The sequence below is a fragment of the Hakea prostrata genome, chromosome 1, assembly GCF_041222555.1.
Source record: "Hakea prostrata isolate BN-2017 chromosome 1, UWA_Hpros_2, whole genome shotgun sequence".
Classification (NCBI taxonomy): Eukaryota; Viridiplantae; Streptophyta; class Magnoliopsida; order Proteales; family Proteaceae; genus Hakea; species Hakea prostrata.
The window spans coordinates 51584185-51728363 of NC_142600.1; the positions used below are offsets into that span (position 1 = coordinate 51584185).

General features: G+C 41.8%; 1 protein-coding gene across 1 annotated transcript; it reads left to right on the plus strand.

The window, feature by feature from the left end:
- The first annotated feature begins 8442 nt into the window (after positions 1-8442).
- On the plus strand, positions 8443-11107 carry LOC149029117 (uncharacterized). Its single transcript, XM_089149933.1, has 4 exons — positions 8443-8651; positions 9923-10273; positions 10349-10421; positions 10494-11107. Exons 1-4 carry the CDS (start codon positions 8643-8645, stop codon positions 10979-10981), a joined length of 921 nt encoding a protein of 306 aa, XP_089006059.1. The 5' UTR covers positions 8443-8642; the 3' UTR covers positions 10982-11107.
- Positions 11108-144179: the final 133072 nt, after the last annotated feature.

Sequence of the window (144179 nt, forward strand, 5' to 3'; positions counted from 1 at the left end):
TGGACTTGGAGTACTCTCTGACTTGGTTCGAAGGCATTTCTACATACTAGGTAAGCCACTTGGTGTGTGTGCAAAACCCATTCAAGTTTGGATTTGAACTGAGCCTTCAATTCCCTATTTTGGACTTGCTGTCCTGATTGGTCGACTGGCCCAGTCAACCAATCAATCGACCAATGGCATCTGTTTTGTTAAATTAGGTCTTGGCTTCTCTATTTAAGCCCAACCTCGAGTCTAATTCGTCTTTTGTACCTCCAAACTCCCTGGAACGAATCAGAGCTCTCCTCAAGTCATCTCCTTTGCATCCTTGGTGGTTTTCTTGTCGGATCTTCGTCAAATCTCTTGTTTTTGCATCATAAGGTATGTGATCATCCTCCTCTCTTCTCCATCTTTGGTTTTCTATAGTTTTTCTTTCCTTTTCTGTTTGAGAACAGTGGAGTTGATGTTGCATCTCTGTTGCAACCATCACTCTACTCATCTTCTCTCTTTTCCTAAGGATTTAAAGCTTGATGGATGATCTTCATCAAGATCATCACTCGCTTTTGAAGGAAACCATGTCTTCATCTTCTTTCCCTTTTTAGATTCAAGTTCTTCAATCTTAGATCTGTTTTTCTAGAAGATCTATACATGCTTTTCATGAATTCTTTATCAGATTAGTAATCCATCATTCTATAGTTTCTCTTCCATGAATTTGCCATGATTTCTCCAAGAACCTTGATTGACCTATTTATGGTAAGTTTTTGTTTCCTATTTTGTGACTTGAAGACTTGATGTTATTAGGGTTTTGAAGTCCTATATAGACCAATACACTATCCCTGCATATTCCCTCTTGTTTGGTGTTAGTTTGAATCACAAAATTCGGATTTCGAATCAGAAATCTCTGATTTTGTCTGTCACTGACTCTGTGACTGATTGGTCGACTGAGTCAGCGGACCAATCAATCGACCAATGAAGACAGTAGCCTCTGTTTTGGTTTATTTTTGGTTGATTTGATTCCTATCTTCTGGAGATCTTCCCTAATAAGGTATGTACACTGTCTAGGATCCCCTTCCAAGTTTAGAAAAGATCTTCGTTGATTCTCGGGATTCTGTGCGAGTTATTTAAGGTAAGGATAGTTACTTCCTTAATTACATAGATTGCATGATTTAGTTTCCATATTTGAATCTCTCTGATTTATTTCCATAAATAGATTCGTATATTGATGTACTACTGATGCAACTACTCTAATTACAGTAGCATTAGTTGTTTATATTAATTAGTTCATGTATGACTTTACTTGCCAATTATATATGAGTTGGATCATGTTCTTGATTACTTTCCATATGGGGAGTTACTATATTTGTGATATGATTGATTTATGGTTGTGAATGATTAGGTATGGTTTGGAAAGGGGAGGTGTCCTTTTGACACTTCTATCCTTAGACATTAACGGGAATATTATGGGATGTTTTCGGAGATGCCCTTTGACACCTTCCTAAACTGTTGGTTGTCATACCTAGGGTTGTCTAGAAGTGTTTGGCTAGGATGTCCCGTTATATGAAACCCTAGTCGGAAGGGTATTGAGACCGAACGACCCGTGGTAGCAACGGGGACTCATGGGCGCTAAAGACCGGTAACCAATCCGTGAGAGGACATGGATCACATTGTGGATACTCGAAAGAGGCCATTCATTGGTAGGGTTGCATATGGATAGACTTGGGCTCGTGGGCGCTCAAGATCGGCAACCAACCCATGAGGGGACATGAGAGCTTCCCGTTTACCATATGTGGATAACCAATAGGGTTGATGAGTTTGTAGTTAGGGACTATGAGGACTCTAGTGTGAAGGATACCGGAAAGGATTGCCAGGGGCGAGGAATGGACGTATCTGGAACTGAGTTGATGTAACTAAGTAGAAGACTTGCATTTGGCTAGGTTTTAACCCTAACATGCGTCAGTACTTAGACCAATGGTGATGTGAGAGAGCGGTGACCTAAACCTCAGCCATAGAATGTCTCGAGGGATGCCGGACCCACTACCAAACGGCGTTGTGTGATGAGACCTTCCCAAGAAGTATGGTGCTATGACTTAAAGCATGTCTGCCAATAGAGACCAGCATACATAGAGTTAGAATCATAATGCATCATATGTTTCATATCACATTGCATCATACTTTGCTTTGAAATCCAGCCTTTTATGTTATTATGGATTAACTACCTTACTGGGTTTCTTTTGAAACTCACTCCTTTTGTGCTATGTATTGTTAGATTTCTCTGCAGGCTAAGATATTATGACTGCTCGTATGAAGAAGCGCAAGGAGAGGAGACATATCACCAAGAAGGTGATTGCGGTTACGACGATTACATTGAAGATTCCGCAGGTGGTTATGATGCACACAATGCTTAGTCCTTCGATAGAGTGGAAGCGCCCTTGTGCTATTTTTGAGATTTATACTTATAGAGATGTTCTCTATAAGATTGAGAATGATTTAGTTACTTATTGTACTTGTTATTGGGATTAGTTTTTGATCTCTTTTCCTTTTCTTTCTGAACTACTATTCCGTTGTTGGTAGAGTGAGATTTCCGCCTCACTTTATTTTATGATTTTGACATTATTGTTACCTTTCGTACTCTGATGATATATGATTTATTTCCTTTGTTATTTGGATATCTCATTTATACTTTGCACATTAATTATATATGTTCTTGATTATATTATTATTTATGTGGGAGGATGATTACCTCAATACTTGATCTTCGGGGCTGTGGATCACACACTCGGGTATACCAGGTAGGGTACCGGCTGGGTGGATGTGACAATCTGAGCGAACAATTCAGACCTTGGAAGACATGCTCAGATCTTGTGTTGTGGATATGGGTGGTAATTGGGATGAACATTTAGCTTTGGTAGAGTTTGCCTATAACAACAGTTATCAATCAACAATAGGCAGGGTTTTCTTCAAATCTTTTGGATTGCTGAGGGGCCTTGGCAGGAGCCTTCGTGGGTTTAGAGGGTTTGGAATAGAGAGGAAGGGTTGGTACTTCAATCTCTTTTCTTTGGCTCACCTCATCAAACTCACGCCAAGCCTCGGTCAGTCTCTATTCCTCATTGTATGAATGTTTAGCGGTAGTAGAGACAGTAGTCTTGCCACCAGAATTACCTTGATTAGCGTAACATTTAGGGGAGCTCTCATCAAAAGTCCTACCACTTCCCATCACGGAGAGTTTGGTTGTGACTTTTAAATCCGAAAAGAATCAAATGCGAAGGTAAAAAGAGTATTTAAAGCAAGAAAAGAGGGCAAGAAAGTTACTAAAACTTACTTGTTCGCCGGAGTAAACAGCTTGTAAGCAGAAAGACAGCTAGGGCACAGAGAAGACGACGAGGAGTTTTCGAGTTGCAAATAAGAGTGAAATTTGAAAAAGCAATAGGCGGTTTTTAAATAACCTAGCTTGGGGACACGTGTATGATCAAGATCAATTCAGTCCGACGATCGCGATTGGGCGGCAGTTTGAAAAGGTGAAAGTGAATCAAATCGAAGCTGACGTTTTGAGTAACCGTCGTTTTGAATTTAAAGCAATGATGTTTTCGGCTGTGACGGACACGTGGCGACTCCCGCATAAAGGCTGAAGACGTTCACGTATCTTAAGGAGAGTGATGATATAGCCGCATTAAATACGACTTGACATTTACGAAAGCAAGCAATCGTTCAAATTCCTTGTTCGGTTACCACCCTCGGTGTTCCCAAACACTTGGTCTGGGGGGCTTGTGATATGGGGAAAATATCGTTGAACCAGGTCCGCCCGAGGTTCAACCATCGACCCCGGTTGGAGACGAATCAACCGATTCAGACTCGAATCAACTGAGTTCAGAGATAGTGTATTCAGGAAGAAACAAAGGCTATCAGTAGATATGCACGAGTCCGAGATTCCTGGGACGTATAACGGGTCAAAGCGACGGTTATCAACTCTCGTGGAATGGAAGATCGTGCCAGCTTGAATAAACGGCCACAATCATAACATCAAGATCGTGCGATCAAAGGAAGTTATCTGTTACCCCACCAACGGGTCTATTTGTTTGGATCCGACGGTCATCAGAAGAAGGCACGTACGAATTCAACGAGTGGGATTCAAAGGTAAATTCTATATAAGACATCACCTACGTACGAAGAAGGTATCTGAATCGTATTCCCAATTATCATATTCTTACTTACGCTCTGCATCTAGTCAGAGCCTTTGTGATCAGTTCATCAACTGACTTAGCCATCGGAGGTGGACTCCCGACCCCCACGGTCGGGCCACATCTGACGATTGTTTTGCAGGTCATCCTTACGTGATCGAAGGGCTGAGCAGATTTTGGATGCATCAGTGGGGCATACCATATTTGTTTATTGTGGATTCCTCTCTTTTGTATAGGTCTTTTGACCTAAACTCTTTCATATAATATATTGATGCTTTATTGTTTTGGATAAAAAAAAATAAGTCATCTAACACTGTTTGAAGTGAGAGGTAAAATAATAATTTCATAAAATACAAAATTTGATATCTAAATATTTTTGTTCAATTTATCAATTAGAAGAGGAAAAAGAAAACAAAGAGATAGAGACAGAGTAAATTTAAGCTTCTCTGGACAACTGGGATCAGGGAACGAAATTTCGACAATTTCGCCCGGTTCGCTACCCAGCGAACCGGGCGAACTGGCGAAATATCGCCAATATCTCGGCGATATTTCGCCCCCCCATATAGAAATTTCGCCCCCAAAGTTTTGTGAATATTTTAACCAATAATTTTGGTAGATTTGATACTTATCCTAATCTGATGTAAATATGTGGTAAATTTGAATTATTTCTAAAAATTATTCCATTTAAATTCTCTTACCTAGTCACATTTAATATATTACCTTATGAGGCCTACATCATTAGGACATAATTGGAACGATTATCAAATCACTCTGAAGATTCTTTTATAAGATTCATTAATAATTTAAATTGTTTCCATAAATTATTTCATGTATACACTCTTCCCTAATCACATTTGGCATGTTGACTTTGATAATTTAAATTATTTCTTAATAAATATTTCCATTTAAATCTCCTGCCTAGCCACATTTAATTTGTTACCTTCTCAGGCCTAAATCATTCAGACATTGTTGGAAAGATTAACTGACGATTCTATTACAAAATATCTTCATAATGTAAATTGTTTCCATAAATTATTTCATGTATATATTCTTCCCTAACCCCATTTGGCATGTTGACTTTTGAGAACTAGATCACTAGAATATAGTTGGTAAGATTGCTCATTAATCTTGATGATTTTGCTATAAAAAGTTTTTCTATTTATAAGTTATTCTATATAGATTTTCTTCCAAATTACATTTAATACATTAACTATTGAGTCTTGAATCATTGTGATAAAATTGGTAAGATTGTGATACAATCGCGAGAAAATCGCCTAAAAAGTGCAAGAAATAGTATAAAAATCACACACAAAAAATTAAAAAAAAAAAATTTTCCGAAATATCGCGAAATATCGCGATATCTCGCGATATATCGCTAAATATCGTTTCGCCCCCTGGTTTCGTTTCGCCAGGGGGCGAAAATGGCGAATTTCGCCGAAATTTCTTTCCATGACTGGGATAACCATACACACATTTTCAGAAAACAAAAGTTACCACATATGGTGGAGGAGGATTGATTGCAAAACATATTGGAAAGGACTTTTCTGTCAGAAGTTTTGGTTGAGAAATTTCAAGGAGAATAAAAAGCTTACCTTAATTTCTTGGGATCTATTTGCAAACCTAAGAGCTTGAAGGCCTGGGGTTTAAATGCATAGATTAAACTTGGCAGGCGACCGCTAACTTATGGTGAGCCCCTTTGGGTTTAGGACTCTCAAATGTAGGTACTTAGCAAAAGGGTATATCTTTGCCCCAAGCCCCTTAAAGAGAGGAGGCTCTTCAGTTTGGAACAACGTTAGACATATTTTTACTTAGGTATCAGGTATGGTCCTACTTGCCGAGAATGGTAAGAATTCTTCCTTTTTTGTTTGATCTTGGGTTATGTACATACATGATCACTGTGTCCCAAGACCTTTATACCTATTATTCTGTAAAAACTTTAGCGTGTCCTTCATTATTTCTAATAAATCTTCTTTGTCTTTATCCCGTGAGCTATCAAATAAAGTTGAACTTACCCAATTGATTGAAAATGTTTCCCTAGCTAAGTCTTATTATGAATGGATATCCATTTTACAATTAAGTTGTTGTCCCAAAATAAACCTCAGTCCTCCAACAATTGTTGCATTCAATGGTGGATTTTTTTATTTTTATTTTTGAAAACTTCAGATTAATCCTAGTTTCAAAAACTTTCCTTTGGCGCCATTGCTTCTGAATGGACCACTATCAATCTCATTCGTGTATTTTGTGAAAATTGTACTGAATCTATCTAAGACATTTTCTTTTCATATTATTGGACTAAGGGCATCTTGGCTGCAAGACCACTATGATTGAGAATGACCTTCTCTCCTACCAATTGCCTCTCAATCTGTGTCTAATTCTACTTTTCTGATTTGGGTTTAGATGGCCTCTCATTACAATGGATGCTTTCTATTCTCATATTTATGCGTTTACGGAATTTGCGCTCATGTCCCCATGATCCCCTCTAGATTATTAAGTGTGTCAATCATCCCCAAATGCTGTGGGGTGGAAACTACAGCCTCTCTACCTTAGGACTGTTATAACTTGCACTTTGATAATGATTTATAGTGTAGTAAATACTATGGTTATTCTAATACTTTAATGTCCAAGGTTTCATAATCTAGAATTGAAAAGGCCTAGGGGTGTCAATGGGCCGAGTTGGGTCACAATAGCCTTGAACTTTAATCATATTCTAGAGATTGAAATTGAAATCCAAGCCCAACCCAATCTTGTCAGGTTTTAAAAATTTACAACCCTAACCCGGCCTGACCTGACTTGCCTTAATTAATCCTGATAGAGTCGGGTTTGCCCATATTTACCTTGTCCCTTATATTAATTAATTCTAATTGTGAAAATATATTTAGATACTTAGGATTAGTGGGATACTAAGATTGTTATTTACCAAAAAAGAAGCGATACTCAACGATAAGGATCATGGGTTTAATCACTCCAAAGGGTAGGGAATTGATCACTCCAAAGGGATCAAACTGCAAATAAACCGAAGGCTGTGAGTTATATATTATTGCTTGTTTCTCAAATAGCTAAAGGCATTATATATAAAGTTCATGATATTCTAATCACAGAAACAATTGAAAGAAAATAAGTATCGACAATCCTATATCAATTACTGACAGTCTTATTAGGACCCAATTAGACAATCCTAATCCATTTATAACTAACAATCCTTTTATGACTCAATTAGCCAATCCTATTAGAAGTCAATAAAATCTTTAAGATTTAGGAATCGTAATACTGAGATTGTTACTTGTCAAAACAAAATGAATACTCAAAGACATTTTAAATTTTAAATATAACTTCAACTAAACTTAACTAACATAGGATCAGTTGGGTTGGGCCCGGTGGGCTTGAGGGCTAACCCTGAACCCAACCCAATCTTGTCATGGCTGATTATTTTGTAACCTAAGCTCGTCTTTTGGGTTGAAAAAATCGGGTTGAGACTCAAGGTTGGTTTGGGCAAGTCCAAGTCAACAAGGTTTTATTAACACCCCTAAAAAAGCTTGGGGTGGGTTTTTTCGTTTTTGCTTTTGCTTTGGGAACTGAGGTTCATCCGGATGAGCTTACACACACATTGACTACATACTCAGGATAACTATTACATATAATTTAAATATAAAGCAAGACTTTGCCATGAACCTTGTGGGGATTCAAAATTTGACATCCTAGCCTAGAGGTGTTGGTTTTTGGGTGGTTGATTTTTCACCATTAGTTTTCCATGGTTAGATTCTGATAACTTTTTGGAAGTCGAGATTAGCTGCATTCTAAAGGGTCTAGATCATGCACAACTTCTCCCCATGTTATGTTGATGCAATATGGTAATACTAGCAAGCTGTTTTTTTATCTTCTCACTATCTCAAAACTCACCTTGAACTCTTCAACTTACTTCTTAACGTACTGATGTTTTAAGGAAATGTCAAAGTGTGCCCCTATGCCCCTTTGACCATCTAAATATGAAAAACTTGGGGGGCAGTCGGAATTAACTTGGAATTATGTTCCTCCCTAATCTTTTGAAAATGTTTCCTGTGCTTAGTAATGAATCTTTTTCTCTTCATTAAAAAAAAAAAAAAAAATATTAATTGGGTAACCATATTCCCTTTGGTCCTACCCAATACATCTTAACTTCTGATGCTGGCAAAGGCGCAAATCCATAGATTTTTGCCGATAAAGAAAAAGAAGCGGAAACCTGAATAGAACTAGAAATAGTTGTTGTAGTGATTAGTCGTTGAACAAAATTAAATGTTGTCATCATCGTTTGTTTAGGTGAGATGGTGATGGCACCAACCTATCCACCAAACCCCCACTTTCCTCAACAACAGATGGTGCAAATCCCACATTTCAATTCAAACCAAAATGGGCAATTAAGTTACCTCTGTTATGTCTCAAAAGCGTATCTTGATTCTTCTTGGTTTTGTTCAGATTTGGTTAAAAACCTAGCAATTCTCCATTTTTAAGATCTTCATGGCTGAGGTGAGGTTTTGACTTCCCTTCGTCTTTGTACATTTTGTTATATCCAGTATAGTTCTGTCGTACTGATTCTTGCTGTTCTGTTTGTTTGTGTGAAGAAACATTGTTGATTTATCTAACTTCTCTGGTTAGTCCTAAAATTGCCCAAATGCACAGCAAAGGGAATTAGGAGTGGAGTCGTAGAAACAACCAACTAATAGGTGATGAAATGCAGTTAAACCATTAGATTTCTGATGGTGCTAGTGCTTAACTCTCCTCTTTACTTCTAAGGAGATCCTCAGATGTTTAGACGAAAGAGAACGCTATTCCAATCAGGATAAATGGGGAGTAACCTTGTCTGGAAACTGTGAATTCGGAGTAGGTAGGTTGGTGTCTTGGATTTCGTTTGTTTAGCCCCCCATTCATGAAGAGAGCTTGCTTTGAGTGGAACAAGATCACATGCACTGCAGCTCCAAAGTAGGCTTTGGAGGATTCTGATGTTTTTAATGTTGACGGTTTATGGTTTTTGTGAAAGGTTATGAATTTTTAAGAAAAATTTTTAGTTTTGTAGTACAAATGTGCTGTCACAGGGATCTCTATCATTTGGATACAGGGTGTGTTTTTGTTGAAAAATGTGGATACAAATTATACATGGAACCATTCTACATTTGGATTACGTGCATATTGAGCTTTGAGCCAATAATATGTGTTACTTGATGTCTTCTTGATTGTTGTTTTGGAGGAGCTTCAAATGAAGCCAAAATTAAACAGAACTATGTGGTCCTGATCTTTACTTTCAGGTTTTGAAAATTAGGGAACTTTCTCCAATCCCACTTTTGATCTGGATTCGATCCCTCGGGCAGAAAACTTACTTTTGTGCCTTTCCTGTTAATAATATGTGGAGATCTTTGCTTTCCCCCTTCTCATTCTCCTTGTAGTGGTTCTAAAAGAGTACAGAAGTTTTGAGACCAGAGTTGCATTACTTCTGGCTTCAGGAGTAAGATCAACATGTCATTTCTTTCACTATTTACTTGTTTTTCATTATTCGCAAATCTTAAGGAGAGGCAATCACATTAATACTTACCATGTAGGAATATCTAGAGATGTGGATGGGTGAGAAGAAGCTATTAGAGTTCTTGTTCTAACCTATATGTTTTTTCCACTGAGAAATTTTTCTACAACTAGTTTGATATGGTTCTTTATCAGAATATCCTTGAGTTAGGTTTTCTCCCAATATTACTGATGTTATTGCTATTTAAGCCTTCTTCCATTGTCTTTCTCCCTTTCTTGATCAGCTAGAAGCAGAAAATATATCTCCAGTCCAAATAACATCTCCAGACCGAGGCAAAGCCAAATGGACACCCCCGAGGGATGATTATCTTGTTGAACTGATGATTGATCAACTACCATTTGGCTGGAAAAGAAAAGAAAATGGATTCACTAAACAATCATGGCAATCCATGACAATTCGTTTCAACAGGAAATTCAGTCTCCAATTTGAGAAATCACAACTGAGAAACCGCTATACCAACTTACGAAGGATTTACTTTATTATAAAATCAATTCTCAGTCAGAATGGTTTTGGTTGGGATGAAGCTCAACAGACTATTACTGCTTCAGATGAAGTTTGGGATCGTTATATCTTGGTAAATTATCCTTTTATTGAGTTCAAAGTCATGACTTTGTATTCCTCCCTATATGCTCACCGCACGTACATGCAGGATCATCCTGATGTGGAGTCATATAGGTTTAAGAGCTTCCCATTGTTCAAGAAGTTGGCCTTAATTTTTGAAGGTAACACTTGTTTTTAGTGTAATATTTTGTATTTGGATGTTCAGTGACAAATATAACAAATTAATGCCACAGGCACAAAAGGAAGAGAGGTATCAAAAGAGGTCAATGACAATACTGCATTATCCCTGTTTCCATGTATTTCTACCTCACCACATACACCAGCACCTGATGCAGCAGAGGAGCAATCCAAATCAAGTTCGGATATGATGTCCCCTCAAACTCAAAGAGATGTGCAGCCAAAGAAGCGTAAGTTTGTCAAGGACACAACACCAAGGCATAAGAAATCAAGGAATGCTGAATTGATGATAGCACAAGCAATTTCAGGAATGGCATTAAACTCCAAACTTAATGCGGAGCAAGTGATCAGCTCAAGGCTGTATTCATATGACAAGTGCTTGGAGGAATTACAAGAATTGGAAGGTTTGGATGATTCAGTATTTGTAAAGGCAGTAAGATTTTTGAGAGATGAAAAAAATGCAATTGCTTTTATGACATTGAAAGGCCCTCGAAGATTGTTCTGGCTAAAGACAGAATGTCAGGAAGAGGTGCCTTTGCAATAAGAATGTAGATCTGTTTTTTCATGCTTGTCAAACTTAGAAGACAATATTGTAATTACAATTTCCACATTTTGTATACAATTTGAGATTTCTTTTTTCCTTTTTCGTTTTTTTTTTCATGGGATTTCTTTGAGGCCGGACCATGTTAGCATTGAAGAATATGATTAGGATGATTAAGGGCTTATTGGGTTTGCTAAGCCTCCTTTGTGATAACTTCAGCTCAAAGATGGACCAATTAAGTTTGTTTTTTGGTCGCATTTAGATCTTGCTGTACCCACAATCGAGAATTGGGGCCTCTCAAAGAGTTAGGCATTATTGCAACTTAAGTCATGGCCACCAACAATTATGATGAAACTTGTAAATAATGCTGCAGGGAGACCAAGATCCAGGTTTTATCTTGTTTGTTGTTGTTATTCATTATGACAACAATTTTTTCATTTTGTTTTATTGTTTTGCGTCTCAGATCTAATCTTAGTCCCGACCTAGTAGGATAGGCTCTTGAGTAATCCTCGCGTAAGAAAATGATAAAGCCTGCAAAAGAGGTTAGATGCGGCCGGCTAGGATGCCGGGTAACCGCGCCTCCAATGGCTAAGTCAGTCGGGAATCAGATTAAGGTTCCGAGCGAATGCTGCTCAGAGATTCACTAGAAAATGTTCATGTGTTTTACCTAAGGATCGAGTCCTTATTAAATAGTGTGTGGGTTACCTTATTTAGAACCGACAGGGTCCCAATAGATGTCCCGCCTGGTTGTCTCTGGGATAGACCTTCCATTCGTGTTGACATTACCTTCTTTGTCCTAGCGTGAATGGGGCACTCCATATTACTCATGTTTGATTGGCTTACATCCCGACCACAAAGTTGGTCCTCTACCCAAGTGAGATTGCCACCTGATCAAGTGTGCATCTCCCGTAACACTAGACCCCTAGCTTGTGCGATGGTTGGTACCATCAAACTGGGTAGAATTTGTCGGGTTTATAGGTCGACATGACATGTTCCAATGTTGTTCCTGATCTAATTTGACTGTTTATCTTCCCAAGGTGTTAGCCCCAATCTGGTGTCGCCACGACATCTGTCAGACCGGTTGGCCATAATGGCTCTTTTGGGAAGCTCAAACATCTTGCGATTTGGGCTGTTGATCTCATCGTTCCTCAACCGTCCAATTGAGATTGTTGTGGATAAAATATTACTAGACTGAGTTCATCTTCGGTTCAATCTTTGACCCCGGTCAAAGACGGCCTGACCTCATAGTCGGTTTCGGCCATCATGATCGGGTTTGGCCATCATGGTAGCGTGATGAGGAAGGAACCTAATGGTTCCAAGGATAAGCACGATCCAGAGAAATTCGGGATACGTGATTGAGTTATATACGGTTACAACCACCATGAGGAATGGGCAATCGTGTTAATCATGGAAACCGCTTCCACCCTCGAGAAAAGGGAAAAAACCCTACAATCTGACGGCCACCAAGAAGGATCATGAACTCATCCAACGATCGAGAATCAGAGGTAAAACTTATATAAACAAGTAGCCTACGCTCGTACTAGGTAACTCAATCGTTCTTCCTCCATTCTATTTTTCAATTAAGCTCTGCAACACGCCAGAGCTCTGTGGTGTTCCAACTACTGACTTAGCCTTCGGAGGTGGCCTCCCGACCCCAGGGTCAGGCCACGTCTAACTTTATTTTGCAGGTCATTCCCCAGGGATCTCAAGGCTAAGCGGATTTTTTGACGCATCAGAGATTATCTCCTCCTCTTTCGTAGGGATAAATACCCCCTTTCCCTGTCGTTTGTGAATTCATTGCTTTCATCACTCTTGACCAGACTCCCAATCGATCTCATCCTTCAGTCGTCTTCATAATTTTCCTAATCAGTAAGTTTATTTTCAATTTTGCTCCCAAGGGGTGGTTTTAGATCTAGTTTGCCTAAGATTCCAAGGAAGGAAGTTCGTCCTACCCAAGAGGGCTATGCTAGTGAGGGTGACAGTGACCAAATGGGAGATGTCAACTAACGGGAGATCACTTAAAAAGATTTTCACGATATCTTGGTAGCAACCCTATTGATGATGACCTGAGGCATTTTGAGGAGGTTATCGGGATGGTGCATTCCCTTGCTGCATCGACCAATTAGGCGGGTCCGTCCTCTATTCCGAACGAAGGGGACCCTAGTGTAGTGTCACACCCCGCCCGCCAGGCCCGGTTAACCGCCCGACAACCCGCGGATGTGAACCGTCACAAGATCCATGGTTTTAGTCTATCAATAATAATAAATACAAATACAGATAATCAAGAGCAAGAATAGTGCAATAGTTAATAAACAGGTTACAGGAGTCCAAATACTCCGATAAATATCCAAGAAATAATCAAAGAAGGAAGATCAAGAATCAAAAGTAATATCGAGTTTAGCGGAAGCAAAATAAGTAACTAAATAGTCTTCATCTTCAGGAGGCTTCATGCTCTGCAAGTCCATGTACCACTGTCTGTCTCACATCAGCTTCATACGAGAAAGCTCTTTCATATGAATCATCTCCAACTTCCGACATTGTGCAACTATCTGTACAATTTATATAATACATACAATGAAAGGAATGAGTTCCAATGAACTCAGTAAGGAACAAGCAATTCTCATATATATGTCAATACAATCCACGAATGCACATATGAAATGATATGGATGATATGCGAAAATATGAATGCTACTAAGATCTAACTATGCAAGTCTCTAATGGCTGACATGCTTTAAGATATACACCAGCCCTCCTTTGGGTAAGTCTCATCACTCTGATCCGGCAAGGACTGGTTACCTCTGTAGGGATCCTGGGCAAAGGGGTAAGTCCACACCTGGCTCTCAAACCATGGCTGGGGGTTAAGTCAACACTCTCTCACCACGACCATTGGCAATGAGTACTGGCGCATGTCGGGGTTTCTAATCCAATGCAAGGTCATAATGGTAACATACTATATGAAGTCCGAGATACTTCCCCTATGGCACCAACCAACTCGGTTCAAGTATCCTTCGCAACCTAGGAGTAAGAATCCTCACGGATCGGCTACCTCTGTTGGACTCCACTCCTTAACCCTATGGTCATCCACATATTATTGGGGCGGATGCTCTCATGACTCCTCGCGACACCCGGTCCGCTCCTTGGACGTCCATGAGCCCAACCCTAACATATGCAACCCTACCATTACATGACCAATAGTGGACCACTGAGTCTCCGCACGGACTGGTTACCGCTGTTGGATGAAACATAGTCACGTCACCATTGTCACGGGTCACCCGGCTTCAATTCCCCTGCCGAAAGGGTAATAGCATGTGGGGTACCTAGCCATGCAATTCTAGACTCCCTAAGTATGTCATCAAGTAATCATGATAGTGCTGGAGACATCAGCAGGCATGTGTCCCATTCCACAGCCTTCTGATATCCCAAGCCAAGATATCCCAAAGGAATACCCCTTCCATCACAACTACACTACAATCACTCTTTGTCATACCATGAACAGTTGTGCAATATCATAAAAGATGAAGTACATCAAAGAACACCACTAACAGCAAGTATACAATAAGATTCACATGCTTTATACAATTACAGCAAGTTACATGATCAAAGAATAGTAAATAGAACAGCTGAATCATCATGTATATGTAATTGCATATAAATAAGAATGCATGTCCTTACCTGTAATTTTAGTAGAAGTCCTCTAACTTGCAATCCAAAAACTATTATAAGACTTTTATTTGAAACAGAGAACACCTAGGCATAGGGTTACAAGAATGTATAAGAGTCAAGAGTCAAAACAAATCCAAAATCAAACTTACACAGACACTGGAAACCGGCCGGTCGCTTGAGCCGGTCGCTTAGGTTGAGCGACCGCCACTAGTGACCGCCCCAAAAACAGAGAGTTTCAAATCCGAAACTCAGGCTTTTGATCATCCGTTTTCAATCCGGTTTTCGAGTGATCATGGCCAAAGTCTCGAATCTAACACTCCAAGAGACACTAGGTGAAAAGAAACCTAACAATTATCATAAATGGATTACTCAGAAACTCTTCCCTTGACTGGATTTATCAATTAACAAAAGCAGGGATTCGTTTCTGAACAGGATCTCATCAAGAACATTGGAAAGGGAGTACAACAAATCAAATGGGTAACCACTACCAAAAAGGAGATGGGTTCAAAACAATCAGAGGTTAAAAAAAGAGAATTGCAGATGGAGATTCATTACCTTAATCAGAATCACCAAGAATAGAAGAGAAAAGGTTTCATATCATTAACAGCACTTCAGACCTGAATCCTGCACGATTCCACTGCCGCCTAATCGCCCAAAATAGCAATCCCGAACATAATAATGCGTTAATAGGGCGAGGGATGCTATTTATAACGAACAGGGGGCAAAAGAGGGCATTTTCCCGCAAGCAGAACCGGGCGGTCGCTTAAGGCGGTCGCTTGGTTTAATCAACCGCCACTAGTGACCGCCCCCAAGTATATTGCTATACAAGGGTGCTTTGCTCATGGGGTTGAAGACCAAGTACAACCAAACCCAAATGAAGACATGGGGGAGATCATAGTCCGAAAAATCAATCATAATAGGTTTGTAACAAAGAGGTTAGGGTTTCATCATAACATATGGCTCATGAAAAGGTTATGATCACGGAAAGAGAGGGAATGATTGTTATCAAGAAAATAACAAGAAATCATAGGAAATCTAGTTTATGTTAACAGAAACATTACCCATGAGGTTTCCCTCACATGGAAGGTTACAAGAGGTTTCCAGAAAGATCATAAAAGGATTAGGGTTTCAAAGAATTTATTAGCTAGGGTTAAGATCATGATGATGATCATAGATCTCAAAGAATAGAATGAGATCATGTAATAGATGGTTGCAAGAATGCATCATCTTCTTCCTGATCTCAAAAAGAACAAGAACGAAGAAAGAATAATTAGAAATCCTAATTAGGTTAAACATGGATCATGAAGAAAATATAGTGATCAAGTTTAGGTTAACACAAATATCACCCAAGGGAAAGAGAAACAAAGAATGCACAATCTGAAAAAGTGTTGGGAAGTTTCCAACAAATAAAAGAACAATAGGGTTTCATATATGGTTACCTCTCATGAGAGTTGGTTACCTCCCATGAGAGTTACCCATAAATAATTCTCACAAAAACAACCCAAGATAGATAAAGGAACATCTCATTAGTATTTTAAAATAAAGAATGGAATTAGGAAGGGTCTACTAATGAGAGAAAATAAGGTTCTCAATTAAAGTGAAGGGAAACAAATTCAAATCATACAATTAGGGATTTACTAACAAGAATCCGTGTATCCCACGAAAAGACTAAGGAGAATAAAGATTCACCCTTAGGGCAAGGAATTTACAATCAAGAAAGGTTTTGGGGATGGTCCAATGAATTAATAGAAAATAAAAGGGTTGCCAATTGTTCCAAAGAAAAACAAGGATCAACTCCTCAATCATGAGGACACAAGGGAAGGTCATGGTAATAATATGAGACCTTTCCCACAATAATAAAGATAGGTAGGAAATTAGGGAAAGTATCATTAAGAGCTTTGGTGGAATCAAATTCAAGGATCATCGCCATATGGCTTCAAGATCATAGAGTGAATTGGGGGATTCACTCTAGGGTTAACAGAATTAAAGAAGAGGTCATTACAGTAGTGTAATACCCTTCTCATGATCAGAAAATCAGAAGTAGAGAAGAAAGAATGAATTAAAGAAGAAACGAATTGCATACCAACCTTTTAGAAGAGAAACCGCTGAAGAAACCTGAACAGTTGCTTGAGTATCTTCCTTGGCTTCGAAGGAGAGGATCTAGGGATCTTCCCACGTTCTCCAAAGACTTAGAAACAGATTGAGAGTGAAACACATGGAGTTCCCCCTTTTAAATAGCACAAAGAGTTCAAGAGTTACTAGGGTTTCACCAAACGACCAAACCGACCTCGTTGGTTGATTGGTTGCCAAAGAGGAAGTTCAAAGGTCGATCCCACACTATCTAAAGGTTTAGAAACATAATGGAAATAGTTTACCACGAAATTAAAAGAAATAAAGCTTTTGAAAACCATCAAAACAGATATTTACCAAAATGCCACTGCCTGGACAACTTATTCAAAACAAAGGATTTAATGGGCCAAACTTCAATATTTTTGGATGGGCTTCTTTCAACACATCATACTACTTACCTAGTATGGAGGGATGTCTTCAAACTAGGTCCAACTAAGCTTTAGGTCCATCAACCAAATTCTTCTTCACAAATAAATAGTTCAACACCAAATCAAATAAGGTTTCCATAAGGAAACACCATCATCAATATCCATGGGTTTTGGGTCAAACACCATATCTTCTACTGAGATGGCCCACAAAGACATCTTCCTAAGATTTTCAAAGATAGTAAAATTAAAATCACGGTCAAACTTCAAAGTCAACATTAAACGAACCCTACTTGACCCAAAACAGATCGGGTTTCCGGGCTAGATTTGGGCTGGGTGTCACATGTAGTCTCTCGAGGTGCCTCTGATTCTGAGGATGGGTCTGCTTCTCCTTCCACTTCCCTTCGTAGTGGTTCTCATAGTCATGCTGATCCACCGGGTGTTTCCTCCCGTTTGGGACCTTCTTCTTCTCAGGTAGGCCCTTCCTCCCGATCTAGGGTTTCCGTTCCTCATCCCCCGTTTCAGCGCCCTAGCGGGTTTCATGGTCCCGTTCCTCATAAGCTTGATTGAAAAAGGCTAAGTGCCAGTGCCTTGGCTCGAGCTTAGTCAGAGCCATGAACGTCTTGGCACGTCTTGGCATGTGGATTATGTGCAGGGGGACCTCGGGGCCTGAATTTTATCCATGATCTCTTACTTCGTTTGATATGAGTAGGTTTCTTACATATTTTTGCATTCCCAAGGGCTACGAAGTTCACCTCTCGGGTGAGGGTGACCGGGTCAATAATACCCTGAGAGGTTTCTATCCATTGTACTATGACGCATTCATCAGGGGGTTGCATCTTCCTCTTCATCCTCTTTTCGTGGAGATTCTAAACCATTTCTCCCTTAGCCCGGCCAACCTCAGCCCGAATAGCTAGTGCAGCATTATTGGTTTTTGTCACAACTTGGGCATTGTCCCAAGCTTCCACTTGTTCCATAGTTTTTCATGCTCCACATCACACCCAACGGGGTTGGTATTACTTGGCCAAGGTCTTCGAATCTTGAGTTCCAAGGAAATTTATTGAATGGGATTCTCTCCCATCCACTACCAAAAAGTGGAGGGAATTTTATTTGTTCTTTCGCCCCCCTTCTCTCGAGCATTTCATCATTGACTTTCAAGAGAGGACGAGGGAGGATTTTGACCAGTTGAATGCCCCTTTTGGTCTTAGTCCCGAGGAGGAAGATATCGTCGAGCAGATCAACTGGGTGGAAAGGGACTAGTTTGCTGTCCATGGATATTCCATGGAATATGTGCCCGTTCTATAGCTGTGGGGTTTCACCCCGGGTGAGCCCCTCGCGCATGTTTTGTTATTTTTCTTTGTATTTCGATTTCTGACTCGATTGTTTTTCTTTATTTTGCAGTGTCTAAGGGGGTTCCTCTTGATGATTTGACGGCTGCTGCCAGTGGGGCTATGTCCTTCGCTTGGGCTAGGAAGCCTCCATCTAAGCCGAAACCTACTCCAGCCCTCGTTGCTGCTGTTGTCGCCGCCCCTACAAGGCCTCCTCCAAAAAGTTCTAGGAAGAGGGCATTTGCTGTGACTCCCAGAGGTGATGATGTCCCAATTGAGGATCCTCCTCGGGATGTCCCGACCAAGAGGGTGAGGATTCATGAGCCCGACTCTATTGTTGGGTCTTCTGATGTTTTCGTCCCTCAGTGGGGCTTAATTGATTAGGACTCAGTCTTCGCGGATCCGTCCTTTTCTCAGCGTTGGGTTAAGCTATCAACCCTCCCTCTTGATCGGGATTTCTTGAAGAATTCCCAGGAGGAAGTACTCTTCTCAGATGCTTAAAGGTAAATTTTTGTGCTTCTTTCGTCTTGGGCTTTTTCTATACTTGGTTGTAATCTTGTCGTGTTCTTAGGTATTTGGTTGGGGCAGCCCATTGTTTTGCCGAGGTGGTGGATCGGGCTCGTCACTAGTTGGAGGAGTTGAGTCTTTCCCAGGTGCTTTGTTAGCAGGCCAACCACAATTCTCATTAGGCCAAGTAGGAGCTCAAGGTAGCTTGGGAGGAGGTGTTGTCTCTGAAAAAGCAAAAGTCTAAACTCAAAGATAGTCAAGGTAAGTACAAAGAGAAAGTCAAATCCCTCAGGAAGAAACTTAGGAAGGTCTCATTGGATCTAGATAAGGCGATCACCGTGCTGGATGAGACGCTGGCACAGAAAGAGCAGTTGAGGAAGATGGTCAAGGAGCTGAAGGCTGCTTCTTCTCCCAGGGGTGATCTCGAGGAGAAGAGGAGAAAAGTATTGGAGGAGTATTTCAATACTCAGTTCAAGAACTTGAAGTTAGCCCTCTCAGTAGCTACTTTTAAGAAGGGAGGAATCAGGCCTTTAAGCTTGCCTTGCAACAAACTACTTTCCCGGACATGGAGAAGTTGCATTCGTTTCCCGACCCGTTGGTGTTCGATAAACTCTAGATGCATCATCCCAAGGGACTTCCCGAGTTACCAGAGGTGGATGATCTAGATCCAGCAGACTTCATAGATCCTTTTTCTCCTAAGGAGGAAACTAAGACTACTATTGCTGAGCCTCAGATTGAAAGTGGCGGGACCCCAGGTGACACCGTTGTTGACACTAATGTGTCTTCCGATGCTAGCCTCTCGACCAATCAACCCACCGAGGTAGTGTCCTCCCTGAGCCAATCTTGAAGGAAGACTAGAGCATCAGAGCTGAGGAACAATGTCGATGCCGAAGAGTTTGAAGATGCTTCAGTATATCAATTACAGCATCCGGGGGACAAAGTTGATGTCGAAGAGTTCGAAGATGCTTCAATATATCAATCGTAGGATGCATGTGTGCCGATCGGTTTTGTACTTGGTCTTCTGTAATCTTCCTGTTATACGGGACATGTTTTTGTGTCCTGAGTTGTAGTAGTTGAACATAAGTTATGGATTCAGAAAAATGTAATCCCGAGCATCTTTTCTGGAATGAAATTCCTTGATTCCGTACGCATTTGACTAGAACTTTTCTACTTGTGGGATTCTAATTCATAATTCCAACCGGGGCCTTACATGAGATATGTGTGCGGTAATACCCTTAATCCTCTAAAGAGGTGCTAAAAATGTGATCAGGATTTTACCCAGGATACCGTATGTCAATGTATGTGGTCCTCATGAGAGGTGCATAAGGATATAATCGGGATAATGCCCTAGGCACTGTATGTTTTGGTCCTCAAGAGAGGTGCAAAGATGTGTAATCGGGGCTATGCCAGGGACATTACATGTGAAGTCCTCAAAAAAGGTGCAAAAATATGTAATCGGGGCTACGCCTATGAAGTCCAAAAGAGGTGCAAAAATGTGTAATCGGGACTATGCCCGAGACGTTACACATGAAGTCCTCAAAAGAGGTGCAAAAATGTGTAATCGGGACTACGCCGAAGACATTACACATGAAGTCCTCAAAAGAGGTGCAAAAATGTGTATCGGGACTACGCCCGAGACATTACACATGAAGTCCCCAAAAGAGGTGCAAAGAGATGTATCCAGGAGATTACCTGGGGCCAAATGTTTTTATTTCTGAAAAAACTTGGTACAACCTATTGGTAGAATTTCCTCAGGTTGGTGGAGTTTCGTGATTGGTCGATCGGTTTTCCTGTCTCAAGCTCCTTTAGGCGGTGTTCTCCTGGTTTTGTCTCCTTGTCAACAATGTGGGGGCCTTCCCAAGTTGGACTCAACTTTCCCTAATTCCTTGGGTTTGAAGCCCTGGTCCTTCGTAGCACGAGATCTCCCGATCTATATCTTCGGGTCTTTACTTGGGAGTTATAATGTTGTGCCACTCTTTTTTGGTATCGTTGGTTCTTGTAGTTAGCCATTTCACAGGTCTGTTGCAAGAAATCGAGATTGGTTCTCAGTCCTTGTTCATTTTCTTCCTCTGTCACACCCCACCCGCCGGTCTCGGTTACCCGCTCGACAACCCGTGGGTGCGTTCTGTCACAGGATCCAGGGTGTGAAACCCAGCCCTAACCTTGACCCAGAAATCCTGTTGTTTGTAGGTCCGACAACCCGAAGTAAATTAAGAAGTCAACTATGGGCCATCCCGATGGAAAACTTGGTGTTTGGCTTAGAATCCATGAGTGTTGATGACAGTGTTCCATTTATGAAAACTACACCCTGATGAAGAAGGAAATAGTTGATGGACTTGGAGTACTCTCTGACTTGGTTCGAAGGCATTTCTACCTACTAGGTAAGTCACTTGGTGTGTGTGCAAAACTCCTTTATGTTTGGATTTGATCTGAGCCTTCATTTCCTTGTTTTGGACTTGTTGTCCTGATTGGTCGACTGGGCCAGTCGACCAATCAATCGACCAATGAGATTTGATTTGCTGATTAGGTCTTTGCTTGCTCTATTTAAGTCCAATCTCGAGTCTACTTCGTATTTTCTACCTCCAAACTCTTTGGAACGAACCAGAGTCCTCTGCAAGTCATCTCCTCTACATCCTTGGTGATTCTCTTGACAGATCTTTGTCAAATCTCTTGCATTTACACAAAAAGGTATGTGATCATCCTCTTCTATGTTTCATCTTTGATTCTCCATTACTTTTCTTTCCTTTTCTGATTGAGGACAGTAGAGATGATGTTGCATCTTTGTTGCAGGTATCACTTTACTCATTCCCTCTCTTTTCCTAAGGATCTAAAGCTTGGTGGATGATTTTCATCAAGATCATCACTCGCTTTTGAAGGAAAACATGTATTTATTCTCTTTCCTTAGTTAGATTGATGTTCTACAGTCTTGGATCTATTTTCCTAGAGAACCTATGCATGCTTTTCATGAATTCTTTAGCGGATTAGTGATCCATTATCCTATAGTTTCTCATCCATGATTTTTGCTATGAATTCTTCAAGAACCATGATTGATCTAATTATGGTAAGTTTTTGTTTCCTAATTTGTAACTTGAAGACTTGATATGATTAGAGTTTTGAAGTCCTCTATATACTAGCATACTATCCTTGTAGTTTCCCTCTTGTTTGGTACCCTTTTAAACCACCAAATTCGGTTTTGTATTAAAAAATCTCTGATTTTGTAGGCCACTATCTTTGTTGGTCGACTGAGGCAGTAGACCAATCAATCGACCAATGAGGACAGCAACCTTATAATTGGTCTGTTTTGGATGATTTGATTTCTTTCCTTTTAGGTATCTTTCCTAATATGTTATATATACTTGTTTAGGACTTTCTTTCCAAGTTTGGACAAGATCTTACTTGATTCCCCAAGATCCTTTGCGAGTTATATAAGGTAAGGATGGTTATTTCCTTAATTACATAGATTGCATGTTCTAGTTTCTATATTTGAATCTCTTTGATTTATTTCCTTAATTAGATTCTTACACTGATATACTATTGACGCAACTACCTTAATTACAGTAGCATTACTTGTTTATGCTAATTGATTCATGTATGATTTACTTACCAATTATATACAAGCATAGTTCAAAATTTCGAACCGTGTCGCCGTGTCGCTCCTTGGCGACACGGCGACACGGCCGAAATTTCGCCAAAAGTCGGGCGACTTTTGGTAGGGGTTCGATGAAAAATCGAACCCCTGTTTCGATGGGTTTTTTTGGTCATTTTGACCTGAAATTTGATGTGTAGCCTAATTTGAGGCTAATAAACACATTGGTAGTGTTATTTTGATCTAAAACATTACCTAAACTAATGTTCTTAATCGACCCATGTCCTACTATATGCAGGACAAAGCCCCGAAACTAAAAACCTAAAAACTCATAAAACCAAATCATATAAAGTCTACAATTCATTGTACAAATACTGTAATACATAAAGTCATCCAACCATATAAAATCTGAAACTCTCAGTACCAAGTACTGTGCCTAGGTGGATCGAATTCCTCTGATTCAGACTGTCTCCATTGATGCCCCCCCCAACAAATTCACATACTCATCCCATCTCATACGATATTGAAAATTGTCTAAGTAATCATTAACTGTAGTTCTATAGCGGTCATCTTCCGCTGCCATGAGAACTCCAATTTGAGGGAAGTGAGAATAGGGCCAAGGAACGTACTGCATGCCATCAGATGCCCTTGTTGGTTCGAATGACTCTGATTGTGAAAGAGGGAGAGGGACACCATAGCTCCCATGATACGAAGAACTAGAGGGGTTACTAATTCCCATATCATACTGTCCATCTGAAGGAGGGAGAGGGACACCATAATTACCCGTAGGCCAATAACCTGGTGTGGAGCCTACAGACTCATCCAAGCTCATGGACCCCATTGACGCAATCGCCGCATCCCAAGGATTAACATAGTCATGGCCAGCTCCCCTCTGATGGTGGCTCGGCCTCGTATCAGGATATTGAAGACCACGCTGATAATCACCACCATGATCATAATCCTGAGTGGCATGATCAAAATGACTCTCCCCAGTGTATCTGGGTGGGGGCTCCTGTGTCTCTGGTAGTGGAACATGTATACGCTCTCCAATTCCTCCACCACCACCACCACCACCACTACCACCACCACCACCATCATCATCTCCACCAGTCTGACTAGGCGAGAGTGTGTCATCGGGATTGTTGTCCTGCGGCTCCTCCGTGCCTGGTGCCATCATCCAATCCTCATCAGCAGTGGCAGCTGCCTCTGCATGTGCCTGACCCTCTTCAGTGGCCATATACTCACCCACATTAACCCCTGCAGCTTGAGCTAGTTCTGGGTCAGGCCTCCCTCCAGGTTGGTCCAATACCGGCTCACCCCTGTCCAACATCCACTAAGTGAGGGGATCTTGGTCATCTTCGGCAACATCAAATATATCATCGAGATTGATGTATTGCCTTTCATTCTGAGCCTGCTCCCTGGCATATTGCAGCTTCAACCTCATATTATAGTGAATAAATACGAGGTCATTTAGACGCTGGCTTCCCAACCGGTTCCTCCTCTAGGAGTGGATCATGCTGAATGTACTCCAATTCCTCTCACATCCAGAGGCAGAGCAAGTCTGAGACAGGATCCTGACTGCCAATCTTCGCAAGTTTGATGAACTATTGCCATAGAGATACCACCATTCAGCTGCATTATCACAAAAACATTAAGTTAGAAACTCAAAAGTCAAAAGACTCAAAACATTTATGCATCTAAGCCCTAAGGATCTAACTATATAAGTATCTAACCTGGATCCATGGTTTCTCCGCCCGTACAGCACCAGCTCCACTAAAAGACCCAAATGCATCTCTAAACAATTTGATCTGCAATAATACAATCATTTGTATTGATTGGTTATCTAAATTATTTAAACAATTAATACAACTCACTAATCGTTTGAAATTCCCAATGTCTCACCTCATTGTGGCAAAATGATTGGACCATCTCATCTGGCTCCAACTTCGTTATCACCCGTATCGGGGCATCCAATAGGTTTGTGTCCAACCCTAAATGTTGACTATATTGATACTTAGGGTTTAGAAAATATGCTTGCATAATTAAAAAAGCTTAAAATTAGTACCAACTACCAAAGTACCAATACCTACAATGCTACAAGCCCACAAGTCTACAAGACTACAAGTCTACAACTACAAATCAACAACCCAGAATATTTACTTACCGGCCCTATGAAGAGGATGCATCAGATGAGCTGTTCATCGTGCATCGACAATATCTAAGAAAGCCCGATGTCCTCTAGGGTTTGCTGCCTTTATAGCATCCTTCATACGCTCAAGGGATGCATACAAGTGGGGCATAGTGGGTCCCCTCAAGGAAGAGTCCACCATATGCAAGACCTTTACTATAGGATCTATGGTCTACAACACTACAGTAACACATCTCCAGAAATCATCAGATGATATTGTGTACTGTGTAGCGCGCCCATTGGTCGTGCTGAATTATCACAAACTCATTAAGTCAATAGACAATAAATATCATACAAGATAATCATAAACTCATAATATAAATATAATAATTTATAAGATGAAATAGTAGATAGTTATCTTACTTGGATCCAGCCCAATCAAACCACTCCTGCAATGCAAACATGGATCTGAGGCCCGACTTCTTATCTTGCATGCTGCTCAAGGCGACGAAATTTGTCGCAAATCTTGTCGGACCAGGTCGCACCAACTCACCTCCACATTGTCACATCCTCCCAGCCGGTACCCTATCTGGCATACCCGAGAGTGTGATCCACAGCCCTAAAGATCAAGTTTAGGAACGATCATATCCATTTCGCACAATAACATAATCAAAAGCAAGAACAAATCATAATGTTCAAGTAATTTATAATAAAAGTCAAGAAAGGATCACTATAGAATATCAGAGTGCGGAATAACAAGATACCAAATCAAAAGACAACTGTAGAGTATAGCGGAAATATACCCTACAAACACATGCGGAAGGTAGATCAAAATCTAAGTAAAGCTCTAAGCTAATACAAGTAAAGTAAAAAGATAAGTCTAGAAGAAACAAAGGAAATCTAATCCACATCTTCAATCAGCTCTTCTTGTTCTTCAGTCTTCATCATCTTCACCTTGCGCTTCCTCATACGGGCCATCAAAGAAATCCAAACCTGTAGAGAAGTCTAACAACAGATTGTACAAATAAAAGGAATGAGTTTCGAAAGAAACTCAGTAAGGCAAGTTAATCCATAACAACATAAACAACATGGAAGCAAACCATAACAAGATGCAATGCAATATGAAACAAGTGATGTATGTATGCATCTAACTCTATGTATGCTGGTCTCTATGGCAGACATGCTTTAAGTCATAGCACCGTACTTCTTTGGGAAGGTCCGCTCACATCCTCAACCATTTAAGATATCTTAGATTCTCTCACGGATCATTTCACCGGTCTTGAGCAGCCGATTGGTAATGGGTCCTTCATCCCTCAGGACAAACCATGGCAGGGGGTTAAGTCAACACACTCTCTCACAACCATTTGGCATAAGTACCGGCGCATGTCAGGGAAAAGCCTAGCCCAATGCAAGTCATCTAGTCAGTTATATCAACTCAGTTCCAGATACGTCCATTCCTCGTCCCTGACGATCCTTTCCGGTATCCTTCGCACTAGAGTTAGTGTATCCTATGGCACCGACCAACTCGGACTACGGACTCATCAACCCTATTGGTTATCCACATATGGTAAACGGGAAGCTCTCATGTCCTCTCACGGGTTGGTTACCGGTCTTGAGCGCCCATGAGCCCAAGTCTAGCCATATGCAACCCTCTAATAAATGGCCCCCACAATGTGATTCCCGTCCTCTCACGGGTTGGTTACCGGTCTTGAGCGCCCGTGAATCCCCATTGCTACCACGGGTCGTTCGGTCTCAATACCCTTCCGAATCGGGTCTGATATAACAGGGGTGTATCCTAGCCAAACACTGCTAGACATCCCTAGGTATGACAACCATTGATTAGGGAAAGTGTCGATGGGCAACCCCGGAAACATCCCATACTATTTCCGATAATGTCCAAGGACAGAAGTGTCAAAAGGACACTTCCCAATCCCAAACCAAACTTAAGCAAACACATTCTCAGATCAGTCATGACATACACAACCAGTAGTTCATCATATAAAAGAGAATGTAAAAGCAACATCAGATTAAGCAGTAATAAGTAATTCATATAACATAAACAATGAAAAGATGATATAAATAAGTGCTACTGTTCCCACGATAGGAGATCAGAATTAAAATACAATAACAGTAGGTAATCTCATAGTTTCATAAAGTAGAAACCAGAGAACAAGCAATCTATGTAGTTAAGGAATTAACTGTCCTTACCTGATTATCGCCGAAGATAATCCAAAGATCAAAGAGAGAGACACCAAACATGGCAAATAAACCCCTAACAAGCATAGATACAACATTAGGAAAGATACCTAAAAGATCAGAGAGCAAACGAATCAAATCGAGCGAAAATTGAAGCTACTGACTTCATTGGTTGATTGCCTTGGTCTACTGACCCAGTCGACCAATCGAGTCAGTACGGGATAGTGAAAACTGTTTTGGCCATAACTTCTTCGTTTGAAGTCGGATTGATCCGAAATTCGAAGGGGAACTTCCTAGGATGTATTAGAATCATATAGGAAGATAAAATCATCAAGTCATGGTAAAAAGATGGGTTCTTGATTTAACCCAAGAAATTAGGGTTTCAACCTTTATGGCTCTCATGAAAAGGTTATGATCACAGGAAGAAAGGGAATGGTTGCAATCAAGAACATAATAAGAAAATCTTGTTTAGGTTAATAGAAACATTATGGGAAGATAATCATGGTCAAAAGATGGGTTCTTGATCTAACCCAAGAAATTAGGGTTTCAACCTTTATGGCTCTCATGAAAAGGTTATGATCACAGGAAGAAAGGGAATGGTTGCAATCAAGAACATAATAAGAAAATCTTGTTTAGGTTAATAGAAACATTATGGGAAGATAATCATGGTCAAAAGATGGGTTCTTGATCTAACCCAAGAAATTAGGGTTTCAACCTTTATGGCTCTCATGAAAAGGTTATGATCACAGGAAGAAAGGGAATGGTTGCAATCAAGAACATAATAAGAAAATCTTGTTTAGGTTAATAGAAACATTATGGGAAGATAATCATGGTCAAAAGATGGGTTCTTGATCTAACCCAAGAAATTAGGGTTTTCAAAGATTCCACTGGCTGGGGTTGAGATCATGATGATGATCATAGATCTCAAGGAACAAGATGAGATCATGGAGTGGATGGTTGCAAGAGTGCATCATCTTCTTCCTGATCTCAGCCAAGAACAGATTAAAGAAAGAAAATCAGAGATGGAGAAGAAAGAAAAGAGAGTGGACATACCTTTGATGCGAGAGGAAGAAGATTACTTCAAGTCTTGTGAGAGATCACCAAGGAATGCAAGGGAATTGATTAGATTAGGGTTCTAACTCATTCCAGAGGCTTAGGAGGCATAGGAGGCAAAGTAATCCCAAGATTTGACTTAAATAGAGGAGACAGGACCAAATTGGTAAATTTAGACACCATTGGGCGATTGGATTGGTCTACTGGTCCAGTCGACCAATGAGTCGACCAATCAGGACAGCAAGGTTCAAACAGGGATTCGGAGGGCTATACAAGGTCAAATTGAGTGAGGTTTTCTTCTACGAGTCAATCAAGAAGTCTAGTTTCTATAAATACCTTCGGATCAAGAATTGGAGTTCATTAGGTTCACCAAATAGGCTCATCTTCTTCGATGCGCAAGCAGGATTTGACAGACATAGTTCAGCAACTTCGGACAAGGATTTGGAAGGTTATATGGGGTCAAATTGAGTGAGATTTTCTCCTACAAGTCCATCAAGAAGTCTAGTTTCGGGAAATATATTCAGATTGGGCACAGGAGTTCATTAGGTATTTCAACTAATTCACTCCTCTTCGGTGCGCAGATTCAAAACTAACACTGACAATGCTCTCAAGTGAGGGGCATCATCGACAATGTCCATGGGCTTGGGTTCCGACACCAAATCGTCAACCAAAAGGGTCTACAAGCAACAAGATAAGATCAAATCAAGGTCCAACTTTAAGGTCAAACATTTAAACTAACCCTCTTTACCCAAAACAGATAGGGTGCCCTAGCTAGGTTTGGGCTGGATTTCACACACATGATCTCCGCATCATTGCCAAAGCAACGTTATGATTGTAGATGAAGTTGGTTACCTGTCTTGCACTCTCAACGGTGTTGTGGACAATGCTGATTTTTCCAATGTCCTTCAGCATTAGGTCAATTGAATGTGCAGCACAAGGTGTCCACATAAGGTTATAATCAGGTGAAGCCATCAACACTTCACCGGCCTTCTTATAGTTGGAGCCATTGTCAGTGACAATTTGCACCACATTTTTCCTACCAACCTGGTCGATCACATCCTGCAGGAGACCCATGATATATCTGTGGTCTTTCGTATGACCAGTAGCATCCACTGATTTCAAGAAGACAGTTCTCCAATCACAGTATACCATGAAGTTGATGATGGACTTTCTCGTCGGGCCGGTCCATCCATCAGACATGATGGTGCATCCATAAGTATCCCAAAAGGGTTTCATACTATCAATATACTCCTGCAGCTCTGGCTTCTCCTCTTGAAGGAGGGTGGTCATCAACTCTGTAGGGTTGGGACCACTATATCCAGGGCCTGCCGCTGCAATAGTATCAATCATATTCGTATAGTATGGACCCTATGCTGTGTTTGCTGGGATGTGATTGTAATAAATCCACTTTGACATTGCCTTCTTTACCTTCTTTGCCATACCTTTCCATGCACCAGATATCTTGGGCTGCTTGGCCCTTTTTCTCCTGAATGTATCAGGATCTTGCTCCATGGTCGGGTTTGGACGGCATGGATAATCAGATGGTTGTCGTGGTAGTGGCACTGAACGGTCTGAACCTGATGTATGAGGGGCCCGCTGACTCTATGATTTGCCAAACATGCCAAATACACCACCCCTCCCCCCAGAATCAGAAGGTCTAGCCCTTGTAGGCCTAGATGGACCAGCTCCTGTAGCTCTAGCTCTGGCCATATCCTGCTCCTGATGGTGCAATCGTCTGCTCTCTGCCATGGCCCGCCGCATATCCCTCTCCTCCTGATCTCTGTCCACATCAACAGGATCAACATCCCTATCATCATCTCAATCATCCACATATGATGACGGCCCCCGCACTGCATCATCTAGTGCTCTGTTGACTTTCCTCCGATCATCTTTCTTCTTCCCCTTTTGTTTTTGTAAATCCCTGAGTAACTTGATTACATCTGGATGGGCCTCTGTGCATTTAGTCACATCCTTTGAACTCCCAGTGATGTGACCCTTGAACCTACTGATGCCACCTGAGTATATTCTTTTGTGACAAAAATTACACTCAGTTTTATTTTTGTCTCCATCAATAGCCGTACAATATTGCCATGCTGGGTCAGTCCTCCCTCCCTCCTACCGCTGATCTCTCGGGTTGTCCCCGACCACATCCCTTGACCTCGACCCTGTCCACGTCCCCTGTCCCTGTCCTCGTCCACCCTGGGAAGACCCAGTTCCCCTCTGACTCCCACCAGCAGACATGATGACTGTTGCATTCAAATAACATTAACAAATAACAACATCATTATAATTGTTTATACACATATAAACAATCATATATGAAATTATGAATATTGCATGTATGATGTAATTATAAAAATAGCTGCCCATATCAAAACCGGCGATGAAGCCACATGGGCAACACAACCAATAGTTGAAAAATACTTATATAATTATTCCATAATTTTCAAAACATTTTCCCCCCATTTTCCCCTATTTTTTGCATTTTTCATAATTATTGATATTTTTATTAATATCAGGATATTTTTTGAAAAATAAAATAACTTATTTTTGGGTCAAAAAATATTTCGACTTCGTGAGTCCGTAGATCGGCTCACGGAGTTCCACATATGTTTTTTCTATCATCATACAACCACTGTATCACTTAAAAAGTAATCATACAAGATAATCAAAATATCATTTTTTACCCACAAAAATAAAAAAATTAAATACTTTGCGGAAAAAAATTCCGACTCCGTGAAATCGTAGATCGTCACATGGTATTCAACATATATTAATTTCAAAATCATCCAACATCATATAGCATGCATTTTGTGAAAAATTACTTGGATAAGAATGGTTACCTGTTTGACGAAAAAACTCTCAGATCTGTGCGAAACGGCTACTGATCGACAGAAACAACGTGATATCCGGCAACAAGGAAGCAAGATGTACCCGTAGATGTCGAAGATCGGACGAAAATATAGTGAAAAGTGCGAAAAATGAGAGAGAGAAGCTCTGGAGAAGAGAGAGAAGAGAGAGAAATTAAAAAAAATTCGAACGAAATTCGGGCGAAATTCGGGTTCGGGTAAAATTCGCCCGAATTTCGCCCTTTTATCTCGAGAAGTCGGCGATTTATCGACCGACTTCTTGCGATGTCGGTGTCGCTAGGGGGTGTCGTATCGCCCCCCAGCGACATGGCGACATATCACCCTGTGTCGGCGATATGTCACCGACATTTTGTACCATGTATACAAGTTGGATGTTGTCATTGATTTCTTTCCATATAAGAAGTTACCATATATGTGATGTAATATCCAGCCCTATTCTAACCCTGACCCTGACCCGGATCCACTGTTGTATTCAGGTCCGAAGACCCGAAGTGGTGGAAGAAGAGATTTATGGACCATTCTGATTGATGATCATGATTCGGAGACTGAGCCCATGTACATTGACAATGATACTCCTTGCTTAAACGCATTGTCAGTGTTTAAGGAAAGTCTGCGCATCGGAGGAGATTAATATGGTTGATGTACCAAATGACCTCCTGTGCACAATCTGAAGGTATTCCCCGAAACTAGACTTCTTGATTGAATTGTGGAAGAAAACCTCACTCAATTTGACCTTGTATAGCCTTTCAAATCCCTACTTGAAGTTGCTGTTCTAAACATGAGTTTTCTGCTGAAAACATTTTGGTCGATCATTTTGGTCGATACCATCGACCAAGGACCATTGACCAAAATGTCCCAGTCTGCCAAGTTAATGATTCCATGGAATATTCCTTTTCTATTTAATATGACCTCGAGCCTTGAGCCTTTTGCAATCATTTTTCTCACCTGGGAACGTGGGGAGAGCTTCCCAAAGCAGCTCCTTGGTTAGTGTGAAGGGTATCTCATCAAAGACACTTAGTTTATCATTGATTCTTGTCTTCATCTTCAACACTAAGGTATGACTCTTCATTCCACTCTCTACCCTACCATTTTCTACTCTTTTCTATTGTCATCTTGCTGATGAGACATTTGGAATGGTGCTGCAACCTTGCAACCACCACTCCAAGTGCCTACTCATGCTCAATCCATGATTCCCTTAGCCATTCATTGATGCTAATGCTTATATCTCATGCCTAGCATATGTATTCCATGATTTACCTATTAACATCATACTATTTGATATCAAACTGAGCTATAGAGTGTATTATGTTCATGTTTAACATTGCCATATGATTCCAATCGAATTTCTATTAGTTCCTCTAGCTATTGCATGCTATTCCTCATCAATGCAATCAATTCCAACTCATGCCATGATGTTTATCACTTGAACTTGATAGCTCAAATTGGGGCTTTTTAATTGGACCATTGGATTGGGTTAATTCCTTGATTTATAGTGTCCTACTACTGTTGTTGAGTATGCCTCCAAGTTTCAGATTGATCCGAACACCTGAAGACTCATTTCGGACCAAAATCCCCAAAATCCACTATTCTGCCCGAGGACAATTTTGGTCGATACTTTTGGTCGATACCATCGACCAAAGTTGTTGCTGACAGCAACCTTGGTCAGTTTTGACCCAAATGACATCCGATCTTCCCGACTTCTTTTCTAACTTATTATTGATGTTTGTTTAGGGCCTTAACAATTCTATTGGACTATTCTTGGTATTCTCAATTCATCATCCACTCATCCAAGGTAAGGATGGTTATATCCATAAACATATAAGTCATCAAATATTGAAATGTGCTTTATTCAAAGAATGAAATCCCTAAATTTCTTTCAATCATTATGATACTGTTACATATGTGTTAGAACAGTAACATTTAAATCTTTATACTTTTGTTGTGTTACTTTATCATTTTGATTTGCTTATGTTTATAATGATTCGTTTCAATATCATGATTTGATTACTATTATTAATATGCATTGGATGCATGAGAAATGATGAGATTTGATGTGTGATTGCTTACGTATGACTTGGGATTGGAGGGTGTCCTACTGACACTTCTGTCCTTGGGCATCGGAGGGAATTGTCACATCCTCCCAGCCGGTACCCTAATAGGCATACCCGAGAGTGTGATCCACAGCCCGAAGATCAGGTATCGAGTAATCAACCTCCCACATAAACAATAACATAATCATGAACAATAATAATCGATGTGCGAAAGATAAACCATAGATCCAAATAAGGAAAGAATGAATCATATATAAATCAGAGTACTAAATATAATCAGAGTGTCTAAATCAAATAAGTAAAGTGAGGCGAAATCCCACTCTACAACCAGCGGAAGAGTAGTTCTAAAAGAGAATAAATAGGATAGAATCAAATCCCAATAGCAGGTACAATAGGTAACTAAATTGTTCTCAATCTTATAGACAATATCTCTATAAGTATAAATCTCATAAATGGCACAAGGGCGCTTCCACTCTATGGTCGGACTAAGCATCGTACGGAGCATAACCACTCGCGGGATCTTCAGTGTAATTGTCGTAACCGCAATCACCTTCCTGGAGATATGCCTCTTCTCCTTGCGCTTCTTCATACGAGCAGTCATGATATTCAGAACCTGTAGAATAGTCTAACAAACATTGTACAATAAAGGAATGAGTTTCAAAGAAACTCAGTAAGGTAGTTAAATCCATAATAACATAAATGGCAGGATTACAAAACAAACATAAATGCAATATGGTATGAGACAAACAATGAATGTATGAATCTAACTCTATATATGCTGGTCTCTATTGGCAGACATGCTTTAAGTCATAGCACCGTACTTCTTTAGGAAAGTCTCAATCACTCATCATCAGTTGGTAATGGGTCCGGCATCCCTCGGGACATTCCATGGCTGGGGGTATAGGTCACCACTCTCTCACATCACCATTGGTCTAAGTACCGGCGCATGTCAGGGTTAAGCCTAGCCAAATGCAAGTCTTCTACTTAGTTACATCAAGTCAGATCCAGATACGTCCAGTCCTCGTCCCTGACGATCCTTTCCGGTATCCTTCACACTAGAGTCCTCATAGTCCTGGACTACGGACTCATCAACCCTATTGGTTATCCACATATGGTAAATGGGAAGCTCTCACGTCCTCTCACGGGTTGGTTACCGGTCTTAAGCGCCCGTGAGCCCAAGTCTATCCATATGCAACCCTACCAATAAATGGCCCCCACAATGTGATTCCTGTCCTCTCACGGGTTGGTTACCGGTCTTGAGCGCCCATGAATCCCCATTGTTACCACGGGTCGTTCGGTCTCAATACCCCTCCGATTAGGGTCTGACATAACGGGACATCCTAGCCAAACACTACTAGACAGTCCTAAATATGTCATCCAACAGTTTAGGAAGGTGTCCAGAGGGCATCTCCGGAAACATCCCATAATATTCCCGTAGTAGTCCAAGGACAAGAGTGTCAAAAGGACACCTCTCCTTTCCAAACCATACTTAAGCATACACAAGCATCAATTCATAACATCACATATATGGTAACTTCATATATGGAAAGAAATCAATAATTACAATCAACTTGTATATAACTGGTAAGTAAATCATACATGAGTCAATTCAATATAAATAAGTAATGCTACTGATATCAAGACAGTACCACAGTAGTATAACATTATAAGAATCTAATTAAAGAAATAAATTAACAAGATTCAAATATAGAAACTAAGATATGCAATTTATGTTGTTAAAGAAGTAACCATCCTTACCTTTTATAACTTGCAAAGGAATCCTATGAAATCAAGTAAGATCTTGACAACTTGAGAAGAAGGTCCTAAACAAGTGTATACAACATATTAGGAAAGATCCCTAACAGAAAAGATATCAAAACATCCAAAACAGACCAAATCTGGAGTTGCTGTACTCATTGGTCGATTGGATTGGTCTACTGCCCCAGTCGACCAATCAGTCGACCAATGAAGATAGTAGCCTACAAAATCAGAGTTTTAAGATATAAGATCCGAATTTGGTGTTTCAAAAGGGTACTAAACAAGGGGTAAACTACATTAGTAGTATCCTAACATATAGGGGACCTCAAAACACTAATCGAATCAAGTCTTCAAGATACAAATTAGGAAACAAAAAGTTACCATAATTAGATCAATCATGGCTCTTGAAGAATTCAAGATAGAAATCATAGACAAGAACAATAGGAGAATGAATCATTGATTCAGATAAAGATATCATGGAAGGCATACTTAGATCTTCAAGAAAATAGACCTAAGAGCAAAAATCTAAATAAGGAAACAAAACCTACCATAGATGTAACTATCATGATTCATGAAGAAAGCATGGTATGGTAGAAGAGAAACAACTAGAGATTGATAGATCATGGATCATGTAAAGAAAACACAGAAATTGACTACAAACATGATCAATATAGTAGATCTAAGAAGATCAGAATTTAAATCAAAAGATGAACAAGACAAGATCATGATTTGATCTTGATTCCTTCAAAAGCTTGCAATGATCATGGTTAAGATCATTGCATTAGCCATTAATCCTTAGGAAGATCATGAGAGACAAGTCCAGAGATGTTTGCAACACAGAATGCAGCATCTCATCTACTGTCTCAACTCAAAAAGGAAAGAAAAATAGAGATGGAGGAGAAGAAGAGAGTGTAGACATACCTTTGATGACAAAGGCAGAGTTTTGACGAAGATCCGTCAAGATGAACACCAAGGATGCAAGGGAGATGACTTGCAGAGGTCTTTGGTTCGTTCCAAAGAGTTTGGAGGCAGAAAATACGAAGTAGACTCGAGATTGGACTTAAATAGAGCAAGCAAGACCTAATTACCAAAGACAGAACCCATTGGTCGAGTGGATTGGTCGATCGTCCATCGACCAATCGGTCGACCAATCAGTTCAAAGAACTCCTAAATAGGGAATTGAAGACCCAGATCAAATCCAATCCTAAAGGGGTTTTGCACACATATCAAGTGACTTACCTAATAGGTAGAAATGCCTTCAAACCATGATAGAGAGCACTCCAAGTCCATCAACTAATCCGATCTTCATCAAGATTCAGTTTCCATAAATAGAACCTCATCATCAACTCTCATGGATTCAAAGCTAGACACCAAGTCCTCCACTGGGATGGCCCAAAGCTGACTTCTTACTTTACTTCGGGTCACTGGACCTATAAATAACAAGGTTTCCGGGTCAAGGTTAGGGCTGGGTTTCACATTCTCCCCCCCTTAAAGAAATTTCGTCCTCGAAATTGAAAGCGTACCTGTGCTTCCAAAGAGGTAAGGAAACTTCTCCTTCATATCTTCTTCCTTCTCCCAAGAAGCTTCTTCAGGGGTATGGTTCTTCCACCGAATCTTCACCAAAGGGATGGTGCGATTCCGCAGCTGCTTGTCCTTCTTATCTAAGATTTCGGCCGGCTCTTCATCGTAGGTCAAATCAGCACTAAGTCCTTCAGGTGCTTGCTGCAAAATGTGTTACGGATTCTCTATGTATTTCCGGAGCATCGAAATGTGAAACACATTGTGAAGAGGCGGAGGTAATGCTAATCGATACGCAACAGGTCCAACCTTTTCCAAAATCTCGAAAGGTCCAATGAAACGAGGGCTAAGCTTTCCCTTAACATTGAATCTCATCACACCCTTCATTGGTGAAAACCTCAAGAAAACTTTCTCTCCAACTTGAAATTCCAAATCGGTCCTCCTCTTATCAGCATAAGATTTCTGTCTTGGTGAGCGAGACTTAATCCTTTCTCTTATCATATCTACCATAGCACTCGTAGCTTCAATCATCTCAGGACCTAAGACTTTTCTTTCACCTGTCTCAGTCCAGTACAAAGGTGTCCTACAAGTACTTCCATACAAAGCCTTGAATGGAGCCATGCCTATTGTTGCTTGATAACTGTTGTTATAGGCAAACTCAACCAAAGCTAGGTGTTCATCCCAATTACCACCCATATCCACTACACAAGATCTGAGCATGTCTTCCAATGTCTGAATTGTCCGCTCAGATTGTCCATCAGACTGTGGATGATGAGCTGTACTCAAGTTCAATTGGGTTCCCAAGGCCTTCTGCAAACTATTCCAAAACCTTGAGGTGAACCTAGGATCATGATCAGAAACAATACTCAATGGCACACCATGCAGGTGAACCACATTATCCACGTAAAGCCTTGCTAGCTTATCCAGAGTATGAGTGATCTTCATAGGAATGAAGTGGGCTGATTTGGTCAACCTATCAACAATCACCCACACAGTGTCATTGCCTTTACTTGTCCGATGCAAGCTAGTCACAAAGTCCATAGAGGTATCCTCCCACTTCCAACTAGGAATAGGAAGGGGTTGAAGTAATCCAGATGGGGGTTGTCGAATGGCTTTCACACGTTGGCAAGTCTCACACTTGGCAACAAAATCATCAACATCAGCCTTCAAACCAATCCACCAATAATGTTCCTTCAAGTCCTTTACATCTTGGTGCTTCCTGGGTGTATAGTAAAGACTGACTGGTGTGCTTCCTTCAATATTTCCTTTTTAATTTCTTCATTTGCAGGCACGCACAATCTTCCTCTAAACAATAAAGCACCATCCATGGATATACCAAAGTCGGGGTCCGACTCAGGATTCGAAGAAATCTTCTCCACTTTTACCAAAAGTTCTTGATCAGAACTCTGCAGAGCAACAATCTTATCACTAAGGCCAGATCTTGCCGTCATGGCAGGAAGAATAAAATCATAATTCTAAGGGACAATTTCCAAATCAAAGCTCCCAATAGAAGACCACAATGGTAAACTCAAAGCATTCAAATCCAAAGTCTTCTTCTGGTTCTTCCTACTAAGGGCATCAACAACAACGTTTGCCTTCCCAGGGTGATACTGAATATCACAATCATAATCAGAGACTAGCTCCAACCATCTCCTTTGTGTAAAACCCAGCCCTAACCTTGACCCGGAAACCTTGTTATTGTAGGTCCAGTGACCCGAAGTAAAGTAAGAAGTCAGCTTTGGGCCATCCCAAGAGAGGACTTGGTGTCTGGCTTTGAATCCATGAAAGTTGATGATGGAGTTCTATTTATGGAAACTGAATCCTGATGAAGATCTGATTAGTTGATGGACTTGGAGTGCTCTCTATCTTGGTTTGAAGGCATTTCTACCTATTAGGTAAGTCACTTGACTTGTGTGCAAAACCCCTTTAGGTTTGGATTTGATCTGGGCCTTCAATTCCCTGTTTTGGTCTTGCTGTCAGCATTGGTCGACTGATTGGTCGACTGGGCCAGTCGACCAATCCACTCGACCAATGAGTGCTGTCTTTGGCAATTAGGTTGTTCTTGCTCTATTTAAGTCCAATCTCGAGTCCACTTCGTGTTTGCTGCCTCCAAACTCTCTGGAACGATCCAAAGACCTCTGCAAGTCATCTCCCTTGCATCCTTGGTGCTTTCTTGACGGATCTCGTCGAAACTCTTCTTTTTGCATCAAAAGGTATGTCTACTCTCTCTTCTTCTCCTCCATCTTTGTTTTTCTTTCCTTTTTGAGTTGAGACAGTAGAGGAGATGCTGCATTCTCTCTTGCAAACATCTCTGAACATGTTCTCATGATCATCCTAAGGATTTGAGGCTAGAACAATGATCTTAACCATGATCATTGCAAGCTTTTGAAGGAATCATGATCAAACCATGATCTAATCTTGTTAAACTTCTGATTTGAATTCTGATCTCTTTGGATCTTCTATATTGATCATGTTAGTAGTTAATTACTGAGTTTTCCTTCCATGATCCATAATCTATAAATTTCTAGTTGTTCTCTTCTACCATACTATGTGTTCTTCATGATGCATGGTAGTTACATATATGGTAGGTTTTATTTCCTTATTTAGATTTATGCTTCTAAGCCTTGTTCCTTGAAGATCTAAGTATGTTTTCATGATACCATTACCTGAAGCAATGATCCATCCTCCTATTGTTCTTGTCTTTGTTTTCTATTTCAAATTCATCAAGATCCATGGTTGATCTAATTATGGTAACTTTTTGTTTCCTAATTTGGATCTTGATATCTTGATTTGATTGGTGTTTTGAGGTCCCCTACATGTTAGAATACTACTGATGTAGTTTACCCCTTGATTAGTACCCTTTTGAACCACCAAATTCGGATTTCATATCTTAAAACTCTGTTTTTTTTAGGCTACTGTCTGCATTGGTCGACTGATTGGTCGATGGACCAATCGACCAATCCACTCGACCAATGAGTACAAACAACTCCAGAATTGGTCTGTGTTGGATGTTTTGGTATCTTTTCTGTTAGGGATCTTTCCTAATATGTTGTATATACTTGTTTAGGACCTTCCTCTCAAGTTTGCCAAGATCTTACTTGATTTCTTAGGATTCCTTTGCGAGTTATAAAAGGTAAGGATGGTTATTTCCTTAATTACATAGATAGCATGAATCTAGTTTCTATATTTGAATATCATTGATATGATTCCTAAATTAGATTCTTACAATGATATACTACTGTTGCATAACTTTGATTACAGTAGCATTACTTATTCATATTGAATTGATTCATGTATGATTTACTTACCAATGTTATACAAGTGATTGTAATTATTGATTTCTTTCCATATATGAAGTTACCATATATGTGATGATATGAATTAATGCATGTGTATGCTTAAGTATGGTTTGGAAAGGAGAGGTGTCCTTTTGACACTTCTGTCCTTGGACTACTACGGGAATATTATGGGATGTTTCCGGAGATGCCCTCTGGACACCTTCCTAAACTGTTGGATGACATATCTAGGATTGTCTAGTAGTGTTTGGCTAGGATGTCCTGTTATGTCAGACCCTAATCGGAGGGGTATTGAGACCGAACGATCCGTGGTAGCAATGGGGATTCATGGGCGCTCAAGACCGGTAACCAACCCGTGAGAGGACAGGAATCACATTGTGGGGGCCATTTATTGGTAGGGTTGCATATAGTTAGACTTGGGCTCACGGGCGCTTAAGACCGGTAACCAACCCGTGAGAGGACGTGAGAGCTTCCCGTTTACCATATGTGGATAACCAATAGGGTTGATGAGTCCGTAGTCAGGGACTATGAGGACTCTAGTGTGAAGGATACCGGAAAGGATCGTCGGGGACGAGGAATGGACGTATCTGGATCCGACTTGATGTAACTAAGTAGAAGACTTGCATTTGGCTAGGTTTTACCCTGACATGCGCCAGTACTTATACCAAATGGTTGTGAGAGAGTGTGTTGACTTAACCCCCTGCCATGGTTTGTCCTGAGGGATGAAGGACCCATTACCAATCGGCTGCTCAAGACCGGTGAAATGATCCGTGAGAGAATCCAAGATATCTTAAATGGTTGAGGATGTGAGTGGACTTTCCGAAGGAAGTACGGTGCTATGACTTAAAGCATGTCTGCCAATAGAGACCAGCATACATAGAGTTAGATTCATTCATTCATTGTTTGTCTCATATCATATTGTATTTATGTTTGTTCCGGAATCCCGCCATTTATGTTATTATGGATTTTAATCGCCTTCTTCGAGTTTCTTTGAAACTCATTCCTTTATTGTACAATGTTGTTAGACTATCCTGCAGTCTTGAGTACTATGACGGTCCCTATGAAGAAGCGCAAGGCGAAGAGGCATATCTCCGGGAAGGTGATTGCGGTTACCACAATTACTCTGAAGATCCCGCGAGTGGTTATGCTCCGTACGATGCTTAGTCCGACCATTGAGTGGAAGCGTCCTTGTGCTATTTATGAGATTTACACTTATAAGGATGTTGTCTATAAAGTGGAGAACAATTTAGTTACCCAATGTACTTGCTACTGGGATTAGATTTTATTTAGTTTATTCCCTTTAGAGCTACTTTTCCGCTGGTTGTAAAGTGGGATTTTTGCTTCACTTTACTTATCTGTTTGATACTCTGATTATATCTATTATTCTGATTCAATTATGATTCATTCTTTCTTTATTGGATCTATAGTTTATCTTCCGCACTTTTATTATGATTGTTCATGATTATGTTATTGTTTATGTGGGAGGTTGATCACTCGATACCTGATCTTCGGGCTGTGGATCACACTCCCGGGTATGCCGAATAGGGTACCGGGCTGGGAGGGCGTGACTGATTGGTATCGAGCCCAAGGTTCGAGGAGATCCTAACTACAAAAGACAATAACTGCACATTCCTGAGTCATTGATCTGAAATGACTCTTCTACTCTTAGAAGTGAATAATAGAACACTGAATTAGAAACTTGACCTCTGAGGCATAACAGAACATTTCCGAATAACATACCATAATTATACTTGAACAAATGTCATTAATGCAAAGAAAAGAAAGGTGCATAATATACAATAATTAAGTGAAACAAAATGAACTTCATTAATTTCAAAAGTTTTTACAATGATTACATCTGAAATGCATAAATGGAAATCCTAAGGTACAGTCTATCTAGGTGATCTTCTCTGATCTCTATATGCTCTGAACTCCTCCGCTAGCTGAGTCACCCGATGCTCTATCCTATCCTCGTCGTGACTCCATCCTCTCGTACATCTGCTCTGTCCGACCTCCATTCTCTCTAGCATGGAAGTCATCGATCTCATCTGTGCTCCAAGATCTGAAGTCTCCGGAACTGCATGTGAAGGGCCACCTGCCTCGAAGTGTGATGAAGGAAACTCGTGATGCACAGGCTCGGCCTCGTGCATATCTGCATCATCTCCGGCCTGATCATCACTATCGGGACCGATATCCTCTCCTCCATCCTCTGACCACTGATCCTCATCCTCTGATTCATCATCGTCCTCACCCTCCGGACCAGGAGATCTCTCTGACTGCTGTAGTCTCATTTGACGAATGGTCCGAGTCCCAATAGAGTATCCACCGTGAACCGGTGTCCACCGGTGTATCCTCGAAACTCACCCCGAAATGCTCGAAGATCGAGTCGGTAGCCTCCCATAGCAAAGGTTCCGCATGCTAGGCCGCGAGAACTAAGTCCGGCATGACCTGCTGAATAATGTTGGAGAGATCGATCTCGAAGCCCATGTAAATGCGGTAGATGACTAAGGCCTCCATCACCGTGACCCGATGGTGATGTCCGGCTTTCGGCATAATGTTTCGGCCGACTATGCGACCGATAATCCGTGCGAGAGTCCGTCATCCGTCCGCTGGTCCACGGAGTGAAGCATCGACGGCTATCCCATAGCGTAGAGCATATCTCGTGTAGCTCGTACGCGCATCGGATGGCTGTCCGGATCTGCTCCTGCGGTATCCACACACACTGGCTGTGGATAGTAAGGAACCCGCAAGATCTCAGCCGGTGTCCGGGTAGAGAAGCGAATCGAGTCCGGAAGACCACTGCTCCCGAGGACAAGACTAAGTGGATGTCCTTGGCCTCGAGCCTCCTCTGTGTAGGTAAGGTTGCTGAAGAACAACCTCACTAGCTCCGGGTATACCGGCAGATCCTCGGTGAAGAGATGAGTCCACTGCAATGTGTCGAATCTCTTCCGAATCCTAAAGGCTCCGAGCTGGCGTAAGTGAAGTAGACGTCCCATCTCGATATTGCGATGGCTCGAAGTAGGCCTCATACGGGAACTCGGCTCGAGGTGTGTCAAACATGTCTGGTCTCCTAACCTCCTGTCTAGGCTCGAAGGAACCCGACCTCTGCCCCTAAGAGCACCTACAATGCGACCACGACCTCTACCTCGTCCTCGCCCTCCCCTCTGCATAGTGGGTATCTGTGAAAGAGACAAGAGACAATTCCAGTTAGTGCTATCTTAAGATTTGAGCCAAAAGGGTATTTTCGTAATTTTTGGAAAAATTTCAAATTTGGGAGAGATTTGATTTGAACATACTAGCATGTGCGCAATACTTGGAATTTCATGTCTATGAAGTTTGTTTGATGAAAATCGATCGAAAACTTGGATTAAAGCGAAAAATTCAGCAAGAAGGAAATTTGGGGATTTTGCAATTTAGGTCAAAATTGGATTTTTGAAAAGTTGAAATTGGTTAAATCAAATTGTATGGACCTATCTATAATGTCATCTTGAGCATGTAGCATTTGATCTCGTGCGAAAATTTCAAGCGGTTTGAGAGAAAACGGAATTTTTCTAAAGATATCGATTTCGGTATAAAACTTTGCGAGATGAACACCATTATGTTAAAACTTGTTGTCTATGCATGGCATTGTGTTTAAAACCTAGGGAATATGTTTCTAAGCATTCCTAAGCATGATTTCTAGCATTGGATACAAGTAAAGCATGGTTTTATTGAAATGCAAGCATGAGAAGATGAAAATGGAAGAAAGAATAAGAGATTTACCTTGTTTGTGGTGATTGTGAGTTGTGGTGTTGTTGTTGAAGCACTAAATCACCTCAAGAACACTTGTGAGAACTCTTGGAGACTTTCCCTAGAGCTCTCTCACCTTTGGAAGAAGTTAGAATGAGGTTGGAATGTGAAAGTGAGGCTTATAATGCGAATTTTCGCATTGCATCTCGCATTGGTCGACTCATTGGTCGATCGGGTCGATCGACCAATCACTCGACCAATGGTCACAGAGACCTCAATTGCTGTTGAATTTTTGGAAAATGTGATTTTTGCCTTATGGATTATTGTTTGATGACTATATGGATATATTTGAGCATGATTTAAGTTTTCAAATCATTTGGACTTGTGGTTTATGTTGAATCTTCGAAATTCGGTATTTTGATGTTCTCGGTTTTGCAGAATGGTTACTCTGAGAAGTGGGCGTGGTGAATCCAGTGGTCATGGAGGTGGTGAAATACCTCCGGGAGGTGGTGAAGTACCTCATGGAGGTGGTGAGATACCAAATGTTGATCAGGGTACTCATGAGATACCCGGTGCCCCGAATGTTGGAAGTTTCGGAGATATTGCCAATATTATGGGCAATATGATGCGCACGACAAGCGGCTCAATTCAACCGGATGTTGGTGGGTTTCATGACTCTGCATAATGAGACCCGGGCTGGTGCTAATGTGAATCCTCATGCCGCATGATCCCGAATGCGGGAGGTTTAGCTGGAACTCCTCATACTACTTTGATGGAGAGTTTTCCGAAGATGCAAGTACCCACTTTCACCGGAGTTACCAAGGACCCCTTGTTTCCTAACAAGTGGCTTCGTGAGTTGGAGAAGGCTTTCCGAAATCTGCAATGCTCGGAAGCTCAGAAGATTTTGTTTGCTGAACAGAAGTTGCAACAAGAAGCTGATGCATGGTGGATCTCCACTTGTCCTGTTTTGGAAGGTTTGCATGCGGGTGTTGTAACTTGGGAGTTATTCAAAGAGGCTTTTTGTATGAACTACTTTCCCGAGGCGGTGAAGGATGCGAAGGAAGCCGAGTTCATGATTCTTACTCAAGGAACTCTGTCTGTGTTGGAGTACCAACAGAAGTTCGAGGAGCTTCATTTCTTTGCTCTAGATTCTCGAAGGATGACCTCGCGAAAGCAAAGAAGTTCTTCAAAGGACTGCGCCCCGCCATTAAAGCTTACCTCACGAGTCCAGCCTATAGTGAGCTATGCTCAAGTGGTGCGAGAACTCGAAGAAGTTGGAAGAAACAGAGAAGGAAAGTGCTCATGTGCGGAGCCACTGGCGATCAAGGAATTCTGGTTTGGTGGATCGTAATGACCGTCGTTTTGTGAGACCTACACCCTACCCCACTCCTACCTTTCGGGCTAAGAGTGTAGGTCGAACACGGGTTTTCAGCAGCCCGGCCGGTTTAGACAAGTATGGCGGAAACCGACCACCAGCAAGTGCAAGTGCAAGGCCTTTTGTTCGAAGCCCTCTGTTGCAGCCACCCCTGTTGGATCCAAGCAATCCTGTTTGTTTCTCTTGCAAGCAAGCTGGTCATTTTGCTCGTGCTGTCCGGCGGCCTGCCCAACAGCCCGCCCCAAGTGGTGAAGAGTGCTCCTGCTCCTCCCTCTGGTAGAGTTTTCAGTATTTCCGGTCTTTGAGCAGGATCCAAGCCATGAAGTGATTACGGGTACATTGTTAGTTGCTTCTATTTCCGCACTTGTCTTATTTGATACGGGTGCATCTCATTCGTTCATGTCATCTCGCATTCATCAAGAAGGCTAACCTAATCCCCGAGAAGTTGTCTAGTTGTTTATTGATTAGTACACCTACTGGTCTGTTGTGAAACTAGATAAGGGGTTATCTAAATGTCCCGTGTTGATTGGTGAGAAGAACTTGGAAGCCAATTTTGTGATTCTTGACATGAAGGACTTCGATGTTATTTTGGGAATTGATTGGTTGACAGCCCACAAAGCCGTGTTCCTTTGTTCCTCAAAGAAGATTCGGTTCCATATTTGTGGAAGTCCGGTCTTTGAATTTCGGGGTGAAAAGAGAAGGGTTTGTAGGAAGGTGCTGTCTGCCTGACCGATGCAAGTCTATGCCCTAGTGGATGATGCTTCATCCGAAGGCAAGGGTATAGTGGAGAAAAGAGTCGATGAAGTCGAGTTGTCTGCGACTTTGTTGATGTCTTCCCCGATGATCTATCGGAGTGCCTCCGGACAGGGATGTTGAATTTTCTATTGATCTCGTCCCTGGTGCCGCTCCGGTATCTAAAGCTCCGTATAGGATGGCTCCTACTGAGTTGAAAGAGTTGCAAAATCAGTTGAATGAGCTCATTGATAGAGGTTTCGTACAGCCTAGTGTGTCACCTTGGGGAGCTCCGGTCTTGTTCGTCAAGAAGAAAGACGGTAGTATGCGGTTGTGCATCGACTACCGTGAGTTGAATAAGTTGACTATCAAGAATAGATATCCGCTGCCCAGAATTGATGATCTCTTCGATCAGTTGAAGGGTGCAGTTGTGTTCTCAAAGATTGACTTAAGGTCCGGATATCACCAATTGAAAGTGAAGTCTAGTGATATCTTCAAGACAGCTTTCCGAACGCGGTATGGTCACTACGAGTTTAGAGTCATGCCCTTCGGATTGACTAATGCTCCTGCGGTGTTCATGGACCTCATGAACCGAGTATTTCATGATGTGCTTGATAAGTTTGTGATTGTTTTCATTGATGACATCTTGATCTATTCGAAGAGCGAAGAAGAGCATGCGAGTCATCTAAGTTTCACTTTGCAAAGGTTGCGAGAAAAGAAGTTGTTCGCTAAGTTTAGCAAGTGTGATTTCCGGCTTAAGAGAGTGGTATTCCTTGGTCATGTAGTTTCAGCCGAAGGTATTCGTGTCGATCCCGAAAAGGTCCAAGTCGTGGCTGATTGGGAACGACCGAAGTCAGTAACGGAAATAAGAAGTTTCCTTGGATTGGCGGGTTACTACCGAAGGTTTATTGAGAACTTTTCTCGGTTGGCTGCTCCTATGACTAAGTTGACCAGGAAAGAAGAAAAGTTTGTTTGGTCTGACGCCTGTGAGAAGAATTTCCAAGAGTTGAAAGATAGATTGACAAGTGCCCCGGTTTTGACTATACCTGATAGTTCCGGTGGTATGACAGTTTATACCGATGCGTCAAAGATTGGTTTGGGATGTGTACTGATGCAACATGGCAAGGTCGTAGCCTATGCTTCTCGGCAATTGAAAGATTATGAGCGGAATTACCCCACTCACGATCTAGAACTTGCCGCCGTTGTCTTTGCTTTGAAGATTTGGAGACATTACCTTTACGGTGAGAAGATTGCCATTTTCACGGATCATAAGAGTTTGAAATACTTCTTTACCCAAAACGAGTTGAACATGAGGCAAAGGAGATGGTTGGAACTAGTCTCCGATTATGATTGTGATATTCAGTATCATCCTGGGAAAGCAAATGTTGTTGCTGATGCTCTTAGTAGGAAGAACCAGAAGAAGACTTTGGATTTGAATGCTTTGAGTTTACCATTGTGGTCTTCTATTGAGAGTTTTGATTTGGAAATTGTCCCTGAGAATTCTGATTTTATTCTTTCTGCCATGACGGCAAGATCTGGTCTTAGAGATAAGATTGTTGCTCTCAGAGAGTTCGATCAAGAGTTTTTGATCAAAGTTGAGAAGATTTCTTCGAATCCTGAGTCGGACCCCGACTTTTGTATATCCATGGATGGTGCTTTGTTGTTTAGAGGAAGACTGTGTGTGCCTGCAAATGAAGAAGTTAAGAAAGAAATATTGAAGGAAGCACACCAGTCAGTCTTTACTATACACCCGGGAAGCACCAAGATGTACAAGGACTTGAAGGAACATTTTTGGTGGATTGGTCTGAAGGCGGATGTTGATGATTTTGTTGCCAAGTGTGAGACTTGCCAACGTGTGAAAGCCGTTCGACAACCTCCATCTGGATTACTTCAGCCCCTTCCTATTCCTAGTTGGAAGTGGGAGGATATCTCCATGGACTTTGTGACTAGCTTGCCTCGGACAAGTAAAGGCAATGACACTGTATGGGTGATTGTTGATAGGTTGACCAAATCAGCCCATTTCATTCCTATGAAGATCACTCATACTCGGATAAGCTAGCAAGGCTTTATGTGGATAATGTGGTTCGTCTGCATGGTGTGCCTTTGAGTATTGTTTCGGATCGTGATCCTAGGTTCACCTCAAGGTTTTGGAATAGTTTGCAGAAGGCCTTGGGAACCCAATTGAACTTGAGTACAGCTCATCATCCACAGTCTGATGGACAATCTGAGCGGACAATTCAGACATTGGAAGACATGCTCAGATCTTGTGTGGTGGATATGGGTGGTAATTGGGATGAACACCTAGCTTTGGTTGAGTTTGCCTATAACAACAGTTATCAAGCAACAATAGGCATGGCTCCATTCAAGGCTTTGTATGGCAGTACTTGTAGGATACCTTTGTACTGGACTGAGACAGGTGAAAGAAAAGTCTTAGGTCCTGAAATGATTGAAGCTACGAGTGCTATGGTAGATATGATAAGAGAAAGGATTAAGTCTCGCCCGATCAAGACAGAAATCTTATGCTGATAAGAGAAGGACCGATTTGGAATTTCAAGTTGGGGAGAAAGTCTTTCTGAAGGTTTCACCAATGAAGGGTGTGATGAGATTCAATGTTAAGGGAAAGCTTAGCCCTTGTTACATTGGACCTTTTGAGATTTTGGAAAAGGTTGGACCTGTTGCGTATCGATTAGCATTACCTCCGCCTCTTGCTGGTGTTCACAATGTGTTTCATATTTCGATGCTCCGAAAATACATAGAGAATCCGGAACACATTTTGCAGCAAGCACCTGAAGGACTTAGTGCTGATTTGACCTATGATGAAGAACTGGCCGAAATCTTGGATAGGAAGGACAAGCAGCTGCGGAATCGCACCATCCCTTTGGTGAAGATTCGGTGGAAGAACCATACCCCTGAAGAAGCTTCTTGGGAGAAGGAAGAAGATATGAAGGAGAAGTTTCCTTACCTCTTTGGAAGCACAGGTACGCTTTCAATTTCGTGGACGAAATTTCTTTAAGGGGGGGAGAATGTAAAACCCAGCCCTAACCTTGACCCGGAAACCTTGTTATTGTAGGTCCAGTGACCCGAAGTAAAGTAAGAAGTCAGCTTTGGGCCATCCCAGTAGAGGACTTGGTGTCTGGCTTTGAATCCATGAAAGTTGATGATGGAGTTCTATTTATGGAAACTGAATCCTGATGAAGATCTGATTAGTTGATGGACTTGGAGTGCTCTCTATCTTGGTTTGAAGGCATTTCTACCTATTAGGTAAGTCACTTGACTTGTGTGCAAAACCCCTTTAAGTTATCACTATCAGGACCGATATCCAGCCTCGTGCATCTCTGTATCGTCTTCGGCCTGATCATCACTATCAGGACCGATATCCTCTCCTCCATCCTCTGACTCCTGATCCTCATCCTCTGTCTCCTCATCATCCTCACCCTCCAGACCAGGAGATCTCTCAGACTGCTGCAGTCTCATCTGACAAATGGTCCGAGTCCCGATGACATATCCCTGTGAACTAGTGTCCATTGGTGTATCCTCGAAACTCACCTCGAAATACCTGAAGATCAAGGTCAGTAGCCTCCCATAGCAAAGGTTCCGCATGCTAGGCCGCAGAACCAAGTCCAGCATGACCTGCTGAATGATGTAGGAGAGATCGATCTCGAAGCCCATGTAAATGCGGTAGATGACTAAGGCCTCCATCACTGTGACTCGATGGTGATGTCCGGCCTTCGGCATAATGTTTCGGCCGACTATGCGACCGATAATCCGTGCAGAATCTGTCATCCGTCCGCTGGTCCACGGAGTGAAGCATCGACGACTATCCCATAGTGTGGAGCATATCTCGCGTAGCTCGTACATCATCAGATAGCTGTCCAAATCTGCTCCTACAGGTATCCACACACACTGTTGTGGATAGTAAGGAACCTGCAAGATCTCAGCCAGTGCTCGGGTGGAAAAGCGAATCTGAGTCTGGAAGACCTTGCTCCTGAGGACAAGTCTAAGTGGATGTCCTTGACCTCAAGCCTCCTCTGTGTAAGTAAGGTTGCTGAAGAACAACCTCACTAGCTCCGGGTATACCGGCAGATCCTCAGTGAAGAGATGTGTCCACTGCAACGTGTCGAATCTCTGCCGAATTCTAAAGACTCTGAGCTGGCGTAGGTGAAGCAGACGTCCCAACTCGATGTTACAGTAACTGAAGTAGGCCTCGTACAAAAACTCGGTCTGAGGTGTGTCGAACATGTCCGGTCTCCGAACCTCCTGTCTAGGCTCTGAAGGAACCTGACCTCTGCCCCTAAGTGCCCCTACAATATGACCACGACCTCTACCTTGTCCTCGCCCTCCCCTCTGCATAGTGTGTATTTGTGAAAGAGACAAGAGACATTTCCAGTTAGTGCTACTTTAAGATTTGAGCCAAAAGGGTATTTTCGTAATTTTTCGAAAAATTTCAAATTTGGGGAAAATTTGATTTGAACATACTAGCATGTGCGCAATACTTGGAATTTCATGTCTATGAAGTTGGTTTGAAGAAAATCGATCGAAAACTTGATTTAAAGCGAAAAATTCAGCAAGAAGGAAAATTTGGGGATTTTGCAATTTAGGTCAAAATTGGATTTTTGAAAAGTTGAAATTGGTTAAATCAAATTTTATGGACCTATCTACTATATCATCTGGAGCATGTAGCATTTGATTTCGTGCGGAAATTTCAAGCGGTTTGTGAGAAAACGAAAATTTTCTAAAGTTAACAATTTCGGTATGAAAACGTTGCGAGATGAACACCAATATGTTAGAACTTGTTGTCTATGCATGGCATTGTGTTTGAAACCTAAGGAATATGTTTCTAAGCATTCCTAAGCATGATTTCTAGCATTGGATACAAGCAAAGCATGGTTTTGATTGAAATGCAAGCATGAGAAGATGAAAATGGAAGAAAGAATGAAAGATTTACCTTGTTTGTGATGGTTGTGTGTTGAAGTGTTGTTGTTGAAGCACCAAAACACCTCAAGAGCACTTGGAAGAACCTTTGGAGACTTTCCCTAGAGCTCTCTCACCTTTGAAAGAGGATAAAATGAAGTTGGAATGTGGAAATGAGGCTTATAATGCGAATTTTCGCATTCTGTCTTGATTGGTCGACTGGGTCAGTCGACCAATCACTTGACCAATGGACACAGAGACCTCATTTTCTGTTGAATTTTTGGAAAATGTGATTTTTGCCTTATGGATTATTGTTTGATGACTATATGGATATATTTAAGCATGATTTAAGTTTTCAAATCATTTGGACTTGTGGATTATGTTGAAACTTCGAAATTCGGTATTTTGATGTTCTCAGATTTTGCAGAATGGTTACTCTGAGAAGTGGGCGTGGTGAATCCAGTGGTCAAGGAGGTGGTGAAATACCTCATGGGGGTGGTGAAATACCTCATGGAGGTGGTGAGATACCTAATGTTGATCAGGGTACCCATGAGATACCCGGTGCCCCGAATGTTGGAAGCTTCCGTGATATTGCCAATATTATGGGCAATATGATGCAGCAGCAAGCAGCTCAGTTCAACCAGATGTTAGTGGGTTTCATGACTCTGCATAATGAGACTCGAACTGGTGCTAATGTGAATTCTCATGCCGCGAGTCCCCGAATGCGGGAGGTTTAGCTTGAACTCCTCATACTCGCCTGATGGAGAGTTTTCTGAAGATGCAAGTACCCTCTTTCACTGGAGTTACCAAGGATCCCTTGTTTCCTAACAAGTGGCTTCGTGAGTTGGAGAAGGCTTTCCGACATCTGCAATGCTCAGAAGCTCAGAAGATTCTGTTTGCTGAACAGAAGTTGCAACAAGAAGCTGATGCATGGTGGACCTCCACTCGGCCCGTTTTGGAAGGTTTGCATGCAGGAGTTGTAACTTGGGAGTTGTTCAAAGAAGCTTTTTGCTTGAATTATTTCCCCGAGGCGGTGAAAGATGCGAAGGAAGCTGAGTTTATGGTTCTCACACAAGGATCTTTGTCTGTGTTGGAGTACCAACAAAAGTTTGAGGAGCTTCATTTCTTTGCTCCAGATTCTCTGAAGGTTGATCTCGCCAAAGCGAAGAAGTTCTTCAAAGGATCGCCCTCGCCATTAAAGCTTACCTCACAGTCCAGCCTATAGTGAGCTATGCTTAAGTGGTGCAGAACTCGAAGAAGTTTGAAGAAACAGAGAAGGAGAGTGCACGTATGCAAAGACCCTGGCAGCCAAGGAACCCTGGGTTGGTGGATCGTAATGATCGGCGTTTTGTGAGACCTACACCCTACCCCACTCCTACTTTTCAGCCTAGGAGTGTAGGTCAGAACTCGGGTTTTCAGCAGCCTGGCCAGTTTAGACAGTATGGAGGAAACTGACCACCAGTGAGTGCAAGTGCTAGGCCTGTGAACGCGAATCCTAGGCCTTTTGTTCAGAAGCCCCCAGTTGCAGCTACCCCAGTTGGACCCAGCAATCCTGTTTGCTTTTACTGCAAGCAAGCTGGTCATTTCGCTCGTGCCTGTCCGAAGCGGCCTGTCCAGCAGCCTGCTCCAGTGATGAAGAGTGCTCCTACTCCTCCCTCTGGTAGAGTGTTCAGTATTTCCAGTGCTGAGCAGGATCCAAGCCATGAAGTGATTACAGGTACATTGTTAGTTGCTTCTATTTCTGCATTTGTCTTATTTGATACGGGTGCATCTCATTCGTTCATGTCATCTGCATTCATCAAGAAGACTGACCTAATCCCTGAGAAATTGTCTAATTGTTTATTGATTAGTACACCTACTGGTCCTGTTGTGAAACTAGATAAGGGGTTATCTAAATGTCCTGTGTTGATTGGTGAGAAAAACTTGGAAGCCAATTTTGTACTTCTTGATATGAAGGACTTCGATGTTATTTTGGGAATTGATTGGTTAACAGCCCACAAAGCTGTGTTTCTTTGTTCCTCAAAGAAGATTCAGTTCCATATTTGTGGAAGTCCGGTCTTAGAATTTCATGGTGAGAAGAGAAGGGTTTGTAAGAAGGTGCTGTCTGCACTGATGCAAGTCTATGCCCTAGTGGATGATGCTTCATCTGAAGGCAAGGGTAAAGTGGAGAAAAGAGTCGATGAAGTCAGGGTTGTCTGTGACTTTGTTGATGTCTTCCCTGATGATCTATCAGGAGTGCCTCCAGACAGGGATGTCGAGTTTTCTATTGATCTCGTCCCTGGTGCCGCTCCAATATCTAAAGCTCCGTATAGGATGGCTCCTACTGATTTGAATGAGTTGCAAAACCAGTTGAATGAGCTCATTGATAGAGGTTTCGTACAACCTAGTGTATCACCTTGGGGAGCTCCAGTCTTGTTTGTAAAGAAGAAAGACGGTAGTATGCGCCTGTGCATCGACTACCGTGAGTTGAATAAGTTGACTATCAAGAATAGATACCCGCTGCCCAGAATAGATGATCTCTTCGATCAGTTAAAAGGTGCAGTTGTGTTCTCAAAGATTGACTTAAGATCCGGATATCACCAATTGAAAGTGAAGTCTAGCGATATCTTTAAGACAGCTTTCCGAACACGGTATGGCCACTACGAGTTTAGGGTCATGCCTTTCGGATTGACCAATGCTCCTACGGTGTTCATGGACCTCATGAACCGAGTATTTCACGATGTGCTTGATATGTTTGTGATTGTGTTCATCGACGACATCTTGATCTATTCGAAGAGCGAAGAAGAGCATGCGAGCCATCTAAGTTTCACTTTCCAAAGATTGCGAGAAAAGAAGTTGTACGCCATGTTTAGGAAGTGTGATTTCTGGCTTAAGAGAGTAGTATTCCTTGGCCATGTGGTTTCAGCCGAAGGTATTCGTGTCGATCCTGAAAAAGTCCAAGCTGTGGCTGATTGGGAAAGACCGAAGTCGGTAGCGGAAATAAGAAGTTTTCTTGGATTGGCGTGTTACTACAGAAGGTTTATTGAGAACTTTTCTCGGTTGGCTGCTCCTATGACTAAGTTGACCAGGAAAGAAGAGAAGTTTGTTTGGTCCGACGCTTTGTGAGAAAAATTTCCAAGAGTTGAAAGATAGATTGACAAGTGCCCCGGTTTTGACTATACCTGATAGTTCCGGTGGTATGACAGTTTATACCGATGCGTCAAAGATTGGATTGGGTTGCGTACTGATGCAACATGGCAAGGTCGTAGCCTATGCTTCTTGGCAATTGAAAGATTATGAGCGGAATTACCCCACTCACGATCTAGAACTTGCCGCTGTTGTCTTTGCTTTGAAGATTTGGAGACATTACCTCTACGGTGAGAAGATTGCCATTTTCACGGATCATAAGAGTTTGAAATACTTCTTTACCCAAAAGGAGTTGAACATGAGACAAAGGAGATGGTTGGAGCTAGTCTCTGATTATGATTGTGATATTCAGTATCACCCTGGGAAGGCAAACGTTGTTGCTGATGCTCTTAGTAGGAAGAACAGAAGAAGACTTTGGATTTGAATGCTTTGAGTCTACCATTGTGGTCTTCTATTGAGAGCTTTGATTTGGAAATTGTCCCTGAGAATTCTGATTTTATTCTTTCTGCCATGACGGCAAGATCTGGCCTTAGAGATAAGATTGTTGCTCTGCAGAGTTCTGATCAAGAACTTTTGGTAAAAGTTGAGAAGATTTCTTCGAATCTCGAGTCGGACCCCGACTTTGGTATATCCATGGATGGTGCTTTATTGTTTAGAGGAAGACCGTGTGCATGCACACAAACGAAGAAATTAAAAAGGAAATATTGAAGGAAGCACACCGATCGGTCTTTACTATACACCCGGAAGCACCAAGATGTACAAGGACTTGAAGGAACATTTTTGGTGGATTGGTTTGAAGGCTGATGTTGATGATTTTGTTGCCAAGTGTGAGACTTGCCAACGTGTGAAAGCCGTTCGACAACCCCCATCTGGATTACTTCAACCTCTTCCTATTCCTAGATGGAAGTGGGAGGATATCTCTATGGACTTTGTGACTAGCTTGCCTCGGACAAGTAAAGGCAATGACACTGTGTGGGTGATTGTTAATAGGTTGACCAAATCAGCCCACTTCATTCCTATGAAGATCACTCATACTCTGGATAAGCTAGCAAGGCTTTACGTGGATAATGTGGTCCGCCTGCATGGTGTGCCATTGAGTATTGTTTCTGATCGTGATCCTAGGTTCACCTCAAGGTTTTGGAATAGTTTGCAGAAGGCCTTGGGAACCCAATTGAACTTGAGTACAGCTCATCATCCACAGTCTGATGGACAATCTGAGCAGACAATTCATACATTGGAAGACATGCTCAGATCTTGTGTGGTGGATATGGGTGGTAATTGGGATGAACACCTAGCTTTGGTTGAGTTTGCCTATAACAACAGTTATCAAGCAACAATAGGCATGGCTCCATTCAAGGCTTTGTATGGAAGTACTTGTAGGACACCTTTGTACTTGGACTGAGACAGGTGAAAGTGAAGTCTTAGGTCTTGAGATGATTGAAGCTACGAGTGCTATGGTAGATATGAGAAGAAAAAGGATTAAGTCTGCTCAATCAAGACAGAAATCTTATGCTGATAAGAGGAGGACCGACTTGGAATTTCAAGTTGGAGAGAAAGTTTTCTTGAAGGTTTCACCAATGAAGGGTGTGATGAGATTCAATGTTAAGGGAAAGCTTAGCCCTCGTTTCATTGGACCTTTCGAGATTTTGGAAAAGGTTGGACCTGTTGCGTATCGATTAGCATTACCTCCGCCTCTTGCTGGTGTTCACAATGTGTTTCACATTTTGATGCTCCGGAAATACATAGAGAATCTAGAACACATTTTGCAGCAAGCACCTGAAGAACTTAGTGCTGATTTGACCTACGATGAAGAGCCGGCCGAAATCTTAGATAAGAAGGACAAGTAGCTGCGGAATCGCACCATCCCTTTGGTGAAGATTCGGTGGAAGAACCATACCCCTGAAGAAGCTTCTTGGGAGAAGGAAGGAGGTATGAAGGAGAAGTTTCCTTACCTCTTTGGAAGCACAGGTACGCTTTCAATTTCGAGGACGAAATTTCTTTAAGGGGGGGAGAATGTGAAACCCAACCCTAACCTTGACCCGGAAACCTTGTTATTTGTAGGTCCAGTGACCCGAAGTAAAGTAAGAAGTCAGCTTTGGGCCATCCCAGTGGAGGACTTGGTGTCTGGCTTTGAATCCATGAGAGTTGATGATGAGGTTCTATTTATGGAAACTGAATCTTGATGAAGATCGGATTAGTTGATGGACTTGGAGTGCTCTCTATCATGGTTTGAAGGCATTTCTACCTATTAGGTAAGTCACTTGATATGTGTGCAAAACCCCTTTAGGATTGGATTTGATCTGGGTCTTCAATTCCCTATTTAGGAGTTGCTGAACTGATTGGTCGACTGATTGGTCGACTGGACCAGTCAACCAATCCACTCGACCAATGGGTTCTGTCTTTGGCAATTAGGTCTTGCTTGCTCTATTTAAGTCCAATCTCGAGTCTACTTCGTATTTTCTGCCTCCAAACTCTTTGGAATGAACCAAAGACCTCTGCAAGTCATCTCCCTTGCATCCTTGGTGTTTATCTTGACGGATCTTCGTCAAAACTCTTCCTCTTGCATCAAAGGTATGTCTACACTCTCTTCTTCTCCTCCATCTCTGTTTTTCTTTCCTTTTTGAGTTAAGACAGTAGAGGAGATGCTGCATTCTCTGTTGCAAACATCTCTGGACTTGTCTCTCATGATCTTCCTAAGGATTGATGGCTAATGCAATGATCTTAACCATGATCATTGCAAGCTTTTGAAGGAATCATGATCAAATCATGGTCTTGTCTTTGTTCATCTTTTGATTTAAATTCTGATCTTCTTAGATCTACTATACTGATCATGTTAGTAGTCAATTGCTGTGTTTTCTTTACATGATACATGATCTATCAATCTCTAGTTGTTTCTCTTCTACCATACCATGCTTTCTTCATGAATCATGATAGTTACATCTATGGTAGGTTTTGTTTCCTTATTTAGATTTATGCTCTTAGGTCTATTTTCTTGAAGATCTAAGTGTGCCATCCATGATATCTTTATCTGAATCAATGATTCATTCTCCTATTGTTCTTGTCTATGATTTCTATCTTGAATTCTTCAAGAACCATGATTGATCTAATTATGGTAACTTTTTGTTTCCTAATTTGTATCTTGAAGGCTTGATTCGATTAGTGTTTTGAGGTCCCCTATATGTTAGGATACTACTAATGTAGTTTACCCCTTGTTTAGTACCCTTTTGAACCACCAAATTCGGATCTTATATCTTAAAACTCTGATTTTGTAGGCCACTGTCTTCATTGGTTGACTGATTGGTCGATGGGGCAGTAGACCAATCCAATCGACCAATGAGTACAGCAACTCCAGATTTGGTCTGTTTTGGATGTTTTGATATCTTTTCTGTTAGGGATCATTCCTAATATGTTGTATACACTTGTTTAGGACCTTCTTCTCAAGTTTGTCAAGATCTTACTTGATTTCTTAGGATTCCTTTGCAAGTTATAAAAGGTAAGGATGGTTACTTCTTTAACAACATAAATTGCATATCTTAGTTTCTATATTTGAATCTTGTTAATTTATTTCTTTAATTAGATTCTTATAATGTCATACTACTGTGGTACTGTCTTGATATCAGTAGCATTATTTATTTATATTGAATTGACTCATGTATGATTTACTTACCTGTTATATACAAGTTGATTGTAATTATTGATTTCTTTCCATATATGAAGTTACCATATATGTGATGTTATGAATTGATGCTTGTGTATGCTTAAGTATGGTTTGGAAAGGAGAGGTGTCCTTTTGACACTTCTGTCCTTGGACTACTACGGGAATATTATGGGATGTTTCCGGAGATGCCCTCTGGACACCTTCCTAAACTGTTGGATGACATATTTAGGACTGTCTAGTAGTGTTTGGCTTGGATGTCCCGTTATGTCAGACCCTAATCGGAGGGGTATTGAGACCGAACGACCCGTGGTAGCAATGGGGATTCATGGGCGCTCAAGACCGGTAACCAACCCGTGAGAGGACAGGAATCACATTGTGGGGGCCATTTATTGGTAGGGTTGCATATGGATAGACTTGGGCTCACGGGCGCTCAAGACCGGTAAACAACCCGTGAGGGGACATGAGAGCTTCCCGTTTACCATATGTGGATAACCAATAGGGTTGAAGAGTCCGTAGTCAGGGACTATGAGGACTCTAGTGTGAAGGATACCGGAAAGGATCGTCAGGGACGAGGAATGGACGTATCTGGATCTGACTTGATGTAACTAAGTAGAAGACTTGAATTTGGCTAGGCTTTACCCTGACATGAGTCGGTACTTAGACCAATGGTTATGTGAGAGAGTGGTGACCTATACCCCCAGCCATGGAATGTCCCGAGGGATGCCGGACCCATTACCAACTGATGATGAGTGATTGAGACTTTCCTAAAGAAGTACGGTGCTATGACTTAAAGCATGTCTGCCAATAGAGACCAGCATATATAGAGTTAGATTCATACATTCATTGTTTGTCTCATACCATATTGCATTTGTGTTTGTTTTGTAATCCTGTCATTTATGTTATTATGGATTTAACTGCCTTACTGAGTTTCTTTGAAACTCATTCCTTTATTGTACAATGTTTGTTAGACTATTCTACAGGTTCTGAATATCATGACTGCTCGTATGAAGAAGCGCAAGGAGAAGAGGCATATCTCCAGGAAGGTGATTGCGGTTACGACAATTACACTGAAGATCCCGCGAGTGGTTATGCTCCGTACGATGCTTAGTCCGACCATAGAGTGGAAGCGCCCTTGTGCCATTTATGAGATTCATACTTATAGGGATGTTGTCTATAAGATTGAGAACAATTTAGTTACCTTTTGTACCTGCTATTGGGATTAGATTCTATCCTGTTTATTCTCTTTTAGAACTACTTTTCCGCTGGTTGTAGAGTGGGATTTCGCCTCACTTTACTTATCTGATTTAGACACTCTGATTATATTTAGTACTCTGATTTATATATGATTCATTCTTTCCTTATTTGGATCTATGGTTTATCTTTCGCACATCGATTATTATTGTTCATGATTATGTTATTGTTTATGTGGGAGGTTGATTACTCGATACCTGATCTTCGGGCTGTGGATCACACTCTCGGGTATGCCAGTTAGGGTACCGGCTGGGAGGATGTGACATACTTAGTATTAGCTGTTTTTACCATTGATTATTACTGTTCATGATTGTGTTACCGTGTATGTGGGAGGCATGGACCTCAGATCATTGATCCTTGGACTGTGGATCACATCCCGGGTATTCCAAATGGGGTACCGGCTGGGTGGATGTGACATGTGATATGATGGATTTATGTTTGTGAATGATTAAGTATGGTTTGGAAAGGGGAGGTGTCCTTTTGACACTTCTGTCCTTGGACAACTACAGGAATATTATGGGATGTTTCCGGAGATGCCCTCTGGACACCTTCCTAAACTGTTGGATGACATATTTAGGGCTGTCTAGTAGTGTTTGGCTAGAATTTCCTTTTATGTCAGACCCTAATCGGAGGGGTATTGAGACCGAACGACCCATGGTAGCAATGGGGATTCATGGGCGCTCAAGACCGGTAACCAACCCGTGAGAGGACAGGAATTACATTGTGGTGGCCATTTATTGGTAGAGTTGCATATGGATAGACTTGGGCTCACGGGCGCTCAAGACCGGTAACCAACCCGTGAGGGGACGTGAGAGCTTCCCATTTACCATATGTGGATAACCAATAGGGTTGATGAGTCTGTAGTCAGGGACTATGAGGACTCTAGTGTGAAGGATACTAGAAAGGATCGCCAGGGGTGAGGAATGGACGTATCTTGATCTGACTTGATATAACTAAGTAGGAGACTTGTATTTGGCTTGGTTTTGACCCTGACATGCACCAGTACTTAGACCAATGGTGATGTGAGAGAGCGGTGACTTAACCCCCAGCTATGGAATGTCCCGAGGGATGCCGGACCCACTACCAAAAGGCGTTGTGTGATGAGACCTTCGTAAAGAGGTACGGTGCTATGACCTAAAGCTTGTCTGCCAATAGAGACCAGCATACATAGAGTTAGAATCATATTGCATCATGTGTTTCATATCATATAGCATTTCACTATGCTTTGAAATCCTGCTATTTATGTTGTTATGGATTAACTGCCTTACTAGGTTTTTTTGAAACACATTCCTTTTTGTACAATATCTTTTGTTAGATTACTCTACAGGTATTGATGACTATGAAGGTCAATATGAGGAAGCGCAAACTGAAGAAGTGTACTTCGCGCAAGGTGTTGGCAACTATGAAGATTACGTTGAGGATTTCTCGAGTGGTCTTACTTGTTACCAAGATTAGCCCTACTGTGGAGTGGGAGCGTTTGAGTGTGATTGATGAAGTCTATGTTTATGAAGACGTTCTTTATAAAGTGGAATAGACTCTAGCTTAGTTTGATTATATCTTTCTTTCTTGTCTTTAGGACCAGTTGTAATCTTCTTTTGACTTGTGATCTACTTTTCCGCTGTATGTAGAGTGAGATTCCGCCTCACTTTACTTATTGATTTAGACATTTTGATTGTCTTTCATACTCTAATGACATTTGATTTATTCTTCCCTTATTTGGATCTTTCGTTTATACTTTGTACATTGATTATTTATGTTCATGATTATGTTATTGTCTATGTAGGTTGATTACCTCGATACTTGATCTTCGAGGCGGTGGATCACACACTCGGGTATGCCAAGTAGGGTACCGGCTGGGTGGATGTGACAGAGTGGTATCAGAGCCCAAAGTTCAAGGAAATCCTAACCACTGAAAAGAATAACGGAACATTCCTGAGTCATAGATCTGAGATGACTCACCTACTCTTAGAAGTGAATAATAGAACACTTTGATTAGAAACTTGTTTAACGAAGCATAACTAAACATTTCTGAATAATATACAATAATTATATTTGAACAACTGTCATGTAATGCAATAAAAGAAAAGTGCATAATACACAATAATAAAGTGAAACAATGTGAACTTCATTAATTTCAAAAGTTTTTACAACGATTACATCAGATAATGCATAAATGGAAATCCTAAAGTACAGTCTATCTAGGTGATCTCCTCGGATCTCTGAAAGCTCTGAAGTCCTCTGCCATCTGAGTAATCTGTGACTCTATCCTATCCTGCCGTGACTCCATCCTCTCATACATCTGCTCATGTCTGACCTCCATCCTCTCCAGCATGGAAGTCATTGATCTCATCTGAGCACCTAAATCATAAGTCTCTGGGACTGAATGAGAAGGGCCTCCTGTCTCGAAGTGTGATGAAGGAGGAATCTCGTGATGCTCCGGCGCAGCCTCGTGCATCTCTGTGTCATCTCCGGCCTGATCATCACTATCAGGACCAACATCCTCTCCTCCATTATCAGACTCATCTCTCTCCTCCTTTGTCTCGTCATCCTCACCATCTAGACCAAGAGATTTCACTGTCTGTGTGAGCCTCATCTGTCGGATGGTCCTAGTCCCGATCGTATACCCCAGTGCACCAATGTCCACCGGTGTATCCTCAAGACTCACTCCGAAGTGCCGAAAGATCAAAGTCCGAAGCCTCCCATAGCAAAGGTTCCACATACTAGGCCGTAGTACCAGATCCAACATGACCTGCTGAATGATGTAAGATAAGTCTATCTAGAAGCCCATGTAGATGTGATAGATAACCAATGCCTCCATCACTGTGACCTGATGGTGATGTCCGGCCTTCGGCATGATATTTCGGCCGACAATGCGACTGATAATTTGAGCCGAATGTATCATCCACCCGCTGTTCCGCAGAGTGTAGCATCGACGATCATCCCATAGTGTAGAGCATATCTCGTGCAACTCGTATGGCAGTAAGTAGCTGTGTATCCCTGCCCCCGTAGGTATCCACACGCACTGTCGTGGATAGTAAGGTACCTGTAGGATCTCAGCCAATGCCCTCGTGGAGAAGCGGATTTGTGTCTGAAAGACCCTGCTCCTGAGGACTAAACGAAGAGGATGTCATGGACCTCTAGACTCCTCTGTAGATGTAAGGTTGCTAAAGAACAACCTCACCAGCTCTGGATATACTGTCAAATCCTCAGTGAAGAGATGTGTCCACTCCATAGTGTCAAATATCTGCCGAATCCTGAACACCCTGAGCTGTCGTAGGTGAAGAAGACATTCGAACTTGATATTGCAATAACTAAAGTAGGCCTCGTATAAGAACTCGGCCTATGGAGTATCGAATCTGTCTGGTTGTCGAGCCTCCTCTCTAGGCTGTGAAGGCACTTGACCTCTACCCCTGAGTGCCCATACCATACGACCTCGTCCTCATCCTCGCCCCCCTCTCTGCATAGGGTATGTCTGTGGAAGAGACAAAAGACATTGCTAGTTAGTACTATTTCAAGTTTACAATCAAAAGGGTATTTTCGTAATTTTCATCAAAATTTCAAATTTGGGGAAAATTCGATTTGAAGATACTAGCATGTGCACAATACTTGGAATTGCATGATCATGAAGTTTATTTGAAGAAAATCGATCGAAAACTTGGTGAAAAGTGGAAAATTCAGCAAGAAGAAATTGAGGATTTTTGTAAACTAGGTCAAAATAGAATTTTTGAAAAGTTGGAATTGGTCAAATCAAACTATATGGTCATATCTACAACATCATTGCGAACATGTAGCATTTGATTTCATGCGAAAACTCCAAGCGGTTTGTAAGGAATCGAAATTTTTCTAAAGTTAACGATTTCGGTACGAAAACGTTGTGAAAGTGCGTGAATGTGTTTGAACTTGATGTCTATGCATGGCATTGTGTTTAAAACCTGAGGAATGTGTTTCTAAGTATTCCTAAACATGATTTCTAGCATTGGATACAAGTAAAACATGATTTCTATGAGAATGCAAGCATAGGAGATTGTATATGAAAGAAGAAAGAATGGATTTACCTTGTATGAGATGAATGTGTGATGTGCTGTTGTTGTTGAAGCACTAAAGCACCCCAAAAATACTTGGAAGAACTTTAAAAGTTTTTCCCCAGAGCTCTCCCACAGTGACCTCATTTTCTGTTGAATTTTTGGAAAATGTGATTTTTGTCCTATGGATTATTGTTTGATGACTATATGAATGTATTTAAGCATGATTTAAATTTTCAAGTCATTTGGACTTGTGGATTTTGACGAAACTTCGAAATTCTGTGTTTTTGATGTTTTCGATTTTTGCAGAATGGTTACTCTGAGAAGTGGACGTGGTGGATCCAGTAGTAATGGTCATGGTGAGATACCTCATGGAGGTGGTGAGATACCCAATGGTGATCATGATCAGCAGACCAACAATGGCGATCAAGGTACCCATGACATACCCAGTGCCCCGAATGTTGGAAGCTTTCGTGATATTGCCAATATCATGGGCAATATGATGCAGCAGCAAGCAGCCCAGTTTAATCAGATGCTGACGGGTTTCATGACTCTGCATAATGAGACTCGTGCTGGTGCTAATGGGAATCCTCATGTCGCAGTTCTGAATGCGCGAGGTTTAGCTGGAACTCCTCATACTCGTCTGATGGAGAGTTTCCTGAAACTGCAAGTTTCCGCCTTCACTGGAGTGTCTAAGGACCCCTTGTTTCCTAACAAGTGGCTTCGTGAGTTGGAAAAGGCTTTTCGACATTTGCAATGTTCTGAAGCCCAAAAGATTCTGTTTGCTGAACAGAAGTTGCAACATGAAGCTGACGCTTGGTGGACCTCCACTCAGCCTGTGTTGGAAGGTTTGCATGTGGGTGTTGTAACTTGGGACTGGTTCAAGGAAGCTTTTTGCATGAACTACTTCCCTGAAGCGGTGAAAGATGCGAAAGAAACAGAATTTATGGTTCTTACGCAGGGATCCTTGTCTGTGTTGGAGTACCAACAGAAGTTCGAGGAGCTTCATTTCTTTGCTCCAGATTCTTTGAAGCTTGATCTCGCCAAGGCAAAGAAATTCTTTAAAGGATGCGCCCCTGCCATTAAAGCTTACCTCACTGTCCAGCCTATAGTGAGCTATGCCCAAGTGGTGCAGAACTCGAAGAAGTTGGAAGAAACTGAGAAGGAGAATGCACATGTGCAAAGGCCCTAGTAGCCCAGGAACCTTGGTTTGGTGGATCATAATGATCGGCGCTTTGTGAGACCTACACCCTACCCCACTCCTGCTTTTCAGCCTAGGAGTGTAGGTCAGAGCCCTGGTTTTCAATAGCCCGGCCAGTATAGACAATGTGGCGGGAATCGACCACAGTTGAATGCAAATGTTAGGCCTGTGAATGCGAATCCTAGGCCTTTGGTTCAGAAGCCCCCTGTTGCAGCTACTCCAGTGGGGCCTAGCAATCCTGTTTACTTTTTTTGTAAGCAAGTTGGTCATTTTGCTCGTGCTTGTCCAAAGAGGCCTGCCCACAAAGCTGTTTTTCTTTGTTCCTCAAGGAAAATTCAGTTCCATATTTGTGGAAGTCCAGTCTTTGAATTTCAAGCTGAAAGAAGAAGGATTGGTAAGAAGATACTGTCTGCGCTGATGCAAATCTACACCCTTGTGGATGATGCTTCATCTGAAGGCAAGAGTAAAGTGGAGAAAAGAGTTGACGAAGTCAGGATTGTCTGTGACTTTGTTGATGTCTTCCCTGATGATCTATCGGGAGTGCCTCCAAATAGGGATGTTGAGCTTTCTATTATTCTCATCCCTGGTGCTGCTCCGATATCTAAGGCTCCGTATAGGATGGCTCCTACTGAACTGAAGGAACTGCAAAACCAGTTGAATTAGATCATTGATAGAGGTTTTGTACAACCAGTGTATCACCTTGGGGAGCTCTGGTTTTGTTTGTCAAGAAGAAGGATGGTAGTATGCGTCTGTGCATCGACTACCGTGAGTTGAACAAGTTGACCATCAAGAATACATACCTGCTGCCTAGAATTGATGATCTCTTCGATCAGTTGAAGGGTGCAGCAGTGTTCTCGAAGATTGACTTGAGATCTGGATATCACCAGTTGAAAGTGAAGCCAAGTGATATCTTCAAGACAGCTTTCAGAACAAGGTATGGTCATTATGAATTTCGGGTCATGCCTTTCGGATTGACTAATGCTCCCACAGTGTTCATGGACCTCATGAACCGAGTATTTCATGATGTGCTGGATAAATTTGTGATAGTTTTCATCGATGACATCTTGATCTATTCAAAGAATGAAGAAGAGCATGCGAGCCATCTAAGTTTCACTTTGCAAAGACTGAGAGAAAAGAAGCTTTACGCTAAGTTCAGCAAGTGTGATTTCTGGCTCAAGAGAGTAGTATTCCTTTGCCATGTGGTTTCAGCTGAAGGTATTTGTGTTGATCCTGAAAAAGTCCAAGCAGTGGCTGATTGGGAAAGACCGAAGACGGTTACGAAAATAAGAAGTTTCCTTGGATTGGCGGGTTACTACAGAAGATTTATTGAGAACTTTTCTTGGTCGGCTGCTCCTATGACTAAGCTGACTAGGAAAGAAGAGAAGTTTGTTTGGTCTGACGCTTGTGAGAAGAATTTCCAAGAGTTGAAAGATACATTGACAAGTGCCTCAGTCCTGACAATACCTGATAGTTCCGGCGATATGACATTCTATACTGATGCGTCGAAGATTGGTTTGGGTTGCTTGTTGATGCAACATGGTAAAGTTGTAGCCTATGCTTCTCGGCAATTGAAAGATTATGAGCGGAATTACCCCACTCACGATCTAGAACTTGCCGCTGTGGTCTTCGTTTTTGATGCGTCCAAAATCTGCTCAGCCCTTGGATCTTCACGTGATGTCCTGCAAAACGAAAGCGTCAGATGTGGCCCGACCGCTGGGGTCGGGAGTCCACCTCCGAAGGCTAAGTCAGTTGATGAACTTAATCACAAACGGCTATGCTAGAAGCACAGAGCTAATGAATGAAGAAACGGGAAAGGTGATCTAGATAGCAAGACGCTGATAGTTTGGATCTATCAGTATGTATCTGAACCTGAGTCTCAGATAGTATTCTTTTTGATCGATTGATCCGTCCCTCACCTTGTATGGTAGTGAGGTTTATATAGAGTGTACCTTCGAATCTCCTTCGTTGGATGCACTCGAGCCTTCTTCGGGTAGTCGTTGGATCTTATCAATGAGATCCGTTGAGCGATAGACTTCTACTAGTTTGGGCTAGTAGAGGACTCCTGAGATAACCGTTAGGTTATGCGATAGTTATCCCTTTGATGATGATTATCCGCAGCCGTCAGTTTGAGTCTGCTGTCATCAGGGTAATTACCCCAATCCATAAGTAAGATTAGGGCACGCTTGCAGCCGAATAATCTTTCTTCTTCAGCAAGCCATCTTCTGGATCCGGTTCTCTCGGGAGCGATTCGGTTTTCTCCGTCTCGACCGGGGTTGAGGGTCGGACCAGGTATGAACCCGGTCTGATCATAAACTCTCCATATCATGAGCCCCCCAGACCAAGCGTTCGGTCGATCCCGAGGGCTTGGTTTTTAACTGGGTTCGTCGTCAGGTGATGATCTCTGCGTGCTTCATTAAATGTCATATCACATTTAATGCGGTGGTCACTTTTCCTCGAGCGTTGTGAGTGTAAGGCCACGTATCTCCGTTGCAGTTGATCTGTCATGGCTCACGTCATCCAAGCGACGGTTTCCGAACGCCTATTTCGGATTCGTGAGTTCAAACTTTCAAAACGTCTTTCAATCTTGATCGTTGATTTTGAATCAATCTCGATCGTTCAGATTCCCGAACACTCGTGCGGGAGTTTTAAAAACGTTTCGTTGTCCTCGTAGGTTTCATTCTTCCTGTCTGGAATTTGAACCTTTGTTGTCTGCTTCGCGCCTTCCTGCTCTCAAGCTTCCGTCTCCCTGAATCGGTAAGTTTCTTGGTCTTTTCTTTTTGTAGTTTCTTGAAACGAGTAATGGCGGACGATAGGGCTTCTTTAGTACCCCATGTTAGTGATAGCAGTGATGCTTTTGCTTCTCCTGCTCCCAAACAGTCGGATAGTGATAACAAAACCCTAACCGTCCTCAGGCAGGAGTTCGCTGAAGTTTCTCAAAAAGGTTTTGAAAGAAAAACCGAAACTTCTCCTGTCCTTCTTGAGTCTGGATCTTCCAAGATCGTCGATTCTTCTAGGCAGCCTCAAAATTTCCCCGTCTCCTGCCTAAGTCTTGCCTTGAATATCAAAGTATTAATGATAAAACTTATCACTTAACTTTTCATTCCTCGCCGAATAATAATCTTGTAGAAATATTGTGAAGATGCGTTTCGGGAAGATGCATTAATCTTCCCCACTACTTCATTTATTGCAAAGTCCGCACGTTTCCCTTCTGCGAAGTTCAAACGTTTTCCTGCTATTGTATACCATTCACTGTTTCCAATGAATTGGAAATACATCCATTATTTTAATGGCAGTGCGACGATTGGAGGTTTCTCTGCATCAGGTGCTCGCTTCCACATGTTTCCATGTGGCATCTCTTCGACCGTTGATCTTGCTTTTTGCGGATTTCGAAGCATCGTTTCGATCTGGGTCGTCGGTTGTCCTTAGCCTTCAACCGTCGTCTTATACTTTAGGCTATTTAAAGCCTTCGTGGGTACTCTCCATCTATCCTGACTTCTGCAAGATAGATTTGCTAAAGTGCCAAAGCAACCTTTCGTCCTTCGGCCTGCTTCCGTATTCCTCGTACTCCAACGACAGCTCTATCCATTTCGGAACAAGTGAGTTTTTTGATTTCTCATCTCTTTCCCCACTTCCCCCCGAAGTAAACTGCACAGTAGTTATACTTGGGGTTTAGGTTGTTGGTCCAGCGAAGCTTTAGAAAACTAGGGTTTCCCCATTGTTGCTTTGTCGTTTATTTCAGTATCGATACGGCTGGTTTTTTTGTTGTTTTGCATAGTGGCTCCCAAGATCAACCCGAACTTTATCGAGCAAAATCTTGCAAGAAAAAGGTTGCGTCGGTGGTGGTTGGGGCCGTGCGGTGGTTTCAGCTAGTGAATCCTCCAAGCGTAAGGCGGCTGCTGGCGGTGAATCTTCAAGTCGATTCCCGCAGCTTCGTTGATGCCGTCCCTACGCCTCCTTTGCCCGAAGTGATCGCTCGACTTTCCCGGGAAGATCTTGATCACTCCGTTGCCGATGGTGCTGCCGGAACTCCTGCTGGTGAGCTTGTTGGTGCACCCCCGAAGAAGACTCTTCGGGCATCCGAGGCAACTATGTTGGCGTCCGATGAAGGTGTGGTCCCGGCAGGTGCTGCTCCTATTTCTAACTCTAGTGCTTGTTTGGCATCCTCCTCCTCTCCTTCGAGTTGGAGGATTTTGCCACCGGAAGCGCCGTCGGGTGACAAGTGATGAAGCTCAGCCTTTGCTTGATGTAGTTCATCCTTCTCATCCTTCGCTCGAATTAGTGTCAAACGAGTTTGACAGAGCGTTGGAATGGTGTCTTGCTGCTCGAATGACTTCGAGAGCGCAGTTCTTTCCAAACTTCCGGATGAAGTCTTTACGAAGTCACTTGGTGATGTAAGTCTTTCTTCATTATCCTCCGATTTTGAAAAATTACTTTTCTGCTCCTTGCTAACTCGAAAGTTGTTTGCGGGAGTCTTGCGGTAACTTTCACAACCAAGTGGAAGCAGGTTACTAGACTCGATAGGTTGAGCAATGAAGTTTCTAGGCTTCGGGAAATCTCCGAAGCTAAAGATGTTGAGATTGCTCGCCTTCGGAATCTAGCTTGGGAGGTGGCGAGGAGAAAAGAATTCGATGATTGGTCGTCTTCGGTCGGACTTGGATGATGCCAGGGAGAAGATTCGGCGACTGGAGTGAACAGTTGGAAAGTCAGGAGCTAAAGGATCTGAAACATTACCCGAAAGGCAAGCTGTCGTTCCTTTGCCCGAATCCCTTCCAATCTGATGTTCGCAGAGCTGCCGTCTTCAAGTATTTACACGGTAAGCCTTTTGTTGATATGCTGAATGCTTATAACTTGCGGGCGTACCGGGATGGTGAGAACGAAGTATGGGAATCAATATTAAGGAAAGATCCTCATTTTGATACGACTCCCTACAGGTCTTGTTTGCCATCCCGAAGTATTTACCGACACAGGGTATTCCTCCTCCCGACTGGACCAAAGATAAGATTGATCCTCCACCTTCCGATCCAGATATTATGCAATATCTGCAAGATTCTCCTGTTTATTCTCCGCTAGAAGAAGTCAATTATGACGAGCTTGTGCCGAATGCGAGTTTGGTCGAGGACCATTCTCCTCCTGGACAAGCTGGACAAAGAGTATGAAATTGCGGAGGATTTTCTAAATATCGAAATTTTTTTTGTAATCCTCATTTCTTCTCTTCTTTTCCTTGACTCCCCACCAATGGTTGACTCATATGTTTGTTCTAGCAAAGTCGCGTCGATCTTGTATAACTTGTTAACAGTCACCTGTAATGACTTTCTTCTTTGATCAGATATTGTATCCAGCTCTTGTAATTGTTTTGATACTTGGCCTCTTTGGATCTTCTGAAGAAATAAGAAATTACTTTATCTTGAACTTTGCTAGCCACTTGAATCGTCGTTGCATTAGGTCTTAGTTGTCTGAAACAATGCCTTTACTTAAGGATTTCCGGAGAAATACAATAAGTCTGAGAAGGAACTCACTCGGGTTTTAAACCGATGCCTTATACTTAAGGATTTCCGGAGAAATACAATAAGTCTGAGAAGGAACTCACTTGGGTTTTAAACCGATGCCTTATACTTAAGGATTTCCTGAGAAATACAATAAGTCTGAGAAGGAACTCAGTCGGGTTTTAAATCGATGCCTTATACTTAAGGATTTCCGGAGAAATACAATAAGTCTGAGAAGGAACTCACTCGGGTTTTAAACCGATGCCTTATACTTAAGGATTTCTGGAGAAATACAATAAGTCTGAGAAGGAACTCACTCGGGTTTTAAACCGATGCCTTATACTTAAGGATTTCCGGAGAAATACAATAAGTCTGAGAAGGAACTCACTCGGGTTTTAAACCGATGCCTTATACTTAAGGATAATTCAAAAATTCAATAAGGCTCGAAGGAACTCACTCGGGTTTCAAACCGACGCCTTGCAAAAGGAACTCACTCGGATTTTCATCCGATGCCCCGACTTAAGAAAGTTCGAAAGATTTTCCATAAGCGTTGAAGTGTTGAAGGACCCACACGAATTTTCATCCGATGCCTTATAGTTGGATCTTGTTCTTGAATGTGGTGTATGATGCCCCCCAATCAAAAGATAGTTTGTTGAAAACCAACAATTGCATTGATTGAGTTGAAAATGATTGCATCGCGAACAAAATTGAAATCATCCTCAAGGATAAAACTTTTTGAGATGCCTAGCATTCCACGAACGATCCAACTCTTTCTGGGAATCGATGTTCTTCAGCTTGTAAGCTCCTGAACCGACCGGTTTCACAACCATATAAGGTCCTTCCCAGGAAGGGTCCAACTTTCTTTGGTGACGCGGGTCGGAAGCTAGGGTGTTTCTCAACACCAAATCTCCGGCTAAGTACCGACGATTCTTCACTCGAGTATTATAATGAGACGCTATCTTTCTTTGATAATGTTGAGTTCGTGCTATTGCCTTTGCCCGAACTTCGTCCAACAAATCAAGACTATCAAGCAGTCCTTGTTCATTTGCTTTTTCCTCGAACTCACGATCTCGTAACGTCCCCGCCATTATCTCCACAGGTGCCAATGCTTCGGATCCATATGCCAACCTGAATGGAGTTTCTCCTGTAGGTATTCGAACCGTAGTTCTATAAGCCCACAAGACATTATGTAGTTCTTCGACCCAAGAAGCTTTGTCGGCTTCGAGTCTTCTCTTTATTCCTTCCAGAGTAGTGTTCGGTTAGTAACCTCTACCTGGCCATTGCTTTGGGGGTATGCCACCGAGGACATACGATGCTCGATCATATATGTTCCACAGAATTGCTCAAATTGTGGACAGTCGAACCGAGTACCATGGTCAGGTGACAATTATCTTTGGAATCCCAAAGCGATATATGATTGATTCAAGCACAAATTTCTCCACTTTTTTCTCTGTAATTGTCGCCATGCACAGCTTCTACCCATTTTGTGAAGTAATCAATTGCTACTATCGGATATTCCCGTCCGCCCGATGCCTTGGTGAATTTGCCCATGATATCAATTCCCCACATTGCAAAGGGAATGGGATTTAGAATTGAAGTCATAATTTCCGCCGGGCGCTTCGATCTTGTAGCATGAATTTGATAGTTACTACATCGACGAACGTAGTCCATAGCAGCCTCTTGGATCTTAGGCCAATATAACCCAAGTCTTAGAATTTTGTGGGCCGGGGCTCTGCCACCCATGTGAGCGCCACAAATTCCTTCATGAACCTCGAGCAAAGCTGATTTTGCTCCTTCGGGGCCTATACATCTCATAAGGGGTCCAAGCATAAGATCTTTTGTATAGTCTCCCATTCCGAATGACAAAGCTAGCTGATCGAATCTTGATCAACCTTGCCTCTCTTGGATCCTCGGGTAACTTGTCATCTCTCGGATATTCGATTATTGGATCCATCCAAAGAACGTTCGTCCGCTTCAATATAAGAAATTTCTTTCTCATGATAACTTGGAAAAGTTACCTCTTCAATGTAGACCGAAGGGTCTAGATTCTTTTCCTTGGCATTGGCTAGTTAGGATAGCTCATCTGCCACTGAATTTTCATTCCTCGAAATCTGAGATATCTTCAAATTCCGAAATTGGTTTTGAAATGCCCGCACTATCTCCCGATATTTTTGCAAGCGTGGTTCTTTAATGCCATACTCCCCCTGGACTTGGTTGACTATAAGTCGAGAGTCACTATAAATAGTAACATCCGCAATAGCTAATGCTTTTGACAACCGAAGTCCCGCTATCGGGGCCTCATATTCCGCTTCGTTATTACTTGCATCAAATGCGAATCTTAAAGCATATCGAATAATAAATCCTGCTGGACTTTTTAATAGAATTCCAGCGCCTGCTCCGTCTTGATTACTCGAACCATCCACATATACCTCCCAAGTGGTTGGTATAATGGGATCCTCAATGGTGGGTTCCACTGGTGCGTAGTTTCTACTACAAAGTCGGCTAATGCCCGAGCCTTGATTGCGATTCGGGGCTTAAAGCTCACTTGGAACTCACTGGAGCTCAACCGACCAGGACACCATCCTTCCGCCAAATCAGGTTTGTTAAGAACTTTACTAAGAGGAAAAGTTGTAAATACCTCAATTGGATGAGCTCGAAAATATGGCCTTAGCTTCCCGGCGGCCATCATGAGAGCCGAGCACGCTTCTCAATCTGCGAATATCTCGTCTCCGCATCTAGCAACACGTGGCTTACATAGTAAATTGGCCACTGTTTTTTATCTTTCTCCCGAACAAGTACCGCACCGACCACCGAAAGGGATGTCGCTAGATATAGCTGTAATATTTCCCCCTTCTCTCGGTCCGGACAGGATCGGTGGTTGTCCAAGTGCTTCTTTTAATTCCTCAAAAGCTTTCGGCACTCTTCAGTCCACTTTGCTTCCTTACGCCCTTCAGGTCTTTAAGCGCCTTGAAGAAAGGCAAACATTTTTCTCCGGACTTGGAGATAAATCGATTTAAAGCAACAACTCTCCCTCGTCAAACATTGTACATCCCGAACGGTTTTGGGAGCCTCCATATCAATCAGAGCTTGAATTTTGGCAGGATTAGCCTTAATTCCCCTCTCGTGATACCATGAAACCCAAGAATTTGCCCGAGGAGACTCCAAAGGCACATTTTTCCGGGTTCAACTTCATTTGATGTTTCCTCGATCGAGAAAACCTCGATCGAATCTGCAATGTGATTTGCTTTTAAAGCTTTTCACCAGCATGTCGTCAACATATGCTTCAACATTCTTTCCTATCAGCTCTTTGAAAATCTTGTTGACGGCCCTCTGATATGTTGCTCTTGCATTTTTCAGGCCAAAAGGCATGACCTTGTAATAATAGCTTTCACGATCAGTCATGAAAGCCGTATACTTCTCATCCTCCTTATTCATAAGGATCTGATTATACCCTGAGTAGGCATCCATGGAACTTAAAGTTTCATATCCTGCAGTAGCATCTATCAAGAGGTCAATCCGAGGCAACGGGTAGCAATCTTTTGGGCAAGCTTTGTTTAGATCCGTGTAGTCTGTACACATCCTCCACTTCCCATTCGCTTTTTTCACCATCACCACGTTGGCCAACCAAGTTGGGCACTCGATTGGTTCTATGAAACCAGAATTCTTAAGTTTTTCAACTTCGTTCCGAATGGCTTCATACTTTTCAATAGAGAAATTTCTTCTTCTTAGTATCACTGGTTTCGCCTTAGGGTCTATCCAGAGTTTGTGCTCTGCAATGGCCCGATCGATCCCAGGCATGTCCTCAGCAGACCATGCGAATACATCTTTATTCCGTTGAAGAAATAACTTCAACTCATCTTTAAACTCTTCCAACTGTTCAGACCCGATATAAGTAATCTTTTTCTCATCCTCGGTACACAGCTGGATTTGCTCCAATTTCTCCACTGGTTCGGGCCTTTGCATCTCCGTCTCTTCCCGATCATCTCGAACTTCTATGGGGAGGGCAGTAACCTTCTTCGGACCCTCCTTGTCTTTTAAATAGGCAACATAACACTGCCGAGAGATCTTCTGGTCAGAGGAGACTTGACCGATTCCCATATCAGTAGGGAATTTTATCTTCAGGTGCTTTGTCGAAACAATAGCACCTATCTTGGATAAAGAGGGTCGCCCGAGAATCATATTATAGGCTGGTAGTTCTCGAACCACCAAAAAATTGATTCGGACAGTTGTTTCTTTAGGAAAACTTCCAATGGATAGATCCAACTGAACCGATCCTTCCGCTACTGCAGATGACCCTGCAAAGCCATATAGGTGTGTAGATGAAGGTTTCATCAAGTCCCGATCCACCTTCAATTTTGATACACTTCGTAGGAAATTAGGTCGACTGCCGCACTCGTATCAATCAAAACTCTACGCACTTCCCGCCGTGCAATCTCTACCTTGATGACTATAGCGTCATCATGAGGTAAACAAACGTCTCTTTCGTCTTCTTCGCTAAAGGTGATAGAATCTTCACCATTCAGCTTCTTCCACTTCTGCGACTCTCCGGCTCCAACAAATTTGGATTTAGTTTTCAGACTCCGGAATGATTCGGGCTCTGGTCCCCCGAAGATGGTAAGGATCGGTGACCGAGTAGCAGCTTCAATCACCTCCTTGCCTTTTTTAGACTTCGGGGCCTCCCTCGATCGTTCTGAACTAACAGAACGATCCCTCTTAGGGGCAGCCGCACGTGGCCCACGTGGCTCCTCCCTTCTCCTGCTAACAAAACTGGACAGATGTCCCTGAGATATCAATCTTTCAATATCTGCCTTCAGATGACGACAGTCATTAGTATAATGACCATAGTCCTTGTGGAATCAGCAATACTTTTCCCGATCCTGCTGCTCTCCGGGTTTCAAAAGAATTTTAGGCGGCCACTTCAAAATATTTTTTCTTTTGAGGATATTCAAAATATCAGCCCGAGGAGCATTCAATGGAGTGTACTCACTTCTACCGGGGGATCTTTGGCGCCAAGGTTGGGATCTTCCAACCCGATCGCGAACATTCTTTTCTGGCTTTTGCTTCTGCTCAGGAGCCTTTTGTTCCTTATTGGAGACTTTATTATTTCCTTGGCGCGCATCTAGAATCTCCATGACTTCAGCTTGCTTCTGGCATCTCTGTACCAACTCAGCATAAGTCGTGGGTATATCCTGGAGTAATAACTCCAGGAGTTTCCGATTTGTGAGTCCTGTGAATAGAGCGGTTTTGGCTACTTGTTCATCCAAGTTTTCTATCTCCATCGTCACTTTGTTGAATCTTTTCGAAACTCTCTCGATCGATTCGTTCTTTCCTTGTTTGACAAGAACAAGGTTTCTTCCGTTTTCTTAACCTGTATCCCACTCTGGAATCGCCCTATGAATTGGCGCGCCAATTCGTCAAAGTTTACGATCCTTCCCGAGGGGAGGTTAGAAAACCACTTCTATGCCGCTCCTGTTAGAAATGAACCAAAAACCCTGCATAAAATTTCATCAGAATTACCTGAAACTGCCATGGTCGCGTTGGTAATAGCCGATGTGAGCTGTTGGATCTTCGGAGCCATCGAATGTTGAGAAGGTAGGCAAACGAAAGTTATGGGGAAACCGATATCCCGCAATTGGCTCAAGCAAAAGGAGTCTTCCGAATGACCGAGTAAATATCCTCGGTTATTTTTCCCTTAGCCAACTGCCCTAACTTCTCATTGATGTTGGCCAATTCTTGACCAACTGGGTCGGGTGATCTTCAAGCAATACGATCACGACCTCGATTAACACGATCATCACGTGCTACTCGATCATCACGAACAGCCCGTCCTTCACGAACGTTTCTCTCGTCACGAATCGCTCGATCATCATGAACGGTTCTTCGACAATGGGTGAGTGAGTTCTTACCCCAGTATCCAACCTTGTATTTGAATCAGTTGTACTCTCTTGCGGTCTCCGTCGAACCGATCGCCTCGCCTTGGTTGATCATCAATCCTCCGAAGTCCTTGGTCTCCTTCACGGAAATTCTGATCAACATTCCGGTCTTCAGCCATTCTTTGGTCACGTGGCAATGCACGTCTCCCCGAATCGTGTTGATCGTGGTTCTTGTGGTAAAACCACTCGTCTGGTGAGCACGCGGAGTGCTTGGCTCACCTCCAAGAGTTGAATTTTTACCTGATCCAATTGATCTTGGATTGTAACAGGAGGAAGATTACGTCCTCCCCGGCCATCATCCACCTCGATAGGATTTTGGCTTTCCCTGGGAATATCTGGATTATTCACCCCGTATCTCGAACACCGGAATTGCGTTGTGCAGCGGCTGCTGATCTAGTCACCATGGCTTTTTCAAGTCTTTCCCACAGACGGCGCCAAATGATGCGTCCAAAATCTGCTCAGCCCTTGGATCTTCACGTGATGTCCTCGCAAAACGAAAGCGTCGGATGTGGCTCGACCGCTGGGTCGGGAGTCCACCTCCGAAGGCTAAGTCAGTTGATGAACTTAATCACAAACGGCTCTGCTAGAAGCACAGAGCTAATGAATGAAGAAACGAGAAAGGTGATCTAGATAGCAAGAGGCTGATAGTTTGGATCTATCAGTATGTATCTGAACCTGAGTCTCAGATAGTATTCTTTTTGATCGATTGATCCGTCCCTCACCTTGTATGGTAGTGAGGTTTATATAGAGTGTACCTTCGAATCTCCTTCGTTGGATGCACTCGAGCCTTCTTCGGGTAGTCGTTGGATCTTATCAATGAGATCTGTTAAGCGATAGACTTCTACTAGTTTGGGCTAGTAGAGGACTCCTGAGATAACCATCAGGTTATGCGATAGTTATCCCTTTGATGATGATTATCCGCAGCCGTCAGTTTGAGTCTGCTGTCATCAGGGTAATTACCCCAATCCATAAGTAAGATTAGGGCATGCTTGCAGCCGAATAATCTTTCTTCTTCAGCAAGCCATCTTCTGGATCCGGTTCGCTCGGGAGCAATTCGGTTTTCTCCATCTCGACCGGGGTTGAGGGTCGGGCCAGGTATGAACCCGGTCTGATCATAAACTCTCCATATCAATTTTGAAAATTTGGAGACACTACCTCTACAGTGAGAAGATTGCCATTTTCATGGATCATAAGAGTTTGAAATACTTCTTTACCCAAAAGGAGTTGAACATGAGACAAAGAAGATGGTTGGAATTAGTCTCTGATTATGATTGTGATATTCAGTACAACCCTGGCAAGGCAAATGTTGTTGCTGATGCTCTTAGTAGGAAGAATCAGAAGAAGGCTTTGGATTTGAATACTTTGAGTCAACCCTTGTTGTCATCAATTGAGAGTTTTGATTTGGAAGTTGTCCCTGAGGATTCAGATTTTGTTCTTTCTGCCATGATGGCAAGATCTAGCCTCAGAGATAGGATTGTTGCCTTGCAGAGTTCTGATCAAGAATTTAAGGACAAAGTTGAGAAGATTTCTTCGAATCCTGAGTCGAACCCCGACTTTGGTGTATCCATGGATGGTGCTTTATTGTTTAGAGGTAGACTGTGTGTGCCAGCAAATGAGAAAATTAAGAAAGAAATACTAAAAGAAGCACACTAGTCAATCTTTACAGTACACCCTGGAAGCACCAAGATGTACAAGGACCTGAAGGAACATTTTTGGTGGATTGGTTTGAAGGCTAATGTTGATGATTTTGTTGCCAAGTGTGAGACTTGTCTGCATGTGAAAGCCATTCGTCAACCCCCATCTGGATTACTTCAACCCCTTCCTATTCCTAGTTGGAAGTGGGAGGATATCTCTATGGACTTCGTGACTAGCTTGTCTCGGACAAGTAAAGGCAATGACACTGTGTGGGTGATTGTTGATAGGTTGACCAAATCGGCCCACTTCATTCCTATGAAGATCACTCATAGTCTGGATAAGCTAGATAGGCTTTATGTGGACAATTTGGTTCATCTGCACGGAGTGCCAGTGAGTATTGTCTCTGATCGTGATCCTAGGTTCACCTCAAGATTTTGGAACAGTTTGCAAAAAGCCTTGGGAACCCAATTGAACTTGAGTACAGCTCATCACCCACAATCAGATGGACAATCTGAGCGAACAATTCAGACCTTGGAAGACATGCTTAGATCCTGTGTTGTGGATATGGGTGGTAATTGGGATGAACACTTAGCTTTGGTTGAGTTTGGCTATAACAATAGTTATTAAGCAACAATAGGCATGGCTCTATTCAAGGCTTTGTATGGTAATACTTGTAGGACACCATTGTATTAGACTGAGACAGGTGAAAGAAAGGTCTTAGGTCCTGAAATGATTGAAGCTATGAGTGCGATGGTTGATATTATCAGAGAAAGGATTAAGTCTGCCCTGTCAAGACAGAAATCTTATGCTGACAAGAGAAGGACTGATTTAGAATTTCAAGTTGGGGAGAAAGTTTTGTTGAAGGTTTCACCAATGAAGGGTGTAATGAGATTCAATGTTAAGGGTAAGCTTACCCCTCATTTCATTATACCTTTTGAGATTCTGGAGAAGGTTGGACCTGTTGCTTATCAATTAGCATTACCTCCGCCTCTTGCTGGAGTTCATAATGTGTTTCATATTTCTATGCTTCGGAAGTACATAGAGAACCCAGAACACATTTTACAAAAAGCACCTGAAGGACTTAGTGCTGATCTTACCTATGATGAAGAGACAACCGAAATCCTGGATAAGAAGGACAAGCAACTAGGGAATTGCACCATTCCTTTGGTGAAGATTCGGTGGAAGAACCATACCCCTGAAGAAACTTCTTGGGAGAAGGAAGAAGACATGAAGGAGAAGTTTCCTCACCTCTTTGGAAGCTCAGGTACGCTTTCAATTTCGAGGATGAAATTTCTTTAAGGGGGGGGGGTGTCACATCCACCCAGCCGGTACCCTATCTGGCATACCTGAGAGTGTGATCCACAGCCCTAAAGATCAAGTTTAGGAACAATCATATCCATTTCGCACAATAACATAATCAAAAGCAAGAACAAATCATAATGTTCAAGTAATTTATAATAAAAGTCAAGAAAGGATCTCAGAAGGATCACTATAGAATATCAGAGTACGGAATAACAAGATACCAAATCAAAAGACAACTGTAGAGTATAGCGGAAATATACCCTACAAACACATGCGGAAGGTAGATCGAAATCTAAGTAAGGCTCTAAGCTAATACAAGTAAAGTAAAAGATAAGTCTAGAAGAAACAAAGGAAATCTAATCCACATCTTCAGTCAGCTCTTCTTGTTCTTCAGTCTTCATCTTCTTCACCTTGCGCTTCCTCATACGGGCCGTCAAAGAAATACAAACTCAGAGAGAAGGCTAACAACAGATTTCACAAAAAAGGGAATGAGTTTCGAAAGAAACTCGGTAAGGCAAGTTAATCCATAACAACATAAATAACATGGAAGCAAACCATAACAAGATGCAATGCAATATGAAACAAGTAATGTATGTATGCATCTAAACTCTATGTATGCTGGTCTCTATGGCAGACATGCTTTAAGTCATAGCACCGTACTTCTTTGGGTAGGTCCGCTCACATCCTCAACCATTTAAGATATCTTGGATTCCCTCCAACCATTTAAGATATCTCGGGCGACCGATTGGTAATGGGTCCTGCATCCTTCTCGGACAATTTCCATGGTAAGGGGTTAAGTCAACACACTCTCTCACAACCGTTTGGCGTAAGTACCGGCGCATGTCAGGGGAAAGCCTAGCCCAATGCAAGTCATCTAGTCAGTTATATGAACTCAGTTCCAGATACGTCCATTCCTCGTCCCTGACGATCCTTTCCGGTATCCTTCGCACTAGAGTCAGCGTATCCTATGGCACCGACCAACTCGGACTACGGACTCATCAACCCTATTGGTTATCCACATATGGTAAACGGGAAGCTCTCATGTCCTCTCACGGGTTGGTTACCGGTCTTGAGCGCCCATGAGCCCAAGTCTAGCCATATGCAACCCTCCAATAAATGGCCCCCACAATGTGATTCCCGTCCTCTCACGGGTTGGTTACCGGTCTTGAGCGCCCGTGAATCCCCATTGCTACCACGGGTCGTTCGGTCTCAATACCCTTCCGAATCGGGTCTGATATAACAGGGGTGTATCCTAGCCAAACACTGCTAGACATCCCTAGGTATGACAACCATTGATTCGGGAAAGTGTCGATGGGCAACCCCGGAAACATCCCATACTATTTCCGATAATGTCCAAGGACAGAAGTGTCAAAAGGACACTTCCCAATCCCAAACCAAACTTAAGCAAACACATTCTCAGATCAGTCATGGCATACACAACCAGTAGTTCATCATATAAAAGAGAATGTAAAAGCAACATCAGATTAAGCAGTAATAAGTAATTCATATAACATAAACAATGAAAAGATGATATAAATAAGTGCTACTATTCCCACAGTAGGAGATCAGAATTAAAATACAATAACAGTAGGTAATCTCATAGTTTCATAAAATAGAAACCAGAGAACAAGCAATCTATGTAGTTAAGGAATCAACTGTCCTTACCTGATTATCGCCGAAGATAATCCAAAGATCAAAGAGAGAGACACCAAACATGGCAAATAAACCCCTAACAAGCATAGATATATCATTAGGAAAGATACCTAAAAGATCAGAGAGCAAACGAATCAAATCGAGCGAAAATTGAAGCTACTGACTTCATTGGTCGATTGATTGGTCTACTGACCCAGTCGACCAATCAGTCGACCAATCGAGTCAGTACGGAATAGTGAAAATTGTTTTGGCCATAACTTCTTCGTTTGAAGTCGGATTGATCCGAAATTCGAAGGGGAACTTCCTAGGATGTATTAGAATCATATAGGAAGATAAAATCATCAAGTCATGGTAAAAAAGATGGGTTCTTGATTTAACCCAAGAAACCAGGGTTTCAACCTTTATGGCTCTCATGAAAAGGTTATGATCACAGGAAGAAAGGGAATGGTTGCAATCAAGAACATAATAAGAAAATCTTGTTTAGGTTAATAGAAACATTATGGGAAGATAATCATGGTCAAAAGATGGGTTCTTGATCTAACCCAAGAAATTAGGGTTTCACCCTTACAGTTCCCATAAAAAGGTTAAGATCACAGGAGGGAGGGAAATGATGATTGGCCAATTACAACAAGAAGAATTAAAGAATATTGAATTTAGATCAACCTCCACATTACCCATGAGGTTTCCTTCACATGGGAGGTTACAAAAGGTTTCCAGAAAGATCATACAAGGGTTAGGGTTTCAAAGGTTAGGGTTTCAAGAATTCAACTGGCTGGGGTTGAGATCATGATGATGATCATAGATCTCAAAGAACAAGATGAGATCATGGAGTGGATGGTTGCAAGAGTGCATCATCTTCTTCCTGATCTCAGCCAAGAACAGATTAAAGAAAGAAAATCAGAGATGGAGAAGAAAGAAAAGAGAGTAGACATACCTTTGCTGCAGGAGGATGAAGATTACTTCAAGTCTCGTGAGAGATCACCAAGGAATGCAAGGGAATTGATTAGATTAGGGTTCTAACTCGTTCCAGAGGCTTAGGAGGCATAGGAGGCGAAGTAATCCCGAGATTTGACTTAAATAGAGGAGACAGGACCAAATTGGTAAATTCAGACACCATTGGTCGATTGGATTGGTCTCTTCGGTCCAATCGACCAATGAGTCGACCAATCAGGACAGCAAGGTTCAAACAGGGATTCGGAGGGCTATACAAGGTCAAATTGAGTGAGGTTTTCTTCTACGAGTCAATCAAGAAGTCTAGTTTCCAGAAATACCTTCGGATCAAGAATTGGAGTTCATTAGGTTCACCAACTAGGCTCATCTTCTTCGATGCGCAAGCAGGATTTGACAGACATAGTTCAGCAACTTCGGACAGGGATTTGGAAGGTTATATGGGGTCAAATTGAGTGAGATTTTCTCCTACAAGTCCATCAAGAAGTCTAGTTTCGGGAAATATAATTTGATTGAGCACAGGAGTTCATTAGGTATTTCAACTAATTCACCCCTCTTCGGTGCGCAGATTCAAAACTAACACTGACAATGCTCTCAAGTGAGGGGCATCATCGACAATGTCCATGGGCTTGGGTTCCGACACCAAATCGTCAACCAAAAGGGTCTACAAGCAACAAGCTAAGATCAAATCAAGGTCCAACTTTAAGGTCAAACATTTAAACTAACCCTTCTTTACCCAAAACAGATAGGGTGCCCTGGCTAGGTTTGGGCTGGATTTCACATTCTCCCCCCCTTAAAATAATTTCGTCCTCGAAATTGGTAGAGTGCTTGGTTTCAAAAAGGCAGGGGTACTTTCCTATTATCTTGGCATCCTTTTCCCAAAGTCCACGGAAAACAAATAACAATAAGTCTTTTTGTAAGGAAACAAGGAGTAAATCTGACATGCTTTGAAATCAAATGGAAAGTATGATCATGGCTTCATGAAGATTTCACAAGGATCATGGCAAAGATTAATATGAAGATCATAAAACTTTAAGAATGAAAGGAGATTGTAGAAGAGATGGTTGCAAGGATCAATATGTTGCAAGGATGCAACATCTACTTCATAATCTCAATCTCAAAGAATAAATCATAGCAAGAGTAGATCAATACAACACAAGAGAGATTACAAATCTTTGATTGAAGAATAGAAGATGAAAAGCTTGATGTCTTCAAACAATTAGAAGGAATAACAAACCATGAAGATCACACTTGATTTCTCTTCAAAATCATCATGTGGAGAATTTACAAGGTTATAGAGTGTATGGAGATCCACTCTAGAACAGCAGGGATAGAAGGATCAGTCATGGGAATGATTTAAGATCATCCTCCTATCAAAGGGAATGTAAGGCACAAGAAGAAATCATGGAGAGAATAGATCAACTTTGGGGTAAACTTCTACCAAACGAAACTAGGCAATTCGTACAGCAGAGAATAAATCGAACAATGCATATGGTATATATGTATTTGGTACAACAGCAAGGTTAGGAATAGGTGGGATCTCACAGGGGGAGAATGTGAAACCCAGCCATAACCTTGACCCAGAAACCCTGTTGTTTGTAGGTCCGACAACCCGAAGTAAAGCAAGAAGTCAACTATGGGCCATCTGAGTGGAAGACTTGGTGTTTGGCTTAGAATCCATGTGTTGATGACAGTGTTCCATTTATGGAAACTGCACCCTGATGAAGAAGGAATTAATTCATGGACTTGGAGTACTCTCTGACTTGGTTCGAAGGCATTTCTACCTACTAGGTAAGTCACTTGGTGTGTAAGCAAAACCCCTTTATGTTTGGATTTGATCTGAGCCTTCATTTCCCTGTTTTGGACTTGCTGTTCTGATTGGTCGACTCATTGGTCGACTGGGCCAGTCGACCAATCAATCGACCAATGAGATTTGATTTGCTGATTAGGTCTTTGCTTGCTCTATTTAAGTCCAATCTCGAGTCTACTTAGTATTTTCTGCCTCCAAACTCTTTGGAACGAACCAGAGCCCTCTGCAAGTCATCTCCTCTGCATCCTTGGTGATTCTCTTAATGGATCTTCGTCAAATCTCTTGCATTTACACAAAAAGGTATGTGATCATCCTCTTCTATGTTTCATCTTTGATTCTCCATTACTTTTCTTCCCTTTTCTGATTGAGGATAGTAGAGATGATGTTGCATCTTTGTTGCAGCTCTCACTTTACTCATTCCCTCTCTTTTCCTAAGGATCTAAAGTTTGGTGGATGATCTTCATCAAGATCATAACTCGCTTCTGAAGGAAAACATGTATCTATTCTCTTTCCTTAGTTAGATTGATGTTCTACAGTCTTGGATCTATTTTCCTAGAGAACCTATGCATGCTTTTCATGAATTCTTTAGCGGATTAGTGATCCATTATCCTATAGTTTCTCGTCCATGATTTTTGCTATGAATTCTTCAAGAACCATGATTGATCTAATTATGGTAAGTTTTTGTTTCCCAATTTGTAACTTGAAGACTTGATATGATTAGAGTTTTGAAGTCCTCTATATACTAGCATACTATCCTTGTAGTTTCCCTCTTGTTTGGTACCCTTTTAAACCACCAAATTCGGTTTTGTATTAAAAAATCTCTGATTTTGTAGGCCACTATCTTTGTTGGTCGACTCATTGGTCGACTGAGGCAGTAGATCAATCAATCGACCAATGAGGACAGCAACCTCATAATCGGTCTGTTTTGGATGATTTGATTTCTTTCCTTTTAGGTATCTTTCCTAATATGTTATATATACTTGTTTAGGACTTTCTTTCCAAGTTTAGACAAGATCTTACTTGATTCCCCAAGATCCTTTGCGAGTTATATAAGGTAAGGATGGTTATTTCCTTAATTACATAGATTGCATGTTCTAGTTTCTATATTTGAATCTCTTTGATTTATTTCCTTAATTAGATTCTTACACTGATATACTATTGATGCAACTACCCTTATTATAGTAGTATTACTTGTTTATGCTAATTGATTCATGTATGATTTACTTACCAATTATATACAAGTTGGATGTTGTCATTGGAAATATAACAAGTTGGATGTTGTCATTGATTTATTTCCATATAAGAAGTTACCATATATGTGATATGATGGATTTATGTTTGTGAATAATTAAGTATGGTTTGGAAACGGGAGGTGTCCTTTTGACACTTCTGTCCTTGGACAACTACAGGAATATTATGGGATGTTTCTGGAGATGCCCTCTGGACACCTTCCTAAATTGTTGGATGACATATTTAGGGCTGTCTAGTAGTGTTTGGCTAGGATGTCCTGTTATGTCAGACCCTAATCGGAGGGGTATTGAGACCGAACGACCCGTGGTAGCAATGGGGATTCATGGGCGCTCAAGACCGGTAACCAACCTGTGAGAGGACAGGAATCACATTGTGGTGGCCATTTATTGGTAGAGTTGCATATGGATAGACTTGGGCTCACGGGCGCTCAAGACCGGTAACTAACTCGTGAGGGGACGTGAGAGCTTCCCGTTTAGCATATGTGGATAACCAATAGGGTTGATGAGTCCGTAGTTAGGGACTATGAGGACTCTAGTGTGAAGGATACCGGAAAGGATCGCCAGGGGTGAGGAATGGATGTATCTAGATCTTACTTGATGTAACTAAGTAGAAGACTTGCATTTGGCTAGGCTTTGTGTGAAACCCAACCCTAACCTTGACCAGAAAACCCTGTTGTTTGTAGGTCCGACAACCCAAAGAAAAGCAAGAAGTCAGTTATGGGCCATCCCAGTGGAAGACTTGGTGGCTGGCTTAGAATCCATGAGAGTTGATGTCAGTGTTCCATTTATGGAAACTGCACCTTGATGATGATGGAATTAGTTGATAGACTTGGAGTACTCTCTGGCTTGGTTAGAAGGCATTTCTACCTACTATGTAAGTCACTTAATGTGTGTGCAAAACCCCTTTATGTTTGGATTTGATCTGAGCCTTCATTTCCCTGCTTTGGACTTGTTGTCCTGATTAGTCGACTTATTGGTCGACCAGGCCAATCGACCAATGAGATCTGATTTTGCTGATTAGGTCTTTGCTTGCTCTATTTAAGTCCAATCTCAAGTCTACTTCGTATTTTCTGCCTCCAAACTCTTTGGAACGTACCAGAGCCCTCTACAAATCATCTCCCTTGCATCCTTGGTGATTTTCTTGATGGATCTTCGTCAAACCTCTTGCATTTACACAAAAAGGTATGTGATCATCCTCTTCTATGTTTCATCCTTGATTCTTCATTACTTTTCTTTCCTTTTCTGATTAAGGACAGTAGTAGTGATGTTTTATCTCTGTTGCAACCATCACTATACACTTTCCCTCTCTTTTCCTAAGGATCTAAAGCTTGGTGGATGATCTTCATCAAGATCATCACTCGCTTTTGAAGGAAAACATGTATTCATTCACTTACCTTATTTAGATTGATGTTCTTCAGTCTTAGATCTATTTTTCTTGTAGATCTATGCATGCTTTTCATGATTTCTTTATCACAATTAGTGATCCATCATCCTATTGTTCTTGTCCATGATTTTTACTCTGAATTCTTCAAGAACCATGATTGATCTAATTATGGTAACTTTTTGTTTCCTAATCTGTGACTTGATATGATTAGTGTTTTGAAGTCCTCTATATACTAGTATACTACCATTGTAGTTTCCCCCTTGTTTAGTACCCTTTTGAACCACCAAATTTGGTTTTATATTCTAAAAACTCTAATTTTTGAAGGCCACTATCTCTGTTGGTCGAGTCATTGGTCGACTGAGGCAGTAGACCAATTCAATCGACTAATGAATACAACAACCTCATATTTGGTTTGCTTTGGATGTTTTGATATCTTTCCTTTTAAGTATCTTTCCTAATATGTTATATACACTTGTTTAGGACTTTCTTCCCAAGTTTAGTCAAGGTCTTACTTGATTCCCTAAGATCCTTTGTTCTAGTTTCTATATTTGAATCTCTTTGATTTATTTCCTTAATTAGATTCTTACACTGATATACTACTAATGCAACTACCATGATTACAGTAGCATTACTTGTTTATACTAAATTGATTCATGTGTGATTTACTTACCAAATATATGTAAGTTGGATGTTATTATTGGTTTCTTTCCATATAAGAAATTACCATGTATGTGACATGATGGATATATGCTTGTGATTGATTAAGTATGGTTTGGAAAGGGGAGGTGTTCTTTTGACACTTCTGTCCTTGGACAACTATGGGAATATTATGGGATGTTTCTAGAGATGCCCTTTGGACACCTTCCTAAACTGTTGGATGACATATTTAGGGCTGTCTAGTAGTGTTTGGCTAGGATGTCCTGTTATGTCAGACCCTAATCGGAGGGGTATTGAGACCAAACGACCCATGGTAGGAATGGGGATTCATGGGCGCTCAAGACCGGTAACCAACCCGTGAGAGGAGAGGAATCACATTGTGGGGGCCATTTATTGGTAGAGTTGCATATGGATAGACTTGGGCTCACGGGCGCTCAAGACCGGTAACCAGCCCGTGAGGGGACGTGAGAGCTTCCCGTTTACCATATGTGGATAACCAATAGGGTTGATGAGTCCGTAGTCAGGGACTATGAGGACTCTAGTGTGAAGGATGCCGGAAAGGATCGCCAGGGGCGAGGAATGGACGTATCTGGATCTAACTTGATGTAACTAAGTAGGAGACTTGCATTTGGCTAGGCTTTGACCTTGACATGCGCCAGTACTTAGACCAATGGTGATGTGAGAGAGTGGTGACTTAACCCTCAGCCATGGAATGTCCCGAGGGATGCCAGACCCACTACCAAAAGGCGTTGTGTGATGAGACCTTCCTAAAGAAGTACGGTGCTATGACTTAAAGCATGTCTGCCATTAGAGACCAGCATACATAGAGTTAGAATCATATTGCATCATGTGTTTCATATCATATAAGCATTTTACTTTGCTTTGAAATCCTACTATTTATGTTGTTATGGATTAATTGCCTTACTGATTTTCTTTGTGATATGGAGGAAATATGATCGAACTTGGTTCGTACTCGGTTTGACCCTCGACCCCGGTCGAGGCGGAGGGAATCTACTTGCTTCTGAGTGAGCCGGGTCCAGAAGATAGCTTGCTGAGGAAGAAAACTAAATCGGCAAGAAGCACGCCCTAATCCGACTTATGGATTAGGTTAATTACCCTAATGATGGCAGACACAACTTGGCGGCTGTCACTTATCATTATTGAAGGGATAATCATTGAATAACCGTGAAGTTATCTCAGGAGTCCTCTACTAGTTCAAACTAGTAGAAGTCTATCGCTCAACGGATCTAACTGTTAGAATCCAACGACTATCCGAAGAAGGCTCAAATGCATCCAACGAAGAAGATTCGTAGGTACACTCTATATAAACCTTACTTACCTACGAGGTGAAAACGGACTCAGATCCATATACACACTGGTCGATGTAAACTATCAGAGGCTTACGATCTAGATCACTTTCCCAGTTTTTCATTCCTTAGCTTTGTGTCTAACAGAGCCTTTTGTGATTAAGTTCATCAACTGACTTAGCCTTCGGAGGTGGACTCCCGACCCCAGCGGTTGGGCCACATCTGAGGCTTTCGTTTTGCAGGTCATCACAAGGAGATCTATGGGTTGAGCAGATTTTGGACGCATCATTTGGCGCCGTCTATGGGAAAGACTTTTATTGCTATGGTGACTAGATCGGCAACAGCCGCAGCCGCTGCTGCACAATGTGATACTGGTGTTCAAATTCCTGGAGAGAATAATTCAGATATTCCCAAGGGAAGTCTACCTCCTCTTGAGGTAGATGGTGGTCAAGGAGGACATGATCCTCCGGGGACATTCCAATATTAGTTGAATCAGGTAAAGATTCAACTTCTGGAGGTGAGCCAAGCACTTCGTGTGCTAACCAGACAAGTGGTATTACCACAAGAACTGGATCATCGGGATTCAGGGAGGCGCGTATTGCCACGTGATGAAAGATTGACTGAAGATTGGAATATCGGTCAGAACTTTCGCGAAGGTGACCAAGGGCCTAGGAGAATTGATGATCAACCTAGGTGGGACGATCGGTTTGACAGACAACAGGAAAGTACGACCGACTCAAATACAAGGTTGGATACAAGAATGAGGACTCACTCACCGAGTGTTAGATGAACCGTTCGTGATGATAGAGCAGTTCGCGATGAGCGGAATATTCGTGACGGACGGGCCGTTCATGATGATCGGATAGCTCGTGAAGATAGTGTTGTTCGAGGTTGTGATCGTAATGCAGAAGATCACTTGACTCATATTGGTCAGGAATTGGCCAATATCAATAAAAAAAACTAGGACATTGGCTAGAGGAAGAATAACTGAGGATATTTATTCAGTTATTCGAAAAACCCCCTTTGCCGAGCCAATTGCGGATATCAGTTCCCCCACAACTTCCGTTTGCCTACCTTTTCTACATTCGATGGCTCCGGAGATCCTACAGCCCACATCGGCTATTATCAGCAGACCATGGTAGTTGCAGGTAATTCTGATGAAATTCTCTGCAGGGTTTTTGGTTCATCTTTAACCGGAGTAGCACAAAAGTGGTTTTCAAACCTCCCATTTGGAAGGATCGTAAACTTTGATGAGTTGGCGCGCAAATTCATAGGGCGATTCCAAAGTGGAATCCAGGTCAAGAAGACGGAAGAAACCTTGTTTACCATCGGACAAGGAAAGAGCGAATTGATCAGAGAGTATCTGAAAAGATTCAATAGAGCAATGGAGATAGAGAATTTGGATGAGCAAGTAGCTAAAACTGCTCTATTCACTGGACTCACTAACCGAAGACTCCTGGAGTTATTACTACAGGATATGCCTACAACTTATGCTGAGTTGGTACAGAGATGCCAAAAGTAGGCTGAAGTCATGGAGATCTTAGATGCGCGCCAGGTAGACAACAAAGCCTCCACTAAAGAACCAAAGGCTCATGAGCAAAAGCAGAATGTTTGAGATCGGGTTGGAAAGCCTTAGGCTTGGTGATAGAGATCTCCTGGTAAAATTGAGTATACTCCATTGAATGCTCCTCGGGCGGATATTCTGAATATCATCAAAATGCGAAATATTTTGAAGTGGCCACCCAAAATTCCTTTGAAGCCTGGAGAGCAGCAGGATCGAGAAAAATATTGCCGATTCCACAAGGATTATGGTCATTATACTAATGAATGTCGTCATTTGAAAGCAGATATTGAGAGATTAATATCTCAGGGACATTTGTCCAATTTTGTTAGCAGAAGAAGGGAGGAGCCACGTGAGGTTTCCCCTAAAAGAGATCGTTCGGTTAGTTCAGAACGACTGAAGAAGGCTCCGAAGTCTAAAAAAGGTAAGGAGGTGATTGATGCTACTCGGTCACCGATCCTTACAATTTTCTGAGGCCTAGAGCCCGAATCACTCCAGAGGTTAAAGACAAAATCTAAATTTGTTGGAACCGGAGAGGCGCAAAAGCGGAAGAGGCCAAATGGTGAAGATTCTATCACCTTTGGCGAGGAGGATGAAAGAGGCGTTTTTCTACCTCATGATGATGCCATAGTCATCAAGGTAGAGATTGCGCGCCGAGAGGTACATAGAGTTTTAGTTGATACAGGGTCTGCAGCTGACCTAATTTCTTATGAAGTGTATCAAAAGCTGAAGGTGGATGAGGATTTGATGGAACCGTCATCCACGCATTTATATGGCTTTGCGGGATCGTCCGCAGTAGCGGAAGGATCTGTCCAATTGGATTTATCTATTGGAAGTTTTCTCAAGCTGACTACCGTTCGAATCAATTTTTTGGTGGTTCGGGAACTTCCAGCTTATAATGTTATCCTTGGACGGCCATCGTTGTCCAAGATTGGTGCTATTGTTTCGACGAAACACCTGAAGATAAAATTCCCGACTGACATGGGAATTGATCAAGTATCCTCTGATCAGAGGATCTCTCGGCAATGTTATGTTGCCTACTTAAAGGACAAGGAGGGCCCGAAGAAAGTGACGGCCTTGCTTATAGAAGTTCGAGATGATCGGGAAGAAGCAGAAATGCAAAGGCCCGAGCCAGTAGAAAAGCTGGAGCAAGTCCAACTATGTACCGAGGATGAGAAAAAGATTACTTATATCGGGTCTGAGCAGCTGGAGGAGTTGAAGTTTTTTCTTCAACAAAATAGTGATGTATTTGCATGGTCTGCCAAAGACATGCCAGGAATTGATCGGGCTATCGCAGAGCACAAACTCTGGATAGATCCTAAAGTGAAACCAGTTATCCAGAAAAGGAGAAATTTCTCCATTGAAAAATACGAGGCCGTTCGGGGTGAAGTTGAAAAACTGAAGAATTCTGGTTTCATAGAACCAATTGAATGCCCAACTTGGTTAGTCAATGTGGTAATGGTCAAAAAGGCGAATGGGAAGTGGAGGATGTGTACAGACTACACAGACCTCAACAAGGCTTGCCCTAACGATTGCTATCCGTTGCCACGGATTGATCTCTTGATAGATGCAACTGCAGGATATGAAACTTTGAGTTTCATTAATGCCTACTCAGGGTATAATCAAATCCTTATGAATAAGGATGATGAAAAGTTTACGGCTTTCATGACTGATCATGAAAGCTTTTATTACAAAGTCATGCCATTTGGCTTGAAAAATGCAGGAGCTACGTATCAGAGGGCTGTTGTGAAACCCAGCCCTGACCCTAATCCGGAAACTCTATTTATTGTAGGTCCAGTGACCCGAAGTAAGGCAAGAAGTCATCTTTGGGCCATTTCTGTTGAAGAATTGATGGCTGGATTGGAATCCATGAGTGTTGATGCTAGTGTTCCAATGGTGGAAACTGCACCCGGATGAAGATTGGATTAGTTGATGGTCTTGGAGTGGTCTCTGTATTGATTCAAAGGCATTTCTAACTCCTAGGTATGTCACTCTAGAGGTGTGCAAAACCCCTTGATGTTTGGACTTGATCTGAGCCTTCAATTCCCTGTTTTTAAGTTGCTGTCTTGATTGGTAGACTCATTGGTCGATTGGATCAATCGACCAATTGATTCTGTTTTTGAAATTTGAATCCTATCACTTCTATTTAAGTCTAATCTCGGGAATACTCCGCCTCATCTGCCTCCTAAGCCTCTGGAACGAGTTAGAACCCTAATCCAACCCATTCCCTTGCATTCTTTGGTGATCTCTTTCAAAGACTTGAAGAATTCATCATCTTTCTATGGCAAAGGTATGATCTCAATCACTCTCTCTTCTATCTCTGATTTTCTTTCTTTTATTCTGTTTTCATTGAGATCAGAAAGGTGATGAAGCATTCTTGTAATCATCAATTCTCTGATCTCACCATATTCTTTACGACTCATGATCATCATCATGTTCTTAAACCCTACTTATTGAATTCTTGAAAACCTAACCCTAATTCTTTGAAACCCCAACCTGTGTGATTGTCTGGAAAACTTTTGGTAACCTCCCTTGTGAAGGAAAATCTTCTTGAGTAATATTGTGTTAACCTAAAATTTAATCATCTATACTTTCCTGTTTTGATTTGTCTTTGTTCATTCAGATCTCACAATTATTTTCCGAGGGAACCAAAAAGGGTAAAACCCTAATTCTTGGGTAAGATCAAGAACCTCTAGTTTAATCATGGTAACCCAATTATTATGTTTCCTTTACTAGATCTGAATTCTTTCATATCCTAGTTCATTATCTTTAATCTTTCTATTTTTTTCCCCTCCTAACCTATGATAACCCTAATCAGGTTAACCTCATGATTTCTAGGTTGTAACTTGAGAACTGTTTTGAGTTATGGTTTGATATCCTCTATACCCTAGAATACTACCATGATAATTCCCCTCTCAATTATACCCTTTTGAACCATCGAATTCGGTTCTGGATTCTCAAAATTCGGATTTTTGCAGGCCACTGTCTGCATTGGTCGACTGGTCCAGCAGACCAATCAATCGACCAATGAGTACAGCAACCTCAATCTTGGTCTGTTTCGATTGATTTATGATCTTTTCCTTTATGCATGTTTCCTAACATGTTGTGTGCACTTGTTTAGGACTGTCTTCTCAGGTTTTGTCAAAATCATACTTGATTCTTTAAGATTCCATTCAAGTTAGAAGGTAAGGACAGTTGATTCCTTAACTACATAGATTGCTTGTTCTCTGGTTTCTACTTTATGAAACTATGAGATTACCTACTGTTATTGTATTTTAATTCTGATCTCCTACTGTGGGAATAGTAGCATTTAATTATATCATCTTTTCATTGTTTATGTTATATGAATTACTTATTACTGCTTAATCTGATGTTGCTTTTACATTCTCTTTTATATGATGAACTACTGGTTGTGTATGTCATGACTGATCTGAGAATGTGTTTGCTTAAGTTTGGTTTGGGATTGGGAAGTTTCCTTTTGACACTTCTGTCCTTGGACATTATCGGAAATAGTATGGGATGTTTCCCGGGTTGCCCATCGACACTTTCCCGAATCAATGGTTGTCATACCTAGGGATGTCTAGCAGTGTTTGGCTAGAATATACCCCAGTTATATCAGACCCGATTCGGAAGGGTATTGAGACCGAACGACCCGTGGTAGCAATGGGGATTCACGGGCACTCAAGACCGGTGAGTTATATCCGTGAGAGGACGGGGATCACATTGTGGGGGCCATTTATTGGAGGGTTGCATATGGCTAGACTTGGGCTCATGGGTGCTCGAGACCGGTGAGTTATATCTGTGAAAGGACATGAGAGCTTCCCGTTTACCATATGTGGATAACCAATAGGGTTGATGAGTCCGGTGAGTAATATCCATGACTCTAGTGTGAAGGATACCGGAAAGGATCCCGAGAGGGGAGGAATGGAAGTATCTGGAACTGACTTGATGTAACTAAGTAGATGACTTGCATTGGGCTAGGCTTTTCCCTGACATGCGCCGGTACTTATGCCAAATGGTTGTGAGAGAGTGTGTTGACTTAACCCCCTACCATGGTTTGTCCGAGAGGGATGCCCGGACCCACTACCAACAGGAGCCGTATGCGTGACCTACCCAAAGAAGTACGGTGCTATGACTTAAAGCATGTCTGCCATAGAGACCAGCATACATAGAGTTAGATGCATACATACATTACTTGTTTCATACTGCATTGCATCATGTTATGTTTTGCCACATGTTATCTATGATGTTATGGATTAACTACCTTACTGAGTTTCTTCGAAACTCATTCCTGTTGTATATTTCTTTTTGTTAGATTATCTTGCAGGTACAGAATACTATGACGAGCAGTACAACAAAGCACAAGCTGATGAAGCGTATTACACGCAAAGTGCTGGCAACGATCAAGATTACTTTGATGATCCCCCGGCGGATCAAGCTGCGTACTACTTTTGAGAACGGCATAGAGTTAGAACGGATTCATTGGATTGATGAAGTCCATACTTATGAAGACGTTATCTACAAACTTGAAGACGCTTGATCTTAGTTTATTTATTAGTACATTTGTTTCAGTTGTAATCCCTTTTGATTTTTATACTACGTTCCGCTATTTTGGTAAAGTGAGTTTCCGCCTCACTTCACTCCTTTTTGATATCATTGGATATCTGGTATCTTTCCGCACTCTGATTATTCTGATTGTTCATTTCTTGTTTTGAACCTTGTTTATAATATTAAACCTTGATTTATTTATGTTCATGATTATGTTATTGCATATGTGGGAGGATGATTTCCTCGATACTTGATCTTCGGGGCTGTGGATCACACTCTCGGGTATGCCAGTTAGGGTACCGGCTGGGAGGATGTGACAGAATGGTATCAGAGCCCAAAGATCATGGAAATCCTAACCACAGAAAACAGTAACAGAACATTCCTGAGTCATAGATCCAGAAGTGACTCATCTACTCTTAGAAGTGAATAATAGAACACTTGGACTAGAAACTATTAATGAATCATAACTGGATAATTCTGAATAATGCACAATAATTATACTTAAACAATTGTCACTTAATGCAATAAAAGAAAGGTGCATAATACACAATAATAAAGTGAAACAGGGAGAACTTCATTAACTTTAAGAAAAGTTTTACAACTAAATCTGAAAAGCATAAATGAAAATCCTAGTACAGTCTATCTAGGTGATCTCCTCTGATCTCTGTAAGCTCGGAACTCCTCTGAAAGCTGAGTCACCTGATGCTCAATCCTATCCTATCGTGACTCCATCCTCTCATATAGCTGCTCCTGTCTGACCTCCATCCTCTCCAGCATGGAAGTCATCGATCTCATCTGTGCACTGAGATCCGAAGTCCCTAGAACCGCATGAGAAGGACCACCTGTCTCGAAGTGCGAGGAAGGGAAATCGTGATGCTCCGGCATTGTCTCGTGCATCTCAGTATCATCCCCGGCTTGATCATCATCACTGTCAGGACCGATATCCTCTCCACCATCCTCTGACTCCTGCTCATCCTCTGTCTCATCATCCTCCTCACCCTCTGGACCAGGAGATCTCTCTGTCTGTGTCAGTCCCATCTGACGTATCATCCTAGTCCCTATGACATTTCCTCGTGGACCAGTGTCCACTGGTGTATCCTCGAAACTGACCCCGAAATGCCTGAAGATCAAAGTCAGTAACCTCTCATAGCAAGGATTCCGCATGCTAGGCCGCAGAACCAAGTCCAGCATAACCTGCTGTATGATGTAGGAAAGGTCAATCTCGAAGCCCATGTAAATCCGATAGATGACTAGGGCCTCCATCACTGTGACCCTATGGTGATGTCCAGCCTTCGGCATGATGTTTCGGCCGACGATGCAACCGATAACTCGTGTAGCATCTGTCATCTGTCCGCTGTTCCTCGGAGTGAAGCACCGGCGGCTGTCCCACAGTGTAGAGCATATCTCGCGCAGCTCATATGGCATCAAGTAGCTATCTATAGCTGCTCCTGCAGGTATCCATACGCACTGATCTGGGTAGTGAGGGATCCGCAAGATCTCGGCTAACTATCTGGAGGAAAAGCGAATCTGAGTCTGAAGGACCCTGCTCCTGAGGACAAGTCTAAGTGGATGCCCTGGACCTCTAGCCTCTTCGGTGTAAGTAAGGTTACTGAAGAACAACCTCACTAGCTCAGGGTATACAGGCAGATCATCTGTGAAGAGATGAGTCCACTGCAAGGTGTCGAGCCTCTGCTGTATCCTAAAGACCCGGAGCTGACGAAGGTGTAATAGACGTCCTAGCTCGATCGGCGATGAGCTGAAGTAGGCCTCATACAGGAACTCGGCCTGTGGAGTGTCGAAGCGATCTGGTCTCCAGACATGCTGTCTAGGCTCTGAAGGAACCTGACCTCTACCTCTGAGTGCCCCTACTATGCGACCTCTACCACGTCCGCATACTCCTCTCAGCATAGTGAATATCTGTAGTAGAGACAAAGACATTGTTGGTTAAGTGCTATTTCAAGATTTAAGCCAAAAGGGTATTTTCGTAAATTTTTGGAAAATTTCAAATTTGGGGGAAATTTGATTTGAAGATACTAGCATGTGCATAATACTTGGAATTGCATGTCTATGAAATTCATTTGATAAAATTCGATCGAAAGCTTGGCATAAAGCGAAAAATTCAGCAAGAAAGAATTTGGGGATTTTGCATTCTAGGTCAAAATTGATTTTTTGAAAAGTTGAAATTGGTTAAATCAAACTATATGGACATATCTACAGTATCATTTGGAGCATGTAGCAATTGATTTCATGCGAAAACTCCAAGCGGTTTGTGAGAAATCAAAATTTTCTAAAGATAACGATTTCAGTACGAAAACTTTGCGAGAAGTGCAAGAAGGTGTTGAACTTGTTGTCTATTAATGGCATTGTGTTTAAAACCTAGGGAATATGTTTCTAAGTATTCCTAAACATGATTTCTAACAATGGATACAAGTAAACATGGATTTGATTGAAATGCAAGCATGAGAAGATGAAAGTAAAAGAGAAAATGATAGTCTTACCTTGTGTTTGATGAATGAGTTGTGGTGTTGTTGTTAAAACACTTGAATCACCCAAAGATGCTTGAAAGAACCTTAGAAGATCTTTCCCTAGAGCTCACTCACTTGTGGAAGAAGTTAGAATGAAGTTTGAATGTGAAAATGAGGCTTATAATGCGAATTTTCGTATTCTGTGAGCATTGGTTGACTCATTGGTCGATTGGGTCAATCGACCAATCAACCGACCAATGGATCCAGTAGCTCCAATCTTGGTTGAAATGTTGGAAAATGTGATTTTTGTCCTATGAATTGTTGTTGGATGACTAAATGGATGTGTTTAAGCATGAATTAAATTTTCAAAATCATTTGGACATATTGATTTCATTGAAACTTCGAAATTTGGAATTGTGACGTTTCCGGTTCTTGCAGAATGGTTACTCTGAGAAGTGGGCGTGGTGAATCCAGTGGTCATGGAAGTGGTCGTGGTGAAATACCTGAAGGCGGTCATGATCAGCAGACTGATGACCAAGGTACCCAAGACATACCAGGTGCCCCGAATGTCGGAAGCTTTCATGATATTGCCAACATCATGGGCAATATGATGCAACAGCAAGCAGCTCAGTTTAATCAGATGTTGACGGGTTTCATGACACTTGCATAATGAGACTCGTGCTGGTGTTAATGTGAATCCTCATGCCGCAATTCCAAATGCGGGTGGCCTTCTTGGAACTCCTCATACTACTTTGATGGAGAATTTTCTGAAGATGCAGGTGCCCAACTTTACTGGTGTTACCAAGGATCTCTTGTTCCCTAACAAGTGGATTCGTGAGTTAGAAAAGACTTTTCATCATCTGCAATGCTCCGAAGCTCAAAAGATTTTGTTTGCTGAGCATAAGTTGCAGCATGAAGCCGATGCTTGGTGGACTTCCACTCGGCCTGTTTTGGAAGGTTTGCATGCAGGTGTTGTAACTTGGGATTTATTCAAAGAGGCTTTTTGCATGAATTATTTCCCTGAGGCAGTAAAGGATGAGAAGGAAGCTTAGTTCATGGCTCTCGCACAAGGATCCTTGTCTGTGTTGGAGTACCAACAGAAGTTTGAGGAACTTCATTTCTTTGCTCCGGATTCCCTGAAGCCTGATATTGCTAAGGCGAAGAAGTTCTTTAAAGGATTGCGCCCTGCCATTAAAGGCTATCTCACTGTTTAGCCTATAGAGAGCTATGCCCAAGTGGTGCAGAACTCGAAGAAGTTGGAAGAAAATGAAAAGGAGAATGCTCGCGTGCAAAGGCCTTGGCAGTCTAGAAACCCTGGTTTGGTGGATCGTAATGATCGGCGCTTTGTGAGACCTACACCCTATCCCACTCCTACTTTTCAGCCTAGGAGTATAGGTCAAAGCCCTAGCCTCCGACAGCCTGGTCAGTTTCAGTATGGCGGAAATCGACCACCAGTGAATGCAAGTGCTAGGCCGGTGAATACGAATCCTAAGCCTTTTGTTCAGAAGCCTCCTGTTGCAGCTGTCCCGGTAGGACCAAGCAATCCTATTTGCTTCTACTGTAAGCAGTCTGGTCATTTTGCTCGTGATTGTCTGAAGAAGCCTGTCCAGCAGCCTGCCCCAGTGGTGAAGAGTGCTCCTGCTCCTCCCTCTGGTAGAGTGTTCAGTATCTCTAGTAATGAGCAAGATGGAAGCCATGATGTGATCACAAGTACATTGTCAGTCGCTTCTTTTCTTGCATTTGTTTTATTTGATACGGGTGCATCTCATTCGTTCATATCATCTGCATTCATTAAGAAGACTAACCTAATCCCTGAGAAATTGTCTGGTTGTTTATTGATTAGTACACCTACTGGTCCTATTGTGAAACTAGATAAAGGATTAGTTAAATGTCCGGTGTTGGTTGGTAAGATAAACTTGGAAGCTAATTTGATACTTCTTGATATGAAAGACTTCGATGTTATTTTGGGAATTGGACGGTTAACAACAGCCCACAAAGCTGTATTTCTTTGCTCCTCGAGAAAGATTCAATTCAATACTTGCGTAGGTTCAGTTTTTGAATTTCAAGGTGAGAAAAGGCGGGTTGGTAAAATGATATTGTCTGCACTGATGCAAATCTACACCATAGTAGATGATGCCTCTTCTGAAGGCAAGAGAAAAGTGGAGAAAAGAGTTGACAAAGTCAAAGTTGTCTGTGACTTTGTTGATGTCTTCCCTGATGATCTATCAAGAGTGCCTCCAGATAGGGATGTTGAGTTTTCTATTGATCTCGTCCCTGGTGCTGCTCCGATATCTAAGGCTCCGTATAGGATGGCTCCTACTGAGTTAAAAGAGTTGCAAAATCAGTTAAATGAGCTCATTGAAAGAGGTTTCATACAACCTAGTGTGTCACCTTGGGGAGCTCCGGTATTGTTCGTCAAGAAGAAAGATGGTAGTATGCGTTTATGCATTGACTACCGTGAGTTGAATAAGTTGACTATCAAGAATAGATATCCGCTGCCCCGGATTGACGATCTCTTTGATCAATTGAAGGGTGCAGCTGTGTTCTCAAAGATTGACTTAAGGTCTGGATATCACCAGTTGAAAGTGAAGTCAAGTGATGTCTTCAAGATAGCTTTCCGAACAAGGTACGACCATTATGAGTTTAGAGTCATGCCTTTTGGTTTGACTAATGCTCCTGCTGTGTTCATGGACCTCATGAACCAAGTCTTCCATGATGTGCTTGATAAGTTTGTTATTGTCTTCATTGATGATATTCTGATCTATTCAAAAAGTGAAGAAGAGCATGAAAGGCATCTAGATTTCACTTTGCAAAGACTGCGAGAAAAGAAACTTTATGCTAAGTTTAGCAAGTGTGATTTCTGGCTAAAGAGTGTAGTATTCCTCGGCCATGTGGTTTCTGCTGAAGGTATTCGTGTTGATCCTGAGAAAGTTCAAGCAGTTGCTGATTGGGAAAGACCGAAGACTGTAACGAAAATAAGATGTTTCCTTGGTCTGGCAGGTTACTACAGAAGGTTTATTGAGAACTTTTCTCGGTTAGCTGCCCCTATGACTAAGTTGACCCGGAAAGAAGAGAAGTTTGTTTGGTCCAGCGCAGCGCGTGTGAGAAGAATTTCCAAGAATTGAAGGATAGATCGACAAGTGCCCCGGTTTGACTATACCCGATAATTATGGTGGTATGACGGTCTATCTTGATGCGTCGAAGATTGGTTTGGGTTGTGTACTGATGCAGCACGGTAAGGTTGTAGCCTATGCCTCTCGGCAATTGAAGGATTATGAGCGGAATTACCCCACTCATGATTTAGAGCTTGCTGCTGTTGTTTTTGCTTTGAAGATTTGGAGACATTACCTCTATGGTGAGAAAATTGCCATATTCACGGACCATAAGAGTTTGAAATACTTCTTTACTCAGAAAGAGTTGAACATGAGGCAAAGGAGATGGTTGGAACTAGTCTCCGATTATGATTGTGATATTCGATATCACCCTGGTAAGGCAAACGTTGTTGCTTGATGCTCTTAGTAGGAAGATTCAGAAGAAGGTTTTGGATTTGAATGCTTTGAGTCTGCCCTTGTTGTCTTCTATTTGAGAGTTTTGATTTGGAAGTTGTTCCTGAGAATTCTGCTGTTGTTCTTTCTGCTATGACGGCAAGGTCTGGTCTTAGAGATAAGATTGTTGTTTTGCAGAGTTCTGATCCGGAACTTAAGGACAAAGTTGAGAAGATTTCTTCGAATCCTGAGTCGGATCCCGACTTTGGTATATCCATGGATGGTGCTTTATTGTTTAGAGGTAGATTGTGTGTGCCAGCAAATGAAGATCTTAAGAAGGAAATATTGAAGGAAGCACACCAATCAATCTTTACAGTACACCCTGGAAGCACCAAGATGTATAAGGACTTGAAGGAACATTTTTGGTGGATTGGGTTGAAGGCCGATGTTGACGACTTTGTTGCCAAGTGTGAGACTTGCCAGCGTGTGAAAGCCGTTCATCAACCTCCATCTGGATTGCTTCAGCCCCTTCCTGTTCCTAACTGGAAGTGGGAAGATATCTCCATGGATTTCGTGACTAGCTTGCCTAGGACAAGTAAAAGCAATGACACTGTGTGGGTGATTGTTGATAGGTTGACCAAATCAGCCCATTTTATTCCTATGAAGATCACTCATACTTTGGATAAGCTAGCTAGACTTTATGTGGATAATGTGGTTCGTCTACATGGTGTGCCAATGAGTATTGTGTCCGATCGTGATCCTAGGGTCACCTCAAGGTTTTGGAACAGTCTACAAAAAGCCTTGGGAACCCAATTGAACTTGAGTACAGCTCATCATCCACAGTCAGATGGATAGTCTGAGCGGACAATTCAAACTTTGGAAGACATGCTCAGATCTTGCGTGGTGGATATGGGTGGAAATTGGGATGAACACTTAGCTTTGGCTGAGTTTGCCTATAATAACAGTTATCAAGCAACAATAGGCATGGCTCCGTTTAAGGCTTTGTATGGTTGCACTTGTAGAACACCATTGTATTGGACTGAGATGGGTGAAAGAAAAGTCTTAGGTCCTGATATGATTGAAGCTACGAGCGCAATGGTGGATATGATAAGAGAAAGGATTAAGTCTGCCCAGTCAAGACAGAAATCTTATGCTGACAAGAGAAGGACTGATCTGGAGTTTCAAGTTGGAGAGAAAGATTTCTTGAAGGTTTCACCAATGAAGGGCGTGATGAGATTTAATATTAAAGGAAAGCTTAGCCCTCGTTTCATTGGACCTTTTGAAATTTTGGAAAAGGTTGGACCCGTTGCTTATCGATTGGCGTTACCTCCGTCTATTGCTGCTGTGCATAATGTGTTCCACATTTCGATGCTCCGGAAATATGTTGAAAATCCGGAACATGTCTTACAGCAGGCACCTGAAGGGCTGAGTGCTGATCTTATCTATGATGAAGAGCCAGTTGAAATTTTGGATAAGAAGGACAAGCAATTGTGGAATCGCACCATCCCTTTGGTAAAGATTCGTTGGAAGGACCATACCCCTGAAGAAGCCTCTTGGGAGAAAGAAGAAGATATGAAGGAGAAGTTTCCTCATCTCTTTGGAAGCACAGGTACGCTTTCAATTTCGGGGATGAAATTTTTTTAAGGGGGGGAGAATGTGAAACCCAGCCCTGACCCTAATCCGGAAACTCTATTTATTGTAGGTCCAGTGACCCGAAGTAAGGCAAGAAGTCATCTTTGGGCCATTTCTGTTGAAGAATTGATGGCTGGATTGGAATCCATGAGTGTTGATGCTAGTGTTCCAATGGTGGAAACTGCACCCGGATGAAGATTGGATTAGTTGATGGTCTTGGAGTGGTCTCTGTATTGATTCAAAGGCATTTCTAACTCCTAGGTATGTCACTCTAGAGGTGAGCAAAACCCCTTGATGTTTGGACTTGATCTGAGCCTTCAATTCCCTGTTTTTAAGTTGCTGTCTTGATTGGTCGACTCATTGGTCGATTGGATCAATCGACCAATCAATCGACCAATTGATTCTGTTTTTGAAATTTGAATCCTGTCACTTCTATTTAAGTCTAATCTCGGGAATACTCCGCCTCATCTGCCTCCTAAGCCTCTGGAACGAGTTAGAACCCTAATCCAACCCATTCCCTTGCATTCTTTGGTGATCTCTTTCAAAGACTTGAAGAATTTTTCATCTTTCTACGGCAAAGGTATGATCTCAACCACTCTCTCTTCTATCTCTGATTTTCTTTCTTTTATTCTGTTTTCATTGAGATCAGAAAGGTGATGAAGCATTCTTGTAATCATCAATTCTCTGATCTCACCATATTCTATAAGACTCATGATCATCATCATGTTCTTAAACCCTACTTATTGAATTCTTGAAAACCTAACCCTAATTCTTTGAAACCCCAACCTGTGTGATTGTCTGGAAAACTTTTGGTAACCTCCCTTGTGAAGGAAAATCTTCTTGAGTAATATTGTGTTAACCTAAAATTTAATCATCTATACTTTCCTGTTTTGATTTGTCTTTGTTCATTCAGATCTCACAATTATTTTCCGAGGGAACCAAAAAGGGTAAAACCCTAATTCTTGGGTAAGATCAAGAACCTCTAGTTTAATCATGGTAACCCAATTATTATGTTTCCTTTACTAGATCTGAATTCTTTCATATCCTAGTTCATTATCTTTAATCTTTCTATTATTTTTTTCCCTCCTAACCTATGATAACCCTAATCAGGTTAACCTCATGATTTCTAGGTTGTAACTTGAGAACTGTTTTGAGTTATGGTTTGATATCCTCTATACCCTAGAATACTACCATGATAATTCCCCACTTAATTGTACCCTTTTGAACCATCGAATTCGGTTCTGGATTCTCAAAATTCGGATTCTTGTAGGCCACTGTCTGCATTGGTCGACTCATTGGTCGACTGGTCCAGCAGACCAATCAATCGACCAATGAGGAGACTACCATTAGTATAGAAGAAACCCTAGCATAGTGCCCCATTCCCCTGGTGTATTTGTGGAACCTTAGATATTGTAATTAACTTGTCTTTGAATTATTCTGGTGACATTTGGATATGTAACTAACTTGATTTACTTCTTTTCCGCTGCTCTGAGAGGGTGGCTACCACACCTTCTCACCCTTTATGATTTTGATCACACTTTATTATTATCTATACTCCGCACTCTGATTTAGTTAATCTTATCTTATTCATGATACTTAGTATTAGCTATTTTTACCATTGATTATTACTGTTCATGATTGTGTTACTGTGTATGTGGGAGGCATGGACCTCAGATCATTGATCCTTGGACTGTGGATCACATCCCGGGTATTCCAAATGGGGTACCGGCTGGGTGGATGTGACACCTTTGCCGTAGGAAGATGAAGAATTCTTCAAGTCTTTGCGAGAAATCACCAAAGAATGCAAGGGAATGGGTTAGATTAGGGTTCTAACTCGTTCTAGAGGCTTAGGAGGCAGAGGAGGCGGAGTATTCCCGAGATTAGACTTAAATAGAAGAGACAGGATTCAAATTTCAAAAACAGAATCAATTGGTCGATTGGTCCAATCGACCAATGAGTCGACCAATCAAGACAACAACTTCAAAACAGGGAATTGAAGGCTCAGATCAAGTCAAAACATCAAGGGGTTTTGCACACTCCTAGAGTGACATACCTAGGAGTTTGAAATGCCTTCGAATCAATACAAAGACCACTCCAAGACCATCAACTAATCCAATCTTCATTCGGGTGCAGTTTCCACCATTGGGACACTAGCATCAACACTCATGGATTCCAATCCAGCCATCAGGTCTTCAATAGAAATGGCCCAAAGATGACTTCTTGCCTTACTTCGGGTCATTGGACCTAAAAATAACAAAGTTTTCGGATTAGGGTCAGGGCTGGGTTTCACATGTCAACAAGATTTTCAAGGATTTAATCGGGAAGAATGTTGAAGCTTATGTTGACGACATGCTAGTAAAGAGCTTTACAAGAGCAAGTCATATCACAGATTTAACAGAAGTATTCTCAGTGCTGCAAAAATATCAAATGAAGCTGAATCCAGAAAAGTGTGCCTTTGGAGTTTCTTCAGGCAAATTTTTGGGCTTCATGGTATCTCGGAGAGGTATTGAGGCTCATCCAGCCAAAATACAGGCTCTAATTGACATGGAAGCTCCCAAAACTGTTTGTGATGTGCAGTGCTTAACAGGGAGAATTGCCGCTTTGAATCGTTTCATCTCCAAGTCTGGGGAGAAATGTTTACCATTCTTCAAAGCACTCAAAGATTTGAGGGGTAGCAAGGAAGAAAATTGGACTGAAGAGTGCCAGGAAGCTTTCGAGGAGTTAAAAGAAGCACTGGGACAGCCACCACTTTTGTCCCGACCGGAGAAGGGGGAAATCTTACAGCTATATCTAGCGGCGTCCCTTTCAACGGTCAGTGCAGTACTTGTTCGTGAAAAAGATAAGAAGCAGTGGCCAATTTACTATGTGAGTTACGTATTACTTGATGCGGAGACACGATATTCGCAGATTGAGAAGCAGGCTTTGGCTCTCATGACAGCAGCCAGGAAGCTACGGCCATACTTTCAGGCTTATCCAATAGAGGTATTTACAACTTTCCCTCTTAGTAAAGTTCTTAATAAACCTAATTTGTCTGGAAGGATGGTAGCTTGGTCGGTTGAACTCAGTGAGTTCCAAGTGAGTTTTAAGCCCAGAACGGCAATCAAAGCTCAGGCGTTAGGTGATTTTGTAGTAGAAACTACTGCACCAATGGAGACCACTATTGAAGATCCCATTATACCAACCATTTGGGAAGTATATGTGGATGGCTCGAGTAACAAGGATGGAGCAGGCGCTGGAATTCTATTAAAAAGTTCAGCGGGATTTATCATTTGATATGCATTGAGATTTGCATTCGAAGCTAGTAATAACGAAGCAGAATATGAAGCCTTGATAGCTGGACTTAGGTTGTCAAAAGCATTGGCCATAGTAGATGTTACTATTTATAGTGACTCTCAACTTATAGTCAACCAAGTCCAGGGGGAGTATGGTATTAAAGAGCCTCGCTTGCAAAAGTATCAAGAGATTGTGCAGGCATTTCAAAAAGAATTCAGGAGTTTGAAAGTATGTCAAATTCCGAGGACAGAAAACATAGTGGCAGATGAGCTATCCCGATTAGCCAATGCCAAAGAAAAAAATTTAGACCCTTCAATCTATATTGAAGAGATAACATTTCCAAGTTATCATGAGAAAGAAATCTTTTATATTGAAGCAGAGCGTTGCTGGATGGATCCGATAGTTGAATATCTGAGAGATGACAAACTACCTGAGGATCCGAAAGAGGCAAGATTGATCAAGATACGATCAACAAGATTTGTCATGCAGAATGGGAGATTATACAAAAGATCTTATTCTGGACCCCTTCTGAGATGTTTAGGTCCCGAAGGAGCAAACTCGGCTCTCGCCGAAGTTCATGAAGTGATCAAGCATCGTATGTCTTCAGTGGCATACCCCCAGAGCAATGGACAGATAGAAGTTACTAACCGAACGCTGCTTGAGGGGATAAAGAGAAGACTTGAGGCTGACAAGGCCTTATGGGTCAAAGAACTGCATAATGTACTGTGGGCTTATCGAATTATGGTTCGAACACCCATAGGAGAAACTCCATTCACGTTGGCATATGGGTCCGAAGCATTGGCACCTGTGGAGATAATGGCGGGAACATTACGGGACAGAGAGTTAGAAGAAAAAGCGAACGACCAAGGACTGCTTGATAGTCTTGATTTGTTGGACGAAGTTCGGGCAAAGGCAATAGCACGAACTCAACATTATCAAAGAAGGATAGCGTCACATTATAATGCTCGAGTAAAGAATTGTCGGTACTTAGTGGGAGATTTGGTATTGAGAAATATCTTAGCTTCAGATTCACGCCACCAAAGAAAACTGGACCCTTCCTGGGAAGGACCTTATATGGTTGTAAAACCAGTCGGTTCAGGAGCTTACAAGCTGAAGAACATCAACACCCAAAAAGAGTTGGATCGTTCGTGGAATGCTAGGCATCTCAATTTTTTTTTATCCTTGATGATGATTTCAATTTTGTTTGTGATGTAACCATTTTCAACTCAATCAATGCGGTCACATCCACCCAGCCGGTACCCTATCTGGCATACCCGAGTGTGTGATCCACAGTCCAATAGATCCAGTAGTTAGTGAAATCATCCTCCCACATTCACAACAATATAATCAAGAACAAGACTAAATCAATGTTAATAGTATTATTCAAATGAATCAAAGTAAGTAACGGAATAATCATCAGAGTGCGGAAAAGATATCAATAGATATATAAATCAAAAGTAGAGCGAGGCGGAATCTCACTTCACGAGTACAGCGGAATGTAGTTCAAAAATCAAATGGGATTACAACTGATTCTAAAGATAAGAAAGAAAGATATAATCTAACTAATCTAGAGTCTTTTCTACTTTATAAAGGATGTCCTCATAAATGTAGACTTCATCGATGATGCTCAGACGCTCCTACTCCACAGTAGGGCTAATCCTGGTAATAAGAGAGACCACTCGAGGAATCCTCACAGTAATCTTCGTAATCGCCAACACTTTGCGTATGGTACGCTTCTTCATCTTGCGCTTCCTCATATTGCGCTTCATAGCCATCAAAACCAGTAGAATAGTCTAACAAAAGATATTGTACAAAAAGGAGTGAGTTTCAAAAGAAACTCAGCAAGGCAAGTTATTCCATAATAGCATAAATAACATAGTATCACAAACAAAGCATAAAATGATATGATATGAGACAACAATGCATGTATGAGTCTAACTCTATGTATGCTGGTCTCTATAGGCAAACATGCTTTAAGTCATAGCACCATACTTCTTTGGGTAGGTCTCATCACACAACGCCGGTTGGTAGTGGGTCCTTCATCCATCTTGGACAATCCATGGTTCGGGGTTAAGTCACCTCTCTCTCACATCACCGTTTGGTCTAAGTATTGGCGCATGTTAAGGTAAAGCCTAGCCCAATGCAAGTCTTCTACTTAGTTACATCAACTCAGATCCAGATACGTCCATTCCTCCCCTCTCGGGATCCTTTCCGGTATCCTTCACACTAGAGTCAGCGTATCCGACTCTCTCAAATACGGACTCATCAACCCTATAGGTCATCCACATATAGTAAACGGGAAGCTCTCATGTCCTCTCACGGGTTAGTTACCGGTCTTGAACGCCCATGAGCCCAAGTCTATCCATATGCAACTCTACCCACAAATGGTCCCCACTATGTGATTCATGTCCCCTCACGGATATAACTCATCGGTCTTGAGCACCCATGAATCCCCATTGCTACCACGGGTCGTTCGGTCTCAATACCCTTTCGATTCGGGTCTGATATAACAAGGGTATAACCTAGCCAAACACTGCTAGACAAGTCCTAGGTATGAAAACCAATAATCCGGGATAGCGTCAAAGGGCAACATTGGAAATATCCCATACTACTCCCAATGAGGTCCAAGGACAGAAATGTCAAAAGGACATTCCCCAATCCCAAATCATACCTAAGCAATCACAATCATAATTCAGTCATATCATCCACGACAAATATCTCATCATGTGAAAGAGTATAATAAGACAAGATTAAATAAATAAGGAAACATACATGAGAAAGTATTCATACATAATCAAGTACATAAAGTAAATAAGGAAATAAGATTCTAATGTACTTGCAGCATTTATATCATAATAGAAACTAACATAACAGTAGCAAATCTAATTAGTTCCCAAATTAGAAACTAAATCTATGCAAATCTATGTTAATATGGTAACAACTTTCCTTACCTTAAATAGATCCGAGAATATTCCGGACGGACAAGAGGATGAATCCAAAGTTAGCAAATAAACCCTAGAATAGCATCACACAATCCTTAGGAAGTAGTTCTAAAAGAATAAGCATGATTTGAATCAAATCGGATGAAGAAAACAGATTCTGCTGTTGCGGGTTGATTGGCTGGGTAGCATTGGCCAGTCGACCCAGGCAGTCTGCCCAAGAGCAAATCCGAAAATAAAAAGGGAATCTTGATCCGAAACCTATGCTACACAAACCGGAATGCCACGAAACTTGGAGGGATTGTCTAACACAGTAGTCTAAGACTAAAAAGCATAATTTAGACATCAAACCACTATTAAAACATTACTTACTAATTTAGAACCATAGTTTCTATTTTGGTAAAAATCATAGTTTTCATTGGAAACATGTTATGAATGAAAGAGATGAACTAGAGATGATTAGATCTCATTCTAGTACAAGAACACAATAGATCAAAGATATGAATAATCGTAGAGAAGCATCTATAATGCTAGAATGAATCAAAATAGGAAATGTTATCATAGTTTAAGAAGAAATCATAAGAATCATGTCAAGAATGAATGCGATGATCATAGTACAAGAGAATGAAAAAAGATTGTAAAGATATGACTACAAGGTTGCAGCATCTTCATCATAATCTCAGTTCAGAGATGAGAGTGATCATGGAAAGAATAAATCATTAACATAAAAGATGGATTACTAACCTTTAATTGAAGAACAAGAGAGAGAGTTTGTAAGATTGCAAGATTAGGTCTTCTTCTTCACTCTTGGAGGCTTGGAGATGGTTTCCCTTCGTTCTCTAAGTCTTATTTTTGGTCCAATCAGGAGAAGGAAGACTTAGGTTGGTAAACACTTCAGGATGGCAAACAACACTGTAGGGAGTCGTATCAAAATGAGGATCTTTCCTTAGTATCAATTCCCATACTTCGTTCTCACCATCCCGGTACGCCTGCAAGTTATAAGCATTCAGCATGTCAACAAAGGGCTTACTGTGTAAATACTTGAAGATGTAGGCTCTGCGAACGTCAGCTGGAAGGGATTCGGGCAAAGGAATGACAGCTTGCCTTTGAGGTAACGCTTCAGTCACGTCCTCCCAGCCGGTACCCTATCTGGCATACCCGAGAGTGTGATCCACAGCCCGAAGATCAGGTATCAAGTGATCAGCCTCCCACATTCACAATAACATAATCATGAACAATCATAATAAAAGTGCGAAAGATAAACCATAAATCCAATAAGGAAAGAATGAATCATAAATAAATCAGAATGATAGATATAATCAGAGTATCAAACAGATAAGTAAAGTGAGGCAAAAATCCCACTTTACAACCAGCGGAAAAGTAGCTCTAAAAGATAATAAACTAGACAAAATCTAATCCAAGTAGCAAGTACATTGGGTAACTAAATTGTTCTCCACTTTATAGACAACATCCTTATAAGTGTAAATCTCATAAATGGCACAAGGACGCTTCCACTCAATGGTCGGACTAAGCATCGTACGGAGCATAACCACTCGCGGGATCTTCAGTGTAATTGTGGTAACCGCAATCACCTTCCTGGAGATATGCCTCTTCGCCTTGCGCTTCTTCATAGGGACCGTCATAGTATTCGGTACTGCAGGGATAGTCTAACAAACATTGTACAATAAAGGAATGAGTTTCAAAGAAACTCAGTAAGGCAGTTAAAATCCATAATAACATAAATGGTAGGATTCCAAAACAAACATAAATGCAATATGACATGAGACAAGCAATGAATGAATGAATCTAACTCTATGTATGCTGGTCTCTATTGGCAGACACGCTTTAAGTCATAGCACCGTACTTCTTTAGGAAGGTCCGCTCACATCCTCAACCATTTAAGATATCTTGGATTCTCTCACGAATCATTTCACCGGTCTTGAGCAGCCGATTGGTAATGGGTCCTTCATCCCTCGGGACAAACCATGGCGGGGGTTAAGTCAACACACTCTCTCACAACCATTTGGTATAAGTCTTGGCGCATGTCGGGGTAAAACCTAGCCAAATGCAAGTCTTCTACTTAGTTACATCAAGTCAGGATCCAGATACGTCCATTCCTCGTCCCCGACGATCCTTTCCGGTATCCTTCACACTAGAGTCCTCATAGTCCCTGACTACGGACTCATCAACCCTATTGATCATCCACATATGGTAAACGGGAAGCTCTCACGTCCTCTCACGGGTTGGTTACCGGTCTTAAGCGCCCGTGAGCCCAAGTCTAACCATATGCAACCCTACCAATAAATGGCCCCCACAATGTGATTCCTGTCCTCTCACGGGTTGGTTACCGGTCTTGAGCGCCCATGAATCCCCATTGCTACCACGGGTCGTTCGGTCTCAATACCCCTCCGATTAGGGTCTGACATAACAGGATATCCTAGCCAAACACTACTAGACAATCCTAGATATGTCATCCAACAGTTTAGGAAGGTGTCCAAAGGGCATCTCCGGAAACATCCCATAATATTCCCGTAGTAGTCCAAGGACAGAAGTGTCAAAAGGACACCTCTCCTTTCCAAACCATACTTAAGCATACACATGCATCAATTCATATCATCACATATATGGTAACTTCATATATGGAAAGAAATCAATAATTACAATCACTTGTATATAATTGGTAAGTAAATCATACATGAATTAATTTAATACGAATAAGCAATGCTACTGTAATCAAAGTTATACAACAGTAGTATATCATTGTAAGAATCTAATTTAGGAAACATATCAATGATATTCAAATATAGAAACTAGATTCATGCTATCTATGTAATTAAGGAAATAACCATCCTTACCTTTTATAACTCGCAAAGGAATCCTAAGAAGTCAAGTAAGATCTTGGCAAACTTGAGAAGAAGGTCCTAAACAAGTATATACAACATATTAGGAAAGATCCCTAACAGAAAAGATACCAAAACATCCAACACAGACCAATTCTGGAGTTGCTGAACTCATTGGTCGAGTGGATTGGTCGACTGGTCCAGTCGACCAATGCAGACAGTAGCCTAAAAAAAACAGAGTTTTTAGATATGAAATCCGAATTTGGTGGTTCAAAAGGGTACTAATCAAGGGGTAAACTACATCAGTAGTATTCTAACATATAGGGGACCTCAAAACACTAATCAAATCAAGACATCAAGATCCAAATTAGGAAACAAAAAGTTACCATAATTAGATCAAGCATGGATTTTGATGAATTCGAAATAGAAATCAAAGACAAGAACAATAGGAGGGTGGATCATTGCTTCAAGTAAAGGTATCATGAAAACATACTTAGATCTTCAAGGAAATAGGCTTAAGAGCATAAATTTAAATAAGGAAATAAAACCTACCATATATGTAACTACCATGATTCATGAAGAACACATAGTATGGTAGAAGAGAACAACTAGAGATTGATAGATCATGGATTATGAAAAGAAAACACAGTAATTAACTACTAACATGATCAAAATAGAAGATCCAAGGAGATCAGAATTCAAATCAGAAGTTTAACAAGATTAGATCATGGTTTGATCATGATTCCTTCAAAAGCTTGAAATGATCATGGTTAAGATCATTGTTCTAGCCTCTAATCCTTAGGATGATCATGAGAACAAGTCCAGAGATGTTTGCAACAGAGAATGCAGCATCTCCTCAACTGTCTCAACTCAAAAAGGAAAGAAAATACAAAGATGGAGGAGAAGAAGAGAGAGTAGACATACCTTTTGATGCAAAAGGAAGAGTTTCGACGAAGATCCGTCAAGAAAACACCAAGGATGCAAGGGAGATGACTTGCAGAGGTCTTTGGTTCGTTCCAAAGAGTTTGGAGGCAGCAAATACGAAGTGGACTCGAGATTGGACTTAAATAGAGCAAGAAAAACCTAATTGCCAAAGACAACACTCATTGGTCGAGTGGATTGGTCGACTGGCCCAATCGACCAATCAATCGACCAATGCTGACAGCAAATCCAAAACAGGGAATTGAAGACCCAGATCAAATCCAATCCTAAAGGGGTTTTGCACACAAGTCAAGTGACTTACCTAATAGGTAGAAATGCCTTCAAACCAAGATAGAGAGCACTCCAAGTCCATCAACTAATCCGATCTTCATCAAGATTCAGTTTCCATAAATAGAACTTCATCATCAACTTTCATGGATTCAAAGCCAAACACCAAGTCCTCTACTGGGATGGCCCAAAGCTGACTTCTTACTTTACTTCGGGTCATCGGACCTACAAATAACAAGGTTCCCGGGTCAAGGTTAGGGCTGGGTTTTACATTCTCCCCCCCTTAAAGAAATTTCGTCCTCGAAATTGAAAGCGTACCTGTGCTTCCAAAGAGGTAAGGAAACTTCTCCTTCATGTCTTCTTCCTTCTCCCAAGAAGCTTCGTCGGGGGTATGGTTCTTCCACCGAATCTTCACCAAAGGAATGGTGCGATTCCGCAGCTGCTTGTCCTTCCTATCCAAGATTTCGGCCGGTTCTTCATCGTAGGTCAAATCAGCACTAAGTCCTTCAGGTGCTTGCTGCAAAATGTGTTCCGGATTCTCTATGTATTTTCGGAGCATCGAAAAATGAAACACATTGTGAACACCAGCAAGAGGCGGAGGTAATGCTAATCAATACGCAACAGGTCCAACCTTTTCCAAAATCTCGAAAGGTCCAATGTAACGAGGGCTAAGCTTTCCCTTAACATTGAATCTCATCACACCCTTCATTGGTGAAACCTTCAGAAATACTTTCTCTCCAACTTGAAATTCCAAATCGGTCCTTCTCTTATCAGCATAAGATTTCTGTCTTGACTGAGCAGACTTAATCCTTTCTCTTATCATATCTACCATAGCACTCGTAGCTTCAATCATTTCAGGACCTAAGACTTTTCTTTCACTGTCTCGATCCAGTACAAAGGTGTCCTACAAGTACTGCCATACAATGCCTTGAATGGAGCCATGCCTATTGTTGCTTGATAACTGTTGTTATAGGCAAACTCAACCAAAGCTAGGTGTTCATCCCAATTACCACCCATATCCACCACACAAGATCCGAGCATGTGTTCCAATGTCCGAATTGTCCGCTCGGATTGTCCATCGATTGTGGACGATGAGCTGTACTCAAGTTCAATTGGGTTCCCAAGGCCTTCTGCAAACTATTCCAAAACCTTGAGGTGAACCTAGGATCACGATCCGAAACAATACTCAATGGCACACCATGAAGACAAACCACATTATCCACATAAAGCCTTGCTAGCTTATCCAGAGTATGAGTGATCTTCATAGGAATGAAGTGGGCTGATTTGATCAACCTATCAACAATCACCCACACAAGTGTCATTGCCTTTACTTGTCCGAGGCAAGCTAGTCACAAAGTCCATGGAGATATCCTCCCACTTCCAACTAGGAATAGGAAGAGGCTGAAGTAATCCAGATGGAGGTTGTCGAACGGCTTTCACACGTTGGCAAGTCTCACACTTGGCAACAAAATCATCAACATCAGCCTTGAGACCAATCCACCAAAAATGTTCCTTCAAGTCCTTGTACATCTTGGTGCTTCCCGGGTGTATAGTAAAGACTGACTGGTGTGCTTCCTTCAATATTTCTTTTTAACTTCTTCATTTGCAGGCACACACAGTCTTCCTCTAAACAACAAAGCACCATCCATGGATATACCAAAGTCGGGGTCCGACTCAGGATTCGAAGAAATCTTCTCAACTTTGATCAAAAGCTCTTGATCAGAACTCTGCAGAGCAACAATCTTATCTCTAAGACCAGATCTTGCCGTCATGGCGAAAAAGAATAAAATCAGTATTCTCGGGGACGATTTCCAAATCAAAACTCTCAATAGAAGACCACAATGGTAAACTCAAAGCATTCAAATCCAAAGTCTTCTTCTGGTTCTTCCTACTAAGAGCATCAGCAACAACGTTTGCTTTCCCAGGGTGATACTGAATATCACAATCATAATCGGAGACTAGTTCCAACCATCTCCTTTGTCTCATGTTCAACTCCTTTTGGGTAAAGAAGTATTTCAAACTCTTATGATCCGTGAAAATGGCAATCTTCTCACCGTAAAGGTAATGTCTCCAAATCTTCAAAGCAAAGACAACGGCGGCAAGTTCTAGATCGTGAGTGGGGTAATTCCGCTCATAATCTTTCAATTGCCGAGAAGCATAGGCTACGACCTTGCCATGTTGCATCAGTACACAACCCAAACCAATCTTTGACGCATCGATATAAACTGTCATACCACCGGAACTATCAGGTATAGTCAAAACCGGGGAACTTGTCAATCTATCTTTCAACTCTTGGAAATTCTTCTCACAGGCGTCAGACCAAACAAACTTCTCTTCTTTCCTGGTCAACTTAGTCATAGGAGCAGCCAACCGAGAAAAATTCTCAATAAACCTTCTGTAGTAACCCGCCAATCCAAGAAAACTTCTTATTTCCGTTACCGACTTCGGTCTTTCCCAATCAGCCACAGCTTGGACCTTTTTAGGATCGACACGAATACCTTCGGCTGAAACCACATGACCAAGGAATACCACTCTCTTAAGCCAGAAATCACACTTGCTAAACTTAGCGAACAACTTCTTTTCTCGCAACCTTTGCAAAGTGAAACTTAGATGACTAGCATGCTCTTCTTCGGTCTTCGAATAGATCAAGATGTCATCAATGAAAACAATCACAAACTTATCAAGCACATCATGAAATACTCGGTTCATGAGGTCCATGAACACCGCAGGAGCATTGGTCAATCCGAAGGGCATGACTCTAAACTCGTAGTGACCATACCGCGTTCGGAAAGCTGTCTTGAAGATATCACTAGACTTCACTTTCAATTGGTGATATCCGGACCTTAAGTCAATCTTTGAGAACACAACTGCACCCTTCAACTGATCGAAGAGATCATCAATTCTGGGCAGCGGATATCTATTCTTGATAGTCAACTTATTCAACTCACGGTAGTCGATGCACAAGCGCATACTACCATCTTTCTTCTTGACAAACAAGACCGGAGCTCCCCAAGGTGATACACTAGGCTGTACGAAACCTCTATCAATGAGCTCATTCAACTGATTTTGCAACTCTTTCAACTCAGTAGGAGCCATCCTATACGGAGCTTTAGATACCGGAGCGGCACCGGGGACGAGATCAATAGAAAACTCGACATCCCCTGTCTCGGAGGCACTCCCGATAGATCATCGGGGAAGATATCAACAAAGTCGCAGACAACTCGACTTCATCGACCCTTTTCTCCACTTTACCCTTGCCTTCGAGATGAAGCATCATCCACTAGGGCATAGACTTGCATCGGTGCAAGACAAGCACCTTCTTACAAACCCTTCTCTTTTCACCCCGAAATTCAAAGACAGGACTTCCACAAATATGGAACTGAATCTTCTTTGAGGAACAAAGGAACACAGCTTTGTGGGCTGTCAACCAATCGATTCCCAAAATAATATCGAAGTCCTTCATGTCAAGAATTACAAAATTGGCCTCCAAGTTCTTCTCACCAATCAACACAGGACATTTAGATAACCCCTTATCTAGTTTCACAACAGGACCAGTAGGTGAACTAATCAATAAACAACTAGACAACTTCTCGGGGATTAGGTTAGTCTTCTTGATGAATGCGAGATGACATGAACGAATGAGATGCACCCGTATCAAATAAGACAAATGTAGAAATAGAAGCAACTAACAATGTACCCGTAATCACTTCATGGCTTGGATCCCGCTCAAGACTGGAAATACTGAAAACTCTACTAGAGGGAGGAGCAGGAGCACTCTTCACCACTGGGGGCGGTGCTGGTTGGCGGGCCGCCGGACAGGCACGAGCAAAATGACCAGCTTGCTTGCAGTAGAAGCAAACAGGATTGCTTGGATCCAACGGGTGGCTGGCAACAACGAGGGCTTCGAACAAAAGGCCTTGCACTTGCACTTGCACTTGCACTTGCTGGTGGTCGGTTTCCGCCATACTGTCTAAACTGGCCGGGCTGCTGAAAACCCGTGTTCTGACCAACACTCTTAGCTTGAAAGGTAGGAGTGGGGTAGGGTGTAGGTCTCACAAAACGACGGTCATTACGATCCACCAAACCAGAATTCCTTGATCGCCAGGGCTTTTGCACACGAGCACTTTCCTTCTCTCGTTTCTTCCAACTTCTTCGAGTTCTCGCACCACTTGAGCATAGCTCACTATAGGCTGGACTGTGAGGTAAGCTTTAATGGCGGGCGCGAGTCCTTTGAAGAACTTCTTTGCTTTGGCGAGGTCATCCTTCGAGAATGCGAGCAAAGAAATGAAGCTCCTCGAACTTCGTTGGTACTCCAACACGACAGAGATCCTTGAGTAAGAATCATGAACTCAGCTTCCTTCGCATCTTTCACTACCTCGGGAAAGTAGTTCATACAAAAAACCTCTTTAAACAGCTCCCAAGTTACAACTCCTGCATGCAAACCTTCCAAAACAGGCCGAGTGGAGATCCACTATGCATCGGCTTCTTGTTGTAACTTCGTTCAAAAACAGAATCTTCCGAGCTTCCGAGCATTGCGGATGTCGGAAAGCCTTCTCCAACTCACGAAGCCACTTGTTAGGAAACAAGGGGTCCTTGGTAACTCCGGTGAAAGTGGGTACTTGCATCTTCGTAAAACTCTCCATCAAAGTGCGAGTATGAGGAGTTCCAGCTAAACCTCCCGCATTCAGGATCGCGGCATGAGGATTCACATTAGCACCAGCCCGGGTCTCATTATGCGAGTCATGAAACCCACCAACATCCGGTTGAATTGAGCTGCTTGTCGCTGCATCATATTGCCCATAATATTGGCAATATCTCGGAAACTTCCAACATTCGGGGCACCAGGTATCTCATGGGTACCCTGATCAACATTAGGTATCTCACCACCTCCATGAGGTATCTCACCACCACCATGAGGTATTTCACCACCTCCTTGACCACTGGATTCACCACGCCCACTTCTCGAGGTAACCATTCTCGCAAAACCGAGAACATCAAAATACCGAATTTCAAGTTTCAACATAAACCACAAGTCCAAATGATTTGAAAACTTAAATCATGCTCAAATATATCCATATAGTCATCAAACAATAATCCATAAGGAAAAAATCACATTTTCCAAAAATTCAACAGCAAATGAGGTCTCTGTGACCATTGGTCGAGTGATTGGTCGATCGACCCGAATCGACCAATGAGTCGACCAATGCGAACATGAATGCGAAAATTCGCATTATAAGCCTCATTTTCACATTCCAACCTCATTCTAACTTCTTCCAAAGGTGAGAGAGCTCTAGGGAAAGTCTCCAAGAGTTCTCACAAGAGTTCTTGAGGTGATTTGGTGCTTCAACAACAACACCACAACACACAATCATCACAAACAAGGTAAATCTCTTATTCTTTCTTCCATTTTCATCTTCTCATGCTTGCATTTCAATTAAAACCATGCTTTGCTTGTATCCAATGCTAGAAATCATGCTTAGGAATGCTTAGAAACATATTCCCTAGGTTTTAAACACAATGCCATGCATAGACAACAAGTTTTAACATATTGGTGTTCATCTCGCAATGTTTTTATACCGAAATCGATATCTTTAGAAAAATTCCGTTTTCTCTCAAACCGCTTGAAATTTTCGCACGAGATCAAATGCTACATGCTCAAGATGACATTGTAGATAGGTCCATACAATTTGATTAAACCAATTTCAACTTTTCAAAAATCCAATTTTGACCTAAATTGCAAAATCCCCAAATTTCCTTCTTGCTGAAATTTTCGCTTTAATCCAAGTTTTCGATCGATTTTCATCAAACGAACTTCATAGACATGAAATTCCAAATATTGCGCACATGCTAGTATGTTCAAATCAAATTTCCCCCAAATTTGAAATTTTCCGAAAAATTACGAAAATACCCTTTTGGCTCAAATCTTAAGGTAGCACTAATCGGAATTGTCTCTTGTCTCGGATATCCACTATGCGAGAGGGGAGGGCGAGGACGAGGTAGAGGTCGTGGTCGCATTGTAGGTGCTCTTAGGGGCAGAGGTCGGGTTCCTTCGAGCCTAGGCGGGGCGGGGCCTACTTCTTCGCAATATCGAGATGGGACGTCTACTTCACTTACGCCAGCTCGTAGCCTTTAGGATTCGGCGAGAGATTCGACACATTGCGGTGGACTCATCTCTTCACCGAGGATCTGCCGGTATACCCGGAACTAGTGAGGTTGTTCTTCAGCAACCTTACCTACACAGAGGAGGCTCGAGGCCAAGGATATCCGCTTAGACTTGTCCTCGGGGAGCGGGGTCTTCCGGACTCGGATTCGGTTCTCCACCCGGACACCGGCTGAGATCTTGCAGGTTCCTTACTATCCACAAGCAGTGTGTGTGGATACCGCAGGAGCAGATCTGGACAGCCATCCGATGCCGTACGAGCTACGCGAGATATGCTCTACGCTATGGGATAGCCGTCGATGCTTCACTCCGTGGACCAGCGGACGGATGACGGATTCTCGCACGGATTATCGGTCGCATAGTCGGCCGAAACATTATGCCGAAAGCCGGACATCACCATCGGGTCATAGTGATGGAGGCCTTAGTCATCTACAGCATCTACATGGGCTTCGAGATCGATCTCTCCTACATCATTCAGCGGGTCATGCTGGACTTAGTTCTGCGGCCTAGCATGCGGAACCTTTGCTATGGGAGGCTACCGACTTTGATCTTCGGGCATTTCGGGGTGAGTTTCGAGGATACACCGGTGGACACCGGTTCACGGGGATACTCTATTGGGACTCGGACCATTCGTCGATGAGACTACGACGATCAGAGAGATCTCCTGGGTCCGGAGGGTGAGGATGATGAGGAATCGGAGGATGAGGATCGGGGGTCGGAGGATGGAGGAGAGGATATCGGTCCCGATAGTGATGATCGGGCCGGAGATGATGCAGATATGCACGAGGCTGAGCCTCGTGCATCACGAGTTTCCTTCATCACACTTCGAGGCGGGTGGTCCTTCACATGCGAGTTCCGGAGACTTCAGATCTTGGAGCACGGATGAGATCGATGACTTCCATGCTAGAGAGGATGGAGGTCGGACAGGAGCAGATGTACGAGAGGATGGAGTCACGACAGGATAGGATAGAGCATCGGTGGACTCAACTAGCGGAGGAGTTTAGAGCATACGAGAGATCGAGAAGATCACCTAGATAGACTGTACCCTAGGATTTCCATTTATGCATTTCAGATGTAATCGTTGTAAAAACTTTTGAAATTAATGAAGTTCATTTTGTTTCACTTAATTATTGTATATTATGCACCTTTCTTTTCCTTGCATTAGTGACATTTGTTCAAGTATAATTATGGTTTGTTATTCGAAATGTTCGTTATGCCTCAAAGGTTAAGTTTCTAATTCAGTGTTCTATTATTCACTTCTAAGAGTAGAAGAGTCATTTCAGATCAATGACTCAGGAATGTTCAGTTATTGTCTTTTGTGGTTAGGATCTCCTCGAACCATGGGCTCTGATACCAATCTGTCACGTCCTCCCAGCCGGTACCCTATCTGGCATACCCGAGAGTGTGATCCACAGCCCGAAGATCAGGTATCGAGTGATCAGCCTCCCACATTCACAATAACATAATCATGAACAATCATAATAAAAGTGCGGAAGATAAACCATAAATCCAATAAGGAAAGAATGAATCATAAATAAATCAGAATGATAGATATAATCAGAGTATCAAACAGATAAGTAAAGTGAGGCAAAAATCCCACTTTACAACCAGCGGAAAAGTAGCTCTAAAAGATAATAAACTAGACAAAATCTAATCCCAGTAGCAAGTACATTGGGTAACTAAATTGTTCTCCACTTTATAGACAACATCCTTATAAGTGTAAATCTCATAAATGGCACAAGGACGCTTCCACTCAATGGTCGGACTAAGCATCGTACGGAGCATAACCACTCGCGGGATCTTCAGTGTAATTGTGGTAACCGCAATCACCTTCCTGGAGATATGCCTCTTCACCTTGCGCTTCTTCATAGGGACCGTCATAGTATTCAAGACTGCAGGATAGTCTAACAAACATTGTACAATAAAGGAATGAGTTTCAAAGAAACTCGGTAAAGCGATTAAAATCCATAATAACATAAATGGCAGGATTCCGAACAAACATAAATGCAATATGACATGAGACAAGCAATGAATGAATGAATCTAACTCTATGTATGCTGGTCTCTATTGGCAGACACGCTTTAAGTCATAGCACCGTACTTCTTTAGGAAGGTCCGCTCACATCCTCAACCATTTAAGATATCTTGGATTCTCTCACGGATCATTTCACCGGTCTTGAGCAGCCGATTGGTAATGGGTCCTTCATCCCTCAGGACAAACCATGGCAGGGGGTTAAGTCAACACACTCTCTCACAATCATTTGGTATAAGTACTTGGCGCATGTCGTGGTAAAACCTAGCCAAATGCAAGTCTTCTACTTAGTTACATCAAGTCAGATCCAGATACGTCCATTCCTCGTCCCCGACGATCCTTTCCAAGTATCCTTCACACTAGAGTCCTCATAGTCCCTGACTACGGACTCATCAACCCTATTGATCATCCACATATGGTAAACGGGAAGCTCTCACGTCCTCTCACGGGTTGGTTACCGGTCTTAAGCGCCCGTGAGCCCAAGTCTAACCATATGCAACCCTACCAATAAATGGCCCCCACAATGTGATTCCTGTCCTCTCACGGGTTGGTTACCGGTCTTGAGCGCCCATGAATCCCCATTGCTACCACGGGTCGTTCGGTCTCAATACCCCTCCGATTAGGGTCTGACATAACAGGATATCCTAGCCAAACACTACTAGACAATCCTAGATATGTCATCCAACAGTTTAGGAAGGTGTCCAAAGGGCATCTCCGGAAACATCCCATAATATTCCCGTAGTAGTCCAAGGACAGAAGTGTCAAAAGGACACCTCTCCTTTCCAAACCATACTTAAGCATACACATGCATCAATTCATATCATCACATATATGGTAACTTCATATATGGAAAGAAATCAATAATTACAATCACTTGTATATAATTGGTAAGTAAATCATACATGAATTAATTTAATATGAATAAGCAATGCTACTGTAATCAAAGTTATACAACAGTAGTATATCATTGTAAGAATCTAATTTAGGAAACATATCAATGATATTCAAATATAGAAACTAGATTCATGCTATCTATGTAATTAAGGAAATAACCATCCTTACCTTTTATAACTCGCAAAGGAATCCTAAGAAGTCAAGTAAGATCTTGGCAAACTTGAGAAGAAGGTCCTAAACAAGTATATACAACATATTAGGAAAGATCCCTAACAGAAAAAGATACCAAAACATCCAACACAGACCAATTCTGAGTTGCTTGAACTCATTGGTCGAGTGGATTGGTCGACTGGTCCAGTCGACCAATGCAGACAGTAGCCTAAAAAAAACAGAGTTTTTAGATATGAAATCCGAATTTGGTGGTTCAAAAGGGTACTAATCAAGGGGTAAACTACATCAGTAGTATTCTAACATATAGGGGACCTCAAAACACTAATCAAATCAAGACATCAAGATCCAAATTAGGAAACAAAAAGTTACCATAATTAGATCAAGCATGGATTTTGATGAATTCGAAATAGAAATCAAAGACAAGAACAATAGGAGGGTGGATCATTGCTTCAGGTAAAGGTATCATGAAAACATACTTAGATCTTCAAGGAAATAGGCTTAAGAGCATAAATTTAAATAAGGAAATAAAACCTACCATATATGTAACTACCATGATTCATGAAGAACACATAGTATGGTAGAAGAGAACAACTAGAGATTGATAGATCATGGATTATGAAAAGAAAACACAAGTAATTAACTACTAACATGATCAAAATAGAAGATCCAAGGAGATCAGAATTCAAATCAGAAGTTTAACAAGATTAGATCATGGTTTGATCATGATTCCTTCAAAAGCTTGAAATGATCATGGTTAAGATCATTGTTCTAGCCTCTAATCCTTAGGATGATCATGAGAACAAGTCCAGAGATGTTTGCAACAGAGAATGCAGCATCTCCTCAACTGTCTCAACTCAAAAAGGAAAGAAAATACAAAGATGGAGGAGAAGAAGAGAGAGTAGACATACCTTTTGATGCAAAAGGAAGAGTTTCGACGAAGATCCGTCAAGAAAACACCAAGGATGCAAGGGAGATGACTTGCAGAGGTCTTTGGTTCGTTCCAAAGAGTTTGGAGGCAGCAAATACGAAGTGGACTCGAGATTGGACTTAAATAGAGCAAGAAAAACCTAATTGCCAAAGACAACACTCATTGGTCGAGTGGATTGGTCGACTGGCCCAATCGACCAATCAATCGACCAATGCTGACAGCAAATCCAAAACAGGGAATTGAAGACCCAGATCAAATCCAATCCTAAAGGGGTTTTGCACACAAGTCAAGTGACTTACCTAATAGGTAGAAATGCCTTCAAACCAAGATAGAGAGCACTCCAAGTCCATCAACTAATCCGATCTTCATCAAGATTCAGTTTCCATAAATAGAACTTCATCATCAACTTTCATGGATTCAAAGCCAAACACCAAGTCCTCTACTGGGATGGCCCAAAGCTGACTTCTTACTTTACTTCGGGTCATCGGACCTACAAATAACAAGGTTCCTGGGTCAAGGTTAGGGCTGGGTTTTACAGCTTCAGATCCTTTAGCTCCTGACTTTCCAACTTCTCGCTCCAGTTGCCGGATCTTCTCCCTGGCATCATCCAAGTCCGACCGAAGACGCTCGATCACCGAATTCTTTTCTCCTGCAACCTCCCAAGCTAGCTTCCTAAGGCGAGCAATTTCAGCATCCTTGGCTTTGGATTCTTCCCAAAGCCTGGAAACCTCATTCCTCAGTCTACTGAGCCTAGAGGCTGTTTCCACTTGGTTGTGGAAGTTACCAGTAAGACTCCTGCAAACAACTTCGAGTTAAACAGGAGCAGAAGAGTAACCTTCAGAATCAAAAGATAATAAAGAAAGACGTACATCACCATTGACTTCATAAAGTACTTGTCTGGAAGTTTGGAAAGAACTGTGCTCTCAGAAGTCATTCGAGCAGCAGTACACCATTCAAACGCTTTGTCAAACTCGTTTGACACTAATTCAGGCGAAGGATGAGAAGGATGAGCTATATCAAGAGAAGGATGAGCTGCATCACTTGCCAACTGACGACGCTTCCTAGTGGCAAAATCCTCCGGCTCCAAAGAAGGAGAGGTAGAGGATGCCAAACAAGCTCTAGAGTTGGAAATAGAAGCAGCACCTGCTGGGACCGCACCTTCATCAGACGCCAACATAGTTGCCTCAGATGTCCGAAGGGTCTCCTTCGGGGATGCACAAACGGTCTCTACAGCAGGGGCATCAGCAACGGAGTGATCAAGATCTTCCTGGGAAGAACGAGCGATCTCTTCAGGCAGAGGAAGTGTAGGAGTGGCATCAGTAGAAACTGTGGGAATCTGACTTGAAGATTCACCAACAACAGTCGCCTTACGCTTAGAGGATTCACCAGATGAAACCACCTCGCTGGCCCCAACCGCCGCTGATACTAGAACGATTTTCTTACAGGATTTCGCCCTAATAAAGTTCAGATCGATTCTGGGAGCCACTGTGTACACAGAAAAAGCCGTATCAGTACAAAACACCAACAACACAAGAAACAAAGGAAAGCCCTAGTTCTCTATCAGATATGAACTACTTAGAATACCCATTAAGTAAACCCCAAGTATTACTACTGTGAAGTTTACTCAGGGGGAAGGAGAAGAGATTGGTGATAGCAAAAAGCTCACTTGTTCAGAGGCTGATAGAGCTATTGTTGGAGTACGAGGAATACAGAAGCAAAGCAAAAAGACGGAATGTCGTTTTTGCAAATCTAACTTGCAGATAGAAGGATAGATGAAGAGTACACTCGAAGGATTTAAATAGCCTCAGGTATTAAGACGACGGTTGAGAGCCAAAGGCAACCAATGGCTCAGATCAAAAAAAGGCTTCGAAGTCCTCAACAAGCAACATCAATGGCCCTAGCAGCCTTCGCCCGAAGATGCTCAGGGTTCATTCTTGGAGGCACTACAAAAAAGAACAAGAATCAGAATTACGAAAAGACATATCATTTTAGTAAATTTGAAGGATGGAGTTGTACTCCACCTCAAGACCATGTATCTCCTAATACCATGGAATGGATTTGATCGTCTTGACTATCGTCTCGTCTTCTTTGGATAAAGGAAGGACCCGGTTACTTTCAGAGTATGAAGTATACTGTTTCCAGACGATCGGGTAGTTGAGATCTGATTGAGGCGCATGACAGAAAAGTATCGTTTGCGCCATCCTTTGTGGTTAGAAGGGCAAGTTCCTTTGGCAAGAATGCTGCCCCTCCAGTCAAGCACAGTCTTATTACGCTTGGAGAGTACAACCCAGCCGGGAGGATGGGAGATAGAAAGAAGATGAAAGTGCACAAAAAGAGCAAGAGATGGCGTAATGCCAAGTTCAAAGCACAAACCCAAGAAGCCGACGATGAGACGCCAGCTATTGGGAAGGAGCATTCCAGGGCAAATGTCCTAGTGATTCAAAATGGTTGAGAACAAAGGATTGAAAAAGGAAAGCGAACCCCGCTTTCCAGTGCATCTATGTACAGGGAAAACTCATCCGGAAGGGTCGAATCAACCCTCTCATCAGAATGGGGAGCCCTAATATGATAAGAGGAAGGAAAATCAAAACCCTGGATTGTCGAAAGAAGGGTTTCCTTCTTGTAAGAGGAGGGAACAGAACCAGGTCCGCCATTAGACCTGGAAGTTTGTTTTGACTGCCTAGAAGACTCGGCAGTCACCCTAGGAGTCTTGGAAGATCCAAACTCGAGAAGGGCGGAAGAAGTTTCGGCCTTTCTTTCTAAACTTTTATGGGAAACTTCGGCAAATTCGCGACAGAGGACAGTTAGGGTTTTATTATCACTATCCGACTGTTTGGAAGGAAGGGAAGCAAAAGCTTCGTTACCACTATTATTACTGACACTGGGTACCAGGGAAGAAGAAACCCTATTATCCTCCATTACTAGTTTCAGTAAGGTACAAAAAAAAAACTGGAGACAGGAAGTTTAAACTTTGCAAAAGGATCAGCAAACTTACTAATTCGGTGAAGCAAGGGCTTGAGAGCGAGAAGGCGCGAAGCAGACGAAGGTTCAAATTCCAGACAAGAAGAATGAAACCTACGAAGACAACGAACCGCTTTTAAGCACCCGCACGAGTGTTCGAGGACCTGAACGATCAAGATAGATTCAACATCAACGGTCGAGATTTGAAGACGTTTTGAAAGTTTGAACTCACAAATCCAAAACAGGCGTTCGGAAACCGTCGCTTGGGTTACATGAGCCACGATAGATTGCCTGCAAAGAGACGCGTGGCATTGCCCTCGCAACGCTCAAGGAAAAGTGACCACCGCATTAAATGTGATATGACATTTAGTAGGATATGCAGAGACTATTGCCTGATGAAGAACCTAGTTAAAAACCAAGCCCTCGGGATCGACCGAACGCTTGGTCTGGGGGGCTCGTGATACGGAGGAAATATGATCGAACCTGGTTTGTACTCGGTTTGACCCTCAACGTCGGTCAAGGTGGAGGGAATCGACTCGCTTCCAAGCGAGCCGAGTCCAGAAGATAGCTTGCTGAGGAAGAAAACTAAATCGGCAAGAAGCACGCCCTAATCCGACTTATGGATTAGGTTAATTACCCTAATGATGGCAGACACAACTTGGCGGCTGTCACTTATCATTATTGAAGGGATAATCATTGAATAACCGTGAGGTTATCTCAGGAGTCCTCTACTAGTTCAAACTAGTAGAAGTCTATCGCTCAATGGATCTAACTGTTAGAATCCAACGACTATCCAAAGAAGGCTCAAATGCATCCAACGAAGAAGATTCGAAGGTACACTCTATATAAACCTTACTTACCTACGAGGTGAAAAGGACTCAGATCCATATACACACTGGTAGACGTAAATTTTCAGAGGCTTACGATCTAGATCACTTTCCTAGTTTTTCATTCCTTAGCTCTGTGTCTAACAGAGCCTTTTGTGATTAAGTTCATCAACTGACTTAGCCTTCGGAGGTGGACTCCCGACCCCAGCGGTCGAGCCACATCTGACGCTTTCGTTTTGCAGGTCATCACAAGGAGATCTAAGGGCTGAGCAGATTTTGGACGCATCACTTTGAAACTCACTCCTTTTGTACAATATCTTTTGTTAAACTACTCTACAGGTACTGATGACTACAAAGGTCAATATGAGGAAGCACAAACGGAAGAGGCGTACTACACGCAAGGTGTTGGCAACCATGAAGATTACATTGAGGATTCCTCAAGTGGTTTTGCTTGTTACCAGGATTAGCCCTACTGTGGAGTGGGAACGTCTGAGCATCATTGATGAAGTCTATGTTTATGAAGACGTTCTCTATAAAGTAGAATAGACTTTAGTTTAGTTTGTTATATCTTTCTTTCTTATCTTAGAACCAGATGTAATCTTTCTTTTGACTTGCGATCTACTTTCCGCTGGTTGTAGAGTGGGATTCCGCCTCACTTTACTTATTGATTTAGACATTTTGATTGTCTTTCATACTCTGATGATATATGATTTATTCTTCTTTATTTGGATCTTTAGGATTATACTTTGCACATTGATTATTTATGTTCATGATTATGTAATTGTCTATGTGGGAGGTTGATTACCTCGATACTTGATCTTCGGGGCTGTGGATCACACACTCGGGTATGCCAGGTAGGGTACCAGCTGGGTGGATGTGACACTTTGACCCTGACATGTGCCAGTACTTAGACCAATGGTGATGTGAGAGAGCGGTGACTTAACCCCCAGCCATGGAATGTCCCGAGGGATGCCGGACCCACTACCAAAAGGCATTGTGTGATAAGACCTTCCTAAAGAAGTACGGTGCTATGACTTAAAGCATGTCTACCAATTGAGACCAGCATATATAGAGTTAGAATCATATTGCATCATGTGTTTCATATCATATAGCATTTTACTCTGCTTTGAAATCCTGCTATTTATGTTGTTATGGATTAACTGCCTTACTGGGTTTCTTTGAAACTTATTCCTTTTGGTACAATATCTTTTGTTAGATTACTCTACAGGTATTGATGACTATGAAGGTCAATATGAGGAAGTGCAAACTAAAGAAGCGTACTTCGCGCAAGGTGTTGGCAACTATGAAGATTATGTTGAGGATTCCTCGAGTGGTCTTACTTGTTACTAGGATTAGCCCTACTGTGGAGTGGGAGCGTCTGAGCATGATTGATAAAGTCTATGTTTATGAAGACGTTCTTTATAAAGTAGAATAGACTCTAGCTTAGTTTGAGTATATCTTTCTTTCTTGTCTTTAGAACCAATTGTAATCTTCTTTTGACTTGCGATCTACTTTTCCGCTGTATGTAGAGTGAGATTCCGCCTCACTTTACTTATTGATTTAGACATTTTGATTATCTTTCATACTTTGATGACATATGATTTATTCTTCCCTTATTTGGATCTTTTGTTTATACTTTGTACATTGATTATTTATGTTCATGAGAGGTTGATTACCTCGATACTTGATTTTCGGGGCTGTGGATCACACACTCGGGTATGCCAAGTAGGGTACCGGCTGGGTGGATGTGACACACGGTCTTATCCATCAATAATAATAAAGCAAGAAATAGATAATCAAGAGCAAGAGCAAGTTTAAATAATTAATCAAAGGATTATAGGAGTTCAAATACTCCAATAAAAGAATAAAAGAAAGAATCAATGTTCAAAAGTAAAATCAAGTTCAGCGGAAGCAATCAAAATAAACTAAATAATCTTCTTTCCAGTTTCTTTCTCTAAAGCTAAATAATGCTTTTCATGAATAACAAGAAAGGGGGTTCTCCAGTTCTTCTCCTTACAATCCTCAAAATATCTGGCAATTTGCCTCCTTCGGCCATCAATGGGTGCTATAAGTGCACTCCAAGCATCCATAGGAGGTTTCATGGAAGCTATCTCCATTTCCCATTGATGGTGCCACATCTTCATATGAGAGGGTTCGATCATACGAATTCTCTCCAATTTCTGGGGACGTGCAACCATCTGTATAGTTTAGTATAACATACACAAAAATGAATGAGTTATGACGAACTTAGTAAGGATAACACATTTCTTGTACACAAGTCAACACAATTAGACATGCATATATGAAATGAATAATATGCAATAATATGAATGCTGCTAAGATCTAACTATGCAAGTCTCTAGATAGTTGACATGCTTTAAAATATAACACCTGCCCTCGTATGGGTAGGTCTAGTCACTCTGATCCCTCAAGGACTAGTTACCTCTATTGGGATCCCGGGCAAAGGGGTCAGGTCCTCATCAGGCATCCATGGCTGGGGTTTAAGTCAACACTCTCTTACCACGACCATTGGCATGAGTACTGGCGCATGTCAGGGTTTCTAATCCAATGCAAGGTGTGAAATCCAGCTCTTTCCTAACCCTGACCCAATCCGGATCCCTTGTTGTTTGTAGGTCTGAAGACCCGGAGTAGTGGAAGAAGAGACTTGTGGGACCTCATAGTTGAAGATTCGGTGTTGAATCAGAGCCTATGGATATTGACAGTGATGCCCCTTACTTGGACGCACTGTCAGTGTTTAGTGAGAAACTGCACCTAGAAAGGGGGAAGCTTAGTTGAAGTGTGTGATGCATTTTTTATCTCATTCCGAAAGTAATTCTATAATCTAGACTTGTTAATTTACTTGTAGGAGAAAACCCAACTCAATTCTGATCTATCTGGCCTTCCAATTCCCTGTCTGAAGTTGTTGTTCAGGCTTGGTCGACTACTTGGTCAACTAGTCGACCAGCCAGTTGATCAGCAGATTAATAAATGCGAAAATCACAAAATTCTTTATTATTTTAAGACTACTTATTGGGACCTCGTGAATAGAACCCTATTCTAATCATTGAGACTCTAGAGAATGAGGAGTGACCTTCCCAAAGCCCTTCCTTGAAGTTGGTGAAGATTCTTGGTCTCAATCATTACATTCCATCTCCATTGCTTCCTTAAGGTATGATTTCTCTCTCTCATCCTCTATTCTACTCATCCCTCTACTCTTTCTTCCTATTGAGACCATGGCGAAAGTGTTGCAACCTTGCAAACACTTGGTCATGTGTTTCCCCTTTCATTTCCATTGTTTTCCTCCCATTCTTGCTATGCTATGCTTCCATTACAATGACTAGCATTGCATTTCCTTGATTCCTTTCATTTCAACTTATTCTTTGATCTAAACTGATGTGTAGATGTATGCTAGGTCTGATTTACTATTGGTTTATGATTCTCATCTAGTTCTTATCACTTCCTTAGCTAATTCCCCATCATTTCTTGCCATTGCAACAATTTCCAATTCAATTCTTGATGTTTAGCGTATAGAGCATAGGGTATCAACTTGGGTATTCCTAATTGGACTATTAGATAATGTTAATACTTGTTGTATAGTGTCCTTATACTGTTACCAGCATTCCCTCCAAGTTTCGGATCGATCCGAGCTCCAGAAGATCGGTTTTGGGCAAAATTCACTATTCAGCCCATTACTGTTTATCTTGGTCGACTGCTTGGTCGACTGAGTCAGTCAACCAGACAGTTAACCAGATGATGACAGCAACTCTATACTTGCTCGTTTTGCTCCGTTTGATCTCTGACTTGATTGTTTCCTTCTCTAATGTTGCATATATGTTGTCTAGGGTTCAAGCACTAAGTTGGGGACTATTCCAAGTGGTAATTACTATTATTTTCGATTCGATTAAGGTAAGGACGGTAATGGTCATAATTACATGAATTGTGTGAATCTCGCCGCCATGTTTGAAATGTGGTAGATTTACTTTCCTAGTAATATGTTAGACATCATATGACTGTTGTATACCCTTCGTAACAGTAGTACCATGCTATATATCATTTTGAGTTGCCATGCTTACTTATTTTGATAATGACATATGTGATCAATCATTTTACATTGTATCTCTTTTTATATGATGATATGTCAATCATGTATGATGTGATGAAATTGAGCATGTGATTGCTTAAGTATGATTTGGGATTGAGGAATGTCCTATTAACGTTTCTGTCCTTGGACATTAGAGGGAATAGTATGGGATGTTCTCCGAAGGTGTCCATCAACGCTTTCCCGAATTATTGGATGACATACATAGGACTTGTCTAGATGTATGGCTAGGATGTCTCTGTCATATTAAACCCGAATCGGAAGGGTATTGAGACTGAATGACCCGTGGTAGTGGTATGGTTTGATGGGCACTCAAGACCGGTAACCAACCCATGAGAGGACATAAATCATATTACGGATACCTGAAAGGGGCCATTATTGGTAGGGTTGCAAATAGCTGGACTTGGGCTCACGGGCGCTCGAGAGCGGTGAGTCATATCCGTGAGAGGACGTGAGAGCTTCCCGTCTACTATTTGTGGATGACCAATGGGGTTGATGAGTTTGGTGAGTAATATCCGTGACTCTAGTGTGAAGGATACCGGAAAGGATCGCCCGGGGCGAGGAATGGACGTATCTGAATCTGACATGGTATGACTGAATAAATGACTTGCATTGGGCTAGGCTTTACCGTGGCATGTGCCAATACTTATACCAATGGTGATGTGAGAGAGTGGTGAGCTAAACCCCAGCTATGGATTGTCCCGAGGGATGTAGGACCCAATTCCCACCGGAGAACCCAAGATACCGAGATGGTTGAGGGAAGAGTGATTTGAGACCTACCCAAGGAAGTATGGGGCTATGACTTAAAGCATGTCTACCCTAGAGACTAGCATATGTAGAGTTAGAATCATATTTGCATCATATGTCTCATATCATTTCGCATCATGTTATGACTTGTATCATATGGTTTATGTATTATGGATTAATTGCCTTGCTGAGTTCTTTTGAACTCCTTCCTTTTGTGCATTTGTTTTTGTTCGACTATTCCACAGGTTTTGAAGAGACTGATGGCACGTCCTTCGAGGTGCCCTACGATGAGTCGCACTACCCTCAGGGTAGTGGCTACTACGAAGATCTCGGTGAGGGTACCGAAGAGGATTATGCTTCACATCAGGATTAGCCTGACATTGGTGTGGGAGCAGCTGTCTTGGGACTTCTGATATTTTTAGTTATGAGGACATACTATATGTGACTGAAGAAACATTTGTTTAATGCTACTTTTTGAATTCTTATTAAGACTGGATCTGTAATTTAACTTTTTTGATATACTCTTTAGGAGTTGGTTTTGTAACCTTAACTTGAATGATCTACTTTCTGCTGCCATTGAGGAAGTGACTTCCGATCACTCTCTCTCTCTTTCTCTCTCTCTCTTTTTGAATTATCTTTATACACTTGGTATCATCTTTATTCCGCACTCTGATTATCTATTTTATCTTATTCATGATTCTTTTATTTTATGCTTTTACCTTGATTATCATTGTTCATGATTGTGTTTTCGCGTATGTGGGAGGCATGGTTGCTCGATACTTGATCCTTGGGGCTGTGAATCACATACCCAGGTATGCCTGATGGGGTACCGGCTGGGTGGATGTGACAGAGTGGTATTAGAGCCCAAGTTCAAGTGAAACCCCAACCACAGAAACGATAACGGAACGTTCCCAAGTCATAGATCCAGAAGTGACTCCTGTATTTTTTGAGTGAGTAATAGATAACTTGGACTAGAAACTTAATTAATGAAGTATAAGTGATTGTTGAATAATATACAATAATTATAAAATAACAAACACCACTTAATGAAATAAAAAGAAAAGTGAATAATGCACAATAATAAATTGAAACAAAGGCGAATTTCATTAACTTAAGAAAGTTTTACATCAAATTACATATGAAAAGCATAATTGGAATCCTAGTACAATAAGTCTATCTTGGAGACCACCTCTGATCTCGAAATGCTTGTACATCATCGGAAATCTTGGTGAGCTGAGACTGCATAAGCCCCTGTCTGGACTATATCTGTGCATGCCTAACCTCTAACCTCTCATACATCTGTGTAAACCTTGCATCCATCCTCTCATACATCTGTGTCTGCCTCGACTATATCCTCTCATACGCCTGCTCCTACCTGACCTCCATCCTCTCTAGCATAGAAGTCATGGAAAGCATTTGTGCATGTAAGTCGGGTGTCTTTGGAGCGGCATATGATGGGCCCCCTACCTCAAAGTGTTGTGCAGGAATCCCCTGATCATCCTGATCGGCATCATGCATCTCTGTATCCTCCTCATCATGATCATCAAAATATGCAGCATCCAGTCCCTCATCTACTGGTGCCACCTCATCCTCAGACTCAGACTCATCCTTGGGACCTGGTTGTGAAATCCAGCCCTAACCTTGACCCGGAAACCCAGTTGTTTGTAGGTCCGATGACCCGGAGTAAAGGAAGAAGTCAAATGTTGGCCATCTCAGTGGAAGATATGAAGTTTGACTTTGAAACCATGGATGTTGATGTTGGTATTTCAATTATGGAAACTTTCTCTGAACTAGAAAGGAAAATGCACCTGACTAAAAATGAGTTTAGTTGAAAGACTTGGAGTATTATCTGACTTGGTTTGAAGGCATTTCTACACCCTAGGTATGTCACTTGATGTGTGTGTGAAAGCCCTTTAGGTTTGGTGTTCATTTGATCCTCCAATTCCTTGTTTTGACTTTGTTGACCTGATTCGTCGATTGATTGGTCGACTGGGCCAGTTGACCAAGCACTCGACCAACTTTGTGTTAAATCCAAGAAAATCCAATTTTAGGGTTTTTCACTCTCTATTTAAACACACTTTGTGTTTCTCAGTGCCCTCTGCCTCCAAAACACTCTAAGAACATGGGAAGACTCATTTGAAACTCTCTTCGGTGATTTCGAAGAATTCTCCGCAAGATCTGAAGTCTCTCATCTCCGATTTGTCAATTCAAGGTTAGTAATCTTTTTGGCATCATCTTTTGATTTTGTTCTTGGTCGAGATTTAGAAGAAGATGCTGCATCCTTGCAACCATCTCTTCCATGATCTCATTCTTTTCTTTAGGGTTTATGATCAGCATAGAGATCTCAACCTTTATTCTTGTAAGATCCTTTGAAACCCTAATCCTTCTTATGGATCTAATTTCTAAGCTGACTAAATCTAATTTTCATGACATACTTGTATTTGATTCTGATTACCTTTTTCTTGGATGAGATCTAAATCATCCCTAGTCTTTTCTGTGATTTTCATAGTATATTTTTCATTGAATTCTAGGGTTTTCACCCAATTGGGGAAACCATGATTTCAAATTGGAAGGTAGTATTTTTAATCATTATTAGTGCCCAATCTTTGCTCCCTTAGTGTTAGAATACTATCCTAAAGTTTTCCTCCAAGTTTTGTGAAGTTCTGAACCCTGTAGATTGAGTTTCGGATCAAATTTCCCGTATTTGCTTCGTACTGACTCTGTTGGTTGACCTGGTCAGTAGACCAATCAATCGACCAATGAAGACAGAAGCTCTGATTTTCGCTCAGTTTTATTCGTTTGCTCTCCAATCTTTTAGGCTTCTTTCCTAATGTTGTATCTATGATTGTTAGGGGTTTAATTGCTAAGTTTGGAACCTCTCTCTTTGATCTTAGGATTATCTTCGGCGATAATTAAGGTAAGGACAATTATTTCATAATAACATAGATTGCGTACTCTTTGGTTTCAAATTTAAGAAACTCTGAGTTTAACTACTATTATTGTATTTTATACTTATGATATACTATTGTAAGTACAGTAGCACTTCACTTATGTTTTCTTTCTCATTATTCAAGATTATATGAAACGCTTATTACTGCATATTGTTAATGATTGGATTATGCTTTTACATTCTCTTTGTATGATGAGGTGTTGATTTGTATGTCATGATTGATCTGAGAATGTGTTTGATTAAGTATGGTTTGGGATTGAGAGGTGTCCTTTTGACAATTTTGTCCTTGGACATCAACAGAAATAGTATGGGATATTTCCAGGGTTGCCCATTGACACCTTCCTGAACCATTGGTTGTCATACCTAGGGTTGTCTAGCAGTGTTTGGATAGGATGTCCCCGTTATATCATACCCTAGTGGGAAGGGTATTGAGACTGAACGACCCGTAGTAGCAATGGGGATTCATGGTCGCTCAAGACCGGTAACCAACCCGTGAGAGGACATGAATCACATTGTGGTGGCCATTTATTGGGAGGGTTGCATATGGATAGACTTGGGCTCATGGGCGCTCAAGACTGGTAACCAACCCGTGAGGGGACATGAGAGCTTCCTATTTACCATATGTGGATAACCAATAGGGTTGATGAGTCCGTAGTCAGGGACTATGAGGACTCTAATGGAAGGATACCGAAAAGGATCGCCAGGGGTGAAGAATGGACGTATCTGGATCTGAGTTGATGTTACTGAGTAATGACTTGCATTTGGCTAGGCTTAACCCTGACATGCGCCAATACTTAGACCGATGGTGATGTGAGAGAGCTGTGACCTATTCCCCAGCCATGGAATGTCCCGAGGGATGCCAGACCCATTACGAACTGATGATGAGTGATTTGAGACCTTCCCAAAGAAGTATGGTGCTATGACTTAAAGCATATCTGCCAATAGAGACCAGCATACATTGAGTTTAGATGCATACATACATTATCTGTTTCATGTTGCATTGCATCTTGTTATGTTCTGTTGTATGTTATTTATGTTGTTAGGAGTTAACTTGCGTTGCTAAGTTCATTCGTACTCACTCCTTTTTGTGCAATCTTTTTGTTAGATTATTCTACAAGTATTGACTATTATGAAGGACAATATAATGAAGCGCAAGCCAATGAAGCGTACTACACGCAAGGTGCTGGCAACAATGAAGATCACACTGATGACCCATCGAGCGATCAAGTTGCGTACTACGTTTAGACATAACGTAGAATGGGAACATCTGTGTTGGATTGATGAAGTCATTATTTTTGAAGAACTTATCTATAGAATAGAAAACTCGTAGTTCAGTTTGATTTTCTTTCCTTACTTTCCTTTAGAAACAATTGTAATTCTTTTAGACTTCCGTGCTACATTCTGCTGTAACTGTGGAGTGAGTTTCCGCCTCACTCTACTTCTTTTTTATGTGCTTACATCTGCTATCATTTTCCGCACTCTGATTATATTGATATTCATTTCCTGATTTAGATCTTTTGTTTATATCATTGAAACGTTGATTATTTTCTGTTCATGATTATGTTATTGCATATGCGGGAGGATGATTTCCTCGATACTTGATTTTCGGGGCTGTGGATCACACACTCGGGTATGCCAGTTAGGGTACTAGCTGGGGGAATGTGACAAAGTGGTATCAGAGCCCAAAGTTGAAGGAAATCCTAACCATAGAAAACAATAACGGAACATTCCTGAGTCATAGATCCAGAAGTGACTCATCTACTCTTAGAAGTGAATAATAGAACACTTGGATTAGAAACTTAATTAATGAAGCATAACTGGTTATCTTAATAATACACAATACAGTGACCACGTGGTGATGTCCTGCTCTCGGTATAATGTTCCTCCCTACGATCCATCTGATGACTCTAGCTGATGGAATCATCTCACCACTGATCCTAGGACGATAGCATCGACGATCAGCCCATAGCGTAGCACAGATCTCATCCAACTCATATATTGAAGTAAGTGTCAGCTGAACTCCTCACCTCCTGATATCCACACACATGCATGTGGGTAATGAGGTACATCAAAGATCTTTGCCAATGTGCTCATGGAAAATCTGATATGAGTCCCTCTGACCTGACTCGCTATCACTAACTCCATTTGACCACCCTGACCCTCCTTGAATGAAGTCAGATTGTTGTAAAACAGTCGAACTAACTCCGTGTACACCGGTAGATCCTCCGTGAATAGGTGTATGCATCTCAAAGTATCAAATGTCATCTTTGCACCTAAATCAGAAGTCCCTGGGACTGAGTGTGAAGGGCCTCTAGTCTCAAAATCTGGTGATCTGGGAATCTCCTAATACTCTGGATTAGCCTCATGCATCTCTGTGTCCTCCGCTGCCTGATCATCAGAATCTGGACCAGCATCACCCTCATCTGCTGGAACCTCTACCTCATCCTCATCCTCATCTGTCTCCTCCTCACCCTCTGGACCTGGAGATCTCACAGTCTGGATAAGCCGCATATGTCTGATGGTCCTCGTCCCAATAGTGTACCCAGTGCTCTAGTGACTGCATCTGCTCCCACTAGATCCACCCCGAAGTGCTAGAAGACTAATGTCAATAATCTCCCGAAACAAAGGATCCTCATACTCGGATGCACCACTAGGTCTATCATGACGTTCTGTATGATGTAGGACAAGTCAATCTGAAATCCCATGTAGATCTGGTTGATGACTACGGCCTCAATCACTGTAACCCTGTGGTGATGTCCAGCCTTCGGCATGATGTTTCGGCCCACAATGCAACCGATAATCTGAGCCAAATCCATCATCTATCCGCTGTTCTGCGGAAGGTAACACTCTGAGCTATCCCAAAGCGTGGCACATATCTCATGAAGCTCGTAGGGTAGCAAGTAACGGTCCACCTCAGCTCCTGAAGGTATCCATAGGCACTGATGTGAATAGTAAGGCACCTGAAGAATATGTGCCAGTGTCCTAGTAGAGAACCGGATCTGTGTCTCCATGACCCTGCTCTCAAGAATCAGTCTGAAAGGACAACCCTGTCCTCTGGCCTCCTCGATAGACGTGAGGTTACTGAAGAACAACCTCACTAGCTATGAGTAGACTGGCAAATCCGCTGTGAAAAGATGAGTCCACCCTAGGGTGTCGAATCTCTGTCGGATCCTGAACACCCTCAGCTCCCGTAAGTGAAGCAGCCGCCTGTACTCTATGTGACAGTACCCGAAGTACGCCTTGTACTCCTACGGTGTATAAAATCTGTCGAGCCGAAGTACCTCTGCTCTAGGCTGAGCTGGAACTCGACCTTTGCCTCGCCTAGCACCAACTATCATGCCTTTACCACGTCCTCCTCTTTACATGATGAATGTCTGTGGAAAAGACAAAAGACTTTGCTTGTTAGTGTTGTTTCGAAAATTTAGCCAGAAGGGCATTTTCGTAATTTTCATCAAAATTGAAAATTTGGGGAAAATGCAAATTGAACATACGCTGATTATGAAGTTTATTTGAAGAAATCGATTGAAATCTTGGTTTAAAGTTAAAAATTCAGAAAGAAGGAATTGGGGATTTTGCATCCTAGGTCAAAATAGGATTTTTGAAAATTATGAAATTGGTGGAATCAAACTACATGTACACATTCAAAATATCATTCTAAGCTTGTAGCATTTGATTTCGTGAGAAAACTCCAAGCGGTTTGTGAGAAATCGAAGTTTTTCTAAAGTTTGGCGATTTCGGTTGCGTTAACGATGTGAAAATTCAAGATTTTGTTAGAACTTGTTGTCTAAGCATGGCATTGTGCTAAAAACTCATGGAACATGTTTCTAAGTGTTCCTAAGCATTATTTCTAACATTAGACACAAGTAAAACATGGATTTTGATGAAATGCAAGCATGAGAAGATGAAATTGAGAATGAGAATGAGTGTTTACATTGTGTGATGATGAATGAGTGTTGTAGTGTTGTTCTTGAAGCACCAAACTACTTGGAAACCACTTAGAAATACCTTAGCACTTCTTCCCCAGAGCTCCCTCTCAAGTTTGCAATGTTTGGAATGAGTTTGAATGGGATTTTGGCACTTAAAACCTTGATTTTCGCGTGCTGTCTTGATTGGTCGACTGGGTCAATTGACCAATCAATCGACCAATGGACCCAGTAGCTCCAAATTCTATTGAATTTTGGAAAAATGTGATTTTTGTCCCATGATTGATTGTTTGATGACTAAATGGATGTATTTGAGCATGATTTAAGATTCTTAATCATTTGGACTTGTGGATGATGTCAAAACTTCGAAATTCGGTGTTTTTGACAATTTGGTTTTTGCAGAATGGTTGTAAGAAGTGGGCGTGGTGAATCCAGTGGTCACGGAAGTGGCGAGATACCAATCGGTGGTCATGATCAACAGACCAACACTGGTGACCAAGGTACCCCTGATGTACCCGGTGCCCTGAACGTTGGAAGTTTCCGCGATATTGCCAACATTATGGGCAATATGATGCAGCAACAAGCAGGCTAGTTCAATCAGATGCTGATGGGTTTCATGACTCTGCACAATGAGACTCGTGTTGGTGCCGACGGGAATCCTCATGCCGCAGTTCTGAATGCGGAAAGGTTAGCCGGAACTCCTCATACCCGTTTGATGGAGAGTTTCCTGAAGTTGTAAGTGTCCAACTTCATTGGAGTATCCAAGGATGCCTTGTTTCCTTACAAGTGGCTACTTGAGTTGGAGAAAGCTTTCTGACACCTGCAATGTACTGAGGCCCAAAAAAAATTGTTTGCTGAGCAGAAGCTGCAACATGAAGCTGACGCTTGGTGGACTTCCACCCGGCCTATTTTGGAAGGTTTGCATGCGGGCGTTGTGACGTGGGATTTGTTCAAAGAGGCTTTCTGCAAGAACTATTTTTAGGAAGCAGTGAAAGATGCGAAGGAGGTTGAATTTATGGCTCTTACACAAGGAGAATTGTCTGTGTTGGAGTACCAATAGAAGTTTGAGGAGCTTCATTTCTTTGCTCCTGACTCCTTGAAGCTTGACATTGCCAAAGCAAATAAATTCTTCAAGGGATTGCGACCTACAATCAAGGCATATCTCACTTGTCACATCCTCCCAGCCGGTACCCTAACTGGCATACCCGAGAGTGTGATCCACAGCCCAAAAGATCAAGTTTAGGAACAATCATATCCATTTAGCACAATAACATAATCAAAAGCAAGAACAAATCATAATGTTCAAGTAATTTATAATAAAAGTCAAGAAAGGATCTCAGAAGGATCACTAAGAATATCAGAGTGCGAATGTGAAACCCAGCCCTAACCTTGACCCGGAAACCTTGTTATTTGTAGGTCCGATGACCCGAAGTAAAGTAAGAAGTCAGCTTTGGGCCATCCCAGTAGAGGACTTGGTGTCTGGCTTTGAATCCATGAAGGTTGATGATGAGGTTCTATTTATGGAAACAGAATCCTGATGAAGATCTAATTAGTTGATGGACTTGGAGTGCTCTCTATCTTGGTTTGAAGGCATTTCTACCTACTAGGTAAGTCACTTGACTTGTGTGCAAAACCCCTTTAGGTTTGGATTTGATCTGGGCCTTCAATTCCCTGTTTTGGCCTTGCTGTCTGCATTGGTCGACTGATTGGTCGACTGGACCACTCGACCAATCCACTCGACCAATGGGTGCTGTCTTTGGCAATTAGGTTGATTCTTGCTCTATTTAAGTCTAACCTCGAGTCCACTTCGTATTTGCTGCCTCCAAACCCTCTGGAACGAACCAAAGACCTCTGCAAGTCATCTCTCTTGCATCCTTGGAGTTTTCTTGGCGGATCTTCGTCGGAACTCTTCTTTTTGCATCAAAAGGTATGTCTACTCTCTCTTCTTCTCCTACATCTTTGTTTTTCTTTCCTTTTTGAGTTGAGACAGTAGAAGAGATGCTGCATCCTCTGTTGCAAACATCTCTGAACATGTTCTCATGCCCCCCTTAAATTAAAAAATAAAAAATTAATCTTTTAACCCTTCCTTATTCCTTTTTTTTTTTTTTTTTTTAAATACCCCTTTTTTTTTTTTTTTTTTTTTTTTTTTTTTTCCCCCTCTTTTTTTTTTTTTTTTTTTTTTTTTTTTTTTTTTTGTTAATGTTTTTTTTTTTTTTTTTTTTTTTCCATACCCATAATTTTTTTTTTTTTTTTTTCCTTTTCTATGTGTTTTTTTTGATGCATGATAGTACATATTTGGTAGGTTTTATTTCCTTATTTAGATTTATGCTTCTAAGCCTTATTCTATGAAGACCTATGCATGTTTTCATGTTTTCATTACCGAAAGCAATGATCCATCCTCCTATTGTTCTTGTCCTTGTTTTCTATTTCAAAATTCATCAAGATCCATGTTTGATTTATTTATGGTAACTTTTTGTTTCCTAATTTGGATCTTGATACCTTGATTTGATTAGTGTTTTGAGGTCCCCTATATGCTAGAATACTACTGATGTAGTCTACCCCTTGATTAGTACCCTTTTGAACCACCAAATTCGGATTTCATATCTCAAAACTCTGATTTTCTAAGCTATCTGTCTGCATTGGTCGACTGATTGGTCGTTGGACCACTCGACCAATCCACTCGACCAATGAGTACAGCAACTCCCGGAATTGGTCTGTTTCGGATGCTTTGCTATATTTTCTGTTAGGGATCTTTCCTAATATGTTGTATATACTTGTTTAGGACCTTCTTCTCAAGTTTGCCAAGATCTTACTTGATTTCTTAGGATTCTTTGCGAGTTATAAAAGGTAAGGATGGTTATTTCCTTAATTACATAGATAGCATGAATCTAGTTTCTATATTTGAATATCATTAATATGTTTCCTAAATTAGATTCTTACAATGATATTCTACTGTTGCATAACTTTGATTACGGTAGCATTACTTATTCATATTGAATTGATTCATGTATGATTTACTTACCAATGTTATACAAATGATTGTAAATATTGATTTCTTTCCATATATGGAGTTACCATATATGTGATGATATGAATTGATGCATGTGTATGCTTACGTATGGTTTGGAAAGGAGAGGTGTCCTTTTGACATTTCTGTCCTTGGACTACTACGGGAATATTATGGGATGTTTCCGGAGATGCCCTCTGGACACCTTCCTAAACTGTTGGATGACATATATAGGATTGTCTAGTAGTGTTTGGCTAGGATGTCCTGTTATGTCGGACCCTAATCGGAGGGGTATTGAGACCCGAACGACCCGTGGTAGCAATGGGGATTCATGGGCGCTTAAGACCGGTAACCAACCCGTGAGAGGACAGGGAATCACATTGTGGGGGCCATTTATTGGTAGGGTTGCATATGGTTAGACTTGGGCTCACGGGCGCTTAAGACCGGTAACCAACCCGTGAGAGGACGTGAGAGCTTCCCGTTTACCATATGTGGATGATCAATAGGGTTGGTGAGTCCGTAGTCGGGGACTATGAGGACTCTAGTGTGAAGGATACCGGAAAGGATCGTCAGGGACGAGGAATGGAAGTATCTGGATCTGACTTGATGTAACCAAGTAGAAGACTTGCATTTGGCTAGGTATTACCCTGACATGCGCCAGTACTTATACCAAATGGTTGTGAGAGAGTGTGTTGACTTAACCCCCTGCCAAGGTTTGTCCTGAGGGATGAAGGACCCATTACCAATCGGTCGCCCGAGATATCTTAAATGGTTGGAGGGAATCCAAGATATCTTAAATGGTTGAGGATGTGAGTGGACTTTCCTAAAGAAGTACGGTGCTATGACTTAAAGCATGTCTGCCAATAGAGACCAGCATACATAGAGTTAGAATCATTCATTCATTGTTTGTCTCATATCATATTGCATTTATGTTTGTTCTGGAATTCTGCCATTTATGTTATTATGGATTTTAAGCGCCTTCTTGAGTTTCTTTGAAACTCATTCCTTTATTGTACAATGTTGTTAGACTATCCTGCAGGTACGGAATACTATGACGGTCCCTATGAAGAAGCGCAAGGCGAAGAGGCATATCTCCAGGAAGGTGATTGCGGTTACCACAATTACTCTGAAGATTCCACGGGTGGTTATGCTCCGTACGATGCTTAGTCCGACCATTGAGTGGAAGCGTCCTTGTGCTATTTATGAGATCTACACCTACAAGGATGTCGTCTACAAAGTGGAGAATAATTTAGTTACCCAATGTACTTGCTACTGGGATTAGCTTTTATCTAGTTTATTCTTTCGAGCTACTTTTCCGCTGGATGTAAAGTGGGATTTTTGCTTCACTTTACTTATCTGTTTGACACTCTGATTATATCTATTATTCCATTTCGTTTATGATTCATTCTTTCATTATTGGATCTATGATTTATCTTCCGCACTCTTGTTATGGTTGTTCATGATTATGTTATTGTTTATGTGGGAGGTTGATCACTCGATACCTGATCTTCGGGCTGTGGATCACACTCTCGGGTATGCCGGATAGGGTACCGGCTGGGAGGGCGTGAATGATTGGTATCGAGCCCAAGGTTCGAGGAGATCCTAACCACAAAAGGCAACAACTGAACATTCTCGAGTCATTGATCCGAAGTGACTCTTCTACTCTTAGAAGTGAATAATAGAACACTGAATTAGAAACTTGAACTTTGAGGCATAACAGAACATTTCTGAATAACATACCATAATTATACTTGAACAAATGACACTAATGCAAGGAAAAGAAAAGTGCATAACATACAATAATTAAAGAGAAACAAAATGAACTTCATTAATTTCAAAAGTTTTTACAATGATTACATCTGAAATGCATAAATGGGAAATCCTAAGGTACGGTCTATCTAGGTGATCTACTCGATCTCTATATGCTCCGAACTCCTCTCGCTAGGCTGAGTCACCCGATGCTCTATCTCGTCTGTCAAGACTCCATCCTCTCGTACATCTGCTCTGTCTGACCTCCATCCTCTCTAGCATGGAAGTCATCGATCTCATCTGTGCACCAAGATCCGAAGTCTCCGGAACCGCATGTGAAGGGCCACCTGCCTCGAAGTGTGATGAAGGAAACTCGTGATGCACGGGCTCGGCCTCGCGCATATCTGTATCATCTCCGGCCTGATCATCACTATCGGGACCGATATCCTCTCCTCCATCCTCTGATCCCTCATCCTCATCCTCGATTCATCATCATCCTCACCCTCTGGACCGGGAGATCTCTCTAACCGATGTAGTCTCATCGTCGAATGGTCCGAGTCCCAATGGGGTATCCCTCGTGATCTAGTGTCCATCGGAGTATCCTCGAAACTCACCCCGAAATGCCCGAAGATCAAAGTCGAAGCCTCCCATAGCAAAGGTTCCGCATGCTAGGCCGCGAGAACTAAGTCCGGCATGACCTGCTGAATGATGTAGGAGAGATCGATCTCGAAGCCCATGTAGATGCGGTAAATGACCAAGGCCTCCATCAACGTGACCCGATGGTGATGTCCGGCTTTCGGCATGATGTTCCGGCCGACTATGCGACCGATAATACGTGCAGAACCCGTCATCCGTCCGCTAGTCCACGGTGTGAAGCATCGGCGGCTATCCCATAGCGTAGAGCATATCTCGCGAAGCTCGTACGGCATCGGATGGCTGTCCCGGTGCTGCTCCTGCGGGTATCCACACACACTGCTTGTGGGTAGTAAGGGACCTGCAAGATCTCGGCCGATGTCCGGGTAGAGAAGCGAATCGAGTCCGGTGGACCACTGCTCCCGAGGACAAGTCGAGTGGATGTCCACGGCCCCGAGCCTCCTCTGTGTAAGTAAGGTTGCTTTGAAGAACAACCTCACTAGCTCCGGGTATACCGGCAAATCCTCGGTGAAGAGGTGAGTCCACTTTGTAAAGTGTCGAACCTCTGCCGGATCTGAAGGCTACGAGCTGGCGTAAGTGAAGTAGACGCCCCATCTCGATGTTACAATAGCTGAAGTAGGCCTCGTACGAAACTCGGCTCGAGGTGTGTCAAATAGGTCCGGTCTCCTAACCTCCTCTCTGGGCTCGAAAGGAACCTGACCTCTGCCCCTGAGAGCACCTACGATGCGACCTCTACCTCTACCTCCTCCTCGTCCTCCCCTCTGCATGATGTATCTGTGGAAGAGACAAGAGACAATTCCAATTAGTGCTATTTCAAGATTTGAGCCAAAAGGGTATTTTCGTAATTTTTCGGAAAATTTCAAATTTGGGGGAAATTTGATTTGAACATACTAGCATGTGCACAATACTTGGAATTTCATGTCTATGAAGTTGTTTTGATGAAAATCGATCGAAAACATGGATTAAAGCGAAAAATTCAGCAAGAAGAAATTTGGGGATTTTGCAATTTAGGTCAAAATTGGATTTTTGAAAAGTTGAAATTGGTTAAATCAAATTGTATGGACCTATCTACAATGTCATCTTGAGCATGTAGCATTTGATCTCGTGCGAAAATTTCAAGCGGTTTGAGAGAAAACGAAATTTTTCTAAAGATATCGATTTCGGTATAAAACTTTGCGAGATGAGCACCAAATGTGTTAAAACTTGTTGTCTATGCATGTCATTGTGTTTAAAACCTAGGGAATATGTTTCTAAGCATTCCTAAGCATGATTTCTAGCATTGGATACAAGTAAAGCATGGTTTTATTGAAATGCAAGCATGAGAAGATGAAAATGGAAGAAAGAATGAGAGATTTACCTTGTTTGTGAAGATGGTGTGTTGTGTTGTTGTTGTTGAAGCACTAAATCACCTCAAGAACACTTGTGGGAACTCTTGGATATTTTCCCTAGAGCTCTCTCACCTTTGGAAGAAGTTAGAATGAGGTTGGAATGTGGAAATGAGGCTTATAATGCGAATTTTCGTATTCTGTCTTCATTGGTCGGCGATTGGTCGGTGGGTCACTCGACCAACCACTCGACCAATGGTCACGGTGACCTCATTTGCTGTTGAATTTTTGGAAAATGTGATTTTTGCCTTATGGAATATTGTTTGATGACTATATGGATATATTTGAGCATGATTTAAGTTTTCAAATCATTTGGACTTGTGGTTTATGTTGAATCTTCGAGAATTCGGTATTTTGATGTTCTCGGTTTTTGCGAGAATGGTTACTACGAGAAGTGGGCGTGGTGAATCCGGTGGTCATGGAGGTGGTGAAATACCTCGGGGAGGTGGTGAAGTACCTCATGGAGGTGGTGAGATACCAAATGCTGATCGGGGTACTCATGAGATCCACTGGTGCCCCGAATGTTGGAAGTTTGAGAGATATTGCCAATATTATGGGCAATATGATGCGGCGACAAGCGGCTCAATTCAACCGGATGTTGGTGGGTTTCATGACTCTGCATAATGAGACCCGGGCTGGTGCTAATGTGAATCCTCATGCCGCGATCTGAATGCGGGAGGTTTAGGCTGGAACTCCTCATACTACTTTGATGGAGAGTTTTACGAAGATGCAAGTACCCACTTTTCTTGGTGTTACCAAGGACCCCTTGTTTCCTAACAAGTGGCTTCGTGAGTTGGAGAAGGCTTTCCGGCATCTGCAATGCTCGGAAGCTCGGAAGATTTTGTTTCTTTGAGCGAAGTTGCAACAAGAAGGCTGATGCATGGTGGATCTCCACTCGTCTGTTTTGGAAGGTTTGCATGCGGGAGTTGTAACTTGGGAGTTAT

Bases quoted from the DNA above. Each gene is read 5' to 3' on its own strand.
- LOC149029117 (XM_089149933.1), top strand. The intron at 10,274-10,348 runs GTAAATTATCCT...ACGTACATGCAG, and splicing joins TTTGGGATCGTTATATCTTG to GATCATCCTGATGTGGAGTC. The intron at 10,422-10,493 runs GTAACACTTGTT...TTAATGCCACAG, and splicing joins GTTGGCCTTAATTTTTGAAG to GCACAAAAGGAAGAGAGGTA.